At 41.4% G+C, this 126,505-nt stretch overlaps 7 protein-coding genes across 7 annotated transcripts; 3 read left to right on the top strand and 4 right to left on the bottom strand.

Annotated features, from left to right (window-relative positions):
* Positions 1–17,497: 17,497 nt before the first annotated feature.
* On the bottom strand, positions 17,498–21,015 carry fem1a (fem-1 homolog a). Its single transcript, XM_083890168.1, has one exon. It carries the CDS (start codon positions 20,871–20,873, stop codon positions 19,020–19,022), a length of 1,854 nt encoding a protein of 617 aa, XP_083746294.1. The 5' UTR covers positions 20,874–21,015; the 3' UTR covers positions 17,498–19,019.
* Positions 21,016–23,432: 2,417 nt separating this feature from the next.
* LOC310927780 (C2 calcium-dependent domain-containing protein 4C-like) lies at positions 23,433–24,878 on the bottom strand (the record flags this gene model as incomplete). The annotated part of the gene is made up of 2 exons (XM_083890169.1): positions 23,433–23,984; positions 24,126–24,878. 2 exons carry the CDS (start codon positions 24,876–24,878, stop codon positions 23,433–23,435), a joined length of 1,305 nt encoding a protein of 434 aa, XP_083746295.1.
* Positions 24,879–50,839: 25,961 nt separating this feature from the next.
* On the top strand, positions 50,840–55,853 carry LOC310928000 (phospholipid hydroperoxide glutathione peroxidase-like). The gene is made up of 7 exons (XM_083890461.1): positions 50,840–50,922; positions 52,443–52,537; positions 53,551–53,695; positions 53,841–53,992; positions 55,050–55,074; positions 55,174–55,233; positions 55,369–55,853. Exons 1-7 carry the CDS (start codon positions 50,854–50,856, stop codon positions 55,399–55,401), a joined length of 579 nt encoding a protein of 192 aa, XP_083746587.1. The 5' UTR covers positions 50,840–50,853; the 3' UTR covers positions 55,402–55,853.
* Positions 55,854–57,907: 2,054 nt separating this feature from the next.
* On the top strand, positions 57,908–71,824 carry LOC310927510 (phosphatidylinositol 4-phosphate 5-kinase type-1 gamma-like; the record flags this gene model as incomplete). Its single annotated transcript, XM_083889811.1, has 18 exons — positions 57,908–58,001; positions 61,889–61,917; positions 62,059–62,148; positions 62,257–62,387; positions 62,485–62,602; positions 64,264–64,416; positions 65,004–65,303; positions 65,686–65,894; positions 66,209–66,292; positions 66,550–66,598; positions 66,828–66,912; positions 67,210–67,374; positions 68,128–68,284; positions 68,392–68,460; positions 68,565–69,081; positions 70,483–70,557; positions 71,547–71,630; positions 71,732–71,824. 18 exons carry the CDS (start codon positions 57,908–57,910, stop codon positions 71,732–71,734), a joined length of 2,412 nt encoding a protein of 803 aa, XP_083745937.1. The 3' UTR covers positions 71,735–71,824.
* Positions 71,825–83,887: 12,063 nt separating this feature from the next.
* LOC310927509 (ephrin type-A receptor 4-like) lies at positions 83,888–110,418 on the bottom strand (the record flags this gene model as incomplete). Its single annotated transcript, XM_083889810.1, has 19 exons — positions 110,352–110,418; positions 109,783–109,850; positions 106,328–106,525; positions 106,018–106,128; positions 105,238–105,592; positions 96,333–96,488; positions 95,174–95,689; positions 92,696–92,820; positions 92,379–92,538; positions 92,158–92,269; positions 91,249–91,307; positions 90,962–91,075; positions 90,616–90,801; positions 90,467–90,528; positions 90,149–90,358; positions 89,864–90,040; positions 88,551–88,738; positions 87,019–87,204; positions 83,888–84,005 (listed from the first exon to the last, which is right to left on the bottom strand). Exons 1-19 carry the CDS (start codon positions 110,401–110,403, stop codon positions 83,888–83,890), a joined length of 3,153 nt encoding a protein of 1,050 aa, XP_083745936.1. The 5' UTR covers positions 110,404–110,418.
* An 8,768-nt stretch (positions 110,419–119,186) lies between these two features.
* LOC310927511 (C-C motif chemokine 20-like) lies at positions 119,187–120,265 on the top strand. Its single transcript, XM_083889812.1, has 4 exons — positions 119,187–119,269; positions 119,377–119,494; positions 119,938–120,015; positions 120,129–120,265. Exons 1-4 carry the CDS (start codon positions 119,188–119,190, stop codon positions 120,214–120,216), a joined length of 366 nt encoding a protein of 121 aa, XP_083745938.1. The 5' UTR covers position 119,187; the 3' UTR covers positions 120,217–120,265.
* Positions 120,266–120,835: 570 nt separating this feature from the next.
* On the bottom strand, positions 120,836–121,674 carry LOC310927512 (uncharacterized protein). Its single transcript, XM_083889813.1, has 4 exons — positions 121,580–121,674; positions 121,364–121,475; positions 121,170–121,244; positions 120,836–121,039 (listed from the first exon to the last, which is right to left on the bottom strand). The coding sequence occupies exons 1-4, from the start codon at positions 121,653–121,655 to the stop codon at positions 120,985–120,987; spliced, it is 318 nt and encodes a 105-aa protein (XP_083745939.1). The 5' UTR covers positions 121,656–121,674; the 3' UTR covers positions 120,836–120,984.
* Between the last annotated feature and the right edge of the window lie 4,831 nt (positions 121,675–126,505).

Raw genomic sequence — 126,505 nt, 5'->3', positions numbered from 1 at the left:
TTTTCGGCGTACTGCTTCTGTATTAATGAGTCCCCTTTTCTAGTGAGCCATGAAATGAGCCGCAATGATACATTTTTAAGAGGGTTTTTTTCATCCTCCGACATCCCAATAATTTCATTTTAGCTGTGACCTAATTCCTTTTTAGCGTCAACTGTTGCGCTGCTCTGGTGGCAAATAAAAGTGTTAATGCAATAATACATCCAGAGTGTTCCGAAGTAATGAAAAACACTAAAACAAAAAGAGGATTAAGGGGTCAATAGGAATGCAGAAAAAAGAAAAAAATTAAAGAAGAGCAAATGCATCAGAAACTTCTCCTTTAATAGATATTCACTCTCTCGTTAATCCCCCGCCTTGAGGGGATCTCCATCAGTGTTTTTGCTCTCTTTCCCCAAGTGAAAGCCGGCAACTGGACACATCTGGAAGTCTGGACATAATTCAGCTCTGTCTGCTTGCAGAGATTTAGACACGCTGTGCAGAAGCTCCCTGTCTGGGAGTCAATAACTCCTCAGTCCTGTCGAGCTCTCCCGACCCCCACCCCCCTCACAGCATGTCAGAATGCAGGTGGGGAGGCAAAATGAGAGAGAAGCCTTTGTTAACCTGTACATATATCACACACGTACACGTCTCCAGTCAAGTACGAGTACAGGATAACATACGTGCTCCGACGGAGACACAGTAGGTATTCACGGGTGACAGGGCACATTGTAATCGGCACATAAATATACCCAAATGCCCATAAGGACACTTTCAGCCCGACATCCCTGACAAACTGGCAGGGACGGAGTGGCAGAGATTAGCCCGCCCCTTACTCGCCTTTGCTGAATAAAAAGAGGCATTTCTAGTCAGCTACATATTCAAAGACTCCTCCAACCACTTATTGAGCTAATGACCTGCTCAAACACATTACTGTCTGCCAGTTCCTACACTAAAAATAGCTCATCTGAAAACACGGCTGTCTATCTGATCTCGGCTCCTTTTCTCGCCACTCTGCCCCTGTCTTATCTATCTCCGTGTAATAGATGTTGAATAGAAAAGCTTTCAGCGTCCCCTTTTCAGTTCAACAATGTGATAAGAAAAATCTGATCAGCGCTCATTCATGCACCATTGGCAGCATGTTAAGTAAATTCTCCTCTTAAGGAAACTCAATTTGCCACTGCTAATCTAACTAGGCCTACTGCTCTGCGTGGAGCCACACAGCCACTGAAACATTAGGTACTCCTCATATGTTGCAGTGGCTGCCTCCACTGCCCTGCGAGCTGGATTTAGAGGCCTTTATATTTTTTTGTGACCTCAGTCTAACCCTACCTATCATTCTCAGTGTGTCCAGCCCTCCCCGTTGTTTTCCACCTGCTGACAAAGCCCCGTCTTCTCTACCTCCACTGCAGTCCCTCATCCTCCACCTAATCCTTAATCTTACCCTCATCTCACTCCTATATTAGTTTCCGTATTCCTGAAATCTCCTCATTTCCTTCCTCCCTTCTCCTCTCCACTTTCCTCCTTGTCGTCCATGTTAATCTCTCCTCTTTTGATGCCATCTCCTCCACGGCTTCCTACCATTCATTCCACTGTCTCTACACACACACACTAAACCCTGCCTCGATCCAAATCCTTTTTCCCTTCTCCCAGCTGCCCATGCACCAGCTGATCCAGCTGTTGCTGGCCCATTGACACTTTTCAAACAAAAAGGGCTTTAGAGCATCTTACAGCTGTGAATGTTGAGCGAGCAAGCGGAACAGATCCATGAAGACAGCAGTACACCAGACTAGTCTAGGCATGTCTGCGCTTGTCCTATGATGGCACTTAATCCCAGTATTACCATCCATGTGGACAACACAGATATGACAGTTTACATATGACATCATTTGGCCTGTCGGAAAAAAGACAACAACAATGTCATTTTGTGTTTTGCTGTGAAAACGTACGCTGCTGTAACATGGATTTAACCGTAAGATTCATTCATCATCTATTGCTTTATCCTCCACATGAGGGTTGTGGTGCCAATCCCAGTAAGGTGAGTGGTGGGGTACACCCTGGACAGGTCACAAGTCCATTGCTGGGCCAATTCACACAGTCACAACTATGGGAGCACTCTTGTCTTTGCATCAAGAAGACCCGGGTTCGCGGACCCCGATCAGAACAAGGGTCTTTCTGCATGGAGTTCTCTCCAAGTGTGTGTGCCGTGGGTTTTCTCCAGGCTCTCTGGTTTCCAAAGTCCAAAAACATGCAGATTTGGGTATTAGGCAAATTGGACACTCTAAATTGTCCATAGGTGTGAGTGTGGGAGTGAATGGTTGTCTCTATGTGTCCCTGTGTGATGGACTGGTGACCTGTCCAGGGTGTACCTCGCATTTTGCTCTATGTCATTTGGGATTGGCACCAGCGTGAATGAGTGAGTGAGTGACTGAGTGAGTCACACTGACGGGCAATTTAGAGTGTTGAATTAACAGGAGTACCCAGAGAAAACACCCACACACACACACAGAGGGAGAACATGCACACAGGAAGGCCTGTACCCATGATATTGCTGCAAATGAATTCATGCATGGACACCACAGTGAAACTGCAGTGGTTCACAAGAGGTCATTTAAGGAGGCGGGCTCTACTCACAGCAGCTCATTGATTATCTCTGAATGTGTTTTTGTCTATCGTATCTGGACGGATTCAATATGTTCACGCCTGTGTTTAGCTCTGTGATCGCTCAAAAACGGATGTTAATACTGTTTCCTGAACATGTTTTTCCTCTCGTTACACGAGCACTAAAACCAGCCATGCACTAATTAAAAGGTGACCTTAAATTGATGGCATTGTGCGCATGGCTATCGTCATGACTCAGGGCCTGCTCAGCCCCCTCAGAGATAAACAATCTACTCGTTCTAATCATCCAAAGGGAGACGATGGGAGGTGTTGCTCTGGTCTCATTACCTTTTTCCAGTGTGACAACACAGATGGTCAGCCAGACAGAGAGATTGATGGGGATGTATGTGCTATTTATTGCGGGGGAAGCAGATAATGACACCATAGCTCAGGTGGTGAAATGTACACCGGTTATTGTGCTCCATCAGGCTGATGAAATAACATTGTTTAGGTGCCATCCAACCTGCCCCTGTGAAGATGACATGTTTTGTTTTTCTCACCCCCAACCCCACCCCCCCTCCACACACACACTTTTTTTTTTTTTTACCCATGATGCCTTTTGCCACAAGTGGATTGAGATGGTCTCACAAGGCCTGTCTCCATGACGACGAGCTGGGAGTGCTCAGGGAAAGATCAGATCTGTTTCCTGCGGCACCATGCTAGCTGGGAGACAGCGCACCTGATAGGAAGCCGACGTGTTCTCTTTATTTCTTTTTGTGATAATTTGGGTTTAAAGATGTGAGCAAGCATTGTGCAGTGTGTGTGTTGGGGAAAAAAACTACACAAAACTTCAGAATTAAAGATAATTTTAGTTTTTTTTTTCTGAATTTATCACACACTTCTTTTTTTGAATTATGAAAGGCTTTGTGTGGCAAAGTTTGGAAGGTTTCCTATGACCTGTAGACAATAGTCACAAACGCATGCACACCCACACACGCAAAATAAAAATGATAGATGGCAGAGCGTCATGGGGGAGATTGGCACTCGCTCCCTCGCACATCCCTTCTCTCACTCTTAAACACGCAGCCCACAGACACACAAACACACCGACCCACATGTATGAGCGCACACATTCGCCGAGGATCAGAAGCACAACACGCTGCAGGAATTAGCTGCACCGCCCTGGTTACACTTTTAGCAGTGGAAATGAAATATCTGAGAGAGCTCCTCTCTAACAAGAAGACACACCTGTCACTCAAACTCCATGATTCATTGCAGTGAATATAAATGAATCCGGAGAGTTGGGTGTATCAAGTAAACTCAATGCTTCAGGATGCTGAATTTAGGACAGCTCAATACTTTTCCCCAACAGTGTGTGTGTGTGTGTGTCGAGGGGTGTGTGTGTTTGAAATCCGATTTTTTCAGAGAAAATAAGTGTCATGGAGACATAAAAAAATGACTAAATAACTACATAAAAAAATAGCATATTTTTTAACTTTAGCCTCAGACATGGATTCATATTACCCCTCATCCTTACTTTCTAAACTGAATTATGAGCACATTTAGTGCCTATAGTCTGAATCAGCAGTGTCAAACCCCTGGGATGAATTTATGAACATTTCATATTATGATTAGAATCCAACCATAATGAGATATACTATATTTTTCAGTTCCAGACACCTCTGACTAAATGTTCTGTGCCTTCGTTGATCCACCGTGATCTGTACGTTTTAATGCACATATATTAATGGTGAACTTATTATTATTCAAATTGTACCTATATTTCTCATGAAATGTCATGTTAATAATAATAATAATAATAATAAATTTTATTTGTAAAGCACTTTTCATAAAGTTATCTCAAAGTGCTACAGAAACCAAAAAACAAAATAAACAAAAGACTAAGAGAAAAAAACCAGACACGATTAAAATCAGACACGATTAAAATCAGCAGAAGAAAGAATAGCTAAAGGAGGAGAAGAAAGTGCAGAAAAGAGAATAAAAACATCTAGGAACGACCTAGGAAAGCCTGTTCGAATAGAAATGTTTTAAGCCCTTTTTTAAATGTTCATAATACGTCATTAAATGCAAAACAACTGGGGGGTTGGGGAGGGGGATTCCAAGTGGGCCCAAAAACAATCAAATTGCCCCGGCCCCGGAACTAAAATGAGTTTGACACCCGCTGAATTATAAATCATGCCAAAGAACAATTGTTGTATTGGTAATTAAATTATCAAACAAAACAAACTGCTTTCTCAAAAAAACAACAACACGTAAATCATTCACAGCTTGCTTGTGTTTGTCGTTTTGCATTGTGTGTTTTTCTATGCTGCCATCTTGGCCAGGTCTGTGGTGTAAATGAAATAAATACTGACTAGATTAAGAATGATTAAAAATAAGACTTCTTTTATGGGTCCATAAAAAATGTAATATATCTACGTTTTTATCATTATGATGATGATGATGATTGAAGTACCAAAACCTGCTTCAATTTCACCCATAATGTATTTTTTAATATGAATATTAATAATAAATGTATATTGTATTACATTTTGTAATAATAATATATTAAATGTACGCTTTCTTTCACCCTCTGTGTCATACCAAAATTGGTGATAATAATAAAATAATAAAAAACTACAGTGCTCTGTTCTTCTCTTACATGTATTTCAATGGCACGTTTCCTTCCTTCAAAATAAACTGGTTTACTGACGATAATGAACTTAACACAGAATAATGGAATCCAAAATTACAATAATAGTTACCTTGGGATTGTGGGGAAAAAAATAAAATGTAAAATTATACCCACCCACGTCCTCTCTCTGGATTTCTCTGGCATTCTGCTTGAGGTCCCAATTTAATTTACTAATCACCTGCAGCTAATGATGTGGAAGATGTGTGATAAGAATTACAGATTGGAGAAAGACAAACCTTTGCTTGTGAAAGAAATGACACAAACTCCACTCCTCTGTCCGATACTACGAAGGACGTGAATCAGCAACATCAAGACATCAATAAAATCTCACACCAGCATGACGATTATTTATAACTACAGTTCGATTACTGTTCTCCAGTTTTTTTAAATACATTCTCTATGTGCTGCAGGGTTTTGTTCAGTGCAAACCCCGTACTCAACACGACGCGTGTATTCGTGATGAGGAACAAAGGGGAGGATGGCAGAACAGATGCGTGACTCTGCCTGCTAAAAGAAAGTTTTCTTTCGACCTCAGTCTCTGCATGTCTAGGACACAGCAGATTTGTAGCAGCCCAACAATGGTGCAGGAAATGTGCACCCACGCATCTTAAAGGAGCCCCAAGGTTAGACAAACTACAACGACCAGGAAAAAAAAAAGGCATTCGTTCGGTAATGGATGTATCAGCATCAGCAACAGCTGGACTGGCTCCTGCTAAGAAGGAAATGTATTTTCCGATTGACATGGAAGTGCATACAGAGCAGATTATCAGACAGGGTCAGAGCAAAGAAAACAAATAAAAATGCTGGTCTGCTCACAGGAAGTTCGGAATTAGAACTGCTGGAATGAGTTCGCCTCAGTAAATCTAACATTTCCTTTATAAGGAGCATACATCTGTTAGTTTCTTTTTTCTTTTGACCTATTGGCCCTTAATTCACGAAGGCAAAACCATCTGCTAAAGAAGTACAAAGAAATACAATATTTTGTTATAAACAAAAGGCCAAATCGACGTTCTTCTCAGGCAGCTAGGATAGATTTCTTTAAAAAAAACAACAACATTAGAGCCACTGTGAATGTGCCTGAAATGCATATGTGCTCTAACGCGTCCCATTTGGTTTCAAAGTGATGCATGTGTAACTCTGGTGGCTGAAAACCTTGCAGTTTAAATTTAAACCATTTGCATGCTTTCAAATAAGTTGAAGGATTACTCCCTCCCTCCATGAGCCGAGTCAATTTTTCAGACCCTTCAACCCCTGGGCTCATAAACCTCTCTCAAAGTCAAAACAGCATTGTCGTTTTTTGTTTTTTTTACCCCCCGTTGCAAAATAAAATTGACATTTTCAAGATAGAGCTTCACCTAACAGATGAAGGCTTTCACCTAACGACACGAACAACCACAGAGGAACAAGATGCGTGCGTGTCCACACACCGACGCCTACACAGCCTTCACTCAAAGGGAACGGCAGGCATGAAGCTTGCAAACAAACACCCAAACATCTTTCGCAAATTCCCTTCCAGCGACCTCTGTCTCACTGTTGCTCGCTCCTCACAGGCAGCTGATCTTCTGTGCAGCGGCTCATTATGCAGGCTGATGGTTGAGTCCTTGTCAACTCACTGTCCAATTAGCATATCTAAGGCTGGCACAGACTCTTATTCCAGCGGCAGTGAGTACTGTACACACATACTGATGTCCACATAGTTATGCACTTGCATGTACATCCCTAATTGTTGAACAGCTTTGGCATGGAAGGGAAGAGGCACCGTGTAAATCCCCCCAATTACACGGTCAATACCTAATGACAGTCTAAGCCACACATTTGCTTCTTTAAACGTGAATAAATGGTGGTATTATCTATGTTTACTTCTATCTATCTATACATACATCATTTGTATGTATAGATACACACACACACACATATGCAAGAAAGACATTGCCAGCCAAAACACACCGCAGCCAATTAATGAGCTTCTCCTGGAGCAGGACTAAAGCTCCCTGACAACAGAGAACACCTTCATTTTCCTGGACGACACTGTCATCATCATCATATTTCTATTGTGCTTAGTGAAGGGGACATGCCAGCCATTTTTTCCACCCCCCCCCCCCTTCCTTGTCTGAGCTGTTTAGCAAAACCTGCACATCAGTCAGCGTAGACAAACTACGGCAGGATTGAGGGCTTGTTGATGAGCTTATCCTGCAGAATGATAACAGTAGCCCGGAGAAACACGGAGACGCTTTTTAACAACCCTTATATCGATTGATCAGTCATGTACCATTATACGGCGAGGATTTTTTTTTAATGTAAGCTACAGAGAAAGCCTAGATATTGTTTAGGTTTTTTTTTTTCCATTGATTTATAGAATGAATAGCATCATTTGAGAGCTCACAGCATCGTCTACAGTGCAAGCACCTGGCGGTCCAAAACACGGATTCTGCTGCTCATTCATTGTTACAAACTCTACATGCTGTAATGATAAAAGAAAATATCTCCCGTCCTTTTGGGAGCTGCTTTTGAATTTCCTTGAGACGTGCTGTTGTGTTTGCCAGAGATTGAAATGTCCCTTGTGTATGTGTGCTGCCATGGTCACCTGTCTACTATGATCACATGACATGCTGTCCATTGAGAGCTCATTATCTCCTCACTGCAACACTGTTCCACCACAACAAGAGCGAGATCAGAAAATGTCTCATTCGTTCGCATTCTTACCGCCGTGTATGAAGTTGACTTGAGTCACAAAACTGTGGCCAGAGATGTCAATTTATACCGACAACACTTCACTACATGGTTGGCGACTTAAAGAGAAATAGTGATTTCTAAGACTCTGCACGCTGGTGAACAAATATTTACCTGCTGCACAGACGGCGGCCAGTCTTAGCAGCTCTGTCACTAACCAGTCGTCGCATGACTTCCTGATGGAGATGAGATTTGTGACGCCAAATGAATTTCTCCTCGAGGGACGATAAAGTTGTGAATAGAATTGAAAACGGGAGTAATGGGCTAGAAAAACTGCATTTGTCCTGCGTCTCATTGCCAAAATCAGACGGAGAATGTGCGTCTCTGTAAGTGAAAAGATGAAACGCTTGTCGTGGGTAACAGACTTGCGCATGGATGCTTTTCACCAATGAACAGCCATTACTCTCACCTCGGCCAAACAAATACTTCATCTTACCTGGCACCCCGTGCACTTTGGAGACAGAGTAATCATGAAATGCCACAAACAAATGTGAAGTTGTATTCCATAGCCGTGTCAACCACTCCCCCGCTCTACACAGACTGCAAAATGTTCCCACTGACCTCTGAGGGACACTAATCTCCAAACTTTTAACTTGTCTCTCTCTCTCGCTGTTGCTATGGAGAAGAGTCGTATGCTTTTTAGGATGTCGTCCTTTCTCTATCCTCTTGTATAAAAGTCTTTTGGAAGACTGGAAACAAAGAAAACAAAGACAGCTCTTTCACTGAATGCCATTTGGAGCCACATCGTTTTACCGTTTGTAGATTTTATCTGGTTGTGAAATCGCCCATCAGAATCTTCTGAATCCCTGATATTTGTGATTTGGCAGGCGGCATATTGAATAGTGACGCAGGCAACGTTACAAACAGAAGTTTGCAGACATTACCGGGCACCAACTGGATGATACCAGCTGTCACATCGGTGTCCACTTAGTTCTGCTCTGCTTTATCATCTATTTGCCTCTAAACTGGAGCATAATTTACCGAGCAAAAAAAACAACATGATGTTGCGATTGAGACCATTAACTCCCCAGGAAAATGTTGACTGATTTTATAAATTACGTGTGAAGTGGGCTCATTTTCCAATAGACTTCCATTCCAGCTGACTTTTTTTTTCTTTCTTTTTTTCGCAATCAGCAGTTACTCCCTCACACACACACACATGCCTCACACATTAGCATGTTAGCATGCAAACATGTATTATTTAGCATGAAACATAGACACAGTCATTTCTCTCACAACCGTCCATAGCGTGGCTAAAATGTAAAACAACTGAGGGCTATGAACAGGGCCGGCCCAAGGCATAAGCGAACTAAGCCGCTGCTTAGGGCCCCGTGACCACTAGAGGGCCCCCAAGAGCAATTAACTCAAAAAAAGAGAAAAGTTTGGATTGCTGTAGTTTATTTAGAATTTTTCTCCCCCTTTTTACCAAAGCTTTTTCACAGTTTTTACATTGTTGTCAGATGTGATCATTTAACTTTATAAACCATTTTTATGACCATGTTCCGTGTGCCTCTGTTGATTCACATTATTATTGAAGTATTTGTTTATTTTATTTAATGCTGTGTTTTTTTTACATATAAAAGTCAAATCCCCCCAAAGATTGTGCATATTTTTAGATTTTCATTTACCTTAATATCTTAATATTTTATCTATAAACCGTTTGGTTTTATGTATTGATTCTCTGTGTTGCCAGTAGGGGGAGTTGCTGATTTTGCAAATTTGCAAATCTGGTGTCAAACAAAACGTTTTTCACATTTAGTTTTAGAATAAGTAGAATAACTTTAGTATAGTAGGTGTGAATAGATGTGTGAAGGATCAATAATCATTATTATTGGCAGTAACAGAGGGCCCCATGGAGGCTTGAGCCGGCCCTGGCTATGAAGTTTAGCGTGAAGCTAATTATATGCTGTCGTTTTCAAGGTCACTGAAGGTCATAACTGACGATTAGCATAAAGGTAGCACGTCATTAGTCACTTGTGTGACTTTATCTCTCAAATAAAGCAACGTCGAGTAAAAAAAGAAAAAATCCATGTTCATGTTATGGAAGGTCTCAATTCTATTTCGAGCTGAAATTAATTCATCCAACTTTCCAGAAGGGGCTACAGCAAAAACTGAAAATACTCAGGCTTGTCAAGAGCTAGAAGCAAGGTGAAAAGAATCCTCTGGTGTATGAACACACCGGCAGCAAACTACAGCCACCACTTCAAAGTGAATGGTCCCCACTCTTCCTCCAACTTCTGATTAGGTAGTTTGTCTCCCTGCGTTGTCAGCCATCTTGTCAGTCAGTCTAACCCTCCTAATGACTCCTGTCAGTCAGGGATGTAACTGTCAAACCCAATCAATAGCTACACTTCCTCCTCCCATGATTGGATAATGAACTGTGTACATCAACATATTTAGCAGGGGTTTTTTTTTGTTCAGCGCAAATGTCAACAGAAGGAAAACGTTGACATGTTTCTTGACATGAGATTTGCAGAAAAAAAAAAAAAACACTGCAGAGGCGAGAAAACTTTGTTTGCTAAAGACAACGACAAAATCCCAGGAATGAGTTAGCCACAGAGGGTTGACCAGAGGACAGCAAACGGCGAAACGATACCCTGCTTTGCATGAGGAAAGGCGAGGGGGAGGGGAGGGGAGCGAGGATGGAGAAGATGTCTTCAGATGTGGCAGTTGTGATGAAAAGAGAGGCAAATGAGTCAAGACAAGAGGTGGAGAAGAGAGGAAGAGAGGAGAGGTAGTGGAGGAGTGTGCATTATTCATCCCTGCTGACACACCAGAATATCTGATTCATGTGGAGAAGGGCATCAGTCAAGTCACAACCTATCTCTCGGGCTTCATTTGCACGCACACATATGGATATAGACACATGATGAACACACACACAACTGAAAATGACCTATGAGATAAAAAAAAAGGGGGGGGGGGGATAATTATGAGTCTCACTAAAGAGGTCCTGAGTAACAGACTGAGGTTGGTCTTTGCACCAGCATTTTGCATCAGATACAACAGATGCCATTACTTGTTTATGCACTTACTGTTTGCAACTGACCTATGTATAGTACATACAGCTGAGATGCTATAATGTATAAAGCAATTAAAGGTGCCATATGTAAGAATGTGGCCAAAACGGTTACTACATTCAATTTCAAAACACCGAGGTCTTTTAGGTTTCGTTTCCTGACGTAACTGGCAACCCATGGTTGCTCGGCAGCTGAGACTCTACTGACTGCAATGATTGGTAGACGGCGGTAGGTGGCGCCACATGCCAAAACATGATTTCAAAACATAAACATGATTTGCAGTCTGCATTTTTTTTAATGCAAATATTTTGGCTGTACTGTTGAGTTCAGTTTGTTATATGAACATTATTCCTGAGTCTCTGTGACATTAGGAGGATTTTATGGCCAGTTGCTTTAGATTTATTACATAATGCACCTTTAAATGTGGAACTAAATTTAAAAAATTCATAATTTTACTGCAAATCCCAAAGGTCCAGGAAGAGGAGTCGCCTCCATGTTGCACATCCTGACGTCTCATCCTTTTTAAACTGTGTCTTCCTTTTCCTCACCCACCAACACAAATAATTCCAACCTTGCCCACGCCTGACAGCTTCATTCTGCATGCTGCGTGCACGGTTTACAGCCGTCTCTGAATAAACAAGTAGCACAGAAGACAAAAGCGCACTGTTTGGAAGGCTTTGAAAAGGTCAATTAATATCAACGCCGAGACAACAACAAAGTTTTTGTCTGCGTGTAATACAGGTGGCAACACTCCCGGCATCAAAGTTGCACACATTGATGTTCTCCCTCCTGCCGGCTGACTGGTGCAGCAAATCTAATGCACAAAGAGATTCAGACAAAAACCCACGGACGGGCACAAAGTGTGAAACAAAGAAGGAGAGCGGAGCGCGGGCCAGTTAGGGTAATGCTGCTTTGACAAACTGGGAATAAGACTTCAATGAGGCCTTTGACGTGAAACCAAAGCTGCACCACTGGGAGCGCACGTCATCTGGCATATTCAAAACTGGCTGGATCTTACGGTGGTATCTGCTTCGAACGGAGTAGGGAACCGTCGAGGCCTGTGGTTGAACCCTGTGAAATGCTATTTAAGGGTGTACATGCCATCACTGATTTTATAATATGCTGCTCTCAACAGTGCTTAGATGAATACCTGTGGGGCTGAGCATATCTCGGCTTTTGGAGGAGACTATTTGATCTGTTTCCAAGAGACAGGCAGATGAAAAAAAATTGCTCGTTGAATTATTCTGCCTGCACATGATGGTTTTACCTGTCAAAATAATGCAAATACCTCGATCCGCGTAGAGCTTTCATGAAGGTGAGTCGTGCGTTTCTCTATTAGACAGAGAGTCTTCCTGAAAAGACTGGGGGCCTGGCTAAAGAGAAGAATCCATGTGTAAAAATGACTGATTTGAATAATTAGGGATGTGGAAATGGTCTGGAACAATAACCAGCAAACGCAGAGTGCCCCAGGGAAAAATTTCCCCCCCATCTGTGTGCGTGAGGAAGACCTCCCTCAGTTTTCACCAAGACGCCGCGATTTTCCACTTCACACAGACCACACACACACACACACACAGAAAAGAAACCCCAACAGTCGTTTGTAGTTTACATGATCGAATCCAAAAAAAACCGAGCGTCATAGCCCACGGTTTTAAATGTGTCGGGATGAATCGATGTATCATTAAATTACACTCCACGCACGAGTGGACGCGTTGACAGCAAATCCTACTGTGTGTAATTATAGACATATGAGAGGTATGGACTTCAAAACACTGCCTATATGTGCAGATGGGCTTTTTTTTTTTTAAAGGTAATGTTTCAGAGCAGAAGGCAGCTGTCACTCTATTGTCCATCTCACCACCTGGTGTCACACACACACAAAAACACAATTCTAATGAATGTATAATGTGCAAGTGACAGTTTCCAATCATATTGTTCATAATTACATTAACATAATGGGATTTGCACTTTACTTTGGAATGGAAAAATCTCACTTAGACATATGTTGTATGTCTAAATGACATTGAATGTTTTTTTTATATATATATATATATATATATAATATTGATACATCTAGAATGCATGTATTTCTCAATGCTGGGTTGACACACAATTCAACACTATTGTCCACATGTGTTCCTTTCCTTATCCTGTCAAATGTGATAGAGATGTTCCCCTTAGTGCTCTGTAGAAAGACACTTTTTAAACGGGAGACGAACAAAGGCTTTTGCCAGCCAGAGTCTCTCACGCTGCCCAGCCGAGGATAAGCAGGAGGGTGAAAGGGGGACGCGCACTCATTGACAGTCGGCCTGATGTGCACAAACACCGCGGTTTCTTCTTCACCTTTTAACGCTCGAAACAAACTCCCAAGTGATGCTGTGAGGAAAGAGCGCACAAACAAATAAAAAATAACCCGCCGCAAAGATAACTCTCCTAACCCGTGACAACACGTACACGGTGCGTGTTTTTAACACTGTTTATCCTCGTTAGTTTCCTAAAGGTTATTCGACAAGACACAATAATAAAGCGGTTTGACTCTGGGGTGGGGTGCACCCGGCTGCGAACATGATATGCAGGATGCGGTGGTGTGTTACCTTGGTGGGAAGTGGTGCTCCGTCTTCTTCTCCTTCTCTGTCTGCTAGATTCATGTGGGTGGATTTGCAGCTGGAAGCTTCCTCGGTGACAGGGAAAAAAATAAAAGGATGAATGTAAAATCCAGTGAGCAGCACAAGCAGCTCCCGCTCAGAGAACGCGCTGTCTTTGTGGAGGGATGATGCATGCACACATTATCGCCGTGTTTCGGTGGGCTGTGCTGCTGTCGTGGACCGGGCGCAGCAGCGGGGGTCAGGGCTGCTCCTCAGCCCTTTGACGGGGGAGCATTGTCGGTCGGGCGGCCTGAGATGCTGCTGGTTGATGTCATTGATACTCCCCTGCCTTTCTTCCTCAATGCCCTCCTACTTCCCTCCCCCCTCCCTGCGCTATTTCTCTCGCTCTCAAACACCCCACCGTCCCCTCACTCCTCCCCCCTCCCTCCCTCCCCGTGTACACACATGACGTGATGCGGGCAAGGTCTCCAATAGCAACCGTATCCCCCCCATCATCACCCGTGTTACCCCCCCATATCCACCCCACACACACCTCCTCCAGCTGTGGTGCCAAAAAGGTGGCTGCTGATGGGTTGTGTGAATTGGTGACTGTATCCCCCCCCCCCCCACACACACACACACACACGCTTGTTCCCCGGGGGCTACAACGAAGATATAAGCACCTTTAAAAACCCCGTAGATACCGATAATATAGTGTCTAATCACAGTGTCAGAGCGTCATATCAGCTCCCACAGAGTACAGCACCATTAAAATATTGCAAGGTGAACATAAGTCACTGTAGGACATTATTGGGACACACACACACACACACACACACACACACACACACACACACACACACACACACTCACACTCACACTCACACTCACACTCACACTCACACTCACACTCACACTCACACTCACACACACACACACACACACACACACACACACACACACACACACACACACTTATAATGATAATAATAAAAACACTACAGGTCAAATAATATAGAATATATTCTATATTCAGTGCTTAATAGAGCACCATATAAGGTTTATGCTCTAAAATCACATATTTTTAATGCTAAGACATAATTATTATCATTATCTGATCATTTTCACAACAAAACACACACAAAAACAAAACTGACAAAATAGCGAAGCGCGTGATTATTTCTCGATTAGGATGTCAAATTATAGTGATTTACTTCATGCATAGTGGTTGAATGTTATGCTTGATTCATTTCTGAAGCCCTGCAGTGAGCCAGCTCACATTTGGGTATTTGCCAAATATATAAGAAGAACATTTTTAGCTGTAAACAACGTTTTTGAAATACTTCTGAAATAGTTATGTTTGAGGTCTAATACATTTGTTTAGCACTGTAAAACAATACAGTCGTGTCTTATTTTTGTTTGTAAAGAAAATGCTGGGTGTAGGCGGAAAATACATCAACACACTTTATAAATGATACAATCAGGTTCGGCCTCATTAGGATCAGCAGTCCTGTCAAGGTCAGTGTTTATGCCTGAAAAGGTGCTATAAGGACATAACTAATGCAGCACAAATACACACACACACACACACAAATACACACACACGCACACACAGTCAAACAGATGAACACAAAGACAAATGGCTTCCACAACCACCTTGGCTGCCATAATGAACAGGATATGATGTTATTTGTTCTCAGGGAGGCTTTTGTCAACTTCACCTGATAATGCAGATATTACAGCCCCTCAAATAATAATTGTATTAATAACCCAGTTGTAAACCCAGTTTCTAAAAAAGAGGTTAATTCAAAACATTGTCCTTTTTTGGGCTTCATTGAACTTGCTCATAACAATAGATGTAACTCATTGTTAGAAATCAGTCATTCTTATCAATGCTACAGTGAGCTGAATTTGTCTGTATTGGAGGAAAATTAAAAGACTGGTTTTCCTTGTATTCACAATAGAAGGCCAAACTAATTGATATACACTGTATAGTTCCAATATTTTTGGAGATTTTGATAGAAATCATCACATGGAAATGGCTGCAGAAAAATCATCCGACAAAGGATTAAATTACACGGAAGTGATCCTGACCTTAATTTGCAAAACGTGTTAAATAGGCCTTCTGGGGGGAAACATGGGCTCTGTTCCAGGGCAGTGACTATGATGTCCATGCACCCATTAATTGAGCTTAAAAATCTCATGAAAAACACAAGAGAAAAAATGTAATCTGGGGCTATTGTAAAGTCTCCTTTTGGGTGTAAAACATGCTACATGGATTAAGACTTTCTTTGTTGTTTTTTCTTATCGTCTTATTGTATTTAAGTCACATTACATGACAAAAACAAACCACTTCTAGGGCAGAAACCGAGGTGTTGGGGTATGGTGTTGTAGGTTGGCATGGTGTTGTGTGAGAGACACACTCGGCCTCTGCAACTCTGCCATACACATTTTTTCTTCCTCCATCCAGATACATTACAAATGCATACTCAGCTCTGCCTAATGGCTTGGTAAGTCTTTATTTGGAGCTCGTTTTCTCTTTCTCTTACCACTCCCTCACACAAATATCGCTTGACAGGTTGTGATAAAGAGTGGAAAATTAAGCAGCTGCGATCACTGCTGATGATATCTGCTGATATGGGCTTCTGAGTCTATCACATGGTCCTCCAGGGACAAAGGATACCACTGTGACTGACTTTCTTTGCAGCTAGTGACATCTAGTGGGAGATCATTATTACGTGCTGCTGCAGGTGGGAAGTGGTAATGCAGTGGGTTTATGTATCTTGGATTAGTTATACCACAATGTATTGAAGTCTCTTGTTGGCAGAAGAAGCACTCCATAAACTATTTTTAACTTTATGACTCTGAAAATACAAAGCACATTTTCAAAGACAGTTGTATTTCCTTTGTACATCTTAGAGCCTGCTTTCTAGGTTAATAATAGAAATATTTACAACCACTAGGTTTCACCCACCCCCAGAGACCCTTTAAGATCTTCTATCTACTTGCCACAGTTTTCTTTAATGACACTTTAGGAGTGTGGACAGTGGACCTATTTGTACTCGTTTACCAGCTTATTTATGGACCGCCTCTGCCAACATGTTTGGCATTTACACCAACAATGGACAGTCACAAAAGCAGATAATTATGATATTAGGTAATGCCAACATCCCATCTTTCTGAGACCAAATTTGTCCCTACGTCCCATCTGAATAATGTAGTCTTCTTTGTTCATGGACTGTCAATGCCAGTCACCCCGTGAGCTGCCTTACTGTATTGCATTACACTACTCCCGTTTTCAGAGTTGAAGCTAGGGCAAAAGCCCTAAAATTAGCAGGGTAAGTGCGCTGTCTCTACCTCTACCCTGCAGCCGTGACGTTAATTGCACTCTATTTATATTTTAAGAGAGCTGGACGCTGAAAGATCAAGTTTCTGTCATGCTTTATGTCAGTGTCCTGTTTGAGAGCAGAGCAGCCCTTGTTTAGTAAAAAGAGCTGAATTAAATGAGCACTGTTTATTTATAATATTGTGCTAATGTAAAACATGCACTACAAATGAATTTAGTCTTACACTCTTTAAACGCAATCATTTTATAGACATAGCTGCTCTGATGGGGTTGTAGTGGTTTATGTCCTCCTATCGCAACCATTAACCCGTCTAGATATGTGTAAAGTGGCTATTAATGCAAATGCTGCTATTGTAAGCCACTGCACTCAAGACCAAGTAGTTGTGACAAATCAGAGTACAGACAGATCCAGTTAGGGATAATTAAAGCTAATTTTTCCACATTTAGAATTCAAAATAAGAAACGGCACAACAACAACACTACAGATTAGCCACAGATAAGCACACAGAACCTGTTGTGATACTGAATTTTATTCAAGTATCTTCAACACACTTTTGTTCTTGAGTTATCATCAGTTAAACGTATCAGCTGAGAGAGATGAAGGCAGCAACAGTTCATAGCCTGAATGTAAGTTGGAGACTTTCAATGTGCATTCAACTTGGTGATGCTTAGCAAATAGACAAACAAACGAAACATTCACGATAACAGAAGACAAACAAAAGAGACAATTAAAAATAAGACTAAGATGCAGGAGTGGCCTGAGAGCCACCTTTTCAATTTCTGTGAACTGCACCCGAGATTAAAGGGAAAATTCAATCAAAGAGAATTAAAACATGGAGAGAGCAGGAGAGTTAACTTATGACCTATACTTAAGATACAACGGGAGGGTGTAAGGTCGGTTATTATGCAAAGCCCTGTTTCTGAAGCTGCTTCTGATATTGAATTAAATATCTTCACAATTACATTTCACAGAAATACAGGGATGTAGGCACATTTCAGGCTCCAGTTTCAAATTGTTTAGAAATAGGCAGAAGAAAACATTCATTCAGTTCATACACTCAGAAGATATCAATTCACTGTCAGTGAAGCATCCCCAGATTCAATACATTATCATGTTAAAATAAACATGTGCAATTAAATAATAGTTTCATTCCATGAAAACAATATTTATGCGAGTGATTTTTTTTTTTTTTTGAAAACAAGGTTGCCTCTTGATTGAAATATCACTAACTGAATAAGTTATAAATGCCTTTCAGGAGACTGGGAAGTGTGAGTCAAACTCTTCCACCAGCTCCTTTTACCAGTCATGACTGTAATAGTCAAATTATGTCACGGTCTGAAATATCAAACAAGTTGAGTTGCTAACTGCCTGGAACTAGGTGTTTTATGAATGTCCCAAGATTGCATTTCCTGCAAACAGTGTGGAATATACGTTAGTTGCCATTTATTTTGTCACACAGTTTGTAACAGAGCCGAACTCCATAGCTGACATTTGGCACAGTCAGTTCAACACTTACTCAAAGCATAACAGATGGTATGTGAACATGTAGAACCATGACAAAAACAAATATTTTAGGTTTGTTCAAATACATCCTTTCCGCAAAGATTCACAGAACAAAAATATTTTTTGCATCCACTCTTTAATTTTCATGCATGTTATCTGGCTACTTTGATCAGATGCTTTCTATCAGTAACACTAAAACCTAACTTGTATTCGGTTCAGCCACCGTCACCAACACAAGCACCATCATACTGCAATGCTCTTTTTTTTCCAGAGGAAAATGTATTCAAGCCCATATCAAGTTGATGTTTTCCACAGCTTTAAATAGCAGTGGAAACCATCACTGTAAACATCTACATGAGGATAACTGATCAGATCTCAGCTAGTGATTTATGCCTACAGACTGGATGTTTATTGCTATGGTTTGTCAGACATGAGGATGTAAATCAGGAGTCCAAAAGGGCAGAGATGAAGAGAACAGTGGACTTTTGGTGCATGTCATACTAAAGTATGGAGGACAACAGGGGTGGTAGTGCAGGGATTCCTTGTCATGGGAGCGTAGTGAAAGTCAGTGCAGCTCAATGAAAGCCTCCATCTCCTCAGAGATGAGTCCCCTGTAGGGAAGTTTGTGCTTTTCAACTGCGCGAGCTGCCAGGCACTGAAGGGTGATGTAGTTCAGTGGGTAAAGGGCCGGGAGCCCGCTGCTCTGCTCATCCAACAGCTCATAGGCTGTCTTTCTCTGAGAATTTGTAGCATCAAAGTGAGCCCCGGCCTTCAGAAGTAGTGCCATAATCTCTGGACAACCGTTATTAGCAGCAATGTGCAGTGGTGTGTTGTTCTCACAGTCACGTGAATCGATATCTGCACCACATTCTAGGAGCAGCGCTGCCACCGCCTGGGAGGGGAAGCGGCCAACCGGGTAGCGGCCCACCGACGTTGTTTCCTTGTCAACAGCCATGTGGAGAGGAGTGAAGCTGCTCCGACCTCGGGGGTTTAATTTAAGCAGACGATATACTGTGTGCTTCTTCTGGTGCTCCTGCTCGGGGCTGCACTCCAGCTTCTCCAGCAGAAATATAAGGTGGAGGATGATGGAGAGGGCCTTAGTGAACTGTGAAGGTTCTGGAGGGTTGTCCATCTGTGCCACAGCTCTCTCTACCTCCCGCACACTTTTCCCCAACACAGTCATCAGATCATGGAAGGTGACGCGTGTTGACAAGGTGCCTTTGGCCCTGTCCTGAAGAACAAATGAGAAAAGCTCTGCAAAGGAAAGGAAACTGGAGGCTGTCATGGGACTAAGAGGGTCTAAATTGCTTTGCTGCATGTCTAAAGCATATTTCCATAAGCTGATGCAGCGTTCAAAATTGCCCGAGTCTGCATACACAGCTCCCCTGTAGCGGATGTAGTAAGAGGTGTCTGGGTGCGACGGTCCCAGGATGCGCTCTCGTACCAACAATGCTTGCATCCTCATTTCGTCTGGGTCTGTAATCAAAGCTTCCAGTTCCTCTGCTGTGTTCACCTCCTGTGCACAACCATAGGCAGGGATTGGGGGACCAGGGGGAGGCTTTGCCAGGGATCCAGTTTTGTCACCTGGTTGCCTCAGCTCCATAGCCCTTCTCCAGTACCTCATCGCCCCCAAGAGATCCCGCTTTTTGTCAACAAAAGTAGCCCCAAGGAGTTCAAGAGCATCAATGCGTTCCTCTCTGGAGGAGCGAGGCTGGTGGATGAGATATTCCACAATGTTGGTGTGACCTGTGACACTTGCAGCAAGGAGCGGGGTCATTCCGTACCCATCTCTCTCCATGCGGGCATTGCACTTGAGCAGCATCTTCATGATGTCCAGGCTGCCCGACTCAGCACAGTCGTGAAGGGCGGTGTTTCCTTTCACACTCTTACGGTTGACATCTGCACCGCGGTCCAAGAGGAACTTTGCTATTTCCTTGTGGCCCTTGTAACAGGAGATCATGAGGCAGGTGTGTCCGTGTCGGTTAGCGACCTCCATGTCGGCTCTGTGCTCCACCAGGTAGCGCACGATCTCCAGGTGACCGTCGAAACAGGCGGCTCGCAGTGGCGTAGAGTTAGTTAATGTTGCGTTATTCACCGAGGCACCGTGTTTCAGCAGCGTCTTCACCACAGGAAGGTGACCAGCTGCTGAAGCCGCCCACAGTGGCGGAGCCCCCTCGATGGTCTCACCGTCAAAGTTAACCGAACCTCCGAGTTCAACATTTGCTTTGCAGTGTTCAAGAAGGTAATCTACAACCTCTAAATGTCCGTATCGGGAGGCTACCAACAGAGGAGTGCCTCCCTGTGTTTTCTCCTCAGCTAAAGCCTCCAGCTCTTCAGGAGTTTTGTTGCACAGCAACTTCTGGATAAGTTTTAGCTTACCATCTCTGGCCGCGTTGAAAACGGCCGTCGTTATGTCCATTTTACCGGCTCAGCACTGTCGCACCGGACACCAACCCCATTACCACTCGTTTCCAGGAAAACTGACGAGTGTGGTTTTAAATATCGCAGAGCAGCAGCGTCAGCCGGGGCTCGTTTTCTAGCTTACATCTTTCTGCCATTTTGAGGGTGATGTCAAGATGGCGTGTGTTGTTTGACAGTTCTACGTTTGTCATTCCAGCAAAGCATTGTGGGTAGCGTGGTTTAGAAGCGGTTTCCCGATGCCGAGTGAGCGACGCTCGGCAGGTTAAAAATAACTACATTTCCCATGGTGCACAGGAGCTGAATGCCGTACCAGCTGATGGCTTCGTTTGTTATGGTTGTTCAGACCAACCAACTAGGGTCACCAGCACAGACAGTGGAGCCACTGAGAGAGAGAGAGCAAATTAATTAGATTAAATGTTTGAATAAAACTATGTCATAGTTATATACATAGTCCTATTTTTAAATAGTCTCTTTCATTTAACAGGGATGCCGTTAATAATGTTTGACAACATTTTAATTCCATTAATGTTGGCAGGGTAACAACATTCATGTGCACAGATAGACCCTAGGTGGAGCTCAAGCACCTGCCCCCATTTGCCCTCTGATTATTTTTGATGTATGTGGGACATAGCATCAATCCTCAATTAAAAGTGTATTATATTGCAACAAAATTAAATAACACTATTTTGAATATTGACATTCCTGATACTGTAAATACTGTAGATATCATGGAAATAACAGATAGCATCTTCACTGTATCTCTCCACAGAGTGAAACGTCTCTTCACCTTATTTTGAATTCATGAATTCAATGATGTGATGTTGTGTACTGAAGCTTTTCACGAGAGTGGAACAGTGACAAATTGGATTATTTTCTAAATTCATTTCTGGGCGATTTGAATACAGGTGTAATGACATGACACCACCAGAATCACAAAGATAGTGACACCATCCCAAAGTAAATCTCATAAAAGATCAAATGTATTGAGAAAAAAGTCTAATATGTTGAATATATGTATATCATTCAGCTCTCAGTCTGTTCTCAATAACTTGTAATGTCTCATCTAACAAGTCCTGTTACTGTATAGAGTCAGTTAATACATAATATTTGCTTTTCCCAATCAAATACCTCGATTTCTAAACACAGATATTGTCATTTTTAGTGTATAGCATGCACCAAGATGCTAATTTAGCCTTTGACTCCGTTGAGTATGCCTTTAGATTATTGGATGGTTACTTTTCATTAATTTGTTTACAAAAAAATGGAAAAGAATCATCTTTAAACTCACAGTGCCTCTGCAGCTGCTTTGCGAGAGATATTTCTATAAACATTTTCTTCATTGGAGCACCTATGGACATAGTGGAATAAAAAAAGGGATTTTTATTATACCAATTGTAGTCCTTAAGTGTCATTCTTGTGTTTCACCAGTAGGGGAGGTATATGAATACAAACTTTACTTTAGCCTCATCAGTGCCAGGCAAATGTAGTAGGATATGATTAATAAACCTTGAACATGTACTTATTGCCACATTAACAAAATGTGCCTTTATTGATCAGACATTTAATACATAATTCACTATATAACCTCTCTTGTTCATGTGTTCCAGCCAGTAAGTCAGCCATGATTATACCTCCTGCCTTCCTAATAACAATTTGAAAATCACAGGGGAGCAGCCTAAACAGAACGCATGTTTTTTTTAATTAAACAGGGAATTTGAATGCTCACAAAGATAATATTGTGTGCAGAGAACCAGGATTAAAAGCCTCACAAATGACACTCTGTGCATGTCTCAGCGGGCCCTCCCTCACACTTCTGCAGAAATGAAGTAAGAGCAGAAGAGGGGTTTATAATTATTTCCCAGGGCTTGCTCTTGGGCCAGAGGAATTATCAGAGGACAAAATTCAGTCGAGTCAATAATGTAGGGTCAAAGACACACAAGAAAAAAAATCACCAGTGTGAGTTTAGTATTTTTTTTATTATTTGTGTGTTCAAAGGCACGTTACATAACAACATTCATCTCAACATTACAACCACAAGCAATTAAAATCTAATTCCCGAATATGAACTCTTTCAGTGACATCATGGCATTATAGAGCGTGCAAAAACACACATGTAACTTTACTGCATTATTACAAAAATACGTCAGAAAAATCATTGCATTACATTCGATATGTTATTGTCCCACGCCACAATGCTCTTCAGAGGAGGCAACAACCTTTTGTAAGCTCAATACTTAAGAGAGAAATACACAAACATGGACCACGGAGCCACAGTTCACATTGCTAAACTATCATTAAACATGTAAATAATGGTGGTTTGTTGGACCTGGTCTGACACTGGTCTCTGAAAACACATAGTGAACCTGAAACATGAAAAAGTGGGAATTAATTGCAACAGAGGCATCCATTGATGTACATAACACAGTGTGCTGTGGGTTTGCTTGTCATCAGCATGCTTTCTCCTGTCCAGTGTGCACCAATTTTGTGAAAAGAGGGAAAAAAAGAGGGCCCTCACAGTGCAGCTGCTTGTTTTCATTCCAGTCTTGACAGGAGCTCCCTAAAGGCCTTCGAGCAGCTCACTGAGCAGCACCTCTCGTTCTCCTAGAAGCACGTCTCTCTTCAAACTGGTGCCTTTGTTCACTACTTTTATCTTCATGGCCAGACTTTTCACTTGTGCCTGAGGCAACGCATCGAAAAAGAAGTCCTCGTTAAACACGGGATTCCTGCTATTCTTGATGATGGTGCTCCTCTGTTTCTGCTGCTTGCCCGGGTTTAGGTAAAGTGCTACACAGCAGTTGATGCTTTTAACATCTGTCTGCCTGTCGTAAAGGGCCTCGGCTGTGAGCACACGCACCCTCAGCCGAGCAGCCTCCGAATCGTAGTGGGTGCTCAGCCTCAGTGTCCCCCCCTTGTGGAGGTTGATGGTGTGCTCGCGTTGCAGGAGGTTCGACGCAGCACCCCTAAGTCCACTGTTTTTACATCCCCGGAAGGCAGGCGAGGGAGGGCAGCGCATGCGGCGCCGCTGCATGTTGGGGCTGTTGTCTGCTGAGCTGCATTCATCAGTGGAGAGAGAACTGTGCCTCGCCAGGGAACGCTTGGCACGAGAAACCTAGTGAGACAGAGACAGAGCAAGCAGGTACACATACAAGAATGTCTCAAATTGATTAAACAAGACTTTCACAACACATTCCTCTACAGCTCTGTGTCTGTTTATTTAGCCTCAGACACACAGAAACAGAGAAATCCTCACCTTTGCTTGTGTCTCCTGAGTTATGGATCGTAACAGAGAGGCAGAGCGGGACAGGAGAGGGGAGTTAAAGGGGGATGACTCTGCTGAGGAGCAGGTGTCACTCTCTCCACCACTGAAATAGCGGTAGGGGTTGGAGTCAGCAGGGGTCAGTAAAGTCCCCCCTTGGGAGCGCCTCTGTGAGTTTGGGGAGGTGAGCGGGCTGCTCGGGTCACTGTGGAACAGGCTCTCCTTGCGTCGGGTGTGAGGAGATTCCACCAGGGTGGAAAAGCCATAGGAGGTCTGAGCCTTGGGTACATAGGGCAGGGACATTGCAGTCTGTGACTGGGGGTCTGCATTGGTGTTGACTTCAACTTTGACTCTGTCCGCAGATCCTCCGGCACCTGGTTCATCTGCACTCTCTATTTGGATGATGTGACGGTTGGCAGACTTCTGGAGATTGCGTGCATCTCCCCCCATGCGGGAGAAGAGGCGAGGGCTGCAGGGGTTCTTGCTTCTGCGAGCTCTGGGGCTCTGGCTGCAGATGGCGTGATCAGAGGCGGAAGGTCTCAGGGTGGAGCAGAGCTGAGGTTCTGAGGTAAGAGACTCCTCAGGTGGGCAGCAGATGAGTTTAGGGGGGATGAAGAAATCTGGGATCTTCTCTGGAGTGAGGACATTGGCATAAACAGAGACAGGAATGGCCTCTGCTGTCTGCGTTTGTTGAGATTGTGTCCCACTGCTCTCCACAGAGCCACGGAGCTTCTCCAATAGCCACATGTCCACTCAGATGCCTCTACTCAGTTTCTCTGTGAACAGAGCAGTGATGCATGAAGACACATTACAGCCAACAATGACAAACCAACAGAATTGCATCTGTTTGTTGGAATTTTCTCAATAACTCATGTTTATATATCTCCTTAGAGACATAAACCTTACATACACATTTCTTGCAAAAAACAATTTAAATCAAGTTATTTAATGAAGATTTAAAATAAGTTGCAGCCAAGAAGCAAAGAAATGCATTTCAAAAATCACCTCATGAAGGTTTTAGTGTCCAAAACGCACTTGAATCAAATTATTCTGCAACCATGGTGACATTAAAAATAGATCTGCAACACAAGTCTACCTCACACGATTAAAACGAACGACTTTTGTTGTTTAAAACAAATAAAACAATCACCATCAACAATTTACCGGATTTATTTATGTTTTTACTTACGCGTAAAATTACTTACGGTGCCAGGCGAGTCCAAAGAACTTTTTTTCCCGCTTCAAAACAAACCACACTCACTACCGACGCGATGCACAATTAATGTCAAATATATCTACCCGCTCAATATAAAACTCCTTTCCTTCGATAAACTGATCGCGTGCGTGCGTGCGCTTATCCACAGCCTCTCCAAGCACACGAGTGCGTGCGTAAAGGGTGTCAAGACTTGATCCTGTGCGCTTGCCAGCGGTAAAAGGCGGCTGGAGCGGGTCCTCTCGCTTTATATGATGGGGGGTTTGTGACTTAAGAGCCAATGAGAAGGTTGTGAAACCTCCCAATGATATTTATCACCAAACTATTCCCTGCGTAGGCACGAAGAGGGGAAGAATCTCATCTAAAGGCTGTTGTTGTTGGTTTTTTTTGTTCGCCCACGGAACGTCTCAAATTATGTGAGATTCATATCTAACGCCTCATTGATTTTCAAAGACATCGTATCTGTGATTTGATTTTGGTGTTCACGTGAGATCCTGTACTCTCTGGTGTGCTGTTGCGTGGATGCATATAGTGTTGACAATGCATCTATCTCTGTAATAAAGGTGCCATAATTGGACTTCCTGGAGAGAAGGTGACGATGATTTGTAGTGACAACGTTGTGTTCACATCCACCATCTGAATGCACTCACAGCAATAATAATAATAATGAAAGGGAAAGCTTTTGTCAGCACAAAAGTGGACACATAAAGTGACAAAGACACTACTTTCATCACAATTTAAGATTTATTTGTTCACTGTATTACTTTAATGTCAGTGCCCACAAAGAAAGATGTATGTGTACAAAAATAAGAGCTCAAACCATCCCTGTTCTGAAGTCCCTGCATTTGCTTCAACTTGAGTTTGGACTGCTTCTCAAAATCCCACTGTTAGTCCATAAATCTCTTCGACTAAGCCTCCAGATCCACACACACACACACACACACTGCTGCTCACAGACAGATCTGCAGTAAAGCTGCAGTCTGTGACAGTTTTGGACTAAATCTCCGGAACAGTCAGTCTCTTTGCTGATAGGACGGCAACTTCAGAACCAAAACTCTCTTTTTTCCTTCTGACAAAACCCCTAATGTTCTACTTAGAGCTGGGGAAAATTTTTCTTTGTCATTTAATGAGTTGACAGAAAATGAATCGTCAACTGTTTTCCCAAATGGTCCAGTCTGAGACAAACTGAGATGTGTGCCTGTATTCGTGTAACTTTGTAATTGCTTTTTAAAACTGAGTAGATTAGGCTGATTAGATATTTGCATTAAAGATGCGGCTTGTAACTTTTAGGAGCGTTTATTGTCAGAAATTAGTAGGTTTGTAAAAGAGTCTTATTGCTTTTGGTTGGAGGATTTTTTTATGGAGGCCTCAGTGAGAGGAGAAATTCTCCGTTAGACTCCGCAGATGCCACTATAATTCTTACACACTGCAACTTTATTTATTTATCTTTATTTTTCATTTGTTTTATAAGACAACTTAATATATTTGGGTGTTTCTTGGCTTATGGTTATAGGCTTATGACATTCATCAATTTGAATCCATCACCATGGAAGAATGCATCTAGTCAAGTCTCTTTTGGCGTATAAGTGTGTTATAATCCACTCATTAGATGTTTCTTTACCACTTATGAAAGACTTGCAATAAAGTGATGGCAATTATTGTGTTATTATTTGAACTGAGCCAGATCACCTGTGTGAAATAAAGCCTGAGGGTCTATTCATTGCAACGTAAATGTGCCATCAACGAACAGCTGATTTTAGCACAAAGTGTCACAGTGCACAATGGTGGACATCTAAAACAAACAACATTATGATTTGTATTCATATGCTAAAGATGTGCTTAAAAGATCCAGAATACTGAAAATCATAATAAGAAACTAACAAACGGAGTAAAGATATACAATTTAAAATCTGGAGCCTTTATGTGGTTACTGGAATTCAGTCAATAATAAAATAAATAAAAATACATTCAACCCAAAGTGTCTTTTGCCAAGTGTTAACGTGGAGGTGGATCTGTCATGGTATGAGCAGCCATCTCGTAGGAGTCGTTTGGACCAGTCGGTGTTCTGCAGGGTTTGTTAAATGGCCTACAAATGTGAAGCCATCAGGCTTTGTCCACGGGACACTCTGTGTCTGCCTGTCGTAACTGTCAGCAACTGTCATTGAACAATGACAGTTGCTGTGGCGTGGAACCCTGATTATTGTCATCGATAACACACGTGTTTCTGCTCCTATTTCACGTCAACATGCTGCATGAGCTCGTTCAGATACCAGACCAACCGTTGTGTCACATTATTCCATTCAAATCTCAAAGATCACAAACATGGTATGAAGACTAGTGTTGAAAATAACAATATACGATATATAATTTCTTATCATTGCTCCTTATTAACATTTATATTACTTCATTTTTATTGTCAGCACAGGAGCCAGTGTACACCGAGCGCTGCCCTGTGTTAATCTAACCTCAGCGTATTCTGGTAATCTGCCAGTCGAAGAGCATCTTCAGCTGATAGGAGAAGGAATGTTGATAATCATATTGGCTGAAAGATTAGCAGTCATTAGGATGTTAGATCTGAAAACCAATATCATCCAGAGAAAACGCGCAGATATATAATAACCAAAGTTCTTGTCACTGCAAACAACAACAGCAACAACAGTCACACTTTCTTATGAAGTGCACAGCGTTGACCAAATGTATTCACATTCTATAAGAAATGTCTGAAAATAACAATTTACTGATGCATTAGAGCCAAACTAATTGAGCTGGAGTGGCTCAAATGAAGGTGTGTGAGCCTGGAAATGAACACTCTCTCTGCTCTAAACGCTGTCATCACAGGGTCTATTAAAAAAAAAAAAAAGAACATATGCAAATGGTCATCCATTCATGATATTGTTCTGCAGCAGGATCACAGGCAATTATAGATTAATGACAAACCATTAGGTAAGTACATCAAGGCAGTGATGGTCGACGACAGCTGTCAAAGAGAGATGTTTACTTATTATGCCTTATTGAAGTGTGAGAGAGAGGTTCACTAAATTTAACACTAAACATCTATGAAGACATGGGTTTCTAAACTGAAGGAGCGTGACCCCCAACATGAGGCTCAGCTATTTTTATGTTAAGTTGTTTCTAACCCTGGAAAATCAGAGATGTAAAAAAAAAAAAAACACATCCTCACAATAGTAAACGTTTATTCGTTTATAAAGTTGTTGTACTTGACAGACACTCGCTGTGAACTACATTTGAATCTATTGATTTGAATGAATTGAAGTCATAGATCAGGCATGTCCAAAGTCCGGCCCGGGGGCCAATCACGGCCCTCGGTCAGATTTTGTACGGCCCGCAGCTTCAGTTCTATACTGTATTATTTATGGCCCAGGAGGGACTGGGGCAGAAAATCGGCCTCAATCGCATGTCATTTCCTGTTACTTTATTATGTTATTATGATATCTGACTCCAGATGTGAAAGAAATGCAGAATTGTTTCATTTGTTCACTCAAGGACAATAAAATTATTATAAAACATGGCCTTTGTGTGTAAATTTGGCTGTTAAAAAGACTACTATTGGCCCCAAGAAATCTTTACATTATCAAATTTGGCCCTCGTTAGAACAAGTTTGGACACCCCTGTCATAGATTGTATTATAGCTCCTTTATTTAATTTTTCCATATTTTTATAAAATATGTTAGATGATTTCTATCTTCTTCATGTGACAGAGACGGTGGGGCGGCACCCTAGCGCCCTCTATGGACGGGCCGCCATAGAGGGTGTTTAGTTCTCTGAAGAAGATTGTGCAGATTAGTGATGGGATCGGCAGTTCATTTGAGTGTACTGAATCACTTGAATCAGTTCATTAAAATGGTTTGTTCAAAAGATTTGTTCACCGAATCGTTCAGTCCTCAGCCACAGTTCTCCAGTTCTCTGTGTGTGGCGGCGTCGGCGAGCAACTTCACGAGTGATTCACAGAACGCGGCAGTTCCACTCCCGGCCGCCACGATCGCTGCTGAGCTCAACTGAACTAAGAAAGGAACGAATCAGTTCATGAAGTGATCCCAGTCAGTTCGTTCACTCAAATGATTCATTCTTTCGAACGAATCCCTCATGACCGACACAACACTAGTGCAGATATGAAGGAACTAAGCGAGCCTTATAGATCTTTAAGTGTATTCACCTTGGCACGGCACGGCACAGTTCGGCACGGCACGGTACAGTACGGCACTACCAGACTCCTCTGGTAAATATTGAGATTTTAGACATTTCCATGGTAGTTGTTGGAGATTAACCCACGTTTTTTTTTTGGGATTGTCAACTGATTTATCGTCAAACGTCTCCTCCTGAAACCTCACTCTGACCATTCAGTGGCCAGCAGTATGACGACGTCACGCATAGTATCGCCTCAGCTCGTTTGGAACCTCACCACTAAAAAATGTACCTGGTACCACATTGTTCCTAGTGGAAAAGCAGCCCAACCATGCCATGCTGAGGTGAGACAAGTCAAGCCATTATTTGCTTCATGATTCCCAGAATTATTTTGAATTATTTGGTGTAATAGTCTGTGAAACAAATGCCAGCACATTTACTGTATGAACATGTGCAGGCACGCACCAGCTTTAATTAGACCATGGCCGTGCGCTCCCATTTTATAACGCTTTATCCTCCACATGAGGGTTGTGGGTCCGCTGGAACAAATCCCAGCTGACACAGGGACATAGGGGACAGCCTCGACAACTATTCACTCTCAAACTATACAGTATTGATAACGCTCCAATTCTTGCTCCAATTAGCGCTCAGCTGCAGGCTGTCCTTTGCCAGTAAACCCTGCAATGTCACGTGACCTGACCATCAGCCGATCCCAATAATCACCAGTTGTGTGCGTTGAGTGTCACCACCCCTCTCTGCTGTCGTCATCCAAGGTTTTTGGCCGATTTTGGCTGATGAGGATGTCAGATTATTTTTAGCTGCCACCATCTTTAACTTTGCTCCAAATGATATTTCAACCACTATTGACTGCCATGAATTTCTTTTTTGGCTTGATTTTTGTACAGTGGGAGGAAAGGGAGATGTACTGTCCCCCTTTTTTTTTTTTTTTTTTTTAAATCCAGCCTTTGGATGAGGCGGTTGGAAACACATATTTAATTCAGATATAACATTGGATTCCCCTGCTGTAGATGCTGCTCTTGCTTCCCCCTGAGCCTTTTGACTTGAAAGTCTTGTAATTGATTAAATTGACCAAGAGAAGTCAAGGCAATGGTCATGATACCACAAGGGGTGGTTTAAACAATTTCTCCATCTCACTTTATACTTTTTTGTTGTGTCACATCTGCTTTACATTGATTTCTCAGTGGCTGTTTTATCCTGAAGTGGATGTTTACTCCTTACTGTATATGAAAAATCCATCCATTCATTATCTACCGCTTTTTCCTCCACCAGAGGGTCACGGGGGGTGCTGTGCCTATCTCAGCAGACATTGGGCGATAGGCGGGATACACCCTGGACAGTTCGCCAGTCCATCACAGGGCCACATATAGAGACAAACAACCATTCACTCACACACTCACACCTACGGTCAATTTAGAGTGACCAATTCACCTAATCCCCATATCGCATGTTTTTGGACTGTGGGAGGAAGCCGGAGAACCCAGAGAAAACCCACGCACACACGGGGAGAAAATGCAAACTCCTTGCAGAAAGGCCCTTGTTCCGAAGTTGTTCCAAACAGGGCTCGAACCCAGGAACCCGGGTCTTCTTGCTGCAAAGGCAAGAGTGCTAACCACTACACCAACCGTGAGCCCTATATGAAAAATGATATATAGATATAAAATGAAGGATCTTCCCATGTTTTTCAGTTATGTTAGAACAATTGTTGCCTAAAAATAGAGTACAAAGCAGAATGGACAGAATTGTTTAGGTCCACCCACCCACACGTTTTGGCAGCATTGCACTCATTAGAGTATTCACTGCTGGATGTTCTTTTGCTGTCGTTATATATGGACTTTACAGGCAGCAAAAATGTACCCCACAACAGGGATACAATTGGATCTATTCATTTCCAATTTCTTACAAAAATCTATCATAAAATCATTAGATTTTTTAAATTAATAATCAACAATTTATTTCGTGCAATTCACTTGCATCTACCAGAAAAATCACAAAGGGTTCACTCACTGTGTCTGCAGAATTTATAGGTTGCAGATTTTCTTGTTTTTGTTTTCTTCATTCCTCACAACACAGTTTTACACAGTGGTACGTGATCAATATCCCCCAGCGATGTCACCACTGGTTGAGCCTAAGGATTGAAAAAAAAAAAAGGGGGGGGGGGGTGTTCTAGTAGCACACACACACACACACACACACAAACCCCTCCTTATCTCTGCTTCCGACAATTTAACCGTCTGTATAAAACAATTTGAAGTACACTTGTGGGACTGCAGTAACTTGTTGTTGTTTTTTAGCCGTAGCTGGTACAGTATATTTGCAGATTTAGTTTCAGGCTTTTGTGTTGACTCAAACATGCCACAATTTCCTCTTTTATTGGAAGGAAAGTAGAAAAATGAAACGCCGGGCAAAGCAATTATGGAAATCACGGCCTGTATAATATGCTATATATATATATATCCGTATCCATATGTGCGTATAATATGAGCAAATACGATAAAAGCCCACAATGGAGTCAAAAGCTTTCAGTGTGAGTCATGGCCCCCACTGTTACAGTGCTGAGAGTTGAGTCACACGGATACAGGACCAACAGTGTGGACACAATCTTCTCACTGCTGCATGTTGTACAACTGAAGAAATTCTCATGATTTTAAAAGTTGATTGCAGCCATTCATCTCCGTGTTATGCTTTTCTCTGTTCTGCATGTGGATCAATTTGCGATCAAAGTGTCTAAATGAGCAGAGGATAATAGTCTCTGGTTATTATGAGTTGGATGGCATGAGGCACACTCTGCTGCTGCTGCTGCTGCGATGATATCCTCTCCATGGCTCTGAGACAACCAGTCCATCTGGTGAGGGGCCACTGGGCACCAAGGTAAACAAACAGTGAGCACATACAGCGAAAGAGAGGAAGGTTTCTCTGGTACTCGGCCTTGATCTGTGGCGGTGTAATACCACGCGTCAGGATTATCACATATACAAACAAACAGGTCCAAAAACCGTGAGTCCATATTGAACAAGTCATCAAGGCAAAAAAAAAAGAGGAGACAGATGGCGACGGGGCTGAATGCAGTGCAAGATAAAGTATGTACAAAGTGAAGGGTGGACCTGTACCATCTGTAGAACCGTCGGGAGCAACAGCCTGAAGTTGAGAGAAACTGGGAATAACAATTTAAAAAAGGAGCAAGTCATTTCATGTTATGTGTCATTGGAGCATAAAGCAGATGCTCTCGTCTCACGTCTCTGTGTCGTCCTCTCAGCAGCTTCCAGCCACAGTTGATCAAGCTTACAATGAAATATTGATTATTTAAAGATATTTTATCGACTCTTGACACAAGAAACACGCCGATATGGTAATTTTTGACTGTTTTTAAATGTCATAAAGCAAATACAGTCAATAAATGTTATCAATGGTGATCGTGTGTGAAATGCTGTTGATGTTGATGTCTTTCAAAAATATTGTGACCCAAGCTTTTAATCATTTTACAAAGAAAATAATTCACTATTCATTAATCGGCTGTAAGTGCAATTGCAGGATTCTGGTCATGTAACTGTGACATGTTATTTAACTCTTTTACTATTCTTAAACTTTGAATTAATTAGCCATTTCAAATGGAAAACATCCAACACAAGCAGAGTAAAGTAGAGATATCCATGAATTTAAGAAAGGAAATGAATTGAATCACTGGTCAGTAAAAAAAGAATACTTTTTTTTTAATTTTCTACTTGATCTTGGAGACAACACAAAATAACAACAAAAGAAAAAACATTTAATCACATGTTCAAAGGGAGTTATTTATACTATACTGTAGGTTTATTCTGCTTCTTTAATAATTTGTGCTAATAATAATTATTATAATAATTTTAATAAACAACTTGAAATAAACACACCATCACATAGAAAAGGACAGAGACAAATGGAAACACAGAGAAGAACCAATTTAAACTCAACATAAATGAATAATTGCATGGATATTCAGTAACATATATTGAACATATTTAAATAATAAAATGAAAGAACACCCTCCTGTGACAATCACAATCCTATCTCATCCCTGTATATGATATTATATTCCATTTTTTTTTTAATCGCCCATACAGTTCCATATTGTCACAGAATGAAATGCATAATATGTTAATATTTGTTCCTATTGTATTCATTTTAAAATGATCCTTCCCTCTTTATTGATAAATGATATAATAGGACGGCAGTTACTTCAGGGTGAACCCTGCCCAGTGACAGCTGTGATTGGCTCAAACTCCCTCTGCAACAGATAGTGGATGAATGGAGGGAAGATTAAAAATATAAAGTTTTAAGTTGTCTTCTATGAATCTTATGAATTTTTTTGATTAAGTTTTGCAAACAGATTTATAATATTTAAGATCCACGTGGTACAGTTGTTGTATAAGCTTGTGAAAATAAAGTATATATAAAGAGAGAGTATACGTCATTTAATTTTTAATTTAAAGTATTTTATGTCGTATCTTTTTACTGTAAGAGAGTTACGGAATTCTTCCTACCCCCTTTTCTCCGTTGTGACTCAGTTATTCTATGACATGCTTTTTAAATGTCAAAAAAGATATTTAATTGTGCTTGTTTTTCATCAAGAACTTGTATTTGACAGACGAGATGGCATCCTTCTGTTACTTGGATACTTTCGATCTCCTCCCCCTGCGTTTATAAGCGTGCATGAGTGTGTGTGTGTGTGTGTCGTCTCCGCTCCATCCCTTGTGACTGCTTGGCATTTTGACAAGTGTGTGACAGTCAAGTCTGTCAACAACGGCAGCATGATGAATCCTTACACAATATGCTGGCAACGGACAGTGTCTCTCCAACGGGGAGACGAGAAGGAGCGACCAAATGCTGCACTGAATATTTTTTGACAAGACGATAAACATTGCGGGCCCAGGCTCGTCGCCAATACGAGTCAATCGATAAATGAATCATGAGAGTCGTTGATTGGCTTGGAGATAAGAGAACCTTGATTGGTTCCACAATCAGTAGACGTCAATACATGTCTGCTCTATTTTTCCCTTTTTTTGAGTCACATGATCATTTATACAGTTACACAAAGTGACGTTTGTCTCTCGACTGAGTCACAGGATGTAAGTCACGACGCAGAGTTAAGTCAGGACATCAAAGATGTTGCCAGAGACAAATACAAATACCACTGTATTGTTTTGTGTGGTATGCAACTTGATGTTGACTCTTTGGCAACAACGTGCGCAGAGGATTTTCTGTGGATCTGCACAATTTCTTTGCTGTTTGCTTTTTGGAGGGGATTTGCATTGTTGTTGTTATTTTTAAAGGAGTCATATTACACCCTATTTCTCCAAGTTAACCAAGTTCCCTGGTGTCCTAATGAACATGTCTGTGACATGCTTTGGTCAAAATACCATAAGGATGAAGCATGACAGAGGCTACTGGGAGCTAACAACAGTTAGCATTTGGAAAAGTGATCATTTGCAGGCTCTAGCAGGCACATTGCCGTCATATATAACATGTATCCACTGGACAGATAAATACTGGAAGTTTGTGTAAAACTCTGTGCTGCACTGTGGAGCCAAGGATAGAACTTTTCGCAGACTTCCGGGTTTCAGATACCGTTGCCCTCGCCAGCACTCTTGCATGTTTTCCTGGAAAATTCCAGAAATTTAGCGCATTGTGGCGTCCCAATGAGCATAGAAGTCAACATCGCGTGTTTTATCTCCTGTACTTAGACTGAGGACGACCACAAAACCATGAGTGAATCATCTTTTTTCACACTTTAGCGACTGGTTGGGCCTCAAATATAAGGATTTAAACGATTAAAAAGTTGATTTTGCATAATATTTCCCCTTTAAATGCATATATGAAATTAGGTTTTTAATTCTTTCTCTTTTCCGCTGTCTCATAATTGTTTGTCGAGTGTCAACAAAAAGCCTAAGGGGTGAAGGAGAAGGAAATGGAGGAAGAGATAAGTACTTAACTAAAAGGAGAAATTAAATGAAACGAGGATCCTTTAGCCTTAAGCCTCTCTGGAGTCACTTCATTGTGAACGATGCAAAGGATGACTCATTGGCCTGATTCACCATCTAAATGTGAATGATTGCTGGTGTTTATTTAACGTCACAGTTCTGGCCACTGCTGTGTTTTTACAACATAATAAAGGCAAGCTGTTATTTACAGTGTTAATCCCAGCTGACATAGGGTGAAAGGTGGGTTACAACCCCGACAGGTCACCAGACGTCACAGGGCCACATACGATGTGTTTCCACGAGCTAGACTCGACCCATTAGCGATGTTTTTAGTAAACAGGTCCAAAACCATGAGCCCATATCAAACAAGTGAACAAGGCAAAACATTTTAAAAAAGAAAGAGAAGACAGATGGTGAGGGGGTGAATGCAGTGCAAGATAAAGCATGTACAAAGTGAAGGGTGGACCGGTACCATCTGTAGAACAGTCGGGAGCAACAGCCTGAAGTAGAAAGAAATAGGAATAAAAAAAAAAGGAGCATGTAGTTTCATTTTATGTGTCATTGGAGCATAGTTAATGTATAAAGCAGATGCTCTCTTCTCACATCTCTATTGGCGTGTTTCCACCGGCTCGCCTAGCCTCGCCTCGGCACAGCATGGTTAGTTAGTTGTGTTTCCACTAGCATAGTACCTGGTACTAGATACTTTTTTTTAGTACCTTCTCTGGCGAGGTTCCAAGCTCGTTAAGTCAATACTATGCGTGACATCCGAAAAACCGGATGTAATTTCCTTTCCCTGAAGTTTCGTTTTACTTTTTTAAGGTGGACCTTTAAAGGTGGACCTAAAGAGATACTACTAAACCAACCGTTCTGAACAGGGCTGTTTTGGTGCTGCTGTGGTGCTTCATGCTTATGGTTTTTTGACCAAAGCATGTCACAGACATGTTCATTAGGACACTAGGGAACTAGGCTAACTTGGAGAAATAGGGTATAATATTATGTCCTCTTTAACAACCCTGAAAATGTGGGTTAAACTTTAACAATTACCAAGGAAATGTCTGAAATCTCATCATAAAACGAAATCACGGCAGTTTCATGCAGCCGTGCTGTGATGACTGTCCTCTCTGAGGAGGTACTATATTGTACTATATAGTGGAAAAAACGACATTAGAGAAAAAACAACCATCCACTCCTACACTCACACTGGCAGTCAGTGTCCAATTTACCTAATTCTCAAATGTGCATGTTTTGGAAACCGGAGAACCCAGAGAAAACTCACACACACCCGGGGAGAACTTGCAAACTCCATGCAGAAAGGCTCTTGTTCTGACCGGGTCGAGAACCCAGGTCTTACACAATATGATCCATGATATCTCATTCGATGATAATTAACAGAAAGAAAAAAAATATTGGCTAAATTAAAGAATGTCATATTTGTTAAATTTATTCAGTCAAACATTCATCTAACCCATTTTCCTGATCAGTGGTTACAGTATATGCAGCTTAGCAACCATAGCGCCAGCATACCCATTGTTTTTATGCAAAATTATACAAAATGTATTTTCCATCTGTGTGAGTGTGTTTTTCTGCTTCAACATCAGCTGCAGTCTTCGTCTGCTTATGAATGCATCATTAATCAAGTGTTAACTGTAAAAACACATCACAATTAGCTCTCCAGCAGCCTTATTAAGGGTCCAGTGAGGGGAAGGGGAAGCTCATTTCAGGCCCACTTATTTATACGTCCGCAGATCCCAGAGACGCTGAGCTGCCGCGGAAGAGACCGTTTTGCCACATTTATCCAGTCAGTCACCGTCGAGCTCAGGGCAGTAAAAAGAAAATTATGCTATTCTGTGCTGTCTCAATTGGAGCTGAGCTTCCACTGGGACTCGATCACGTTGTAGCACACTTTTAATAATGAAATATCAATTCAACAGTCCATATTTTATGACAGTTTTCATTAGCCCCTTTTCCACTTGCGCTACTCGACTCGTCTCGCTTCAGCACGGTTATTTTGCTTTTCCATTAGCGACAGTGCCTGCTACATGGTACTTTTTATCGTACCTTCTCTGGCGAGGTTCCAAGCAAGCTGAGCCGATACTATGTGTGATGTCGTCAGACTGCCGACACACGAATGAAACCTAACAATGCCGAACTGTAGATCAGTTAAAACCACTGAACCATCCTGAACATGTGGGTTAAAGCTCCCATATTATGCAAAATCAACGTTTTAATCATTTATATCCTTATATTTGTGACTCTTTTTCACAAAGTGTTAAAAAAGATGACTCACTCATGTTTTTGTGGTCCTCCGTCGTCTAAGTACAGGAGATAAAACACGCGATGTTGACTTCCGCGCTCTTTTGGACGTCACAATGCGCTAAATTCCTGGAATTGTCTCGTGGAGCTCCAGCTGAGAGTGCTGGCGAGGGCAACGGTATCCGGAAACCGGAAGTCTGCGAAGTCCATGAAAAGTTCTATTCTTGGCTCCACAGTGCAGCACAGAGTTCTACACAAACTTCCAGCCTCAGAGGATTTATCTGTCCAGTGGATACATGTTATATATGACAGCAATGTGCCTGCTAGAGCCTGCAAATGATCACTTTTCCAAATGCTAACTGTTGTTAGCTCCCAGTAGCCTCTGTGGCTGATGTCATTTCCTGTCGCTTAAGTTTCGTTTTACACCAGGGAACAAGCTTAACTTGGCGAAATAGGGTATAATATGGGATCTTTATCCAACCTGAAAACATGGGTTAATTTCCATAAAGGCAGTTTTCAGCAAAGAACAATTAAAAATCGAAAAGTACCCGTTTAATAAGGAGTGTTTCTTTTTTGTACAACCGGTGAAGGCCTGTGATGTCGTCTCCGAGTAGATCCTGTTGTTAAAAGTAAGATGTTGTTGTCCTGGTGATGCTGAGTCCTCTCCATGAAGAGAGGTCCTCTTCAATTTTAAAGCAACCTTTCAGCTCAGTGCAGGATTCACTTTTGGTAAAGTTCAACACCAGAAGTGAGTTAATTACTTTTGAGGCCGAGCGCACGTCTCCGTGTCCATGTGTTCTCATGTAGGCTGGAGAAAATGCTGCACTACACATTAGTTTATGGTGAGAGACAGCGTGGATTTGTCTTGTAGAACGACAACATTACAATCCCTGTCACCGCAACTTAAAAACAGAATTTGTCTATAGTTTTTCTTCATTACGTTTATTTCCCGACGGAGGCATGTGACCTCTGCTGCTGTGGCTGCTGCTGTTGTCCAGGAGTTTGCTCCCCTAACCTTCCTGAATGCGAGGACTTACATTCACTGATTAATGTTGTAAAACAAGAGCAGACGGGTTTCATAGCAACATCATCGCTGTGCCAGAGCAGGGGGCAGAAAACATCCCAAATGTAATGAGAGCTTATAAGGAGATCAACATGGAAATTTATGTGCCTAAAACCACATGAATAGCAAAAAAAATAAATAATGAGTGGAAAATGTTCATCATGCCCAAACGTACACAGAGATGATGAAGGGAACAGCATGTTTCAGAGAATTTCATACACTGTAGCTGTCAAATGTGTGTAAAACTGTTACGACCCCAGCTTGTTGGGGAAGGGGAAATAACATAAAATAACCAGTTGTTTTCGGTTTAGCAAAATTAAAGTTTTATTAATAAGCTAGGGTAAATTTAAACACAAATCAAACACCATAAACTAAAGGAGGAGGAGGCTATTCCCAAACAAAATACAAAAATCACAAACCAAAATACAAAAAAGCGAATAGCTCCCCTATATCAGTACATGACATATGCATATATTTAAGTAAAAAACAAGGACAAAACTAATTTATGTGATTTCACTGTATACAGAGGTGAGTGGTTGGATTCCATAGCGCCTCGGGTTGAAAAACCACATACTATATATAAAAAGTGGACCATGGTTCTCTATCTGGTTGCAAAAGAAACCCCCCGTGGTGAAGATTTGTGATTTGACCAACTATTAATCACACTGGTGTCCACTCATATATGTACCACGTTTTATCATCTGTGTTGTTCAAATTGGGAACCTCATTTACAAAACTGACATCATGTTCTATTGAAGAAGAGCTGAAACGATTGAGAGCGGACCATTACCTTCTCTGGAAAATGTTTACTGATGTTCTAAATAAAGTTTCCCTTACACAGTAACTACCGATTAATCCAACCAGTAGAGTTGCCCCCAAACTTCCTTAGTGTCACTTTTCAACATAGGCTATTGTCCATTTCTTATATTGTATACATGAAGTATAGAAGACACATCTTAACCTCCTCTTTATCTCTGATTGTTGGATTGTCTTCTTGGCTCTTTGTTTAACGCACTGACTCATTCGCGTTACGTTTGTCCTCAGTTGTGCATGAATCCCCACTGCAGAACGACGGGTATTTCGAGGCAAATAACAAGCCTCCACACTCGGGTAATATGACGAGCGTGGCTTCTATTAACCCGTTAAGTGTATTCCGCATGAAAGTTCAGCGTTTGTCTTTGCAAATTAGATTTTTTGGCCCACCCGGAGTCGCTCACAGCGGCACTCTGGTGCGGAGTGTGTTTGAAATGGGGGAGGACCTGAGGTGGTGAGACAACAACACGTTGCACGACAGAGCCGGCGTTTATTTATATTGTTAACACTCCCACAAACTACAGTTGGAGACTAATCAGCCTCCAGTTATCAGGTGCCAGCAAAGTTGTATGTGACTACAAAGCCATTGTTGTGATTATCGTTATTTTTTTTTAGTTAGTAATTCTCAGCCAAAAATCATTGACATAAACAAACACTCTGTGGGTTTCTTCATACTCCTTTGTCACATCTGCCCAATTACCGTATCATAAAACCTTTGATTTTCAAAGGTGTCATAGAGATCATTTGAACCACGCTAGTGTGCCTCCATGTTTAATGTGAGCTGTCACCAAAATGAACATGTGGTGCTGTTGCCATAAAAATAGATCAATACATGAGTTTTTGGAAATACATCCTGAATGTCTTCGCACGCATGCTGCTGTGTTCACACCTGTATAATTGTGATTGCTTCATGCACTCCCTGACTGGTGACAAGCGAAAGTGTTGCTAAAGTGCTTGTGCCCAAGAACTTTTTTTTCATGTGCACGTTTTCTACGAGATTGGGATGAAGTCAGGAAATGGAGTATATGCTCTATTTGGTATACAGTGAATATAGCATACATAGTACGAGCTGTTTTTCCGTACGCCTCCGTGTACATAGTGTGTAAACCAAAAGTTGAATATATGGATAAGAAAGGCAACCCAGAGAAAAGAAGGTGGGAGTACAGTTCTTCCTCTGTTGCTAGAGCAGCAACAGAATGCCATGCCTGTATACAGCTCATCACTGTGCTCATATTTCCCTCATCCATGGCTACTGTTTTCCATCTGTCAACAAACAACTATCTGCAAACACAAGTCCTTTATGAAATGTTCACTGTGGACAGGTTTTGGTGTTTCTGTTCCTTCACTCTGAGCCAAACAATTATGCCTTAAATCAAAATGATTGTTAGCTTTCTCATGATTGTGTACAGCTAACAGCTTCTACTGCACTGCAATTTTCAGTCTAACCCGAGCTATTAATTAGCCCAAGAAACATGTTTTATTTGATATGTGGAGACGTCACGCTGTGATCACTGGAATTGATTTTGAACGATGGAGTTTAATTGCGTTTTTTCTCTCTCTCTCTCGTGGCAACAATTCTACACCAACAAAGATACAATAGCAACATTTACATTTGACTTGACCACAGTTACCTGTGGTGCAATAAGAAGAAAACCAAATGAATAACTGTTACAATAATGTTCTCATTTATTCATCTACACATACAGTACACAGGTTGATTGGAGCTCTTGATTGGAGTTTTTTAAATTTACAAGTGCGTACCTACCCTTGGTGCAAGACCCACGATCGTCGTCCCCGCTATTTTATTGACAGTAAATAATTTACAATAATTTCATCACGGTCGGTGTATTTAAAAAATTGATAAAATGAGGAATAAAAAAACATGTTTATGATGAAATAATCACATTAAACAGAACAGACAGTTCTGACAATTGTTCTTGCCTGCTTAAGTCCAGATTTGCTCAAGCAGCTCTTAACACAAAATAGAAGCAAAAGCTACAGGGTTGGCTGACGTATTGTGAACATGTACTTTGTGTGGATGTGATTCCCGCCTTGTCTACAGTAAAGGTCAAAGTATGTGATTCTTTTACTTAAGTATCAAATGTAATTCTCTGATATAAAATGGACTTCACTTTTTAGAAGTGAAAGTATTAAAAAGGTGACGCATGGTAGCTCAGTGGTAGAGAGAGCTGTCTTTCAAAAAGCTCTATATCAGGGGTTCTCAAAGTTGTGATACCTGAGGGCCAATTTAGGAACACAACATTGGACTGAGGGCCGCCAAAGGGAAAAAAACCAACAAAAAAAACAGAAAGAAATCCCATTTGTACTAATTTTAATGACCAGATTGCAGTTCTACAGTTTAGTGTTAAGTAAAATAAGCGTTAATATAATGTAATTTAAGCGTTAATATAATAACGCTTGATAATTGAATGGGTAATTACCCAGTATTTTGGCCATTGTTCTTACCTTCTAATTACAGGTTAATACCAAGTAACACATTTCTGTTATCATATATTTACTGGGTGAATAGCTATTAATGGAGGGCTGTAGCTACCTGCTTATTACCCAATAATACACTAAAATTCACCATATAGAAACCAGGTAAATACCCAGAATTTTTGTTTACACTTATTTGTCTGTATCCAGTAATTTCCAATAAACATTGCATAACAAGCTTAGTACCTCCTGGATTAAAACTATCAACTGTAATTCATGAAGTCATTGCCATTGGCCCGCGGGCCGCACTTTGAAAACCAATGCTCTATATAAATACAGGCCCTTACCAACTCTTCTTCTTCTGATTGTGTTTGGTAGTAACAAGTAACAGAGATAGTTAGAGGAAATGTAGGCGAGTAAAAGTACACAATTTATTTAGGAAATGTAGTGAAAACAACAGAGGAAGTTGGGAGTGAGTCGACGTCAAAGTCACTTCCTTCAAAGAAAATAAACGCCCTACACTGCTCTTCACTGAGTTTCTTTAAATTAGAACAATTGTTCTAATTTAAACAACACTCGCCTATTATTTAGGCGAGTGTACTTTTACTCACCTAAATAATATTCCAGCGCTGTAAGAGAATGTGAAATAAACGAACACAGCAGCGTCAAAAGGATCCTAAGTTTATTCCTCACTTAAGTGGAAAAAATGGGCTGAAACAGCCTGTTAAGTACAGTAACAAAGTATTTGTACTCACATTGTACTTACATTACAACACTGACGGACACTTATCCCTTATGTTGCTCCTGACAGCTGTGACGGCAGCGTGTGAATGTGTATGACGGCTGTGTGGTCACTGAATGAATGAACGTGTGCGTGAATGAGTGTGAAGCAGCTTTGAGTGGTCATCACGACTAGAAAAGGACTTGATAAATAGAGGCAATTTGCGTGTAATTTGCATATGACTGTTTCATAATACCAAGCACATTATTAGGACATAAACACCAATAATAATCAACAACATATTTCATCTTTCTATCTAGAGGTCAGTCTTGCCGTGAGGCAGCAGGTGAACACAAGTCTATTGCTCTCGTCTTCCTGTTATTGCTGACACACTCGTACCTTATTTCGAGTGCACGTGTCGAGCAGAGATGTGGCGCTGTGTCTTAATAGTTCCAAATAACACGAATCCCAACAAGTACATTTCCAGCTGAGGCACTTTTGTATTGTTTATCTGACCTGACTCATATGTTCTTGAGTCTCTTGGGTGAATAGTCGTATTTATCTATTCATTGACTTTTAGGAAATAGATGTTCCTTCAGGTCAATTTTCAATAACAAGCTGTGGCAGAGCTGGGTTGTTTTTGTTCTGCTGCAGCTCGTCAGTGTCATTTTGTAAATGTGAAATGTGAAATGTGAAAGTCGTTTACAATAAATATTAAATTATTTCTTTTTTTTAAAGAAACAAGGAAAAAAACATGCTTTATTGAGCAAAAATGATTTTTAAAAACTTGGTTCAGAGGATGTTTACAAAGGCTGAGGTGAGGTGAGTATTAATTATCTGACTGCAATATTCACCTACAGGTTCACCTGTTCAACTACTTGTTAACACAAATATTGGATCAGCCAATCATGTGACCTGCTGAAGTTCAAGCCGCGCATCAGAATTGAGGAGTCATTTACAGTAAGTGACCTTGAACATGGTCGTGGTTATTTGAGTATTTCAGAACCCGGGGTTTTCATGGACAATCATCTCTTGTGTTTAGAATAAGTAAATATTCAGTGAGGGTGAGGACAGTGATTCTCTGAGATCACATGGAGAATGACCAGACTGATAAATCACTCAAATAACCACTTGTTCCAGCCAGTGAAGATGATCATCTCTGATTGCACAACACACAAAACCTCAAACAACAGCAGAACACAGCGTAACAAAACTAAATGACAATAAAGGGATTTTTTTTTCCGAGGATGGAATTAGCATGATGTACAAAACCTTTTCCACTGGAAAAGGCTTGAGCAACATTGACGTCTTTGATGTTCACAAATGTATAGGATCATTTAAACAACAGCAGAAACTGTATCTGGGCAGCTGTGGATCAGTGATAGAGTGGTTCATCTTCCAATCGGAAATGGTGGAGGTTTGGTTTCCTGCTCTATAGTCTACATGTGCTGGCAGCATGTGAATGGGTATGATTATGTGAAGAAAACACTGGTGAATGTGGATGTGATATGTGAGTGAATGGGTGTGAATAAGTGGTCAGTAAGGTGCTATGTCAGATGTCAGATTTCTTTGTATGTGAGTATGACGGAATTCGGTTAGCACATACTAGCGGGTATCTATCGATAACGCAAGTTGCGTCTGTGTGTCTGTCTGTCTGTGCCAGGCATATCTTGCTGACCGTTTGTCAGATCGCCCTAAGACTTTGGATATGGGTTGAGCATGGCCCGATGGTGTGCATCCTTGATTTTCAAGGAGGAATTTTAATTTTCGCTGATTTATCACGCTACACCAGGCAGGCAGTGGCTCATCAGCAGCAGCTGCGCTGTCTGGAGCAGTGAAGTGGGAGTGAAGAGGATGTCCTCACGGTGGGTGAGACATTTTCACACAGTTCACCACAGAACATGGTGTTATACTGAAACGACGAAGTCAGTGTCCATTCACCAATACTCAAGCACATATTTATTTAGCATTAGCATGCTACTACTTTGCGGCTAACTTGGTGAACCTGTTTCCAAAGGTAAGCTAGCGAGGCTACAATTAGCATTGGCATAGGGATAACATAATACAAACACTGTGCAACCTCATTAGGCGCAAAGCAAATGTTTTCATTTTCGATTAGCATTAGCGTAGCTAGATGTTGTGACTGTCAGCCAAGCCAGTGTTAGCCTTTATGTTCCTTATCATGCATTACCATAACTGAAAAATCTTCTTCAACTCCCACTATAGGAATACATACTTCCTACGGGCACTGCACTAGTACGTATAAACACATCCAATCCTATCCTAGCATGTAAACATATGAATATAGACCATTTACCATAATTATGGTGCCATAATGTAATATTATTCTATAATTCACACACGTTTTGCTTACTTTTATGTACTGTTTGAGACAAAGCAAATTGTAATCTCATCATTGTAATCTGCAAAACTGTGTGAAGAGCATGAACATACGACAATGTCTTGGTACAAAATGGTACAATCTCAGTCAGAGTATGCATTTTTCCCGATTGTATTGTGGCTCCTTGTTCCACATTTAATGTGACTCTGTCTGATTTTGTGACACAGACTTAGAGACACAGTTTTAAAAATAAGTTGTGTCGCATGCAATCATTTTGAAACGTGCATGCATATGTCTACATCAATCACAGAGATGTAGTTGTGCCTCTAAAACCCCTTAGTTCGGTTGTCGTGTCTCAGTACGATGTCTTTGGTGAGAACAAACTTTTCATGTTGGTGAAGAAACATTATAGTGGCATACGGACATCGTCTTTTCCACTGTTGCTCCTCGAAATAGTGTCTTCTTTATCACTGTGTTATTTGATGTCTGACATTAAAAAGAATCAAAATTCTTGTCATCTTCACACACAGTAAACCACTTGATGAAAAAAAAAGCATTTCAAATTATGTGGAAGTGAGCTAATGATAAACAAATGAGGGCATGTGTTTTTGCAAACAGCCCGGCTTGTGTGTAAAAAGGTCAGGATAAATGTAGAGGTCAAACTCACTGTCACTAATTGGTGTCTGTGCAAAAATAATTAATTCTAAACTGCTTTAAAGAAGGAATATTTGAATTATCCTGCTGTGCATCCATATTTAAGGAAATAAAAATGATTATGAGTTAAATCTTTTAACGGTTATGCCTGTGATGTAGCATTTACAAAAATGTTCTAACAGCAGAACCGTGAAACGCCGTTTGCTCTTCGCGGTTCTGTCAGATAACAAAATGCCAAACCCAGTCATTTTTTATGTCCTCTAAATCTCATTCTATGGAAGATATTTTTAAATTCCCATTTGTTTTTGTCTCATTGGAGTGTCCCAGTCTGGAGTGCTGCTCAACACCAGCTCCTTCCCAGCACGATGTGTCGCCACCTCATTGCTTCACAGCGGGGGATCATGTAAAATGGTTAATGAGCTGTGCTTGCTTTTCTTCCAGCCACAGCACTTTCAATTACAGCTGAGAGTTCAGGTCTTGTTTCATCAGACCACAAAATCTTTCTTCTGACACTTAAGATTCTTTTTTTTTTCTCTCTCTCTGTTTTTGTGGCAACCTCAGGCAGTGGTGAGTGTCTTTCATTATTTCCACTCGGCGAACTTTACAGAGTTCTGTGCCAACTTTTGAACTTTCACACACAAAATAAGTGAGTCTGACTTTTCTGACCTGTTTGGGACTTCAAACGAAAGTGCAGAGTGGGTAAGGTATAGTGACAATCTCATACAAATTCAAATTTCTAGAACATTAACATTGTGAGATGCATAGTGTCACCATCAGTGTTTGGAGGATTTTGTTTCCACAACACAATGTTGGACAGTATGGTACATTAAATAGTCCAACATTTGATTAATCTATAGTACTATTTACTGTAATGTAATGAAACATAGTATTATACTTTCCCAATTAAACATTTATTTTGCATGCATATGTATTTTCCAGAACATGGTTATTCCATCCAGTTTAAGAACACTTTAAAGGTAAAGGCTGATGTTTCTCACTTCTTTCAAACCAAATGTTCTGATCTGTTTAAACACATGCAATAGCCCGATGTTGGGAATGGATTTATGGGTGGAGATTGTTGTCAGGAAGCTGCCATTTGCCTGTGACTATCACACAATAGGTTTCAACACGTGCTTTGCCTGCCTGGTCTCACTTGTGTTCTCCCAAGGAAGAAGGGGGGGGGGGGGGGGTGATAAGGAGGTTGATCTGGACTATTGAGATGCAGTCATGGGAAACAGACTGCAGAATCTGTTGCCTTGCCAACCAAGCCCCTCAGAGTGTGAGGGTTAAATGTAAAAGATTCTCTGCCAATGCAAATATAGGCTGCCATCTGTTTTCATTACACTCCTCTTGTTACATATTTTAAAATATGCACAGGTGAGCCATCCTGTAGGTGTGTGTGTGTTCAGTCTTCCTTCTCAACATAATCCTAATTTGATTTCCGATGTGAGTGCAACATGCATACGTGAAGAAATTATGAGCGCATCCTTATGCTTCTTAACGAACATAATCATAGTAAACATGTGAAGGCTCCTGACTGAGCAAAATAACATTCAAAATGTGTGCTGGCAAAAGGTGAAATGTTTTGAAGTTGTTAAAAATGAGTTTTCAGTGAGTGTAATATATATCTGGACATATTTAAAATAAATAAACCCATTATTTTGTTGTTAATTCCCATCCGTGCAGCTCTGATGTCAATTTTACGTATCCATACAGAGGGAACTTTTAAAAACTAAAGTTCTGTGGTCAACTTAATTTCTGTTTCTGACTGTTAATTTCCAGTGGAGCTGACACAGATATGACCAAGGGGAAAAAATAGCAAACTTGTTGCTTAGGAACAGTGAGAAATAACCCTAACTTTTTCTTGTAGCATCTGATCTAATCTCCTATGGTGTGCAAAGCTGTGTGTGTGCGTGCGTGCGTGCGTGCGTGCGTGCGTGCGTGCGTGCGTGCGTGTGTGTGTGTGTGTGTGCATGTGTGAGCATTGTGGGGGGTGGTGGTTCGGAGAGTCAGGTTTAGAAGAGGTTGTTCCTAGGCAACTGTTGTTTTTTTTTCTTCTCCTGTTTAATATGAAACTTGTTTGTTTTTCCTGTGTTTATTGTCTCTTCTTATTCATTATGCTCCGCTTTTTCCGCAAATGTGACATCAGTTAGGCAGAGTTACCCGGCTCTCAGACGTACGACCCAGCATAACTCTGCGATGAAAAACAAAAATACATCAATAAAGCTTGGTGCTTTTTTTTTTTTCTCCCCCCAAATGACCTAAAACATTCATTAGAGCATGGAGCATTTGCCGCTGTTTGTCAGTAATATAGATCAGATGCAGCCATGCCTCGTGCAGACATTGGTGAAATTAAAATATGCACACGGTCATCCTGAAAACGTTTACACTGCTGTTCCCTTTCTGTGGTGTTGACTCAAATTCTTCTTTTTCCATTTACATCCTGCAGCTTGCATGAGGATGGAGTGATATCAACCTTTGACCTACTGTGTAAGAGCTGATGGTGTGCCACACAATTCACACACCAGGCTGCTCATGGTAAATTAAATAAACAAGATAAATAAATGAGAATTTTCTTTCCAGTAATCTTAAAAGCAATATCACATGTGCCGTTAGGAGGACATATGTGTGTCACGCTGTGATTTCAAATGTCATCTCGTGACCTTATTATCCTCGTCGTTCTAATTAAAGTTGCGTTGGTTAGTCTGAATGATTTGTCCTTCGTGTGTGTTCGCGCGTGCAGATATGTTTGGACATTTTGTCCCCCTTCACTTGCGTTGCACATAAGTTGTCAATCACACAAAGTGAGGAGTTGCTTTCCGTGCATGTGAGGGAGGGAGATGCTTCGGAATTCATTTTTGTGCAACAACAAAAAAGCACATGCGCAGCAAATCTTCTGTCTTATTTCCATTCGCACACGCCCTGCCAGTACAGGCAGAGGAGCAACTAATGACAGCGTCTACCTCCTACTCTTCCTCATGTCTTTGATTCAGCTTTTAATTGGCTACTGTACATGTGAGGTGTTTAATTAGACGCTTTATACAGGTCGTTTCGGCTGGAAACCTGTGGCGGATTCTGTGTTTTGCCACATCCCTAATTAAAAAACCTCTTCCTCTGAAGACATGACCTCCACATTACCCAGATACACATACTGTGCATGTCAGCATCCATGTGTGTATGTGTGTGTGTTAGAGGGCAGACAACCTGCTGCCACCACTAACAGCGAGTTAGCATGCAGCATCCCTTTAATTATCCCTGGCAGTTGTTGGTGCCCGTGATCCAGGCGGTGAACTCTAATGCGGCGTGTCAGTTTGGTCAAATTGCTCTTTGTGCAACTCTCATGAGCCGGCGCTGACAGAGTCTCATGGTAGAGAACAAACTAACGTGAATTGTCACATCCAGAGTCGAGGATATCGTCACAATCCCTGAGGAACAGCGTGTGGAAACGTTCAGTTGTAACCACACAGCCATCAGACAGCTGACATTCAGAGAAGAACCTCTTGAACCCCTTGTGATGCAGATTGTTCAACATTGATTTAAGTCCAAACCCACAGTGTTAACTAGACTAGAGTACATATTTAATAGGTCTCGGGTGAAATCGCTCGATGAAGTGATTCTTTTTCAGAACAATTTCACAGAACCGAGGCGTGAAAATTGATAATTTCCTCACTCCGTTTCAGTGCAGTCAACAGAAACATGTGCCGTGTCATTTAATCAGCAGGTCCAAAATTCAGCTCTTTACAGAGACTCAAACACAAAATGGGAACAAGCAAATATGAGCCATGCTAGATGTTAAGGATCAGTTCATTTCTCGTTCCATTTACACAATTAAATCATTACTTATTACAATTTGTTCAGAAAACTGACTATCCAACAGTGAAACTGATTTCATCTTTCTGTTCCAGTTTCTTTCTCTACATAACTTTCATGCTTTATCCTAAGATATAATGAATTGTACTTGGACTCTGCACAAATCTTTCTTATAAATAGAGAGCGCCCACTGCTGGAAAAATGGCAAAACTACAGCTTGGGTTCAGTTTTAGCCTATTTTAATTTCACTATTGTGCATGGCCAGTGAATATTCAGGGGTCCAGGCTTTTGATTTCCACAAAATAAGAAATAAAATTTGTTCATGAACAATATAAGACAGAATTTTTCCCAACTCTTTTTCTATGTTGGTGACTTGACACCCTATTTTTTTCTATGCACCCCACAAGTCCCATGTTGTGTTGCTCTGTTTAGAAGTCATTAATTAATTTGGACAAATAAAGGATTACACTTATCGTTTCTTGCTGTTTTGTTTTCAAGTTCAACAAGAGAGACATGAAAATACACACTCGTACAAATAAATAAACAAGAACAATTTACCTACTTCCATTTCCCTGCAATGAGAAGTGTGATTTTATGTGAAAATTGCATATACATAAACAAACATTACATTCAAGTGTGCTAGTGTGTTTGGATTGAGTATAGTAACATGTTTAACTCGTTAAACCACATGATTGTGAGGAGCACAATGAAAGAAGTGTCTGTGTGAAGTGTAGTGATCTCTTTTTGAGCACTTCTTCTCCTCTTTAATAGTTTAAATCAGAGTTTTAGTAAGTTTTGAAAGTTGTTGCTACAGCCAGATTAAAAATAATGAGAAAAGGCCAATTAACTGTTTGGTTAAAATGCTGTTTTATTAACTTGAAAGGAGATTACACAATTGAAATACATTCCTTGTTTTTTTTTGTTTTACTAAACATAAAAAACGTGTTTTTTGAAAAACATAAGGATATCACATATTTATGAAAAAACTGAAAATGAAGGTCAGTGAAGCTGTGATGTCCTTCAGTGGGCGGCGCCTACAGTGGTGAAGTTAGTTTTTGGTTGGTATATTGGGATCTTATAGGGACCATCAATAAACTCCAGTTAAAAACACGAGAAAACAACATTGCTTATAATAGCTTCTCTTTCACGTCACCCACTGGCTTCAAATTAAAGCTAACGGGGTTTTTCAGATTTTATGTAAACAATTCGCCCCTGTTTCAAGTGAAAAGCAACTCCAGTAGTCCAACCGAGACCTAACTTCATGTAGGTCACGTGACAGCCGGCGTCATCGTCTGTGGCCACCATGCGGCTGTTGATAGCTCGAACAGCGTTATTAGGAGTCGTGGGGAGTAGAGGAATATTGAGAACCATGGTGAGTACGTGTGCTATAAAAATATACGTCTTACACGGTAACATTTCTGTGGCCTTAATGTAATTGTATGTCCTGCTGTCTACATGCTGTCACAAGGCGGAAATTCGGGCTCTGTTTAAGATGTTTATTTATAAATTCGGTGCAGCGGCTAAATGTGTCCGACGGTAGTACAGCTATTTAGTAGGATAAAAAAAAACGAATGTGTAATGTCAACAATGACTGGGTTTAATTAACGGTTCACTCCTCTCGCTAGACAAATGTCGATGCTCACTAACTAAACTCATGTCGCATTTTCCTGTTTTTCAGTAGCTTGACTGGTGTTGTTGTTGACTTGTTGTAAGCTAACTTTGCTATCAGGGTAACGCCTCTGATATCTGATGAACTGCAGATATGAAGAAGTAAAACTTGTGTAACCGAATGTTAGTCTTAGCGGGGAGGGCCCACTAATTATGGCGTAAATACTTAACATACTCATGTTAATCCCTTGCTGTTGAGGCATTGGATTTAAGTGTGTTGTTAAGTCTAGCTTGTGTATGGACACGTACAAGCCAAATTAAATAAATCTTTCTTTGAATCTTTTTTTAAGAACGACGACTGAAATGGGCCAAAGTGGAAGAGTTTCACTTCCTTCACTTTCCCCCCCATTTGTTAACTTTGAATTAATCACAAATGGAGTTTGAGTCCTTATGCCCTGATTTTGCACTGTCCAATTTAAATGTAGTCATAGCCGCAAAGAACGTTAAATATATACTCACCAGCCACTTCTTTAGGTACACATAATACCTGATCAAGTAGCTGATGGTTTACTGTTGTGTCAAGGTGATTTTCTGCACACACTGGTTCTAACAAGTAATTATTTAGGTCATGGTTCGTCTGAATGGTCTTTCTCCTCTGACACGAACGTCGTATTTTCATCATGTTTTCTCCTTTTTAGACCGTTACCTGTAAACCCTAGAGATACCTGTGATCACTATAATATTCAATTCGTTCATCCACTGTCACAATTCTATATTCCACCGTGCACCTGATGTTGCTGTTCCTTGTTTCTGTGCAAACGTAATATATATAATTTGTGTGACTTTCTTTTACTGTGTGACTATTTCTTTCCTGCTGTATTACTGGGAATTTCCCCATTGTAGGACAATAAATGTGTATCATATCGTATGTTTGAGTGTGAAATTGCCCGTAGATCATCAGTTTCTAAAATACTCATTGCCTAAATGCATTAAGTTGCTGCCATGTGCTTGTCTGATCAGATATTTGCATTTAAACACAGTTGAATGTTTTGTGAGTGAGTGTATAAAAATTAATATTGAAACTCAAAAGTAACTCCTGTAGATAAACTTAAGAACTGGTAGTTGCTTGTGCAGGAGACACAAGCAGCTACCAGTTCTTAAGATTGAGCTAAGGTTTAACCTTTGGTTTGTTTTTTTGTACTTTAACCTCAACAATTCCCTTTATCGCCAATGGTCTTACTCAATCACACACTCACCTTTTATACAATGTTCATTTTTATGCAGTGTGCCCAGGCGACAGACTGGCAGAGTGCCAAGTCCATCTATGAGTTCTCTGCCAAAGATATTGATGGAAATGAAGTGTCCCTTGAGAAATACAGGTAATATGTGTCTGTGTGTTTAAAACACAACCTCAATTACTCTAATTATTTCACAAACTCTAAGGATGCAGTGATTTAATATCTTGTGTTGGGCTGAATATTTGTTTTACATTTGTTAAACACACAGTCGTCATTAGAGCTGCAACTAACGATTATTTTCATTATCGAAATGATCATGTTCTCGAATGTCTTGTTTTGTCCACAAACCAAATGATTACATTTTTAATGATTTCTTTGTTATGTGGAGCAAAGAAACCAGAAAAAAAATCTTGTTTTTATAATGAAAGAAACTTCAAACTGATTCATCCATTTTCAAAATTGTTGTTGATCAATTGATTCATCGATTAACCCTTAAACGCGCCTTTAAAAAAATCACGTTAACACACCCAGAGCACCAAATGGTGCGCATGAAAGTACACAGCTATAAAAATAGTATACATCTGTATTTTTGCCTTTTTTTTTTTTTTAGGTTTTAGACCAACATCTCCTCTTTCCATTAATATCAAATATTAATATATATTTTTTATTTTTAACCCTTAAATTTCCAGGTTTATTCATGATGCACCTTGATTTTATGATCTAAAAAACACAAAAAATTAATTATTTTCAATATACTTAATGGAAACTGAAATTTTTTTGTTTGGATTATTGCAGCCTGGTATATGTGAAAGATTAGCAGAAACATTTTTTTTTTTGCATTATTATTTTTTTTGTAATGTCAGATGGCCTAAAACACTCACGTTAACACACCTAGCACACCAAATGGTGCTCATGAAGTACACAGCTATAAAAATAGTATACATCTGTATTTTTGCAATACATTTTGAACAATATGCATGAAAAAATTAAAAAGATATGCTAAAAAGAAAAAGTCAAAAACACAAAAAGGTGTCTAGGTGTGCTTAAAGGGTTAATTTTTTCAGATCTAGTCATATGCCCAGGTGTTTCTGATCTAGTCATATGCCCAGGTGTTTCCTGTCTAACCTGTTTGTTTGTTTATTTTTCCCTGTCAGAGGACATGTATGCATCATTGTAAATGTAGCCTCTAAATGAGGAAAGACCAGAGTGAACTACACTCAGCTAGCGAGAATGCACGCCTCCTATGCTGAAAGTGGTTTACGTATCCTGGGCTTCCCATGCAACCAGTTTGGAGGACAGGTAAATGCTATGATGGAACGATAGATGACATTTATCAATGATTCTTCTTAACATCATTGAGTTCTTCTCTAGAAGGTTGTGTTCATACAATCTAAATCATTTGTCTAACTTGAGTAAATTTTTTCTGTGTGTTGTTGTCTTGCAGGAGCCTGGTACTGATGCAGAGATCAAAGAGTTTGCTAAAGGCTACGATGCTGAGTTTGATCTCTTCAGTAAGATTGATGTAAATGGAGACAACGCTCACCCTCTGTGGAAATGGATGAAAGCACAGCCGAAAGGCAAGGGGCTCCTTGGAAAGTGAGTTATTGTCCTATTGTACTATGTACGACATTTTGTACTATGTATTTATTATCAGTTTTTCAATCTTCAAACTTCAATCTCATGTCGGGGGTCAGCAAAATCATGTCTGAGCTAGTCCGACCTGAGAAACTAGTTTGGGTTAGAGCGGCAACTAACGATTATTTTTGTAATCGATTAATCTGTCTCAGATTTTCTCGATTGATCGTTGTTATTTAAAATGTAAAAAAAACCCAAAATGATTCAGTTTGAATGATTTCTTTGTTATGTGGAGCAAATTTATGGAACACATAGTCACATGTAAGAAGCTAAAACAATCAGAAATCTTGTTTTAATAATGAAAAAAGCTTCAAACCGATTAATCGATTATCAAAATAGTTGACAATTAATTTACTATTCGATTAATAGTTTCAGCTCTAGCTTGGGTACTGCAAAATAGATTGCAACATACCCAGAAATTCTGCATCTATAAGCACAGTCACAACTCATTTCATTAGGCATATTTGATTTGATGGTGAGGAAAACTTGTGTGACTAAATGGTGTGATTTGTATATTATTTTATGTGTATGGCTGGTCCATATGCCTGTGTTAGTTGGGTGGGGGTGGGAATCACCAGAGACACCATGATGCAATATCATCGTGTACATCCAATCACAACAGCTCGAGCTAGAGTGAGCACACTGGCATCTAGTGGACTGAAATGTCAATTAATTATTTTAATGTTAGTCCACAAAAAAGTTGATGTTTATTTGTAACATCGGAAAAAAATGCTTACAAATCAGTAGCTGGTGTCTCAAAAGTGACATAATATCACATTGATTTTTCCTCTCACCCCATCGTTGTTAGAAAGTATTGACTGAATTCCTTCCATTCCACTCTTCAGAATGTTGTGGCTTTGCAGTATTAATCTGATTATATGCCTTTGTTCTTGGAATCCAACATTTGAACTCACTTCTCTAACAGTTTAAATAAAAATGTAGCAGGATATAGCAGTTATAGTTTGTGTAACAGTTGGTTTTTCAAGCCTTTATTTCCTTCCCCTCTTCCTCATCACAGTGGCATCAAATGGAACTTCACAAAGGTAAATTACCACAAAGTTGTTTTTTCTTTCAATTTCTCAGTATAATTTGATGAAAATAAATATTTGTGCTCATATTGGGATGTCTCTTTTTCTCGATAGTTTCTTATAAATAAAGAAGGCCTAGTGGTGAAGCGATACGGTCCAACAGATGATCCTTCTGTAAGTAGTACGCACTGCTCTTTGCTGAATTAGTTGTTTTGCTTGTTACGCTGACACTGCAAGAAATATCGTTACAAGTGGAGACATGCCACCTCCACTTCATTATGCGTCTTCTCTATTTGTTTGTCTTTGCAGGTGGTGGAAAAGGACCTGCCCACGTATATGTGACACAGCCATGTTCTTTTTGGTCTCCTGACCTCTTCTATGGACGTCAGGGTGCTGGTGTGTGTGAGTCTCTGGACTAGTGACGGCCTGTCTGTAAACCCACCTCTGGGCGGGGCAGGCCTGATGATTTCCTGTGTGCAACTAAACCCCCAGAGCCCCACCCACACCAAATCCTACAAGTCCATAGACGAGGACATTTCACCACTTATTCAGAGTAGAGGTGCTTCAAATTTGACTTTAGCCTAAAACCAACCATTCCTGCTTGTTATACAAATACTATCTTGTCCTTTCTGTAAGTGATTGGTCTTTTTAAGTTCATGCATGTGTCGGTGTAAAGCACATTTAGACTGCCATTCATTTCACACATTTCTGAAATGCTGCTGATTAATCTTGTTTGCACATATGAAAGGGTGTAACATGCGTTATTTATCAAAAAATAAATGCTCTTTAACGGATTGCTTGTTACTTGTTTTTTTGAATATACATGTTATGTAATGGATGTGTTTATAAATGATACTTTTAGGTTTTATGTTGCAGTTTGAACTACATCTCATTTAGGTATGTAATGCTTTGGGTTTGAAGGTGCCATATGTAAGAATGTGGCCAAAAACGGTTACTACATTCAAATTCAAAATACTGAGGTCTTTTAGGTTTTTCGTTTTCTGACGTAACTGGCAACCCGTGGTTGCTCAGCAGCTGAGACTCTACTGACTGCAATGATTGGTAGATGGCGGTAGGTGGCGCCACATGCAAAACATGATTTCAAAACATAAACATGATTTGCAGTCTGCAAAATATTTTTTTTAATGCAAATATTTTGGCTGTACTGTTGTTGTTGGTGAGTTCAGTTTGTTATATGAACATTATTCCTGAGTCTCTGTGACATATTAGGAGGATTTTATGGCCAGTTGCTTTAGATTTATTGCATAATGCACCTTTAACTATGTGGTATATGTTTTAATATTTTAGTTATCCCACTTAACATTTTTTTGTGAAGTAACTATTCATTATCTGAAAGTTCAAGATTCAAGATTCAAGAGGTTTATTGTCATATGTTCAATGAAACAAGTGTGCTCTGTCAAACTGGCTGTTTATCCCATCAAACTGATGAATGACTTCTATGTGTTTGGAGCCGTCCAACCTGTTTGTGACTGTCTTACTTTACATGAGAGCTAAACGCATGCTTGGGCTTAATCAGTTCAGTGCTGTGTGAACTCGCTTGACAATGGGTTGAATATAACGTTTGTTTATGTTTAAATGCCAAATGCTATTGTTTTAACAAGTCAAAATTACCTTCATAGAAATCTTGAAACGACATTTTGACCATTCAAAATTATCTGCTATCCGTCTCTAACTAGAGTCTTCTTAAGAGATTTCTAAAGTTGAACATATCTTTTACTTTAATTCTGCCCAGTCTAGAGGCCTCTTGCTCTAATGGAAGGACTCAAATGGTGCTTTTTAACTGCATTTCCATTAGCAATAGTACCTGGTCCTTTTTTTAGTAGAGTCATGAGCGCGATGTCCAACACAACAATCAAAGCGAACAATCTCGAACTGTAGATCAGTTGTATTTAGTCTGGTGTATTTAGCGACAGCACTGCTGAAAGTGGGCGATCGCGAACAAAACTCCCCCCCCCCCCCCCCCCCCCCCCAAATTCAGCTGTATTTCAGTTCAGTGACTGACAGACGGAGTCTGTGCTCCGGTCATGCACAAAGTACTGAACGATTCTGTCAACAAATGTTTTTAATTAACCGATTCTAACGATGCACTTCACCGAAACGTGTAGCATATAAAACAAAGTACTGCAGTTTCATGCAGCTGTGCTACGATGACTCCACCCACATTGAAGAGGTACTATCGTAGTGGAAAACCATACAAAACCTTGCAGAGGCGAGCCGTGCTGGAACTGTATAGTGGAAATGTACGAAAATGGATCTAGAAAGTTCTGTGGTTTATTTCAAGGTTTTTTTTGTTTGTTTTTGTTTGTTATTGGGTAAAAACAGCAGTTTTCTTTCTTAATAGTTCTTAACTCTCAAATGCAGCAAACTATAAGTATGTGTAGTTTACATATACATTTCATAAAATCTTTTTATGGGTCAAAAAAAGGCTCTTCTGATTGTAGAGGTTTAGTCGAATTTGAGTTATTTAGATATCTGTCAAAATGTACTTACCATTATTTTTAATTAGGAAATTTAATTTGGAAAAGGCCTTCTCTACAATAAGCGCTGACACGTCACAGGAAGATGCTGGAGTGGAGCGGCACGCGCATCACAGGTGACGCACAGCAGCGGCAGAGACGATCATCAGCGCCGGCGGCTGCGTCTCACCGAGCGGAAACAAACAACCACGCAGCGTCGTGCAGCATGTAGTCATCGATTAGTGCACTAAATTTTGAAAAGGCAGGATTTATGTCGCACACTGTGGAAGCGCGCGCCGCCGCATCTGCTTCTCTTTGAAGGAAAGACCGCGGTGCCCGCGCGTCGTCGCGAAGGAAACAGCGTCCGGGAGATGGAGGAGAGGACTGCGGAAACCGGGGATGAGGGGACAGCGAGCGAGGCTCTGGCTGCCGGCCTCACCATCCAGCTCGACATGGGGGATACTGGTGAGTATGTCGTTACGGTGATAGAAGGACTCGTCCCTAAATGGCAACCCATTTATAATATTTCCTGGTTTCTTTGGTATTAAGGAGGAAAAAAATAATAAGAACAGGAAAATGTCACATTTAAGGAGCTGAAAAATGAAACTAGTAGGATTATTATTTCATTTACTCTTTTTTGGGTGGCATTTCACTGACCAAACAATCGTTTAATCGAGAAAATATGCTGCATATTAATCATACACAAACAGTAACTGTAGCCCCACCAGATTTTGGACTTGAACAGGCGGCACTCTAGCATGCAGCATATGATAATCTGGCCCTGCACACAGAGAATAACTACACCATGTCTCTCAGTAACAGGAACCTAAGCTGTGGAAATGAATAATCAATTGCAAGGTTAGATAACGGTGTCAAGACTGAAGTCACTGCTTGCTGCTGTAATGGTGTCAGTGGTTTGCTGCAGGCTGGCACAGATGCAGGTTGTGCCAAAAAAATGTCCACACACTTAACTGATGAATGCATTTGACCTGACTGAGCTGTTTGCATGCAGTGTCGCGAAGACAACATTTTTGTTCTTCTGCTTTTGTGTCCATAATTCTTCTTTCATCTCTCACTCTTCCTCGTCCTAGCTAAATCTGGAGAGTGCCTTACATAATCTGATGTGGAATTATAGCATAAACCGCACACTCTAATCCCCTCACGTAAATCAATTTCGAGCATGGATGTTTATGCCATGGCTGTAAATACTGCACCATGTGCATGTGAGGTTTATGATATAATGTGCAGAGACAGTGTGTGAAAAAAAACAAGTGTCAGTTCTCCTCTTATCCAGAAGATGTTAGTGGTGTTCACAACAACTTGTGTATTTAGATTAACCTAAATATTTCCAGCATTGAGTTAAACTCAAAACACATATTCTGTCCTCCAGAACACAAATGTGGCAAGAAGTCAGTGAAACATAATTGAAAAATATACTGTTTCGAGAAAAACACTAAAGCAGGGCTAGTCGATTACAAACTCGTCGGGCCACATTTTCGGATGACAAATGCATTCAAGGCACGTTAAAAAATCCATATAAGTAAATAAAAGTACTATACCTGAACAGAATATGGGCACTAGCAATAATGTTTTTCACTTTGGTCAGTCTGTCCTCAAAGTCCTCAAAAGTGCACAGTATTAGCTGTCACACTAGTTTCTCTTTTAAATTAAAAATTTGTTAATTAGCAACAGCGTTTGTTTCACTTTGAAATATGAATGAAAATGAAATAGAGACTTCTGCCGGCCAACAAGGTTTTATTTGCTTTGCAAAGAAAAAGGTCAGTTTTCACACAAGTTTTTGTAGCTGGACAAAGATCCAGAGCAGCCCTCCACATTTATACCTGAGAAACTCCCCTTTCGCATCGCTCCAATAGACAAAGGAGTCTGCCTTTCCAGGCCATGTTTTCACACATCTTGTCTACTGTAGGTATCAGGGAGCCGACTCCCTGTGGATGCTGTAGGAAGGTGCAAGTTCAGTCTAGACATCCTAATTACACAATATACAATACACAATACACAAAAGGACCTGGTATTCTGTGTTAGGGAAAGGCTCTAGCTCTGTTGGTCACATACAATATGATCCATGCACATGTCAAACCTCTGAGTGTTGCATTCATGGTCAGTACTGCTGTAGGAACTTATGTAGGAATCTTTGAGGGAGAGTGAAAAATGTTTGTCTAGTTCATTTATCATTATTTCTGGTGGGACCACTGGCTGGACCAATAGAAGGATACTTTTGGGCCGCATGTGGCCCACGGGCCGCCATTTGTACGGGCCGGCACTTGACCCTCTGTAGAGAGAATCCCCGTGTAGAGAGAGACGCTTTTGCAGTTTTTGCCCTCATCAGTTCAGCAGATTCAACAAGTCATCTTTCCGTGTGCTTGTTCACACACGCATCCCAGTAACACTGGCTGTGTGTATACAGATTTATTTAATCCACCTCAGGGCATGGAAACATACAGCACACCTGCATTTATTGTTACGTTACAAAACGTTTTTCTCAGTGCACAGGAGAGAGAGAACGAGATATCTAATCCTTGTACACACAGGCCTTAAGGGAAAAAAATATCTGTCAATATTAAAGCTTTTGGTGATGTTTGTGCAGTTCAGGAATGAGACACAGAGATCTGAACACTGCCATACTGAGAGACACGGAGAGAGTCGCGTGGAGCTGATGGACTTAATGAACTCACATATTATTTAATTATCGGTATATCGTGTTTGTCCCACATACATTATATTATTGATCAAAACAAAAATGCTACAGTAAGTTTGTCCTGTTGATTGCCTGCAGCACCAGTGGCACTTTATACTGACGTGACCCTAATCCCACAAAGACTGTGTGCGTGTGTGTGTGTGTGCGCGTGCGTGCGTGTGTGTGTGGGCTCAGGATACTCCTTCTCATTGTTCGGTCGTGCAGACTTTAATGCAGCATTAATCAGGTAACAGGTGTGCGTAGACGTGTGGGGTACAAAGTAGGCAATTATGCAACGGCACAGACAAAAAAAAAATACTTGGACTTTACTTGATTTTAGTTTTTTGGCACACGTTCCCAAGATTATGTCATGCACCTAAAAGGTTCTTCAACATTTTCTGTATTTTATATTTTAGCCGCTCATGTATCGATCAGCTGGATGAACACTGATCCACTTACATTATGTCAACCGCTACTGGATTGATTGGTGATGCTGTTTCTTTACAGTAATTTGGTTCATAACCCAATAGCTGCAAAACTAATGACATTCCCTTCAGCCCATTTCATAATATATTGATCATTTTCTTGAACTATCTGGTCCATAAAAGTACAGACAATATTAGTGTTTCCCAAACGTGAAATGGCATCTTTAAATCTTTTCAAAGTCCTGTTATATTTTGTCATGTCTCTGTGACGGCACCATATGCTTCATTGTGTGTGTGTTGTGCGCTTTAACATGGCTTAAAGCTTCATTATCCCTGCTCGGCCAGCAGCACTTAACCCTTAATCTTCACCTCACATGACCTGAAATTCAGCATCATGATGCAAAACCAAGTTTTTAGTACATGTGTAGTTTGTGTTTCATCTCCAGTTCACTTCCTCTATTCTGTCACACTCGTCCTCTTCAGTGCACGCACACAGACACGCACAGTCTAGTTGTGTCCTTCATGTCAGACGGAAGGATTCTTCCTAATCCTTGCGTCCGATTGGTCAGGCATTCGATCTGGAAACGTCAGCCAATGACAACAATCAGATTATGGAGGAAGTCAAATCCAATAGTGTTTTTAACCTCTCAGTGCAAATCTGACTGGTACCGGAAAATTGTACTCTTCTGTGGTCTGAAAATGGAATGTCAGATTTTGTCATAGTCGGGATTTGGTTTTCCTTTTTTGGATTAGCAAACCGGTAAAATGTCTGGTGTAATAGAAAAAAGCGTGTTTACCTAGTCTAGCGTTTGTTTTAAATCTAATTTTGTCTTGTTTTATAGCCTCTATTCCCTCTACCTGGAAAGGTCCTGCCTTTTGCCAGACTTTTCCTTAATCTGTCTTGTCTGGGTTAAATAAAGCTTTAAATATACATAAAATAAAATAAATACATAAATACAAATATATATATATATATTTATTTACATCCCATAGTCTTGCAGATGTTTTTTTTCCATTTGACATTGAATGATATTGTATTGTATATATTGACATTTGGGATGTTTGGATATTTTTATTAAATGATTGCACAAGCTTTACGTTTGTCTAGATATTGGTGACTTTGAGGAACCACAAAAACAAGGTCGTCATTAATTGTGCTGAATCATGCGATAATCATTTTTGCTAAATCGATTTTCTCTTTTTGTGTCTTCTCTCTTTGTTTCTGTCCACAGATTCAACCAAGAAGTCTCAGACATCAGAGGTGAGAGGAGGCTTTACAGCAGCCGTGCACCTGTCGCACTTGTTTGTCTTATTTTCCTCTCTTTTGTCAGTTTTTTTTGTCTTTGTTGACTGAATATGACCTCCAATCACATTGCGCGTCTCATTTCTTTCCCTGTGACAGATGCCGTCCCCATTTGGACTGGGCCCTGCTCATGAGAAAAAGATCGGCCACAGGAGGATCGATGCCTCCGGAGAGACGACATACAAGAAGGCAAAGCTTTTTTTTTTTTTTTTCTTTCCCACTTTACTTGGTGTCACGATTTCTTCGCGTACCTTCCTTCCTCCCACACCTCTGTTGTTCTCTGTTCTCCTCCTCCAGACAACCTCCTCTGCCTTGAAAGGAGCCATCCAGCTGGGTATTGGCTACACGGTTGGCAACCTCAGCTCCAAGCCCGAGAGAGATGTGCTGATGCAAGACTTCTATGTGGTCGAAAGCATCTTCTTCCCCAAGTGCGTTTGTATGAGTGTATTTTCTAATCATGAACACATGCGTGTGGGAAGTATCTTATACAATAACTCCATTTTTTTTTTGATGCTCTCCACACAGTGAAGGCAGCAACCTCACACCGGCCCACCACTTCCCAGACTTCAGGTTTAAAACCTACGCTCCTGTGGCCTTCCGCTACTTCAGGGAGCTGTTTGGAATTCGACCTGACGACTACCTGGTGGGATTTTTTTTGTTTTTTTCTGATGAGTCTCTGAATGTCTGTGCTGTGCAAGTGGAATGTTTCCTGTGATGTGCTGCATATTATTTTTGGTAAAATCACATTACTTTTCTTTATAATTCCCTTAATTTGTCAGAGATCGGTAGAATTTGTGCTCCGTTTCTCTGGTTCCATTTATTAAATAATTTAGAAACACATTACAGAAGAAAACGCAGGAGAGATTAATCTCTCACACAGTATGATGCTCCCATATGCATAAAAACAAATTTGAATATATCACCTCGCATGTAGTGACAGACATTGCACACACTCAGCTGCACGTTTAAGCTCACTCGGTACCTATGCCAGAAGAAGATTAGCAGACTAAAGCTGTCTTTTTTAAACTCCTTGTACTGTAGTACATTAGACAGGAAGTAGTTTGTGTATCTGTATGCGTTTGTCATTGCCTCAACTAAACAATTAAAAGAAATTGATTTGACTTGATTAGACAAATGAACGGAAGACAGGTGGTCACATTCACTTTTCATCCTGGGACTTGACAAATCCCTTAGATGTCCAGTGTAATTCTAGAAACACCAGTGATGTTGGACTGTTGGGCTGCTCTGTTGTTCACTTTAGTTAAACATATGCTATAAATCCTATCTAAGTCTGTGCTGCCTCTGGCACCAGAAAGAATGAGTGGAATCAGCATTACCACCTTTAGTATGTACTTGTGCTTGTAAACCAAGCAATGGTTGCACAAGGGTTTTCTAATCATCCAATAGCCTTCTAATGTGATTAGCAAACACAATGTACCATTAGAACACTGGAGAGATGGTTGCTGGAAATGGGCCTCTATACACCTATGTACATATTCCATTAAAAACCAGACGTTTGCAGCTAGAATAGTCGTTTACCACATTAACAATGTATAGAGTGTATTTCTGATTTCTGAAAAAAAAGTTTTTCCTTCAAAAATAAGGACATTTATAAGTGACCCCACATATTTTTGAACGGTAGTGCAAATATGCCAGGTCATAGCCTGAGGCTAATTTCGACCTGCAGTCATTCAGGGAAAGAAAAACATACATGAGAACATGCATATACATACTGTACATACGCACACACATACATACTCTTATACATGCACAGTACATGCATGCAAAAACAGCTGTCAATAATGTGCCTGTGACATTGGATGGTAGTGAAATGCTAATGTTTAAGACAGTATATAAAGTTCAAACTCCAAATATTGCACTGCAAACTCACACATTTATAGATGATCACGTTATAGTTTCAGCTGTTTTTTAAATGGACACTGGCCCAAAAAGCACAACCTTTTGAATGAGAGGACATTTTGAGGACACAATGTCTGTCTAAAGGAGAACTCACAGAGTCACTTCTACCGGTGGCTCTGGTTACCACTGATGAGCAATACCACGTGAAGACATATATCACAATTTTGTTGGATATTTGAAGGTTCTGCTGTATCGAATAGGAGCATTGCATGTTTGAAGTGCTATGAAATCCTCATTATACAAACAGAGCATTTCTTCGAAGCAAGTTGAGCTTTAATGTCCTTGTGTAGAAGCTTTTATATTCAGGCTCAGCAAAGATCTGACTTGTTCGAGTGAGTTAAATTTCAATCTGCGTTGGTTTCTCTGTGTTCCTGCTCCGTCTAGTATTCCCTGTGTAACGAGGCTCTTATCGAGTTGACAAATCCCGGAGCGAGCGGCTCCATATTCTACGTTACCCGCGACGACGAGTTCATCATCAAAACTGTGCAGCACAAGGAAGCTGAGTTTCTGCAGAAATTACTCCCTGGATACTATATGGTAAGAGAGCAACTTTCATCTTTCACAAATTGGGTGTAAGATTATTATTCTCAGTTTTTTTTTTATCCATTTGTAGTGTGTTTTAAAAATGTTATCCTTTGTCTGCCTGTTGGAAATGTGTGATTACCGCCGACTGCGCCGCGTATGTCTACTAAAATATCAATATGCACTTGGAGGAATGAGGGAAATTCAAACATTTTCCACACGCTCTTGTGTTTTTTTTTGCAGCTTGAGTGTGTAGTGGCATGTTTGAGAACATGAGCACGTATTCTTAAGAGCAGCGCAGCAGCTGAAACTTGAACTTGTCTTGATCCTCTTTATCCTACTTCTTGGCGTTTGGCTCCACTCAGCAATGACGCCAACAACAGGCCACCTACATACATAAGAGCCGAGAGGTTGCACCTGATAAAGACAGGGGCTAAGTTCTCTATAATGGGTTAAGCATGCACACTGCAGCCACTGTGGGTGGGGTCACGCTGTCAGGCAGGTGCACAACACTGGGCCAAAACTATTCAATTTTATTTGTGTAGCACCAAATCACAACATAAATACATCATCTCAATTTCCCTGTCTCAATCCTTCTCCAGAACTTGAACCAGAACCCCCGCACTTTGCTGCCAAAATTCTTTGGCCTCTACTGCGTCCAGAGTGGAGGAAAGAACATCAGGGTGGTGGTGATGAACAACATCTTGCCGCGTTCCGTGCGCATGCACCTCAAGTTTGACCTGAAAGGCTCTACGTACAAGAGGCGAGCGTCCAAGAAGGAAAGAGAGAAGTCCAAACCCACGTTTAAGGACTTGGACTTCATGAGCGACGTTCCTGAAGGCCTCATTATGGACCAAGACACGTACAGTGCTCTGGTCAAAACGCTGCAAAGAGACTGTTTGGTGAGGGAGAAGAAATGATTTTTAGTCTATTTTTGTTTTCATTTTTACATTTGAATTATTTTTAGTAGTCGAGTATGTGTGTCTGCTTTTCGGCATTAAAATCTGTGGGCGCTGAACAGATGGTCACTTCCGACTCACTTTAACTCATTGGCTGCCAGCCATTTACAGCACGTTTTGACTAAATTAAACGGTGTGTTCTATGACTATGTAAACACCGAAACTACCAAAAGACAGAGCAGACTCTCTTCTTACATCAGACGACATTGGCAGTGATCTGTTGTATTTCAATAGACTTCTATAGACGTCACTGGCAGCCAATAAGTTAAAAAAAATATATTTCGCCTCCAAATTCAGTTCTCAATTTCTGTGAATGTAATTTCAGGTTCTGGAGAGTTTTAAAATCATGGACTACAGTTTGCTGCTTGGGGTCCACAACAAAACCCAAGCAGAGAGAGAGTATCAGTCAGAGGGTTCACCTGCAGGGGGCGGGGATGAAAAGAGGCCTGCAGCCCAGAGAGCTTTGTATTCCACAGCTATGGAGTCTATACAGGGAAGCTCCACCTGCAGAGACACACTCGACCACGATGACTCGTGAGTCACAGTTTCTTGCCTTTACCAAGTGCGCCAGGGAACTACGGTGGCCTTTACATGCCAGAAATACTGCCATTCTTCTTTATTTGTGTTGTAAGCTCCCGCTTCCCGCTTTTTATGCAAAAATGACACTTCTACTACCTCTAAAACAAGGCCCTTCACTAAAGTACATTTAAAAGGCTATTTAAGCAAATATACACATATCAAAGCATACTTATGGGTAGTATATGCAATTACTGCCAAAAAAAACCACTTTAAATGTTACACAATTGACGTTTTAAATTGTTCAAACAATTTTCTTTTCCATCCTGCAGCATGGGTGGTATTCCAGCTGTGAGCAGCAAGGGAGAGCGCCTCCTGCTGTTCATCGGGATTATTGATATTCTGCAGTCCTACAGGTAAGAAAAAAAAGAAAATAGTGGATACAAATAGCAACTTTGTCCTTTTTGAGAATATACTGTCTGTACAAATGTAGGAGACCACTGTATAGAGGTGTGAGGGGCCTCATATGATTAAATGATGTGATTTAAAACAGATCTTAAAGTGTATAAACAAGCAAGTGGAGACTATAGTCCTCTGATCCAGCCTGCTGTTACCAGGTCACCACATTAAGCCTGTGAATCAACTAAATAATTGAATTGTCTTGTCTTGACAGACTGAGTAAGAAACTGGAGCACTCTTGGAAATCTCTTATCCATGATGGGGTGAGTTGCTCTCACGCTATCGTTGTGCAATAATCTGCAAAAACAAATCTCAGTAAACCGTCATTAGATTTAATGTTTTTGTTGCACCATTTTCTTGTCACTATACCTTTTATGTCATAGTTACCTTGATTTCAACTGTTGGTATAGGAAGTGCACCGTCAAGTAAAACTGCTTTGACTCTGTGTCTTTTTGATGATCGCTGCTGCTGCCGTGCTCTCCGCGCTCTCAGGACACGGTGTCAGTTCACAGGCCTGGTTTCTACGCTGAGAGGTTCTACCAATTCTGTAGCGCCAATGTGTTCAAGAAGAGCAGCTGTGAGTGTACAAGCGTGCATTAAACATAATATACTCCTCTGTCTTGTGTATGGGCTTTTGACCTTTGTGTGAATCTGGATTGATTTGTGTGGAATTTCTACATGTTTTGTCGAGTTATCATGGTGTATTGTCTGTATATGTATATATTCCTTATGATACATGCTAACTCCGGCATATTTACGTTGATGCTTTTGCTGATATGTTGATCAATGTGCATTGTCCTAATCAAATAAATGACATCAGTGACAATAAGGCGACAATTCACTTATTCTGACTTTGTGTCCGCTGCTTTCACAGCATTGCGATCCTCTCCCTCTAAGAGGGGCAGAGGGCCTCTGTCCATGTCCAAGTCCAGTGCTGGAACCAGTTCAGCTGGGCAACGACCCTCGGTGAGTGATGAGATGCAGGAGAACTTGGAGAACCTACGAGGAGCTCGCAGCTTCTCCATGCTGGAGGAAAATGGTAGGACTTCTTCTTCTTCTTTGAATCTTTTAACAGGCGAGTCATTTCAAGTGCCAGTGCGATGCTTTAACACCTTATTATTTGAACTCTGTGGTTCTAACTCTTGTATATTAGTGAGGAAATATCCAGGAATTTTAAGCATCTTACATTTTAAACAAATTGGGACTAGATGGAGACATACGTATGCAGTAGGGCTGAGCAATTAATCGAAATTCAATGGAAATCGCAATACATCTCTGTCGAAATATCATTATAGATGAATTATTATTCCACATCTTATTCTACGGAGTGAAGAGAACATCTTTGTTTCTCCCAGAGCTGCACAAATATCACACATTAATCCTTTTAATTAATATCTTGAATCATATCGCCATCGCATTTCCGGTCAAAATAATTGCGATTAGATATGTATTCAAAATTGTTCAGCCCTAATATGCAGTGTGTGCAAAAAGTTAATATGAAATATTTACATTTATTTAAGTAAGACATTTGAACAGTGTTAATTCAAATAGAAGCCTGTCTGAGATAGGGTAATTTAAATAGTGTATAGCTTACTTAAATTAAGATATACAATGTGTATTCTGCTACCTGCTATCTGCAGTAACTGAGGTATAGCGTTAAAAACAATATGGCTTGCATTAATATTTGAGATTCTCTTGTGCTTCTTTCTCTGTCAGGTTTTATTATTTATCTTTTTCTATGTACGAGTCCTGCTTTGTGACTCATGCTTTCTAACTCGATTACACCACTCAGGGAGAGAACCACCCTGCACTCCTCCTTCATTCGAAGATGCCACCACGGCGTCTATTGCCACCACGCTCTCTTCAAACAACTCGTTGCCCACCACCCCCTTCGACACACCAGAGCACCCACGCTTCAGGAGACAAATGAATTCCCCAAATGTGGTCAGGTGGGAACAAGTTTATGAATATATTATACAGCGCCTTTTCCCTAATGAGTACTACGTCTGATTCACGTCTTCGCATTCACATTAACACCCTGTGTTTTCTCGTGTAGGTCACAGAAAGAGATCGTCGAGGTACATGAGGAAAAGCAGGACACCATAACAGTGGAGGTGGAACTAAGGTGCACACGTGCAAAGTTAAAATGTTCCCAGCTGCCTATGTAACAGTATGTAACAGTATTTTAATACTGGTTTGGTGTTTGATTGTTTGTCCTGTCTCACGCAGCAAAATCCCCAAAAGCACGGAGCTCACACAGATAACAGAGATGACCTCTCCCGATCGCCAGCCCCTCGTCTCTGCTCCGCCCACACCTCCTCCTGTTAGTCCGTCCTCGGCCTATTCCTCCTCCACCCTCCCCGCTTCCTTTGTTTCTTCCTCCTCCGCTGCTCAATCAGCCGCGGAGTCATTATCCACACTTTCCTCATCCATCTGTCCGTCCACCAAACCGCTCACCTCTCCCACAACTGCTCGGTCTTCTGCGCAGTCTCCGGCTCAAACTGCAGAAATCACACTTCCCACCTCGGCTAATAACGCGTCCACGCTCCCTCCTGCCTCGGCGTTTACTCCCATCTGGCCTGACTCTCCTCATGCCTCCTCCCACATCCCGTTCACACCTCCCTCCTCTGTTTCTCCGAGCTCCCAGGCTCCTCAGCAGGCCCCGCGTACGTCGTGCAATCAGCTGTCTTTGTCCAGCAGCCACAACTCGTTGGAAGGAGAGGTGCAAGTGTCTGACATCTACTTTGTGAGTAATTGTTTTGTTTTTGTTTGCTTTTTACATAATGAAAGAAAGTTTCAAATGGAAGTTAGCCTCTTCAGCTCTTTTTCAACTAAATATACAAAGTTCTGTTCTCATTTAGAGGAAAATAGACAATAAAAAAACGGCACATGCGAGTCTGAGCCTGGTTTCAGGTGACATAATATATGTGGATTTCTGGTTGCAAATCCTCAACATGGCACCAGTTAAATCACAGATCTTCAAAACGGTTGTTCAGATTGACAAGCTGTGTTTCAGCCAACATAAGCAGACGTACACTACTGTTCAAAAGTTTGGGGTCACTTGGAAATGTCCTTATTTTTGAAGGAAAAGCACTTTTATTCAATGAATATAACATTAAATGAATCAGAAACACACTACATTGTTAACGTTGTAAACGACTATTCTAGCTGCAAACATCTGGTTTTTAATGGGATATGTACATAGGTGTATAGAGGCCCATTTCCAGTGTTCCAATGGTACATTGTGTTTGCTAATCGCGTTAGAAGGCCATTGGCTAACAGTTTTGCTGGTTCTTTGACAAAAGGGCAAAATAATTATTTTGGATAAAAATCTATAAATTTCTAACCTTGTCAATGTCTTGATTTTATTTTCTATTCATTCTGCAACTCTTTTGATGATTAAAAGTGTGACTTTTAATGGAAAACAAAAAAAGTGTATAGGTGACCCCAAACTTTTGAACGGTAGTGTATTATGCTTATAGAGCTTAAAACTTATAGAGCTTAATACACTGCTTCTGTTCACCAAGACCAAACGGGCGAAATTCTAACATAAACAACAACAACAACAACAACAAAAAATCACTGCATTTTTTAAAAATATCATACCAGAAAAGTAAAGATTTTCTTCCTGTGTTTTTCTTCGATCTACTGGGTTTCTTACAGTGGGCCAGTCAGGACAGCGTGGTAGAGTTATGATGGTGAGGGCGTTACAGGCTGTGTTTTGAGGTGTGCACGTACTATGGGGTTACTCTTGCTGTCAATAATGCTTTTTATCTCCAGCACCTGGCTGCCCCCGCCCACCCCCACATTCATAGTTCATGCACCAGCGAAACACTGAGGTTGCCGTTCCTTCGCAGCATGGTGTATTTATTACAGTATATCTGTCGGTCTGCTTTCATGTGCCCGTCCCTGTCACGCACAGCCTCTTTGTCTTGTGTGTGACTTCAGGCTTATGGATCTACATTATCACATTCATATTCCATTTTCTTCTCACTCCAGCGACTGTAATTACTGCTTCCCACCATTCTGTAAATGTCTCCTTTGTTGTATCTCACATTCCTTTATTTTCCTGTCAACACATTCTGTACATCTCTCTCTCTCTTCCTGTATGTTTGTATGTATGTATGTGTGTGTGTCCATCCATCAGTATGCAGATGGAAGATATTGGGTGTACTCTCCAGTTCTTGGTCGCCGTAAGCTAAACTCTAGCTCCAGTTACAATGTAAGTCACCAGCAGAGTAGATACCGCCATGTTCTCTTATTCAGTGGCATTTTGGGTAACTGTTCCACTCTTACCAGAACAACTCCTTCAGGATCTTCAAAAGTGCTTCAAAATAAAGCCACTTTGCATTTGACTAATCATTTCAGTCTTCTGAGAGTATTCTGTAAGGAGCTGTGTGCATTTAAAGGAAGCATGCATCTGTAAAACAGTTACCTGTCATGCCTTATAGTCGCTCTCCGTGTGTTCACTAGCAGCCGGGTAGCATCAGTTGAGCAGCTGATTAATGAATGAAACCCTCTGTGCAAGATAAAAATCATCGTTTTTTTTTAAAGCTGCACTTGGCACTGATTTAAAGCATCTGTAAAGCTGGTTGTAAAAAGTTATAGGTGCATAATGTAATAAATCTAAAGCAACTGGCCATAAAATCCTCCTAATATGTCACAGAGACTCAGGAATAATGTTCATATAACAAACTGAACTCACCAACAACAACAGTACAGACAAAACATTTGCATTAAAAAATATATTTTGCAGACTGCAAATCATGTTTATGTTTTGAAATCATGTTTTGGCATGTGGCGCCACCTACTGCCGTCTACCAGTCATTGCAGTCAGTAGAGTCTCAGCTGCCGAGCAACCACGGGTTGCCAGTTAGTTAGTCAGAAAACGAAACCTAAAAGACCTCTGTATTTTGAATTTGAATGTAGTAACCGTTTTTGGCAACATTCTTACATATGGCACCTTTAAATATTTCTCCCTTTTTTTATTGTCAAAAACTGATCAGGACTGCGTTTCTTAAATGATACTGAGACGACCTCAACGTCATCATTCCTCTTTCAGTTCGTATACTTTATACCGTATACATACCGTATATATGAACTTGGTGTCTTCATAATGAAATCCCCCCCCCCCAAAAAAAAATCACCTCCCCTCTCTCCCCTTTCTCCCTATTGTTGCTGCCCTCTGCTGGACGAATGTGACCATGGAAGACTCAGGAGGACAGGAGCTGGGTGTTCTCTCCTCTGCACTACAGCTCCGAGTCCAGAAGGGCCTCAGATGGGGAGAGTGAGACAGTAAGAAATCTTGGATTTACAGTGAATGCAGAGAACAGAGAGGGCGTAGATGTATGTGCTCTCCCTCGTGGTAACCTTCTGTGTCTTTAATTGTCCCTCAGTAACTCACAGTGGAGGCGGCAGTGATGGAAGGACGCCAGAAGTTGTCTCCACAAACACAAGCTGTGAAGTTTTAATAATAAATCCCACCAATGCTTTTTTTTTCTGCTCAAGCGACGTGCGGAAGCTCACCTTGAAGACTGTGATAGACAAATTCAGGAACGTGTACATGAACGCAAAAAAAAAACCTACTGTGTAATGAGAAACAATCACCAGAGTCATTATGCAAACAAATTGTAAAATCACAAACCGTGAATTTCATGGACAATCTGACTCCTTATCGAGTGGAGGCATAAACTGTGAGAGATGCAGCTCTGCAGCCTGGAGGTTTTTACTGTCCATGAGTCATTGTGCACACGGTGCCAGCTCTGGCTATGCAATACAAACATACATCGAGACATATGGTACGTGATATGAATTCCTCCTCTTCCAGATGAACGCAGGCACCTATTTTCATTAAGGAAATGTCAAGGCTGTATATAATTATATTTTTTAGCACTTTACCAATCTCTATATGTGGCTGAAGTCTTTGTTGAAAATCGTATGCGTTTTATTTTTGTCATCAGTCATGTGTGCAGAAAAAAACACTTAGAAAGAGTTAATGTTGCTGTGTTGTTCCAGTGGTGTTTGGTGATCCACTCAAAATACTTTGACCTGACTGTGAATGCTTGTGTTCAAAATGCCTTATTGACAAACACTTTTTTTTACATATATATATTTCAGTCACCCGGGAAAGAAAAACAAACAAAAAAACTTAAGATATAAATACAGAGAATTATATATAGATAATTATATTGTGCATAAATACCAAATTAAATACAACATGCATTTACACCTTTTCAGGTTTTGAACAAAGACATCAAAAGAGGGCAAATGATGGAAAAATATATGAAATTATTATTTATTTATTTTTTTGTAAAGAAAATGTGTAGAACTGTGTGTGTTCAAGCACATGCATGCAAGTCTTGTCTGTGCCCGTATGTCTCCGTGTGCATGTGTGTGCATGCAAACAACCAGAGTGCAAGTTAAAGTAAGACTTTTGTGTCTTTGTCAAACTTCCACCATGTCTGAAGCAGCTAGAAGCATGTTGGCTGTGGAACAAACATCAAACAATGTCGCTGAATTTATCCTAATTTTACCAAAACTAAATCGCTAAGCACTGCTGTAACTTATTATTATTATTATTGTATCATTTCAGTTTGCAGGCTACAGTATTTGATGATGATCACTGTGGAATTAAAAATTATATTGTGTATTAAAAAAAAAAGAACTGTTACTGGTTTACTTTCCTAGCAACAAAGCAGTTGTAATTGTAAATGTAAAATCAGGCCACCAGGTGGCACCACAGTATCTCAGATGTCATAGCTCTCCGTGCTGCCTCATCTCGACTGGGATCTAATTGACTATTTTGGACTGACATGAACACTGGAAAACTCATAGTTGCACTGTAAAACCGAACAGCACAGAGACGTATGACAGCATATGAGCTTTTTATGTTGGTCTTGATGGATCATAAAAAGAGAGTCTCGTACTTGAAGCCTCGTGTCCAACCCCTCCACATCCCACTGACATTTTAACACACACATAATGAGATGAAATCGTGATTGCCTCAGCAGGGCTGCTGCTGCTTTTTTCCCCCTCATTTTTCTTTTATCTGCAGAGGCTTTGCAGCTAAAAATAAATTGAATTTTAAAAAAGCGATCAATATGGCTTCAACTAAAGCGGACCTGTTGACACAGTCACATTGTGGGGAGTTATCTTCCTTATGGGGACAACAACTCCCAGTAATGGAAATGATTACATTTAAAGGTGAACACTTAGGGTCTTCACCTTCAAATTAGGTTAAGATTAGGGTCAAGGTTAGGTCAGTAGTAGATCTGGTTAGAGTAAGTCTCCAAGAAATTAATATAAATAAGTCAGTGTGTGTTTGTGTTCTTGTATTTGTGGCTTTGTAGAGACCATGAAATAGATCTTGGCAAAGTGAGGACATTTTGTCTGATTCTTTAAAGACCTTTTTGGGCTTAAGACCTGGATTTAGGGTTAGGGTTAGTATTAGTTGTAGGTTAGGGTTAGGGTAAGGGGCTAGGGAATGCATTATGTCTATGAGGGTCCTCACTCTGAATGAAGCACAGATGTCTGTGTGTGTGTGTGTGTGCGTGTGTGTGTGCATGCGCCAGGATGAAGCTGGGATGGATCAGTGGCCACCTGCACAATTGTTCTGAATTTGTCGTCACTCTCTTTGTTTTTTCCCCCTTTTCCCTTGGTCCTTGTAGTGGGTCTCCAGCACACACACACACACACACACATGCACACACAGATCGGAACAGCTAGTCTCGTGAGGGCACTTCATTGACTTTCATTCATTTGTACATTCTGGATGAAATCCTTATCTAACCCTAACCCTTACCTTAATGTCCCCACAGAAACAGACGGATAGAAAACCTCTTTGGTTCCTTCTCCATGAGTTGCACCTTTTTTTTTTAAACCGCCCAGTGGTGCACCTGATTGACTAAGGTGAAGAATAATGAAAGAGGTTTGATGCTGCAGCCTTCCATTTTTATCCAGAACATATTAATTAGTCCCACCATTACACCGGCTACTTCGCTTGGAACCGATCCCGTGCACAAATCAGCTGCCTCACCACATCCGCAGATATGCACTGCTATCCGTGAGGATGATGTTTATAAATATCACAATGTCCAGCAGTTCATTAAGATGGTTCAGCCATTTTATGGGAAACAGAAAGGAGTAGAAGAAATCACGGCAGCATCTGCTTTTAGTATTTTGCTGTTAGTGTCCACTTGATGCTACTTTGGTCGTCATCCACAGTCCAAACTCGTGCAGATCAGATGGATTGATATAAAAGTCTTTGTTTGTCTGTGTCTGCTGGTCCCCCAGCTGTCTGCCAAGTGCAGGTTGAGGGGGTCATCATCAAACACTGGTGACTTTGAATAGGAACATTATCATAATTAAATATATAATGAAATAATTGATCACCACCAGAACACAGTCGTAGAGTTTATATTGTAAAAAAAAAAAAAGAGAATTTGATGAATTTTAAGTGAAATTATTCTAAGGCTGCTGCACCTGAGGTGAAACGGTCCATCACAAAGCTTTGCTTTCATCTGCTGGAAACATAAACAAATGCCTTTGTTCTGTCAAAGGAGTGAGGAAAGAGGGCGAAAGCCACAAACAAACAAGGTGCCCATGTGCGAGTGAGCGGCAGTCCGTCACGAACGCTGACCTTGTCAGGACCAGTGGTCCTCGTGGGTCCAGAACCTGGTCCCAAATAGGCAGAACCTAAATTCAGGAACTGGTTTAAAGGGCTAAATGGTTAGCGTTAGGCATTAACTGGTTAGGGTTTATTATTATTGATAATAATAATAATAATAATAATAATAATAATGATGATAATAATAATAATAATAATGCATTATTACAATGCATATTATTAAGACTCTCAAGGTCGCCGTACAACAACAAAATAATACTAACAAAAAATAACAGCAACGGGTTAAGACCTGGTTTAGGGTTAGTGTTAGGGTTGGGGTTAGGGAAAGCATTATGTCTATGAGATGTCCTCATTAAGATAGAAAAACAAGTGTGTGTGCATGTGTGTGTGTGTGTGCGTGCATGCTGCGTGTGTGTGTGTAAAGAGCAGAGCGAAAGATCAAAGCAGGGGCCATGTTTTTGAAACTCTGTGTGGGAGGTGAAAACCTCACCTACCCAGAATGCCTTGCCTCACTCCTCACAGCCCCACTACGAGCTTTTAGGAGCATCCTGCCAATCACGCAGTGAAGCCTGTTCCAATACAGCCACTTAAATCAGTCGTCTCCAGCTATTGTCAGACAGCCTTGAAACGGTGACTCGGTGTGAACCAGCAGTCCGTCTCTGATCTGTCGTAGATAACCTGCACCTCCCACGCACAGTTCAACATGTGCACTTAAAGTGTGCTAAGCAGACATTCTGCCAAAAAAGGGTGCATCTCACTGTAAGACGTCCTCTGGGTTGGATCAAAGCCAACCTCCCATTCTCCTGTTGTCATGGAGGGATTGAAGTGTCTCTTTTTAACTCAGCATGAGGAGCTCCAAACAGATGTCTGTCTGTCCGCACACAGGGAATGTCGTGCCCTCTCGCACGGATGAAAAGCTGCGAAAGTCTATGCGCTGCGTTGTCAGTGTCTTAAGGCGGTGTTTATCTTTGGGAAGGCTGAAGAAAACAAAGCCATTGATTTCTAATCCTAATCCCCTTCTCCCGCTTCTCTCCTATTGATCATCGATCCATCCTTAATGAAATGGAGGGATAGAGGAATGGAGGGCTGATGAAGGACAACATTTCCACCTTTGCCTCCTCACCCGTCTCTCATTCCAGTCCATCTCTCTCTCTCTCTCTCTCTGTCTCTCGTGGGGCTTCCACTCATTTGTCGTTCTGGTGGAAAGGAACATAAACGCGGCCTAGGTGCTTTTTCGCAGAAGTTCATCAAACCTGCAGGCTGGCAGAGCAGAGCAGAGGAGGTTCAGCTACATATTGAAATTGAATGACAAGGATGAATGCACTAAACACACAGAAGCACTCCCGTCGCATACACACTGAGAGCATATCGAGTTTGACTCCCAAACATCAGTAATGGTATTTTTTTTCTCTGTGTGGTACCGTGTCTGGGAGTTGACGATGTTCCCTGGTAATGGCCCCTTTTTTCCCTCCCTGCTCTGCTTATACGCAGTCATTCCCTCATACCCTTGATCTTAAAACAGATGTTAATGAAACTGTGCAGGAGACGATGTTTTCCTCTCGATGGCACTTTCGTACGTTTGTGAGTCACCAGGTCTGTTTCTCTGTCTGATTCAGGATATTTAGGTCTGTATTTTACTCGTTTATTATTGTCAATATTATAAATTTTTGTCAATCGTGTACACGTATGTTTGCAGTAAGCCTCACAGGGTAAGTGGTGTAAACATGGACTGTACATAAAAGTTAGTGATGGGAATCGATTAGGGGTGGGGAAAAAACGATTCACATAAGAATCGCGATTTGAATCATTCACGATTCAGAATCGATTCATAAACTTCAAAAATCGATTTAAAAAAAAAAATATATATATATATATATATTTTTTTTTCTGTTTTCAAAAACCACACAAATCATCAGTTTGTGATATTTGTGTATAGTTTTGTAACTTCTGGGGAGAAAAAGGCAGCTAGTCTAAGCTTTTATTTATGCAAGTTTTTATTTGTTTTGAATTTGTTTTTGAGTTTGCCTTTGTGTGATTACATCATTGGAATCAGTTTATTTAAAAATCACATTATCTTATACAAACTGTATTGTTTTGATGCCATAATTTGCCTTAACACACTATGCATTGTATACATTTTTTGGATTGCATTGTATCAATCGAGAATCGATTTTGAATCGAGTTATGACCCTAAGAATCAAGAATCAAATCGAATCGTGAGACACAAGATTCACATCCCCAGAATCGATATCGGTCAAAATCACTGGATCAGATATCAGACATTTAAAATCCGATGCAATCCAAAAATCCTATATATCGCATGCTTCACTATGCACAGACTGTAACAATGCAGATGAGTCATGTTTTGGCTGTTTATTTCTTCTTGATTGGATGCATCCCGCCAATCCTGCAGCGAGCCTGTTCCAATACAGCCACTTAATCAGTCGTCTCCAGCTATTGTCAAACAGCCTTGAAACGGTGACTCGGTGTGAATCAGCAGTCCGCGTCTCTGATCTGTCGTAGATAACCTGCACCTCCCACGCACAGTTTTTATTTTTTTGGTGAGAACAATATTTGCTACACAGTTGGAGAATTATGTCTTTGAGATGACTCAGCAAAAATGTGTTAACAGCTTCATACATTCATAAATGTTCTAAAATGTCTGTCTTTGAGTCTATCCAGTTGAGTCTAGGTTTTGTGGCGTCTTCCACCATCAGACTGCTAAAAGACATCAGTATCCATGGACAGGCTCTGCGACAGACAAGTAGATCAGTCTCTGAAGCACTCAGTGGATATGGGTCAAGTGGAAGGATCCTTGAACACCCAAGTCAGATCCCTACAGGTGAGGAAAAAAGGTATGCGGTCAGTTTTAGGCCTACCTCAGGGTAGAGGACACCCCTGCCTTGCATAGTCGCATGGGCTGCACCATTTAAATAACCAGGCAATACTCATGATTGGGCATGGGACACAAGCTCAGGCTTCAACAGTTCAGTCTAGTGTTGAAAGGCCGACACACTCCCTGATTCAAAGGTACACAACTGATGATGATGTGATGATGTGCTGAGATACAGCTCTCACGCCGCTCTCAACAACAAGGCAAACCTCATGTCACGACCATCTAATGGCACAATAGATGAATCTTTATCGGACTCTTAATGGTATCGGTAGATACTCGAGTTTGTGGTATCGGTATCGGACCCAAAAAGAAGTGGTATCGTCCAATCCCTAACAAAAATAGATCTGTGTTAAAACCCTGAGATTTGCGACTTACCCAATGACTGTAGCTGTCAGTCACAGTAGTGTCCAGTTGTCTTTTTACATCTAAGTGCGAACATAAATTTATATTATTGATATATTGAATCCCATAGATTTCTATTCAAATCATTGTTTTTGTGACCACTGTAGTGGACTAACTGCTTCTTTCGAGTAGATGGATGTTTTTTACAGAATTAACAGATGCTAAATGTCTGTGGTTTGTCTTGTCTTTATCTCGTATGTCTTCATTCACCAGAGACTCAGCAGAGGTTGAATCATCAGTATAAACAGTCGTGACAGAGTCATTTCCCAAATTATCTTAGAGTGTGAAATATGTTGGAAGTAAACAGGGAAAAAATGGTACACTTTGTGTGTAAATGCAGATATTGCAGAAACACAAAAGTAGGATTCATCTGTTTTTAAAGCTGCACTGTCACAGTTTATTTTTTTCTACTGAGAAAGGAGGGAAATACCACCTGGAGCCCGTTGTGGTGACAAAGCCCACAGAGATTTACTCCTCAGCTCTGCAGTTGCCCTCAGCTCGAGAAGAGCTGTGGCATTCTTAAGCTCACTGTTTACAGCTTTGTGTGTGTGTGTGTGTGTGTGTGTGTGTGTGTGTGTGTGTGTGTGTGTGTGTGTGTGTGTGTGTGTGTGTGTGTGTGTGTGTGTGTGTGTGTGTGTGTGTGTGTGTGTGTGCGCTTGTGTGTGTGTGTGCGCATGTGTGTGTGTGTGCGCGTGCTGAAGCACAACTTAACGGCACTCTAAATAGACGACTATGAGCAAACATGTTGGTTATAAGAACTTCACAGTTCGCTGCCTTGTGTAGGATGAAAATCAATGGATATGGCTCGAAGTAAATCATACAGATCATATCATATAAATCATATCAGATTGTAACTGCGTCTCAACAGCCTCTAGTTTGTAGCTTATAAGAAATGTATGGCTAAACTAAACTGGACATAATCTTTGAAAATGCCACATTATTTAATTTATTCAGCAGTGTGGGAGTCCGAGTCTTTGATGAAGGATGCTTTCTGGAACAAAGTCCAAGTCTTTTAGATGTTTTACTGAATGTAAAGGGTTGGTTTCTATTGAAATCCTCCTGTTATATTTACTTACAAGTCATTTACACGTTTTTTTATCTAATGAAGACTAAGTGAGATGATAAGATGTGATTCTACTCGTGCCTTAATGTGGACAAACGCGTCAAAACTGAAATAAACCGTGAGGAGCACATGAGGCTTTTTTTTAAACACCTGCTGTTTATGTAGGAGATCTTGAGATGGTATTTCTGTTGTTTGCGCACAGACTTGTAGGATTAATGTTAATCATAGTTGTATTGCCTCTGGGATCATGGGTAAACAATCAATTTGGATGTGGGAGGTCCACGGGCCACACCCACTGACATTCCTTCACCGTGAGGAGATTCACTAAATCCAGATAGAGCATTCAATGAAGTCCTTTTCCCCCATAAAACAAAACAAAACAAATCAATGCTTTGCTTGCAGAACTTCGAGAAAATCAGATATTTTGTTTGAACATATAATGATGCCACTGCAGAATTGGTACCCAGGGGAAGTTTCCTCCCTAAATGTGCGATAATGCTGCAGCAGAAGTCATTAATAGCAGGCTAATGTGTGTCAGATGTTACCTGTCCAGCAGCAGCAGCAGCAGGGAAGAGAGAGCCAGGACACGAGTGAGCAACCAGCATAATGAGAGGGACATGGCCTGCCAACTTGGGCAGCTGCTTCTCCGCTGGGATAGAGCTGTGTGTGTAGAATTCTCTCCCCTAATTTGCTTCTGTTTGTTTCTATGTATTTCTCATCAAGAAGCATCAGGTAGCACTTTCACACCCAACGGCCTCATTGACACACAAGCGCGCACATGCAGACGAGCTCATCAGGGAGACTGTGGGAATGCCTGTGGCATTGTGTCAGTCACTGAGGTGATGTATTTAATCCTGGAACAAATCTAGACTTTGTGTGTGTGCCGGTGTGTGAGCGAGCCTGCCTGTGTACAAAGCTCAATCTCATACCCATTAGATTACGGCTGGCTGTGCAGCAAAGACACCCCACTGCCACTCCCACATGGAAGAGCAGGCAGGATTAGCCAGCTCTATACCCGCCCTTATCCGGGGACAAAAACCCACAATCGCCTCCCGCTGAGATGCAGAGACAGAAAGATTTGATTTGATCTGCCCTCCTCAATATAACAAGAGTGTCTTTTAGGAGTAAATTAGTACTGCTCAGTCTACCATCAGGCAGTGTGGATTCAGCCTCAAACTGTGTCCTTTTTAACCCAATGATCGATCCCCTTTTGTCACAATCTGGAGCACTTACAGACCTCGCTCTGTGGAAGTGAATATAAATGGAGGCGTTTTTCGACTCAATCGATGGTCTATGAATGCAGAAATGTGCTGTTGTCCGCTGAGGGAGGAGCTCCTCGTAGGATTAAGCATTTATGACAGGTTTGGTAGTGACAACTGCAGATTATAACACACGGAGGATGTGTCAGGTAGTATGGTGGCCTTCACCTATACCTGAAAGGACCTTTTTCACGTTTGTTTTGCATAATAAGCTGTATATCTTTAAGGTTGCTGTAGATAAATGGTGGTTTCCGCGTCCTTTAAAGCTCACAAAGAGTGGTCCTGTTGCACATATATGTTAGTTATGGAGGTCTACTTACATACATTAACTTGTTTTTATGGTCAAAAACCTCCTAGTTGCTGTAAACGAGCCGATAGAAATCTCTCCTTTCTGACGCTGTCCTCAGCCGCGGTGTTTCAGACTGAAATCTGTCGCTTGTGAAACACCTCCACAACAGACGTTGTTCCTCTTCTGCAATTCAATGTACGGAACCGGATGTACCCGGACTAGTGCCCGGAGCAGGAGGATCTGCTGTTCAGGAGAACCGCTCTTTACGTAACCGGAAGGGAGATCTCGCTGAGCCTGAGATTACAATAAAACACAGTGTTCTCAGCAGTGGCTGAACTGTTTGTTTCTAAACTTCAGGGCTTCGTAAAACGAGGTAATGACGCAGATACGCACTAAAAAACAGCGTTAATTCCAGCTTTCGGTCTAGGTCTGCTTTAACTTTGCATTTTCCCTGTGTGTGCGTTCATGTTTTAGTTCTTTCTACACTTAATAAGGCTCTGCGTCAGTCTTTTGTGCTCCCTGCATGTGTACTCAATCTCACCTTCCACTTTATTAGCGTCAGTTTCTCACCAGAAGTTTGCCCTCTTTGTATTCTCTTCATTTTCTTCATGTTTGGGTACCAGCGGACTCATAACCTCAAGCAAGTTTCCATAGTTACCATCTTCTTCTTTGTGTCTTTCGACCTAAATTTACGTCACATGGACCCCGTTGGACCTCTGCACACAGTACGTTCAATTTTGGTCAGTAAACTCATCTAAAATTGTCAGACGTTGGACCTTTAAAGCTTGGCACGGCAAAGCTTTGGAGAAAAAAAATCCCCTGCAGAGAGAATATTTGTATCTTTGTTTGCTGAGGGATTACTTCAACAGACTCCTCTCCTGGTGACTAGTGTCAGGTCATCAAATAGCTATTGAGATGTTTCACAGCAGTGGACTGACACTGTCGCCCACGGCACTTTGCCTCTAGCTGGGCTAAAAACCACCTCGTCTGACGAAGTCAATACTGACTTTATCCACAGCTTGCTGTTTTCTGCCAAGAAGACATATCTATCTATCTTTCTTTCACTTTTCAGGATGACATCAGTGCGCCATGCATCGACACAAGAGGCTTCCTGCTAAATGTGTTGTCAGTGTCTCATTATTTGATGGAACCTGCCTGTTTCATTGCCCCCCAGTCAACCACGCTCTTCCCTCTCTCTCTCTCTCTCTCTCTCTCTCTTGTCTGCTTTCTGTCTCTTTCTCGGAGGAATCTGCCTCATTAAACACCATCAGCATTTTGTTTGCTCTGTGTGATTTGGACGCACTGCAAGTGAGGAAGGGGGTGGTGTGTGTGTGCATGTGTGTGTGTGTGTGTGTGTGTGTACAGGCAGCTCTCATTAGTCTGGAAAAACATTGACAGTTTTCTTCTTTTTTTTTTTTCCGCCAGAATACAGATCGTATTTTCTCTTCCTTTATATATCAAAGGCTTCCACCAATCAACTCCCTGGTGTTTGTGTGGAAGGGTGTATATCACAGTGTGTGTGTGTGTGTGTGGGGGGGGGGGGGGGGACAGATGTTTGCTGATTTGACAAGTTTTGCACTGCAAACTCAGCCCAATTTGGCCAACAAGAAACATGTTTCCATACAGACGGTCACAGTGACAGCCCACTCTTAATATTCTCTCCTTTTAATTTGAGCTCTCTTTCTCCCCCTCAGTTTTTCTGTCATTCTGTCATATTCTTTCTTCTCTCTGTGTGTGTGTGTGTCAGTCTTCTTTCTATTTCTTTCTCTCTCTCTCTCTCTCTCTCTCTCACACACACACACCAGCCAAAACACCATGAGATGATTACACAAGCAGCATTTCGACGGGGTGTTCTTCTGGAGTTGTTCTCCTTGTTGCAGGAACCTCTGACTAACTCTCTGCGTTCACAGAGAACATTTTCTTCTGCCAAAGACATAAATGATAAATAAAAAGAGCTCAAGGCTCCACTTGATTTTTCTATCTCTGTACAATATTCAGTTTAATGTCCATTTAATACAATGCCAATGCTTCATTGAAAAAAAAAAAAAAAAAAAAAAGGAAGATTAAACCCGACATAGACATAATATGGGTTTTGGCATTTATTGGAATGCAATATGGCAATCATTACAATATTGTCTCAGTGTTTCTATTTTACAATTTACAAACTAGATTTAAAAAAACAAAAACATACAATAAATAAACAACGAAATGCTTTATGTAGCTAATTCTTAGCATCGGACATGGGACATTAACGTAGACACGGATGGACAACATACTAATCTACATGTCTATTTCAACAGAAACGATCATTTGTACAAGAAAAGAAAAAAATAAAGACTGGATAAAAAAACAAACAAACAGGCAAATCTCATAGTGTGTTAGTATGATCTTCCAGTACAAAACTATAAACAGCTTGTAATGGTACATTCTATCTGGCTCCTCCCACTCTCTGTGTGAACTTTGCATATTCGGAATATTTAAAGACAGCTGGCACCTTGACAAGGGAGAGTCCATGTTGTGTGAGATCACAGAACACACACACACGCACACACACGCACACACGCAGACATACAAGCAAACATGAAACATATTTTATTCAAGTCAAGCCCAAAGCAGCAAAATCAAAAAGAAGCCATTCTGCTTTTGCACACCGTCACAAATCTGCCTTCACAAAACAGATGATAAAAGAATGAAAAACAGAGTTGGATAAGAAGAGGAGGCTTCAGTCTAAGCTCTCAGTAGCTCAATACTCTCCGTGGCCACGTCCAGATCGTGTTTTTATTATTATTTATATCTTTTAAGAAAACTCCACAGGACGGAAGTTCATGAAAGTGCTGCTTTTTTCCTCTTTTTTCCTCTCTCTCGGTCGTCTGTACTTCTTTTTTTTCTTTTTTCTTTTTTTACATGAATCCTCTCCTCTCGTGTTTCCTCTGATGAAAAAAAAAAAAGTCCCTCTAAAGTGCATGAATGAGGTAAATTAAATTCTTCTCCGAGCAGGTTTGTAGCCGCTCTGCAGTTCAGACCGGAACCATTGTGTGTTGCATGTGCTGGATTTGAGACAGCATTTCTTGTTGCACACTAGCAATTAGTATGTCCTGGTGTGACGGTGTGATTATTCCCAGTCTGTCCATCTCCCTGTGGGTGCAGAGACAAAAGATATATTATGTTCAAACACAGACAGCTACAGCATGCATTATCCAAAGAGACATGTGCAGATTCAAATATTTTTCACGTGTATTTCTTTTGTTAAACAGATATCTTGGCTGAAAATGGCTGGTTTGTCTGTTTAAAATGTAAATGAATAGCAAAAATCTGTGTCTAGATAAGTTATTAACACTGTTTATTGCAACTTATCAGCCAGTATGCTATGTATTACTGTGACAGGTTGTACCTTATATATAATAATATATATATATATATAATAATTTGTCAACCAGATCTCTAGATATGTTCATAGAAAAGGTTAATTACTGGCTACTAGTTGCAGCAAAATGAGTGAGTCCGTTTCCATCCAATCACTGTATCCCGGATACTGTCATTCCACAGCAAGTTACTGTATTTATTTAATCCTAAATGACTGTAACTTCACAGCAAACATGCTGTACATGTGTCACTGTGATTTAGCAGTAGTTCCCTGTGTAAATACAGCATAGGTGTTACAGAAATGACAGTTAAAAATGTTACATTATGAATACATTTGCTCTTGTCACAGTTTATTTTGTGAAATGAGTTGGGGTAGATTTAAAAAAAGTGGCTTTGAGAAACACCGATCTAAAGGACAAAGCAAAGTGTGATGGCGACAGCTGGAGGCGTAGTGTTTCATGTTTGGCTGGCTGTCATAATTCTCATGAACGCGCTCTCTAGGGAGGGAACAACACCGACGAGGAGACTCCTTCGTAATGTTTTGTTTATGCACAAAAAAAGATTTTAATTAAAAACTAGAAAAGCACTAGGAGAGAGCAGACCTCCACCAAGGCAACAAAGCCCCCCCCCCCCATTTTGGACTTTGAAAAACTAACTACAATCTTTATTTTGAATATTTTAGCCTAATCATTCACGGGGAAAATGCTGTGGAAAAGTTGTAGAAACAGTGCCTACAAAATACACCCTGCCAGCACGCCTGGGTCAGACAGCGTCCGTGACTTCTCGAGTTATGTTGCTAACTGACAGACAAACAAACTCCGGCGAAAACATAAACTCCTTGGCGGAGGTAAAAAAACAACAAAACATGCTCACTGTGACTTCATCTAACCCGTTTTTAACCTTAGGAATGTGATTTCACGGGAGTGGATGTGCTCATTATTGCAGCATTTCGCGCGATTTGATATTTCGTCCAATGTGATGGCTTTTGATAAAGGACAAAGGTCACCGCAGAAACACCTTTATGGCACTAACCGACCTTATCCCAAACACCATGGCTTTGGAACAATAGGAAATTGTCGCAGCGCACTGATTGCCTGATCAAATTCTCGTAAAACAATAACCAACACTCAATATTCTGTCCTCCAAAGTAACTTAAACAATCTCAGCGACTCGTCTGCACCCATGTTTACCCACAAACCTCTCTATCAATAGACAACCCTGTCTACCAATTAAGTTACAACCATAATATCAAGTTGCCTCTGTGGCCACAGCCTGATATAGTTTATGCCTTTGTGTTGTAGACTGACCGCTGTTGTCTTACAGAGTGTTTATAACGCGCATAAAAGAGTTGAATCACAAAGGGATTCAATATTGACAAGAAACCACATCCTTATGTACTGTATGTCATATGAAAATGCTTTCGCATCAGACTTTCAGGTCTTTGCATTAGAGCAATATGTTATCCATGTAAAGGCACAGTTTTCTCTCTGCACTAAATGTACTGTTTGTTGATTAGAATAAAAGGATTTCACCCTGAGAACACAGAGCATGTTGGCTGCTTTTTTCCATTACTATGTTAAAACATACAGTATATACAGAGGCTATAAGAATGTGCAACACAGTGTCTTATATTCTTTTTTTCACATATCCTGATTGCACAACCTATGCAATCAGGTGGAATATATATTTCATTTCACCAACAATATAAACACACCTGAGCAAAAAGTGCTCAAAATGTTTTAAATTGGATTGAATTTGTGACATTTGGAAATAGGTCACAGTTCAAAAATGTGTCTCTAAAAATGCTCTATATAATGTGTGAAATAATGTGATATAAAATGAATCATAACTTTGACTCAACAACACAAAAGAAGATGAAAAAACACACATTTTTGAAAGCCTGACTGTGACCTATAAACACACACCCACAGGATGTCCATATAAGGAGTTGTGTATTATTCCCAGGGCAAATTACCATGAATGCACCAGCAGCACAGGTCTGTGCCATGTGAGCACTAAGGGTTAACAATAACCAGTAATTCTTTAAATGCCTTTGACTAAATAACGAATGCTGCGACTGTACTGAATGCATGTGATGTAACGGACGAACTGAAGAGGGATCTGTGTGCTTTGCTGGATCGTCACACAGCCGCTGTTGTAAGTTTCCTTTACCAGAATAAACCCGTTGAGATGTGTCATCTCGTTTCCCACACCTTCCTGTTCAATTTTGTTTTTTCACAGGAGCTGATAATCCATCAAACTCATCAGCTGCCGTCCAGCTGACTTTTTTCCAGTCCTCACTCTTTGTGTTTACCACCGAGTGCAACGCACTGCACTTCCCTTCAAGGTGAGTTTGTCGAGAATTATCCACAATTCTGTTGCCATTTTGGGCCATTTCCTGCATTTCAGCCCACTCTGTGACATCAGAGTCAAGTATTTTGTGTGTTCCCATTCAGAACAAGCACTCTTTTGCCTTTAGGTGACACTTCTAAAATACAAATCTGTCCACTGTGAGCACATTAACGTGAGCACATGTCTTACACGTTAATTCATTAACAGCTCATGATCAGTTCAACGCCACCTATTAGGGAAACATATTTACATTTCATCCGTTTCATCCGGCGTTGTCATGGCGATAGTTTCAGTTGCCAGTTTTGAGAGTGTTCAGGGTTGTGATGGATTTTTTTTTATACCGCTGCTGCTGGTTTTTGCAGTGAGAAATTGCGATGAGCAAGTACGCCAAAGTGACTCTCACTTCAATCCATTTTCACGTGGTTACACTTACTGGTGTGTTAGAGTCAGAAGGCTGTCGAGGCCGGTATATCCTGCCGCTGCCAGCGTGTCTGTGTACTTCTCCAAACCGATGGACTGCAGCCACTCGCACACCGACCACTCCGGCACACACACCTCTGGTACGACTGACACGCACACCTCTGAACCCAGCCCTGGCTCCAGTATTGTGGGTGTAGGTCTGAAAATACAGAGGTTTGGAAATGGATATGCGAAAAGCACAACTGGAAGAGATGCATATGCAGTGTTGTAATGGAACAAAGTACAAATACTTTGTTAAAATTCACGTAGCTGTACTTAACTTTGTTATTTATATTTCTTTATATTTATATATATATATCATTTATAGTTAATTTTATAACGTTTACTTTTACTCCATTACATATCCATACTACCAGATAAAATCAGAAGAAGAGTTGGTAATGGTCTGTATTTATATAGATCTTTATATATAGATCTAGTCTTGAAGAGCTGCTTTACATTATAGATTTCACCCATTCACACGCTTCAACATGGGATTAAAGGCGCCATATGTAAGAATGTGGCCAAAAACGGTTACTACACTCAAATTCAAAATACCGAGCTCTTTGAGGTTTCGTTTTCTCTGCCATTGCCATCGGCAGCTGAGACTCTACTGACTGCAATGATTGGTAGGCAGCGGTAGGTGGCGCCACATGCCAAAACATGATTTCAAAAAATAAACATGATTTGCAGTCTGCAAAATATATTTTTTTTATGAAAATATTTTGGCTGTACTGTTGTTGTTGGTGAGTTCAGTATGTTATAGGAATATTATTACTGAGTCTCTCTGACATATTAGGAGGATTTTATGGCCCGTTGCTTTAGATTTATTACATAATGCACCTTTAAGTAACTTGCTCAAGGAAAAACGAAACTTAAGCGACAGGAAATTACATCAACCACAGAGGCTATTGGGAGCTAACAGCAGTTAGCATTTGGAAAAGTGATCATTTACAGGCTCTAGCAGGCACATTGCCGTCATATATAACATGTATCCACTGGACAGATAAATCCTCCGAGGCTGGAAGTTTGTGTAGAACTCTGTGCTGCACTGTGGAGCCAAGAATAGAACTTTTCGAGGACTTCCGGTTTTCGGATGCCATTGCCCTCGGCAACAATCTCGTGTGTTTTACGGATAAAGCGAAGCTCGGCGAGACAACAATTCCAGGAATTTAGCATCTTGTGACGTCCCAATGAGCGTGGAAGTCCACATTGTCCCCTTTCACACTTTGTCGACTGATAGGACCTCCAGAGTCCCAAATTTAAGGATTTAAATGATTAAAAAAGTTGATTTTGCATAATATGGGACCTTTAAGTATTAATTAATTAATTAAGACTTTTAATTAAAAGTCATATTATAAAAAGTGACTTCAACTTCTACCAAAGTCATTTTCTGGTAAGATACTTGTACTTTTACTCAAGTATCCCTTTGATGTAACTATATCTGTTACGATAGTTTAAAGTATAAATGTGAATACTCGTGTGTCTTGTGCCTGGTGTACTGACCTGTCTCCTCCTGTCCGACGCAGGGTCCCAGGGTTACGGATGAGCTTATCCAGCATGTTGAGTATCTGGCTGAAGGTGGGTCTTTCTGCTCGCTCTCGCTCCCAACAATCCAACATGAGCTGGTGCAACACCACAGGACAGTCCATGGGAGCAGGCAGGCGGTAGCCCTCCTCTATCGCTTTAATCACCTTCAGAACGCAACAGAAGAGGAGGTTTTGTGTCAGTTTTAAACAAGTATTACGAAACCAGACAGAAGACTGAAGCTGCTTTGCGTGAGTCCATGTGTGAACACAACCAGATTTGAAGAAGAAGAAATTAAAACCACAATGTGGTTTTGTAAAAGTCATCAAAATAATGAAAATAATCTGCCAACAACAATCAAGCCACCACTTAAAACAAGAAAACTAAATTAAATAAAAATAATTAAACTCAAATATCTGCTGCCTTGAAAGTGGAGTTATGTGTTAAGATGAGAATTAATGATGCTTTAGTTGTGAGTAAGTCGACACTGCAGAGTTTCACTAAATCAAACAAGATTAAGACAGAGAGAGAGGCGAACGCTGTACTAATTTGTGAAAATACAATGGATAAAATGTCTAAAAAACATCTCATCAAGAAGTTTGGAAAATTAATTCAATTATGTTTGCAAATGTCCACGTACCATACTGTCTTTTTGTCCTTCTTAAACATAATGAGCTTTGATAACAAAGGGATTTTGCTTGTCTCAGATCGCAGAAACGCTAGGATAACACTCAACAGAAATTCAATGTTTTCTTTTAGCGACATACAATAATTAATCTTCAGTAAAATGTCCTGCGACTGGTCAGAAAAAAAAAAAAGCCCTGAATTTCTGGCCGTCATGATTTAAGGCAAATGTATAATTTATGAATTGGAGCAGGGGTCAAAGACACTGGGTTCGACTGCAATATGGAGGGCAGGTTATTTTCTCCTCTCTTTAAATAGCCTAAAGATGAGCTGCCCATTTTCAATTATTCATCCTTATTTATCTATTAAATTGGTTTATTTAAGTCCAATGCGAGGACTGTACAGAGTCAAAAAGTCACACGCAAAAACTGGGACTGCAGAAAAAACTGCTTTTACTTTTACGTATGCTGATAATTGTCATTTAGACACAAAATCTTTAAAATATTTTTGTTTTGAACCATCTTCCCTTTTAGATCTTATAGTATCTTACTTTATTTGAACTAAATTACTAACTGCATTACAATTTAAAGATATAATATGTAATATCTGCATTTAAACCTTCACATACACACAAAATAAATCAATGAAACAATTAAAAAACAACTCACATCCTGGTTGTTCATGTCCCAGTAGGGTCTCTCTCCATAGGAAACAACCTCCCACATGACGATGCCGTAACTCCACACATCACTGGCCGTGGTGAACTTCCTGTAGGCTATAGCCTCAGGGGCCGTCCACCTGATGGGGATCTTCCCTCCAGGGGAAAGGTAAGTGCCCGTGCCCTCCTACATTGGGCCAGTGAATAATGTGTGAACTAAAGAACATGAAAGCACCTGAACAGCATATGCACGAATCAAGCTTTCGCTTCCATATTCATTCTGGTCGTTTCTTACCCTCGTCGTGTACGCAGCCTCTGGGTCGTCCTCCAGAACCCGACTCAGGCCAAAGTCCGACACCTTACACACCAGGTTGCTGTTGACCAGAATGTTCCGAGCTGCCAGGTCTCTGTGAACGTAGCTCATGTCTGACAGGTACTTCATGCCGGAGGCGATGCCACGCAGCATGCCGACCAGCTGGATCACCGTGAACTGGCCGTCGTGTTTCTGAAACGTTTACGGACAGATGAGCACCGTACGAAGCAATGCTCTATCTGTGATTTGCGAACGTTTTCAGAATGGTGGGGAAAAAACCCAAAAGAAATATGTACATACGCGAAGAAAAGCATCCAATGATCCATTTTCCATGTATTCTGTGATAATCATCAGTGGTTTGCCTAAACAGATAAAGAGACGGAAATATTACAGGCTGAGTAACCACCTGCACATTTGGACAACATCCAAATAATACTGCTACCACTCACATCTCGTGACGACTCCCTCCAGCCTGATGATGTTGGGATGGTCAAACTGACCCATGATGGAGGCCTCAGACAGGAACTCCCTCCTCTGTTTGTCGGAGTATCCCGTCTTCAGACTCTTGATGGCCACGTAGACCTCCCTCTTCCCCTGCGCGCGCAGCCGTCCGCTGCACACTTCGCCGAACTCTCCTACACACAAACAGCAGAGTCAGTGCCAAGTAAGCATGTGTGTGGGTTTGTGTGTGTGAGTGTGTGTGTGTGTGTGTGTGTGTGTGTGTGTGTGTGTGTGTGTGTGTGTGTGTGTGTGTGTGTGTGTGTGTGTGTGATCAATCAATACCGCCAGACTTACCCATGCCAATAACTCTCTCAATGTGAATACTGCTCACATCAATTTCCTTGGCAAACTCGTGGATCGCCTGATCAGGATCTTCGTAGGTGAACGGATCCACGTAGATTTTGACCCCTGTCAAGAAGAAGGAGTTATGTGGAGGAGGGTGACACGTGAGTTGTATAACTGCTGCATGTGTTATGCAAATAGAAAAACGTTCAGGTGGATTTGAGAGAAGGAGAGGAAAAAGCATAGTGTTTTTTTGACGGTATATATACTGCGGGTAAATATGTGTATGTGCAACCTACCTGGGTTAAGATGTTTCTCCTCCTCAGAGTCGTGCTTTGTTTTACTGTATTTGCTTCTCCTTATAAAACACAAGAAATGACATGACGTTAAATTACAAGTGAATTTGGTATACATATCAGGATTCAAACCAAGCTCCCTTTCCACTCAACCCAACAGAGGCGGAATAATAACCCTTAAAAAAAAGAACCCACAAAAAGTTATGCGCTGCAGCTTTAAGCGAACACACACTATAGCTCCCACTCCCGCATTGATTGGGCTTTTCAGGATTTACCTCAGTGAAAGCAAAAAAAAAAAAGGAATGAGACGCGGGGAGCAACGAGGCTGCAGGAGAGCGACAGCGCGAGCAGATGAAAGCGTTTAAGGGAGAGCGGGAGGAGGGGCGACGCCTCAGGTAGTGCGAGATAAAAGGTGTTTTCCATTAAACAAAGAAACTGTCAGAAACATGTGAGCAGTAGCGAACGCTAGTCTGTGTGTGCGCGCGCGTGTGTGTGTGTGTGCGCGCACATCGGGGGGAAGCTGCTGACACACAAGCTGTGCTGGCGAAGAGACGGTAATGACAAGTCAGGGACAAAGGGATTATCACTGTCTCCACTATAATCCCTGTTAAAAGCTCCAGGTAACGCACACGCACACACAGAACTTTAGCCACACAGAACTGGAGAAGTGAGTGCATTGTTTGTGGCAGCTTGGCTCAAAAGCAGTGGTTAAGGAGGAGCCGGCAGACAGGTTAGTGTTAGTGATGCACTGATGGGAATGTTTGAACTCATAAGGGAGCACACATGCCTGTATGGAGACTTATGCATACTGTATATGTTTCTGTAAGTGTGTGTGTGTGTGTGTGTGTGTGTGTGTGTGTGTGTGTGTGTGTGTGTGTGTGTGTGTGTGTGTGTGTGTGTGTGTGAAAATACCTGCGGCTAATGATGAAGACAGCTGCAGATATCAGCAGCAAAACTCCAACCCCACTGACAGACAGCAGCAGGAAGGCAGAGTTAATGCCTTCTCCAATCAGAGGGAATGGATCTAAATGGGGAGGACACACACACAAAAACTCGAGTGTTATTACTGCATCACGTTAACATCAATGCACAACGTAAAAAAACCCCCCCACTGAACGTTATTGGCAGAATACCTGAATTGGTGGAGAATTCAAACGGGGCACTGAACTCTCCATATCCGGCAGCTGTGCGAGCACGCACGTGAAACACGTACACAGTGAGGGGGTTGAGACCCGTGACATCGACTTTGCGAGAGAAGGTCCTCATTATGCGGTACGACCTCTCCCTCTGATCCTGATTAGACGGGAGGGGGGGAAGAAAAAAAAGATGGGGTCTCTTTCCAGTCCCTGACTGCAAATCTATCGCCACCATCGGCGATGTACAAACAGCGGTGCCCGCATATTGACATTCCAGATTGGTGCCTGCGCTGCATTACCTGCGGGCCGCTCACCTTCTCATAGAACTTGACCTCGTATTCCAGGATGACCCCATTGGGTTGATTTGGCTGTTGCCACGACAACGACAAACTGTGCCTGGTGACATCAGTGGCTTGGATGGATGACACTGGAGAGGGAGCTGCGAGGGATAGAAAGAGAATTCAGACACAACGGCGTAACTTTTTCGGCTCTGTGATGCTGCTTATGATGTCAATAATGGTTTCAGGAACTGCCGTCACTTCCAAAGGAATGTATGCTGCCTGTTTTTCAACAAGCCCATTGACCCTGCACCTGAGAACTGACCTAAATCTCTTTTTTTTGTGTATTCCACAGTGACAAGGCCTATTCTCCACTTTCTCTCCGCTTACCTGCCTCCTTTGTTCATTCCTTTATAGTGTGTGTCCCCCCTTGTGGCTGTTCATATGATACCGGGCCATATGGTGGCACAGGTTGGACGTGACACGTCCCTGACATGCTCTCACGCTGTGCACACACAGCTAAGTTATTTCCCGGGGGAAACCTGGCACTAAGCAGGTGTGCTCGTTTCTAAAACGCCACAGTAAAAAAGAAAGTCTTGCACCGGTGACAGTTGAGATGTAGGAGCGTGCAAAAGGGAAACGCACACTCTGGAAAATAATGGATAGCATGTGTGATGAAACGCCTCACACCAGCTGACACTTTCACAGCTAAAATGAAACACGCCATAAAACCTGAGTGATTTTTTTTTTCCTGAACGTTTCCCCCGGTCAACACACTCAGATAGACCGGGGCTGTTATGTGTCAACCATTTTTGCTGCGTAGCGTCGTAAGCGACTTTTTCATTGCATCCACTTTCCCCTCAACAAGCTCTATTTGTATTTAAGTCAGTGATTTACATTTCCAAGAGTGCCGTCTGACATCCTCTTGAGAACATCCCTACAATTAATTGTGCAGTTGTTAGGTGTAGGAGGACAGAGTAATAACTATGGCAACTGTGACAGTGATAGTAAGAGCACACTTTTCTAGTTGAGAGAGCAAGAAAAGTGTCTTATAGCCGCATTACGTGCTCTTGTCTTGTTAATGGAGGCGCTGGTGTCTCTGCCTGTTCTGTGGATGGATGTGTCCTTGTTTGTTCAACACGGCGTCCTCGTCCACTACGATATGGTGACGTATGATTTGATCAATGAACGTTTTAAGCAAAAGTTAATCTTCTATATTGTGTGATTGTAACTGTGAAGCATGTTTGAGAATCCATCCATCTTCTACCGCTTTATCCTCCACATGAGGTTCTACCGCAGGGCCACATAGAGACTAACAACCATTCACTCTCAAGCTAGGTTTATGGTCGCTGTAGTGTTCCCGGGCCCGCAACACAAATTAGATCATATCCTGTGTCGGATCGGGCGCCTAAGCTCCAAAAGGTGTCGCAGCGCTAGGGCGTGCACCTCTGAATTTTTGTAACTTCGTCAGCTGTGGCGCGCGCCAACTCTTCATTTTCAATGGAAGACTGGCCAAGCAGGTCCGCTTGTACAAGAATTTGTATGACCCTTCTGTCCGAGAGCACCGAAGCAGTCAAATGGCTTTAATAAATTCCTGGAAGGAGATTGCTACCACGTTACAAAAGGACAATGGTTTTTGCAGTAGGACGTGAAAAAACGTGAGGAAAAACACTCTTTCCACGAGCCTATGGTGATTCTGATGGAGCTGGGATGGCTGTACCAATACGTGAAACACAGAGAGACGGACAGTAAATTTAAGACCAATGTAAGCGATATCCGAAAATTCAATGGCAGAAAGTTGTTGTTTACTACTGTTGCTAGGCAGCATAACGTTTATTCCGGCAGACTTCCTGCTTATTGACTGTATAATTTGGTTCTACGCCCCCTGCCGTTGAGGCGAATACGGCAAAGAACAACACCTTTAGCATAAACGCCTCTGTGCATGCATGCTCAATTTAGAGTGTTCAATTTAACTCATCCCCCAAATCTGCATGTTTTTGGACTGTGGGAGGAAACCGGAGAACCCGGAGAAAACCCCCACACACACACGGGGAGAATATGCAAACTCAATGCAGAAAGACCCTTGTTCCGACAGGGTCGAACCCGGCAAGAGTGCTAACCACTGCACCGACCGTGTGGCCCTGCATTTTTGAGAAAAGTATAATTACATTTGTATCAAAAGAGCTAATTCATCTCACCTTTCAACACCACATATATTTGAAAGGTTTTACAAACCATTTGGACTATATTTTTGAGGGGACACTTCCTTTCTCATGCACTTTATATTTAAACTGCATACAGTATAGAGTTTGTACTGTATGGCGTGCTTCCTCAGGTTTGAATATTACTCCTGGGGGCCTTGTTCCCCTGTGGACCTGAAAGCACTGAACAGCAGATTGTATTGTGCTGACCCATTTACAGACAACATACTGTGTATAAGCACATTTTGTGTTAGTGCAACGGTCACCAGTCTGGCAAACACATTTATCACACACACACAGTGCTCTTTCTCACCCGCTTGGTTGGTGGTTACAGTGACAGACACACTTTGCGCTGCCCCTGCACCGCTGGCTTGGGAGACCCCGTTGCGCGCATGGACGATGAAGGTGTAGTGCGTGTGGGCCCTCAGCTCGCTCACCACCACCCTGGTGTTCTTCAGGCCGGTCTGGCCGGGAGAGAAGAGCACGTCAGAGCCACAGGGCAGGCAGAGCTGAGAGCTGGGTCTCGGGTAATCTGCAGGCACTGGCCTGCTCTGGAAGACTCCTCTCCCTGGCTGAAGTTCCGCTCCTACGATCCCTTGGTCCGACTGCATCCCCAAGGCATTGTGCTGCACTTCGGGCTGAGCGCTGCTGCGGTTCCTGGGGGGAGCTTTACCAGCCGTCTGACTGTGGCTCCCCGTTTGACAGATGAGACACTCCAGGCTGTAGCTGGTGTCACTACGTCCTCCAAGCCGCCGAGGGGGGGCCCACTCCAAGACCACCGAGGTTTCATTCACAACTGAGATGAGCTGCTGTGGGGCTGAGGGCGGCTCTGAGGAGGAGACAGGGGGATAAACCTCAGTGTGAACAGTTCCAACCACATGCGTGTGTTTACTGCACATTCTGCACTACACATAAGGGAAGAAGAAGCTAATGTCGAGGTTGGGTGTGTGTGTGTGTGTGTGGGGGGGGGGGGTTGTGATAGATGCTGGCAGGGGTTGAAATGTAGACATCTGGCATTAGACTCAAAAACCATACTGTTCAGAGTATTTGATGGCTGGGATGGTTTCCACTGTGGCGTTTCTGTGTGTGCGAGCGTGCACGTGTGCATGTGTGTGTGTGCCTTTTCATTTTTCCCAGGCGAAGGGAAACCATGTGCTGTATATAGGCATAATTAAGTTTATGACACACAGACCGAGGTCTCTAAGAGAGAGAGAGAGAGAGAGAGAGAGAGAGGGAGTTTCTTTAGTTATCACTCCCAGACAGGATGGAGATGGTGGCTTAGTCATAAGTAATGGGATCATGAAACAGGGCTGGCATTCAGACAAGTTTGTGTCTCCCTTTGTTTGCTCTGGATTGAGAGGTTGAGAAACAATAAAGCACAATTTGCAAGCAATGCACACACATAATGTCTGTAGTCGCTTCTGCCTCGTCTTAATAGCGTGCAAATATTGTGTGTGTGTGCGTGTCCTTACGGGTGCAGGCCATGGAGGGAAGGTCGCTGTCAGAACGGTAAAATCCAGAGTGGCAGTCGCAGACAGTTGCCCCGTCTCTGAGCGAGTGGCTGTGTGGAGGACACTTAAAGCATCCCGGGTCTGACGGTTTGGCCTTGTAGAAGCCAGCTGAGCACGCTGCAGAGAGACAAGGACACACAGGGAGACACATTTTATCCCCCCTGTACACCACAAATAAAAATCAATAACGTTCAAAGCTGACTGTCTGAAACTCCGTGGCAGTGGGTGGTGGGTACTAAACTTACTGAATCACTAAATGTAAATGTGGTTTGTCTGAGAATACTTTGGGGTTAACACTATACATTGGTAACAAGCAATAACAATAATTAAAAGAAACCCTGAATACTAAAATACTGATATGGACAAGAGTTATGACGGCAACGGCTATAACTTTATGAAATACACTAAAGAATGATGGACGTTAAAGTATGTGAAGAAATGCATTGATGGTGGGTTTACTCCAACTGAAAGCATCGGTTAAACGGTCGATTATTCCATTGACAGATTGATTGATTGATTGTTCAACAACATTTTTGATAGTTGAAGTCATTTACTGGGCACACATGTCTGAAAATCTGCCTGCTGCGGTTTATAAAGATAAAACTGCACCACTTCACTAAGTGACTGGCCAGAGTAAACATGCAATCAAAATAACGAGGAGCATGTGTGGTGACATAGTATGAAGATTTCTGAATGAATATATCACGGGAAGGGAAAATAATTCATTATATTTGTTATTTCCGGGAAATACTTAACATGGTCCCAACTATCAGTAAGTTTACGGCAATTAAAAGTGCAGTTTAATGAGAGATGCAGGTCACGAGAAGTGCATTCTCCACTCAACTGACCCCTGACCTCTTGATTTAGCCTTTGGTGACTTTCACATTGATTGCTTAGAAAGGCCAAAAAGTTAATCAACACATTTCTTTTTTTCTTTGAAGGGAAACTGTATCCTCAGACAAAAATGTACAAAGATCAATCTTGAAAAAAAAAAAAAAAGAAATAGATGGAGCACGAGCGTCAGAAGCAGTTTTTTTTTTTTGCTTCTTTTATCTTTGTATTATTTTGCAGGAGCGAAAAATAAACACACATAAAAGAAGGCTTAATGATCAGCTCCCACTCCCCAGAAACACTAGATGTGAACACATCAAAACTCCACAGAGCCAGCAGCCCACACAAATATAATTGACATTTAAATACACAAATGGTGAGAAACAGAGAAGGAGAGACGAGGGAGAGGAGGAGGAGGGGGAGAAATCGTCTCTCTATATACCAAGGAGTTCACGCGCTGACAGAGCAACAATACAATAAATGAGTGCATAATTATACCGCTTGACATCCCCTGGTGAAGCAAAGGAGATGGCAGAGTGTGCCCGTTTAGTGCCAGTTCCCCTCTCTTTAATTTCTGAAGGAAATCCTTCATTTGTTTCGACGGCAATCAGTCTTTTCAACACCTTTTTCATCATCACGACCTATTCATTCTCCTTTCTCAATCCCGCCATCTTTCCTGGCGTTCTCCACTTCTTCTTTTTTTTTTTTTCACCCCGTTCACATTTCCATGGGAGATAAAGACATCCCAGTGGGAGTGGATAGGAATGTGGGAATGATGTGTGTGTGTGTTCAAGTGTGTCAGTATGCTTTATGACACTCTCATCAGCAGGATGAGAGAGGAAGTCTCCTCTGTAATCGACTCTCACCGACCATCCTGCCTTCCATAGACGTGCTCTTTCACACAGTCACTTGCCCTCCCTTTCACATTTTTCGCAACATCCCTCATTCGCTCCTCATGTGCGCTTCCTCCTTCTCCATCTCCACTTATATGACTCCGTGTCTCTGCTCACTCTTTGTGCATCCCCATATATCCCTCCCAGTGTTGAAGCACTGACAAAGCTGTGGCGCTGACTCACAGTGTTTGCAGCTCAATACTGACACCAATACAAATGAGACCACACCGCTGAAACGTGAACCTGAAACCTGTAAATCCATAAATACTTTTACAGTTGATAAGAGCGGCTTTCATCTCATCCTCACCGCTGATAACGCCTGATGCCAGATAAAGCACAATATTAGCATTGTCAGGTTGTTTTGCACATGCCTTTTGCTTTTAATCGTGAGTAGTTTGGTCAGCCATGGACGAGAAAGAGGGGGAATTAAAGACACAGAGGAAAGTCTTTGACCTGCTGAGGATTTGAAAGTTGATTACAGGGTTCAACAAGACTCTGCCTGGGGGTAGCACACTGCTTTTGTCTCTGTCTCACTCAATTCTCTATCCTTGTCTTTAACAGGGGGGAACAAATTGATGCAGGAATGGAGGAAAGAAAGGAGCAAGTATTTTAAGCCATAAACTTCCTTCATTGCCCTCTCATGTCTCTGTTCTCAGAGCCTTTTGTGCCTCTTTTAGCACTGGTTTTGAGCGAGAGAGAGAGGGGGGGGGGGGGGTAGTGCAGTGCTGCTGACCTGGAATAAGAGCTCATAAGGGTGTCATTAACCCAACATTAACCCTACGCTACAGAAGGCCATGGAAGAGCATGAGCTGGAACCAGTAAACCAGGAGTGATATGGACACAAACATACACACATACTTAGTACATTTACATTCTGAGAGAAGAAAAAATAAAATTATTGTGACGGTCCAGTCTAAAACTGGACTGATATCGTACTAAATCACATTCCACACGACTAACACACCCAGATAATCCAGTTGAGAGTCGAATCACTACTGCATTTATCTGGTCAGCTGCATTTATCTGGTCAGTCTGGACCAGCCCAGACTGGTCCAGTTCCCGCCATGAGCTTAAACCCAGAAAAATAGAAGAAGCTGCTGCACAGAAGACAAAGACGGTGCATTTCTGGAGTTTATGCTACCTCGCCTTTAAGGATGGAATATTTGGAAGTTAAAGGGTGGTAGAAAGACAACGATCGGGATGGGTAAACCAGAAAAATCTCAGTGTGATAGATAGATAGATAGATAGATAGATAGATAGATAGATAGATAGATAGATAGATAGATAGATAGATAGATAGATAGATAGATAGATAGATAGATAGATAGATAGATAGATAGATAGATAGATAGATGTAAGCAGCTGTGACTAAACAGAGAAAGTGTAAAAGATAGGAAAGGTTGACAGGCAGTGGGTAAAAGACTGACAAGGGGAGTGAGATAAAGAGGAGAACAGAGAAAGACAGAGGAGACGAGGCAGAGAGACAGAAATGTGCCCTTTGATTAATATCAGCGTTGTCTTCATTTGCATGTTATGCATTCTTCCACTACCTATAACGCTAATGCAGCTCGTAGTAAATCCACCTCGCAGAGCGTGGCCTGACACACTGTATGTACATGTGCACGCTTGTGAGTGTGTATTCTCCTTGACCCCGTGTTATCTGTCATCATCCCTTGTTCCTTCTCAGCAGAGGGGGTGTAGACGGAAGGAAGTACCCCTGACCGTTGCAGCCTGACACCTGTCTCTGTGATGGATGGAGGGAGGGACAGATTGACGGATGGATGGATGGCTTGATAGAGTGCCACACGAGGAGGCGGGGCACTATTAATCACAGGGGTCAGGCCCTGTTAATTAAAACCCTAAGAATCGCTGGAGGGAAGGCGCGATTCTTATCTTCTTTTTTTCGACTGTATGCCTTCATTGACAGAAATCCTCGCCTCCGAGGCAAAATCAAAATCGCGCTCCTGATTAGCTTGGTGCCACATTCATCTCAGATCTTCTATCCTGTTCTTTTGATTTCAAACCCGTGGAATGTGCTCAATGGAAGCCCCAGCTCGAAGGTTCTCTAAATTTAAATACTCACATAAACTGGTGGTTTGTGTAAGTGTGTGTGTGTGTGTGTGTGTGTGTGTGTGTGTGTGTGTGTGTGTGTGTGTGTGTGTGTGTGTGTGTGTGTGTGTGTGTGTGTGTGTGTGTGTGGGTGTGTGGGTGGGTGCCTGTACTCCTGCCCAAAGCCAACAGTCCAATCATTAGCATGTGAAAGGGGCTCTACAACAATAACCCCCCCTCCCTATCACACTCAGATCACCCCCGCCACCAGCAGCAGCACCCCCCACCTCTGACCAGGGATCAGGGGGAAGAGTTGGAGAAGAGAAAGGGAGGGATAATGAGAGCAAGACAGAGAGACGGTGACTGAGAGAAAGCAGAGCTTGTGTTCATGCCAGGGAGCTACAGACGGGGCCTGGCAGAGCTGGCAAAACTCCTCTGTGTTAAGAACAACCTGAGACTGAAAGACAATGGCACACACACACACACACACACACACACACACACACACACACACACACACACACACACACACACACACACACACACACACACACACACACACACTCATTCTGACGCTCTGATTGTCATGGAGGAATGCAAACCATTTCCCACCACCTGGGTTTGGCTTGCACCAAACAATCACTTGTGCCATTCCACTATCTTTGCCTGTGTTATAACCTGCCACACATACACACACACACATACACATACACACACACACACACACACACACACACACACACACACACACACACACACACACACACACACACGGAGTCTCTGTTTGCCCCACCACTCTCTAGGCATTCCCAGGCAATCCTCCAAACTGTGAGTATATGGGTGGGAAGGCTTTGTTCGGCATAAAACTGGAGATACAGTGCACACACATGCGCGCGCACACACACACGCACACAATGAATTTGCAATCCAACATGTGCAGAGTCCAGAAATGCGATGCAATAATTAGAGGGACTGAATAGAGCGATTACGGACTCTTTCTCTCATCTCTCTTTCACTGTGGCTCCCCTCTTCCTTCTGCCTCCATCCTCTCTCTCTCTCTCTCTCTCTCTCTCTTTTCATTCCTTCAGTTCAAACGCTCTATGTTGCTGAGGAGACTCTGCAGGTGCGTTGGAAAGAAGACCATGAAATCTCTGTGGATGGAGATATGTCGTCCATAGACACATTCCAACCCTTCTGGGCCATGAACACAGAGGAGAGAGAGCGAGGGAAAGAAAACAGGGCCGTGGTGAGACCGTTAAACAAAAAGTAGGCGGCTCCTCTGCCATATCTCTCCAGCCGTCCACATTTCAAATGCTCTCTGTTCTTTCTTCACGCGCCTCTCGTCCCTCCACCCTCGTTTCCGATCCTCCCAGACGGATCGCAGCTGTCAAACGTTTGACATCTTCATCTATCTCGGTCATGACCCTGTACTTTGCACCAAAACTCACACTCTATACGTGCGCGCGGCTGTCAGTCAGCGTTTTTGACGTCTTCATCAGGGTCAGCCATGACCTCGGTCTTAACCGACGGGTTGAAAAAGAGGGGGAGTTCCCTGTCTCTTGTGTTCCCCTGCTCGTCTCCTTTGCACCCGATGACGGACCCCTTGCAGGGGAGGGGCGGCTCTGCATTGATGCCTTCTGCTGTCAGCGGCTTTCTTTCAATACCCCTCTCGCCCCATTCAGCGGCTAATCCCTTCTTCCTCTCTAAAGGTTCTCCCCTCTTCCTCTCCATCCGCAGTATACTCCGTCAACACTGAAAATGAACTTTTCACATTTCCCCTGCTTTAGCAATTCGATGCAGCAGTACTTTTTTTTTTTTTAACAAAGTAATAATGCAAAAGTTTGTGGTTGTTGTACCTGAGTTTTAAAAAATGGAAAAGTGTTATGCAACACACAACGAGGAATGAACCACTTCTACATGTTTGCTTGTATGAAAGTCTCTGTATGCCTCCTACAGATACAGCCACTGAAAGAATTGAACAAAAAAAAAATCACTCAGAAATGTGTGCACTCCATTCCTTCATTAGTTAGATCACTTAAATATTAAGGTAGAACCAGGACATGGTAAACTTATTTGGGCAGACACCAAGGCTGGCTCCATTTAAAACAGGGGTGTCGAACAATTGAAAATTCAATTTCACTCGTCGCATGATGCATATACAATGTTACATGATCTAGTGGAGGTGCTGTCACTTTGCGGGTAACACAATCGCCATGCATTGTGGGAAATGTAGTTTATGTTCAATGCATGCCTTAAAGCAGCATAAACCTATTTTAACACAGATTTTTAAGACCAATTAATTACTCGCGGGCCACATAAAATGACGTGGCGGGCCACATCTGGCCCCCCGGGCCACAAACAATCAAGGGTATGTACAACTACACCGCTGTGGTGTTACAATTGAAGTTATTTCTTCTTGGCAGCGAGAAGTCACTTCCCGACACTAAACAACACATTGTTAACAACACAGAGATTTCCCTAGAATGCTGCACTACTCCTTTAAGCAATTGTGTCCACAAAGTGAAAGTGCGTGATGCTTTTTTTTTGTTGTCAACATTCATTGTTCAGAATCAGCACAGCTGGCAATAACAGGTGTATCTGTCTAAGCTGCGTCTGTCTGTCTCTCGTGAGTCTGTTTTAGTGCAGACACTAGTCCCGAGGCTGCATGGGACCCTTTGACCTCAGCGACGAGAGCACAGACAGAACATCTAAACCCCCTCACAAATCTACCTGCTTTCTTCCCTCCGCTCCTGCTTAGACTTTCCACTCTCTCTCGCGTTCCCTTGCCCGAATTTCAGCACCACTTTAAGTGGCAGAAGCATTACGGCGCCCACCGATACTGCAGGGTCAGAGTTTTCGCTGAGCAGCATTCAGTATTCATCTAGACTTTGATGGATTTCCACTGAGACAGCTGAGCCCGGCCAACAACCTGACAGCCAGTGAGAGTGGGGAGACGAAGAAGAGAGCAGCATATAGATAGATGGCACTTCACAGCTGCTGGAGGTTCAACAGAGTCAAGGGTCTCTCCTAAATCTAGTTGAAGAGGAACATCTTTCAGACCTCCCCGCGAACCTCCTCCCCTTTTCAGTCGGAGCAAACGGGGCGAGCAGGGTGGAGGTTTTAGAGAACATTTGTCACGTCTAGAATTTTGGCGGCTGCTTTTTTTTCTGTTGTACAGAGAAAACTTTATTATTTTCTCCCATTATCGCCAACTGGCAACAACTGCATCGCTCTCTTTTAATCTCCATTCCTCTTCTTCTCCCCTTGAGTTATGGGTCTGTTTGTTATACAATTAGCCCTCTGGGATAGGCCTCATAAATAAAACTGAGGGTGCAGATCAGCAAGTCGCTCTCCCCCTTCTCTCTGTTGGTCTCTGTCCATCTGCGTATGTGTCTGTGTGAGTGAACATGTTTTCTATGTGTGTGTGTGTGTGTGACTGAACAGGGGGAGCGAAAGTTGTAAAAGTGTCTCCACCAAGTCTGTTGTCCACCGTTCGGCCCACTTCTCTCACGCAGACACCACTCTGTCACAACACAGTCACTTCCAAACAAAATTACACGTCATCCTCACCACACCACATGTATGTTGGTGAAAGGGTGTGAACAGATTGTACGTTTGTTACTGTAAAGCTAAGGCCACATTTGTACGTTTACAGAAAGAGAGTTGTGGTGTCCAGATGGCTGCTGTCATGTCAGAACACCTCACACTGAGACTGGAGAGTTTCTACCACAAGACTGTTAGTGCAGGACTTCGAACTAGAAGATTATATGTTACAAATGAAGGGCATTGGACATATAATACAGTAGATATGGCTACTGGATTATATTACGATATCTATAAAGAGACATTACAGTCAAGAGACGTTGTCTTCTACTTATTTTACAACAAACTTCACAGTCGTTAGGGCTACTGCTACAACCAGTGATGAATGAATAATTCAAAGTAATAGCTTTTGGAAATATGTTGCTTTGGTTTCTGCAAGAATTAGCTGAAGAAATCACCCATGTCATCCTCACAAATTTCCCTCATAATGAGGCTCTCGTGAAAAGACTGTATAGCTGCGGGTGTAAAATATCACAATAATAAGACTGTACTGATTGTTTTTGTAAAAGCACTGTATCAATACAGAAATATTCTTGACAGTTTTCTGTATTTGCACCTCTGATCACTATCACAGCAGGCTTTTGTCCATTTAATTCTCTACCCCTCCTTCCGCTGATCTCACTCGACAAAGAAAACTGAATATCATTTAGGAAACTAACACTGTTATTTTTACAACACCATTTTTCTGTCTTAAAACAGACTATCGTGTATTGTCCTGCCAAATTCTTGCCACTGCACAGCCCTAGTTTTGCCTAGCACACGAATAGGAAGGCAGTGATAGGATTTGTCTGGCGATGACTAAATCCTATCAGTGCATATAAAAATTTTATGTTGTGTTGTGGAAAGCAACAAGTGGTGCGTTTATAAGATACGATGAGTTAACTGGTGGCTTTTAATGTGCTGATATGATTTGGAGAGAGCGATCCCTTCTGTTTTCAGTCTTTCCTCTCAGCTAAGCTATGCTGCGGTAAGAAAATCCTGGCTACAAAGTCATATTAAACTATCGCTTGGCAAGTAAGTGAATAAGAACATTCCGACTAACTATGCCTCTATGATGTCTGACTTTGCACAACTGTCAAAAATCAGAATTCCAATTCCCTTGAGAGAACTAAAATGGATTATATTGGCAATGAAGTCTTGTGTTACCAAGAAATGGACATGCATTCGACAAAATCCGGATACAATTTTAAAATTTTCCAATACCAACATAACTTAATAAAGACATAATTTCCTCACAGAAAACAACTTGTTGAATTGAATAACCAGGCAGGTGTTCATTAGTATACAAACCAAATGTCTGTTTTCCATCATTAGCAAAGACTTTGTTTGGACAAGCACTAATGGCTGTTTCTTATCAAGACGTGGCACTAATGAGTGGCGACACAGGGTAGCAGGGAGCTGAACAGAGGAATCCAATTTGCGGCATCACAAAAACAAACAACAAATCACGGGAAGAAGTCATGGCGAACTAATTCCGTGGCATTACTTACCTTTGCACGCGCCCCCCTTCTCTTCATATCCCGGGTTGCAGAGACATCCGCCGATAGGAACTAACCACTCTCCATCAGCGCCGCAGTACATCTTAGGCTCCTCTCTTTCTTCTGACTGGTTGACACAAGACCCTCTGACTTCCACTAAAGAGGATGTATCCGCCCCGGTAACAGTGTCGGGAAAGGTTGCCAGGTTACGGACGGTGAGCGGGCAAGTTTTGTAGAAAACCCTCACAGAAACTAAAGCGATGCAGGCACCGACGTCCTGAAAGGCCAAGTAGAAGCCCTTCCGAGTCATGACCTTTACATCTCGCACCTCTGTGTTCAGTTTCATGATGCGGTCTCCGACGTCCACCTGAAAAATAAAGGGGAGAGGAGGGGGTGAGATTAATGAAATGTGCAATAAACTGTGTCAGCTCCTATTACATCAATGGAGCACATTTAACCCAGAATGGCAGTTGCCGCTGACCCACAGCCGATCTTCACTTTTTCAGCATTTGGTCCTCAGCCAGATTAACTTCTATCGATTGCAAAGGTGGGAAAAGGTTGAATGCCCCAGTGATGCTTAAATCAGAAGTAAATATAATAAGGACAAAAGTTCCCTGCCAAAATTCCTGAGAAGGCAAAATTGATGTGCGAGATAAAAAATGCTTACAACAAAAAAATTAAGAAAATATACCTTAGTGCCACGCATTTTTATTTTCAAGATAAGGGCAAATTAAAGTGAGCGGAGACGAGAGGATAAATAACTTACTACCTGACTGGGTTGATTAGCGTTACCTGGGTGAAGCTCTCATCTGCTGCCACAGTGTCCACCTTAATGAAGCTGCTCTCTTTGATGTAGCTGTCCCTGTCTTCGTTTGACTCGTGGTAGTACAGATTGAACGTCTCCTACGAGACAGAAGAGATAGAGGGACAAAAAAAACAAAGACTTAAGTGTCAGTACATTAATCATCATCGGTGCTCATCTCCTCTCTGACCATGATGACGAGTCAAGTCTTTAAAAATGAATCCTTGTTATTGTCTCTACTGCTTCATACTCTTCTTATTAGTCTCTGTTAGAACACGTTTTAAGCATCTTTTCCTGTACCTTGCACGTGCCGGTGACACCGGGGAGGCTGTTACAGTCTCTGAGCGTGAACTTGACTTCCACGTAAACCCGCTGTGCACCAGACCGAGGGATCCAGTCTGTCCTGAGCCAGTTGTTTTGATTGGGTTCCAGGACGTTACACACCTGGTATGTTCTGATGGGGATGTTCTTCTCATCCATAATGCTCACTTCTTCCCACTGAGAATGAACACACACACACACACACAATTCTATTAATACACTCAACAAAAATATAAACACAGGAAGGAAAACTTGTAGTTATTATTATGTGACAAAACAGAGTAACTGTCCAAAAATAACAGTACAACTTTATCAATAAAGTGGCAGGAAGAACATGATCCAAGTTCACAAACTTCAATAACGTGTGTGTCCACCATTAGCCTCATGCAGAGCTGTACACCGGTGACGCATGCACATCACCAGGTTGTCGTTCTGGGGAACTGGAACTGGAACCCGCTGCCGGACACGCCTATTCAGAACATCCCAAAGGTGTTCGATAGGTGACATGTCTGGTGAATACGGCGTCATTCAGTTGTGTTGCCACAGCAGTAACGCTCAACCCAGCACTCAGCATGCCAAAGGCACGCTCCCACATGATTTGTGACATCTGTGGCATATTGACAAGTGATAAAAGTCCACATTTTGGTGTGCCCTTTTATTGACCAGACCATAAGGAGTGTCTGTGTACTGGTCACGCATATTGACCACCACTCTGCCATGCTACATGACTCTCGTGAGTTGAAATACTCAATCTGAGATTGTAGACAATGTAGGAGTGGTCAAGTGACACTGGACTACTGGGTTTGAGCAAAACAAAACATTCCATAAACAAATGCATCGAGAATCTGAGCAAATGTCATGACATTCTAATTTTTGTTCACCATTTCAAGTTTGTGCGTTTTTATTTTTTGTTGAGTATACCTACAGTTGTGAGGGCATGCAATGACTACATCGCACTTCACTCATTATTTAACTCAGTCATGTTCCTGGAATCCACTGGTTTTAGTGCATATTAATAGTCGGAAAACATCACTGAAACAGTTGCTGCGTCAAAACTTCACCTTGTAAATCAGCTGCCAAGTAGCAACGACAGTGAAACCGCACACAAATATTGTGAAAGGATGGAAGCGTCTGCTGACACGTTCAGATCGTAGAGTTTTCTGAATGCACCAGCAGAGACGTCACTTGAACTAAATCTACCTGGAGCATAAGTCAATAGTGATGATTATAATAAGGTTAAAGTCACAAAATGAAATTAGTGACCTAAGGTTGACCCAACCTAATCATCACCATTGAAATGCAAATGATCAGCCTGGTTGTCTGAAGCATAAATGAAATGGGAGATTCATTCAGTGTTCGAATTCAATGTTTGATATCATAGATACAGTAAAACAAGCTGATGTAAATTTAATTTCCCTTCATTTCAAAGCTCAGGCTAACATCCATATCTGCACCGATACTCGGCCATAAACAGCGGTTCAGATTTGTTGCAACTCCCAAGGTTTGACAGACCACGTTTTCATAAAAGTGAAACAGTCTCGACCTTCGCAGAACCATCAATCTCCACAGAGTCAACTGTTTGCCTTGTACTGCGACCCTTCAAATGACCGCTGATCCGCCCGACTGCAAACAAGCTTCTTTTTTTTTTTTTTTTTATTGCCACTGAATAATAACGTTCTCTTTTCACCACCAAGTGTGAGCCTTATACATCCAAAATGCACCATGTCGAAAGACAGAGAAAGAGAAGGGTGTGTGCGTGTCCAATGGGGCCCTGTCAATACGTCACAATCTCACTGGCTGGAGTTTTTCAATCACAGATGTATTGATATAATGATATTGATGTGTATGCTGGCGCTACATCTTTTTATGGACTTTTTCATGCAAATTTGCCAATTAATTTAATTACTTCATCCATATTTTTTTAAAGTCAGCCTTATTTTTTATAATGATGCATCTACAGTGAAGTTTATTGTTGAAAGTGCAGTAAAGTGTGCCCTCTAAATACCATAGCAGACGAATTTGTGCAAAAACCCATTATCTTTGTTTTTTTAGCGACGCTATGATGACTCTTTACTAGAATGCGAGCAGAAAAATACAAGAACTATGTGTGCGCTATTAAAGTGTAATAGAAAGACTTTTGGAAAAAGAAACTGCTTCTACAGGCTCAAGTGTCGGGTGCAGCAGGACCAATCGTAGGACCTCTAAAACCTCGAGTGGAACCCTCGTTCATTTAATTGGTAACACCTGTGTTTGTCTTACGATTTCCTAAAATGGCTGCTGTAAAAAAAAAAAAAAAAGGGGACTATTATGCCAGGCCTTCTTTGAGCATTTCATTCACGTCACACAAGTTAAAATTGCAGAATTTAAATCATATTTTTGCATCAACGAGGCCAAACAAAGCTAGTTTGGGCCTGAGACTTTTGCACAGTACTGGATATATGTGAATTTCATTTTATTTAAGTACTACTACTGCGAGTACTGCTGTATGTTTAATATATGTAACACTTTTGGCTGAGATCAAAGTGAGTATAAGCCAAAACAAAATTCCAGTATCGTCGCTGCATCTGTGTTGTTTACGTTCAGAATTATGAACTCACACGTGAGAAAATACTGTTTTTCTTATACGTAGTGGGCGTTTTTTATGTGTGTCTCTGTGTGTATTAGAAAAGAGAGCTGTATGAGCACTTTCATGTGGTACGATGTCTCCTTGTCTTGTCCTATCGAGTGTTGTGTCAGTTGACAGAAATCCCAGCTGTCAGAGGGGGAAAAATGCTTTGCACTTGCCCCCCAACCACAGAGAAATTGTGTTTTGTGTGTATGTTTGTCGCTAAAGGATGTGGAGGGAGGGAGGAGGGGTGTAATCAAAAGCTCAGTGCGTGCAGACCAGGACCCTGTCAATCAAGCAGCTTGTGAGAGAATGAGACCATGGTGAGGGAAGAAACACAAGTCAAGTTCACCAATAACTCTTAAACCAACAAAGAGGTGCGAGAGACACTAAGCAAAATGGGAAGAGAAAGAAAGAAAGAAGGATGATGATGGTGAGAGGACTTATGGATAATCACGCAGAAGAAGATGAGAGGAGATTACATTAAATGGATATTTCCCAGGATTCATTCTGGCAAAGGTATAGTAGTAAATATCCCTTAAAACGGACACCCACCACCAAGCTGGTTTCTGCCTTTTCATGTGCCAAACACAAACGCCAGCACTTTCATATTAGCACTTAGGCTTGGTGAACAACAGCACATTTTCAAAATCTGTGGGAAGATTATTTACAGTTTGAATGTGTGTGTGAGAGAGAGATAGAGATAGAGAGAGAGAGAGAGAGAGAGAGAGAGAGAGAGAGAGAGAGAGAGAGAGAGAGAGAGAGTTTTCCAAAGAGAAAACAGGCTGTAAATAGCTTATCTATAAAGAAATATATATATATCACTCACCCCTCCCTCTGAAGGACTGGCTGCCCATTTCAGCTCTCCTGGTGCTGTCCTGGTATCCAACAGGGTCACTAAAACGCATCCACACACATATAGATTTAGTTTCAGGGGGGAAAAAAGCATAAAGTGTTCCAACAAAAATGTTTAACAGTGATGTTTGTTTGTTTGTTTTCCACCTGCAGGCTTTAACCACGCCGTTGTCTACCAATAGAAGAATGACCCTGGCACAGATTCAAGTATCAGGTTTGTCTAAAGTGATGTATAATGTTGACTGTTGTCATGTGTCATGATATATACATCAAACAGAATTGGCCACTCTACATCATTCCATTATCAAAAGGAATCACAGAGAAATAACTACTCTGATTTCACCAACTCCCCAAATAAGATTTAAAAAATACAACTTTTTTGACATTTAGTTCATGAATTGTATCCCTCCTCTCTTTCTGTCCCTCTCTCTCTTATCCCAGGACGCGCACGGAGCGCACGCCGCCGCGTCTCCCCCTGCATCCACGGGTGGAAAGCTCCGAGCGCCTCGCTCCGCTCACAAGCCCCGATTCGCCCTCACCCACCTTCATTTGTTGGATAAATCCTCGTCCTCGAGCTCGAGCCGAGTGTTACCATCCAGGCGAATGTGATGTAAAATAATCGCCATGCATTTGCAGCCATGTGTGTAGCGCCGTGGAAACGCGTGTGCACCGCTTTGGCTCTGCGCGGCGGATGAAGTGGCTCCATCCCGGTGGGAAAAGTGTGCGTGAATGAAAGTAAAGTGTGAGAGAGAGTGCGCGTGTTTGGATGCAGCAGCGGATCGCGGGGCGGTCTCTTCCACTCAGATGCTTCCCCCCTAATGGTAATTCAAATGGCGTGAGTCAAGTGACACACACACACACACAGTGATGTGATCCATGTCTGCATCAGAGTGTCATCTCCAGAATAATATCATCACAAAAATGCTATGTTTTTATACGGGTAATTTGGTGACCTTTGACCTTTTGTAAGCTGTTTGTATCAAAACCACTGAGAAATGGTCGATTGTAGTAAGTTTAAGTTGATAAAATAATGTGATTTCCCCTTGATTTCACTCCATTATCTCAACAAATCCACACAGGACTCATATTTAAAACCAATACTACGCGACTAAAACATGACATATGATGGCCATAAGGACAACAGCAGACATGGAGTCATAAACATCATCACAGTAACTATTACATGAATGTATGTCAAAACCTGCACGTGTCATATTTGCCTCCTAACAGGCCGCACTGCTCTTCACAGCACCTGAGCTGGTTGTTTTGGGTGCTCTTTATCCAGGGGCGCATCTACACTGAGGCGCGTGACTACAGCGCCATCTGTTGGTGCTTGTTGAAGGAGGCAGGGAGAAACTCAGTGATATTTTCATTACAGTCTGCTGTATGTCTTAAGCATGGGGATAAGAAGATTCAATATCCCCCCCCCCTACCATCTGTCAAGAAACCTACAGTTTTCAATATTAGTTTTTTTTTCTCCTACAAGGCGTGTAAAGGCATGAGAAGGTGCAGGACTGTGCAGAAGTGTGTTGGAGGGAACAAAGAGCAGGCTCATGACCCGTCCTCCTACACGCTCCGTCTCTCAAAGACGCAGTTGAACAATCGCTCTCGATGGAGGCGCAGCTTGAAGAACACTTTCATTTCCACTGATCCAGTGGCGTTCTACCTATCTCATGTACATTTTAACCACACAAGCGGAAACAGAGTCGTGCTCCACTCTCTTTGGTTTATGTTTAGCTTCTGATGACCTTTGTTGAAAGAGGCCAACAAAGATCACCACATTGCAAGTTGACTGTTTGAAGCAGGGGCCTGAATGGGTAAGCATGTGTGTGTGTATGTGTGTGTGTATGTGTGCGCCTGTGTTTGCACGTTTGTGTGATTCTCCGTCTCGGGCCCGTCTCCATCTCGCTTTGTGTCTTCACAGTTGCTATGCCGAAACCATCTCGATCCCCTGTAAGGCATCATAATGGACCCAGGAAGAGCATCTGGCGCTTTGAAACGCCAAAAAAGCGATCTCCCTGCATCGACCTGCCACTCTTCCCCCCCATCCACCATAATACGGTTTTCACATTTCATTCTCCCAAGGCGCCACGACAGACTGCGCAATCACAAAGATCTAATTAGCCAAGAGGGGATCACGATTTCGCCCGGGGACCGACCGACCAATCGCGTCCTGCTTCGTACAGCGAGGGCCTATGAGGCAGTGGCACAGGTGGGTGGGACATGGCTGTGGGGAAGAGGTTACAGAGTGACATGGATAGAGAGCGGTCCGTTGTTTCTGGTCATTTGTGTCAGAGAAGTTTTGATTGATGATCTTCGGGATGTTTTTCCCACTCTCCCCTGGGATTCCCAGCTCTCTGGAGGAGGTTTCCACAACGGGCCCCCAGCTTTAAGTTTGGCCCTCAGCCCTACGCTGCACAAACACACACCTACACACACACAGACACACACACTTAGGTTTTTTTTTTATAATGTTTGGGTACCAGGTGGCTACTTCCCACACATCTTTGTTGTAGAGGACTAAATATAGGCCCTGCGTCTATTTTCTGTTCAAATTTGCGTTACTTGCATTCTCTCTGGATCTAACGTTCTAAGGAGCAAGCACGGGAAGCACGGGAAGAAATAAAGCAAAGTAAATACAAAGTAGCCAAATGCAAATGTGTGCATGTGTGCGAGAGTGTAAAGAGAAAAGCCCGAGGGACGGTAGGTGTGTGGGTGGCTGAGAGAGAGGAACAAAAGAAGCAGAGAAGAGAGATGAGGAGCAGCACATTGCCAGTGAGGATTTGATTGTGTGGGTGATGGTTGTGCGAGTGTGTGGAGTGGGGTGTTGGGTGTTGAAAAAGGATCTTCCCTCAAAGCCTTGCTAAAATATTCCTGGAGAGAGTTAGGGTTTCATTTGGCTTGCAGTCCCGCATGAAGTGCTTACAACACGCCGAGCGCTCAGACCACTTAATATTCATACAACTTGACTGATATTCTCCAGGTTGTGTGACAGATAACAGCCATGTTTTTTTTTTTTTTTGTGAAATGTGCACAGTGTGAGTGTGTGTGCGTGTGCGGCTGAACTCCTCGGGTCGACAAAGCGTCATTAGCATGTCAGAAGCGTTCTCGTTTGGGCCCAGTTCTCTCCGTAACAGCTGCTCGTCTGGCAAATGACTCGGTTCGTTGTGTGTGCGTGTACGCGTGCGGATGTGAGTCCGTATTTTTTTACGCATTGCATGTGCTCGGTGTAAACAAAGGAAGAAGCGAACAGAGGGTTTCATCAAAAACTCCCAAAGAGTGTGTGTGTGTGTGTGTGTGTGTGTGTGTGTGTGTACCATTCATGTCACTTTGATGACTGAAGAGATTTCCATCAACGTCTTAGTCTAGTGTGTGTGTGTGTGTGTGTGTGTGTGTGTTTGTGCGGCGGGTAACTGCATAAACATTGTGTTGCAGTGATGAGATGTTCTCTCCATCCATCTGTTCTGCTGGCATTTACACCTCCAGAGAGCTACAATAGAGAGAGGGATGTAGAGAGAGAGAGAGAGAGAGAGAGAGAGAGAGAAAAACAGCTGAGTGTAGATTTTATGATATTGTTGGTTGTGTCTGTTCGTCACCGGAGCCATTAAACTCTCTCAGGTCACCAATGGAGCTCTGTGATTCCATTCCTCTATTTGTTTTTCTTATTTTTTTGAAAAGTTAATTCAGGATATTTGACAGCGTTGCCCCTTCCTCCCCAGAATTGCCAGGTCATTTTCTGAAAGACACATTCCCATATACGCAACAATACCATCATCCGTTTGGATCATTTTCACACGTCAGTAACAGACAAGAGACAGAAGGAGAACGTGTTTCTGCTGCAGCAGAGTCACAGCAGTGAAGGATTAAAACGTGATGAAGCAACAATATTGTAAAAGAGGGAGAGACGAAGGAAAAAGTGGGGGTTAGTTAACGTTGGCTTAAGCTCAGTTGCTTGCATTTTCTTCCAATGCCAACCCTTGTTCTTCATCTCTAGTCTGGAGGGTTTTTTTGTTTTTAAAGGGGTAGTGAACCCTTTTAGGGTCGATAACATGAGGCATTTCCGACTCATAGCTGCAGCTCGCCGTGTTTTGAGTAATTCTGCTGGCAACGTGAAGTGCTACGAGGTGCGTTACTGGGTGGGTGACGCAACCGACCACAACATAAACAGATTTTTGTGGGCTGTAAATTGAACATTTAAATTGCGAATATACCTGCCTGCTCCATTGTTAGCGAAGCTAGTACTTTCAGCTTCGTTCGATGCATTTCTTGCATAATGTACCTTTAACATGTCAGAGTGTCTGTGGGAGGATGTGTGAGTGTGAAGTTGCTGTGCGTCTTCCTGTGGATGTGGTTACAAAGTTTCTGAGTTGGTGTGTGTTCCAGAGAGGCGAGGAGAGAGAGAGAGAGAGAGAGAGAGACAAAGACGGAGACAGGGAGAACTCATTGTTCTGTTCCTCCTTATCTTCCATCGCGGCAGACAGCCCAGACTGTTTCCCTCTCAGCGATGTGACCTGGCTGTGATACCACAAGCCCCATCTCCGCAGATAACAGACCACCCTAAAAATACTCTTTCGAGACGACCCCCCCCTGTTCTCCTCACCTCCTCACTGTATCCTCCAGGGTCTTCTCGACCAGGAGGTCGACCGGCTCTGCTAGAATAAAAATGCCTCTGGGCTCTTCCCTGTGTCACGGGGCTTTTTTTTTTTCTTCCTTCTATACTTTCCCCTCTTTTATCTTTTGCTATTTGGTCTCTTGGCAGACACGGGTGTTACAGCACAAGTGCAACTTGGACTGTTACATCACAAGTTTTCTTATAATTTTTTTTCTCCACAATAAATTCCTCATCCCCCCCCTGCAGCTTCAGTCACCCACACTCAGGACACATGGGGCAGATGGGATGTAGGAGGAGATGGTGAAGACAGAATCTGCCAGCCTCACATAATTGCACATCAAGTAATTTACCATGGCTCCTTAATAAAACATTGAAGAGTGCATTGTTTTCTGCGCCTCACGGGTCTGACAGTCTGGAATAATGCTAATTATGACAAACTACGCTTTATTCCAAAGATCATGCTACAGCCAAATGCTCAAAGAGCTTTCTCATCTCGGTGCTGACTCCCTCGCTGCCGAGCCTCTTCACTGACGGCTGTGAAGTACTTTTAACGGACTGACAATACCCTTTTTTGTAGTTTGAGGAAGTTTCATGGTAATTTAATTAAAAAAAACTTTTATTCCAAGCTCCTTTGCCACATTTGACATACGGGGTTAGAAGGCTGTCGTGTTTTCGTTTTCTTAAATGTGTGTGTGTGTGTTCATGCATGCTTGCCTTTCTTTTCTGACCAAACCCACGCAGGTGACCAGAGGGGGCCTTGTGTGGGTGGACAACTCAATGGCGACCCTCTCGCTTTACCCTCACCCTCCCGCATCTCCCCTTCTCTTTCCTCTTTTCTTGCCCTCTCTCTCTCCACCAGTTTGAGGCCTTAAAGAGGGGGGGTTTGGGGGGGTTGGGGGGTGCAGGAAGAAAAAAACACCCACTCAAACACACTGACCGAAATGTTGCAGCTGCCAGTATAGCAGCTAAACACTAAAATGTTGTCTGAATACGCGTTTGTCTTCTGATCAAGATCTTTTGTTGTCGTAGTGCTCATCGTATTACTTGAATTAATCACTTAGAAATATACAGGAAGCATTTCATTATTCGAATAAGGCATTTACTTACAATAATGGTACTTTTAACAATACAATAGTTCATATACTGGTCGTGACAAACTACCTCTGATCTGGGGGCCACAATCTTTAAGCTCATTGTTGTGATTTTACAACATCTCTTATAATATCAATAATAAAACAAAAATACGCACACACTTAGAGCCCAGTTGCAGCATAGATGACCATATAGCGGTTAAAATGGATGTGAACGCTTTAATACGAATCGAGCTCAGCTGGAAGTGTAATGGACAAGTGACTGGGAATACATCAGCCAGGCAAGTTGATAGACTCTATATGTTGTTCCGTATACTTCACATATTTGTAGATTTGTAGAATGATTAATGTGCTATTTATTTTCTGAATGAATCCATTTGATTTAATAGAGGGAAAAAACAAAACAAACTTTGAGATACTGATACAGAATTGTTGGCATTGTTTAATTTGAACAATAAATGGATTCTCAAAATAATGTAATATCAGATTAATTAAGTAGTTTGAAAGTTTAAAGTAAGACTGTACAGAATACTTGCCTCTTATCTTGTGAAAACATTCTTCACGTCCTCATGTGCCTCACGTCCCTACTGTATATCCTCAACAATATTGTGTGAACATGTTTAAATACATGCGCTTATTATAAAAATGTGTTCAATAAAAGAACAATCTGATTTGCAGTTTAAATATGGATCGCAATCCACGTTTGATAAACAGCCACATTGCTGACATCTGTTCGTCTTGCTCTGCATCCATGGGGGGTTCGGGGGGGGGCAGTATCGACATCATGAAAATGTTGCATGAGTTTCGTGTGATGTGTTGAACTGAGGTGTGTGGGCCTGACTGAAATGTGGGAGGACAGGATTTCTCAAGGACGGCATAAGTCGGCTGAGTCATACCAAGAACATAACGAGTGAGGATCTCAAACTCTCACGGGATGTCAGAACTCACAAGAGTCTAAGAGTTTTCAACAGACCAAAAACCATTACTGTTTGACATGTAACTTAATATATACATAGATACTTTTTTTTTTGTTTATTAAACCTAAAGAAACCATATGTTGGACACAGTAAAGCACGACTGCCAAGAACTCTTTATATCTGACCTCTTGTTTCTCACTGTGTCCATTAGAATTGCTTTAAACATCCATTCATAGCAATGACTCTGACAGTTTGGTGGAAATCTAGTCAAAACAACCCTGACTTTCACATTAAAAATAAACCTTTATCATTCAACTCATAGAAAAATCACACATAGGACATTTATTTGATCATTACTCATTCTGACCATAATATGTGCATGGATGTGTACATGGATGTACTGTATGGGTGTATTTTTATTGTATTTGTTTTTTAAATCTCTGCCTCTGTTAAACATTTTTGGGATTACAGATGAAAACTAGCCATTGGCTATAATCTGGTGTGTTTACATAAATGACATCTTGACATGGCCATTAACATACACTGTCCCTTCCAAATAAACGATAGAAATGATATAAATAGTCAAACAGAAATATAATATCCATACAGTAACAGCAATGTCCTACAATACTCGCAACTAAAACATTGTTTTAAGGAAAACGTTTGTATTATAACCCTTTACAAACTCACCCAAACTGCACTCTCCACCAAAATCCAGTCTTTAAAATCGATTAATCAATCAATTACCTTAGACTCTGCATCCTGTACAAGTATCTGTGATAACACACATTTACAATGTCACTTATTCAGTGCAAATTCATTCATAGAGCACAACAGCACAACCTTTATAGAATGGAACTCTCAGATCATGACATGTGTACACACTGCACATCAAACACAGACAGTCACTTTCATGCCACTTGGGTCTTTCCCTCCCCGGTCCAAAGCCACCACAAGTGTCTTATCATCAATCATAGACCACAACATTCCCACCTCCTGTGTGTGTGTGTGTGTGTGTGTGTGTGTGTGTGTGTGTGTGTGTGTGTGTGTGTGTGTGTGTGTGTGTGTGTGTGTGTGTGTGTGTGTGTGTGTGTGTGTGTGTGTGCTCGGAAACCTTTCATCAGTTGAACTGCCACGGAAACACCACCAAGCAGTTCTAGTCACTCTAAAAAATGAATAATAATAATAAAAAAAAAACATGTACCAGGTTATATGTATATATATATAAAACCTGGTAACATCTCCACGGTACAATTTGAATGCAGTAGCATTAAAAAAATTATATAAGTGGACACCATTTCTCAACAGCAACCCAATATCCTAATAATACATAACCGTTACATGTAATCCAACAACCAGATACAATTCCGTCTAACTTACCGGCTGAACCAATACCCCACTTTTCTGACTTGGTTCCCTAAATAAAACTTATGTCTTAACTCAATTTAACAAACTTAGCTGATTATCTTATACAGCTGTTATCATAATATTTCTGTATCTTTACCCTGGTCACTTTTGCAAATAATGGCTCTTTTAATATTATGAGGATGCACGTGCGTGTTCAGGTGACATTTCAAGCGACATGTACGTGATGAAAGCACTTTCACTTGCACTGGGGCCACGCTAGCATGCACTTGAGCGTCACCCGAGGTGTGCACGTCCGTGTTTTCTGGCGTGATTCAATGAATGGAAGCACCGTGGTGTACTGAATAAACTATAATTACTCTTTGGGGCCTGACCCCAGCTGAGTCCACACCATGCAATGACAAGCATTTGTATTTCAGAATGTCCTTGAGCAAGACGCTGAATCTGTATGAGCTGACCAGTTTCCCCGGGAAGTAAAAAATCATATGTGTCCTTGTCACTCCACACTGAGTGCAAAATAGAAATCGCAGTTAAGTCGTGTACATCGTGTAGGTGAGGAACCAGAGTAATTACTGTACGTCATGAATTCATTCATGAATGTGTCGGAAGCTTTCGCACCATTTAGTCTTTTAATAAACGAACCATTCACTTTCACCGTGCTGTTTTAAGACACACGTTGCCTTACGGAGCGTTTACTACTTAAGATGTTCTACCTTTCTAGGTCAGCTGTGTAACATTTGGAGTTGTCAGCTTTCTGCAGCTTAAGTAGGTCATGCTAACAAGCGAGGGTTTTTTTTTTGGTTTTTTTTTGACAAGCCTCTCATACCATACTCCATCAGTCCTCACCACAAAACAATCTCAAGACTGCTGATTATGTAAAACACCCCTCAATACAGCTTCAAGCAACCATTTCAAATCACGGCAGTGGACATCACATTGGATTTTCAACACCCCACACAAGACAAATTTCACCTAAGCCAGTTATGCTGGAATATATGGAGTGCTAAATCCTTGGCGATATACTGTATATAGCAGCTGCGGAGGAATCTAAATTAAGATGGCGTCACAATTAGAATCTGCTGTATGTGGAGAACATCACTGTGCGCTTATTAACCTGAAAAGCATAAATATAGATGCTTTCTCCGTCAACAGTGCAACAGTTCCACAGAAACACTTTTGCTTTCCCAGAAACAGTTGTGAACGTTGCACGGCGGAAAGTCGAATCCCTAATTTGTAATCAAAGTGCACAGTCTGCAACTTTGATGTCATAGTGGGTTTCCTGTCCTCAATTTAGAAGCCACAGGTTTTAAAAAACGTGCACGGGATAGTGTATATATATACTGTACAAGTCGTTATGTGTTCAATCAAAGTTTTCTGTGTTCCACCCTGTCAACATGGCTCCAGGAGGCATGATCGCCGTGATGACCTTTGTCCTCTTCTTCATACTGGGCCCACTCAGTCCAGCTCCGGCTACTTGTAAGTTCATTTCCTGACACGTAACCCGCTCTCAGTTCACGCTGTAATGAGTCGAACTGATCAATAACACTGTGTTGTGTGTGTGTGTGCGTGTTTGTGTGCCGCAGGTTCCCAAATGGGCCGAGCATGTTGTACGAGATACAACAGAAAGCCGGTGCCTTTCCAGCGCATCAAGGGCTTCAGAGAACAAACCATGAAGGAAAACTGTCGCATGGAGGCGATCATGTAAGACTTAATAACTGCTCTGCAAACACTGCGCTGTCTGCATTTATTCCAAACTGTATTTACTTGACATTTCATTTCATTATTATTTAATTAAAACAAATGTTAAAAGGCTTGTGGGAAGTTGTACCAATGTTGGGTTTGCATAATGTGACATAATGTGGCATTCTGTCAAGATCTCCGAGTTTCATATAATTCTAAACTGGAAGCGGTTTTGTCTCCACATAACTCAATAACGAAATCTCGTCTAATGAAATATTTAAGCGGAAGCTCTCAGAGCCTTTAAGAAACGAAGCGATGTCTGTATTATTGCCAAGTATCATCACATTTAAACCTTTCATTTAAATCCTTCACTATATGTGAACAAAACTAGTGTCTGTGTTGAAATGAGAGCATAAAGCACATCAGTGGAGAATGAAATAAACCTTTGACTGTCTTTGTCGTAGTTTCTACACAGTGAAGAACAATGAGATATGTGTGACTCAGAGGGACGAGTGGGTGAGAAAAACTCTGGAATTACTCAGGTAAGAGCTGCCTTTCCACTTTCAAGTATCTACTACTGTAAGTTCACACATCAGCTTTTTAAATCACTGTGCGTGAAGATGATTGTATATGTATTTATATATTTATTATACAGCTCCAAACTGAAGAAGATGTCCAATGCCGACTCAGCTCCAGGTGAAACTCCGATCGGAAGTGGCTCTTTCACAGAGAGTCAGTATTAGGGGAAAAGAAACCTGTAGCACTGAAATGCTAAAAGTGCCCGTACCACTGCTTGGAACTGAACTTTTGGCGATATCTCTGAAAAACGTTTAAAAAAATAAAAATAAAGCTAATGACTTTCACTTGCCTCACTGTCTGCAGAATACAGTATACAAGAATTCCCATATGCAAATAAATATACTTCATGGAACTGCGTCTCTGTTTCTGATTTCTTTAAAACTACAACACTGTGACACTGAAATTGTGTCATGTATTTAACAATTCACTTCAGAAGGGGGAAAACCCTTCCACACCAGGGTTTCGATGACAGTAGACACATGACTCAGTCTAACTGCTACCCTGCATGGAGACAGAATTCTGATGAAAAGCTCCTCTGCAGTGACTTCAAGTCTCCACCAGATGGCAGAGTTGACCTGTGCTTCTGTTTTCTGCATAAAGAGATTTTTTTATGGTCATATGATCTTTATAAACAATCGATAAACAACAGGGATGGTTGATGAAAATGACATTTTATTTTCGTTTAAAGAGCAAATAAAACTCTCCGTTGTATTTCTGTGAAGTGCACATTATGGACATGTTTTTGCATCTGTGATCTTGTCTCATGTTAACTCAACAACTGGTTACAGATAATAGATTATAAAGGAGATGGCATAACAAATAAATAGTGCTCATAATAATAAATATTAAATATAATGAAATAACATTGGGGGAGGGGCATTTAGATTTAGATGTGATAAATTAATTCAATATAGGCATTTATGAAGTCCTTCCTAGGAGCTGGGGGTTGTAGTGGCAGGAGCAGTCTTGTTTGCTTTGCGGGCCTGCCTGTAAAACACACAACAACAACAACAGATAACAGTTAAAAAAACAGTCTGGGATGTTCACAAGCAAGTCATTAACATGTTAACACGACAACTGGAATTAATAGTTAATACTGCAGAGATGATTTACTCACTCTAGCTCCCTGATCCTCTCAAAAACCCACTTCTCTCTCCAGTGGCTGCAGACTTCTCCTTCTGTCGTCTCAAATCTGCGAGATGAATAAAAAGAAAGGTTTAGTCACAATCTCCAGTCTAGCTTTTACAAAATCACATTGCATTCATGAAGAATTTGGTGATCACAAGTCAGAACAGCAGAGGTGGTTCTTACATGACTGCTTGGACACAGGGCAGATTCTTCTTCTGGATCTTGTAGCCGATGATCGGAGCGGTGACGTTCATAGTAGAGACCTTAGTGCAGCACTTGGTTCTCTTCACTGGAACTTTTTTAAGGAAACAAAAAAAAGAGCATGCTGTTATGAGACTGCATTTCAAAGTACAGGTTCTTAAACACAATGACAATGTTCCTTTTACTGAGTCAACTTACTTGATAATGTTGTTTGTAGTGCCAGAATCCCAATAAGGATGACCAGGCATGTGAGTGTTCTGCTGCACAGCTGCATGGTCAGTTTGTGAGAGGATCCAGAGGTTTGATACAGAAGAGGCAGAAGGAGACGAATGATCTCCTCTCACTAGACCTCCATGTTTTATACCGTAAAAAGAGGAACCAAAGACCAAGACAACAGGATGTCTCTGCAAGTGTTCTGTGTCAGGGTGGGATTAAGATGATGGAAACTGTCACTCATCATTTCCGTTTTAAAGAGCTGACCGGTGAAAGTACACAGAAGTGATTTGTTTTACTTTCGGGATTATTTAGAATAAAAGTTACGTCAGACCTAAGCCTCAAAATGTCCATATAACCATAGAAGTTACACCATAAAATTATCCTTTTTTTTCCTGAATAACTTTCAATATCTGGCAGTTATTTACAATTTACTGCCATGTTAAAATAGTTAACAATTTTAATTTTAAATGTGAACAGTATAAAACATATTTAAATTAACAATTGTTGTAGTTTTTTGTCTCAATGTCCAAAAACAGGCCCAAAAATGGAAATGATGTACAGTTTGTTGTTTTTCCAACTCTCTCCTCTCTGGTGACAAAGACACTGATTGGCCGGCTTCCTGCAACAGTGAGAGTGAAATTACCGTAATAACCACATGCTGGCTTTGACTTGCAATTCCTCAGTTTTTCAGAAACCGTTGAAACAAACCGTCTCGTAATTACGTTAACGTGCAAATGTGTCGTCTGCAGATGATTGAGGCATCTCAGTATACATGACATGATTGAAAATGAGTCCGTACACTGTGGGCGTTTTCTCTGAAAGGTAGCTTTGGGATTTTTTTTTGAGTGTAAAAACCATCAAATACAGTCTATCATGACCCTAAAAAGGATAGAATATATCCTATATCATCCAAAAAAGATAGATACACTACATGATTGAAGGTTTTGTAATAACAAGCTGTATTAAATGTTATGTTCTCCATCAGGCTGTGTTCAGTGGTTGCATTTTTTGGGGGGGGGGGTATCGCTCCTGCTGATTTCAGCAATACCGTCCTCATCACTCGGACCAACATGTCATCACTCTCTTTTCTCATCCCTCGTTCATCTGTGGTGTTGACCGTCATGATCAGTGCACGGGCGAGAAAAGAGGAAGGATGGAGATCCCAAGACCTTTTCACCACAAACCACAGATTTCCGCGCATCCTCCACCCAAATTTGGTCATGTGTGGGTGAAAGCTCTGACACATTGCAGTTACAAGCCCCGACTTGTTCAACTGGGTCTTGCTTGAAATTATATAATTTATTTTAAACAAGAAGATAATTAGGTTCATTGCAGAGGTGCATTGGTTTGCAACCTCTTACACCAGACATGAGGCTATAGGCCTGTTTGAAAAAAGGTACATTCGGTTACATTAGATATAAACATTTTAGTGATGGTTCTCGTCTTCTGTCCACGCTTGTTAGACAACTGCCAGTTCTATCCATCCATCCTCCTACCACTTTATCCTCCAGATGAAGGTCGCACGTGCCAATCCCTGCTGACACAGGCTGAAAAGCAGGGAACACCCTGGACAGGTCACCATCACAGAGCCCTGCAAGTTCCAACAGTAATTTAAATCCCAATAATACCTAAAACAAATAGCCAAGCACCTGGGGATAGTGTTTCTGAGTCCTTTACTAATTATTCAAAAACAGGTAGTTTGACTTGTCGTCACATCAGTTGTGATGCCCAAAACCTCAACCTCTCAAAAAACCAAGCATGCTTCTCACATGTATACATTATCAGCATTATAATTTCCACAAGACTCTCTTTTAACTCCTTCAAGCTAAACCAATATTAGGTGTGAAATAATGTATAATGTATCCCAATGAAAGCAGTCTTGTAGAGGAGACAGTGAAGCCACCAGCCACTGTCAGCTGACCTTGAAATATGCTGACATAGCTTTACTGGATAAGGATTTCTCTGAATGAAACAGTGACATTCCCCGTCACTGGAAAGCAGAACTGGCTACCCGTAAATGAGGAAGGAAGTATGATCAGCTTCACTAGAGTCTTGACGATAGTTAAGGTAATGTTGCAAAACTGTACTTCAAAGACCATTTTGCCTCATTGACAAGTTTTTATGGGGATTCTAATGAATGGAGGTCGATTTCTGCACTGTGTCATGGCCGTTATAATAAGTCATTACTACTTACTGTATAACTCACAACTGTGCTACCTATAAAATTTCACATTTGTATTAGCACAACCCAATTTTTTTAACAAGCAGATAAATAATCTACCTTATGATGTAATGTTGAGTGAAATAACTTTGTCTCGTTTCTTGCAAAACTAGTGAAAAATCTCAACAGAGGTTTGATAAGAATGATACAAAGCGAAACCAACACAGTAATAAACAGTCACATTTTTATCTTTTTCACTAATCAAAGGAAAAACATCATCCAAATGAAATTAAAATACTAAATTGGCAGTCTATCTATGAAATTTTCAAAGACTTTTCAATAACAAAGGCTTGCCAATGCCTCCCTGACACCATCAAAGAATACAATCTGATCTCAGTCTGTAAAAATTCCAGCCACACCTGCCAGTTTTTTTAGTAAGATTTATTGAGTGCAATATCTGACAAAAACGACATACTATACTATGTCATCCAAAATCTGAGAATTTTTTTTAAAAACATTTTTTAGGTCCAAAACTTGACAAAAACGTCATACTATACTATGTAGTACGTCATACTACACTATTTCGTCCACAATGTGACCATTTTTTTGGAAATAAAATTGGTCCAAAATTTGACAAAAACGACATACTATACTATGTAGTACGTCATACTACACTATGTCATCCAAAATGTGACCATTTTTTGAAAAAAAAAATTGGTCCAAAATTTGACAAAAACGACATACTATACTATGCAGTACGTCATACTACATATGTCGTCCAAAATCTGACAATTTTTTTGAAAAACATTTTTTAGGTCCAAAACTTGACAAAAACCTCATACTATACTATGTAGTACGTCATACTTCACTATGTCGTCCACAATGTGACAATTTTTTGAAAAAAAAAATTGGTCCAAAATTTGACAAAAACGACATACTATACTATGCAGTACGTCATACTACATATGTCGTCCAAAATCTGACCATTTTTTTGAAAAACATTTTTTAGGTCCGAAACTTGACAAAAACGACATACTATCCTATGTAGTACGTCATACTACACTATGACATCCAAAATGTGACCATTTTTTGAAAAAAAATTTGTTTGGTCCAAAACTTGACAAAAACGTCATACTATACTATGTCGTCCAAAATCTGACCATTTTTTTGAAAAACAATTTGTTTGGTCCAAAACTTGACAAAAACGTCATACTATACTATGTAGTACGTCATACTACATATGTCGTCCAAAATCTGACCATTTTTTTGAAAAACATTTTTTAGGTCCGAAACTTGACAAAAACGTCATACTATACTATGTCGTCCAAAATCTGACCATTTTTTTGAAAAACAATTTGTTTGGTCCAAAACTTGACAAAAACGTCATACTATACTATGTAGTACGTCATACTACATATGTCGTCCAAAATCTGACCATTTTTTTGAAAAACATTTTTTAGGTCCGAAACTTGACAAAAACGACATACTATCCTATGTAGTACGTCATACTACACTATGACATCCAAAATGTGACCATTTTTTGAAAAAAAATTTGTTTGGTCCAAAACTTGACAAAAACGTCATACTATACTATGTCGTCCAAAATCTGACCATTTTTTTGAAAAACAATTTGTTTGGTCCAAAACTTGACAAAAACGTCATACTATACTATGTAGTACGTCATACTACACTATGTTGTCCACAATGTGACCATTTTTTGAAAAAAAAATTTGGTCCAAAATTTGACAAAAACGACATACTATAATATGTCGTCCAAAATGTGACCATTTTTTGAAAAAAAATTTGTTTGGTCCAAAACTTGACAAAAACGTCATACTATACTATGTCGTCCAAAATCTGACCATTTTTTTGAAAAACAATTTGTTTGGTCCAAAACTTGACAAAAACGTCATACTATACTATGTAGTACGTCATACTACACTATGTTGTCCACAATGTGACCATTTTTTGAAAAAAAAATTTGGTCCAAAATTTGACAAAAACGACATACTATAATATGTCGTCCACAATGTGACCATTTTTTGAAAAAAAAATTTGGTCCAAAATTTGACAAAAACGACATACTATAATATGTCGTCCAAAATGTGACAATTTTTTGGGATAAAAAATTGGGTCAAAATTTGACAAAAACGACTATGTCGTCCAAAATCTGACAATTTTTTTGAAAAACATTTTTTAGGTCCAAAACTTAACAAAAACGTCATACTATACTATGTAGTATGTCATTCTACACTATGTCGTCCACAATGTGACCATTTTTTGGGCAAAAAAAATTGGTCCAAAACTTGACAAAAACGATATACTATACTATGTCGTCCAAAATCTGACCATTTTTTTGAAAAACAATTTGTTTGGTCCGAAACTTGACAAAAACGTCATACTATACTATGTAGTATGTCATACTACACTATGTCGTCCAAAATGTGACCATTTTTTAAAAAAAAAAATTGGTCCAAAATTAGACAAAAACGACATACTATACTATGTCGTCCAAAATCTGACAATTTTTTTGAAAACCCTTTTTTTGGTCCAAATGAGACAAAAAACGTCATACTATACTATGTCTCAATTTCTACATCTGCATTAATGGGAGGCAGAGAGGGGGAGGATGACATACCGGATTGGCCACTCAACGCGGGATTCGAACCAGGGCCACCTGCAGAGGGGACAAAAGCTTCAACACATGGGGCAAGTCGGGTGCTCTACCATCTGAGCCAAAGACAAAG

Source organism: Microchirus variegatus (genome assembly GCF_963457635.1).
Source record: "Microchirus variegatus genome assembly, chromosome: 5".
Taxonomy (NCBI): domain Eukaryota; kingdom Metazoa; phylum Chordata; class Actinopteri; order Pleuronectiformes; family Soleidae; genus Microchirus; species Microchirus variegatus.
Note: the sequence above shows the minus strand (reverse complement) of the source record. Positions and strands in the feature narration are given on the sequence as shown.

Bases quoted from the DNA above. Each gene is read 5' to 3' on its own strand.
- fem1a (XM_083890168.1), bottom strand. From the start codon at position 20,873: ATGGACATAACGACGGCCGTTTTCAACGCGGCCAGAGATGGTAAGCTA.
- LOC310927511 (XM_083889812.1), top strand. From the start codon at position 119,188: ATGGCTCCAGGAGGCATGATCGCCGTGATGACCTTTGTCCTCTTCTTC. The intron at 119,270-119,376 runs GTAAGTTCATTT...TGTGTGCCGCAG, and splicing joins CAGTCCAGCTCCGGCTACTT to GTTCCCAAATGGGCCGAGCA. The intron at 120,016-120,128 runs GTAAGAGCTGCC...TTTATTATACAG, and splicing joins AAAACTCTGGAATTACTCAG to CTCCAAACTGAAGAAGATGT.
- LOC310927512 (XM_083889813.1), bottom strand. From the start codon at position 121,655: ATGCAGCTGTGCAGCAGAACACTCACATGCCTGGTCATCCTTATTGGG. The intron at 121,245-121,363 runs GTAAGAACCACC...TTCATCTCGCAG, and splicing joins CCCTGTGTCCAAGCAGTCAT to ATTTGAGACGACAGAAGGAG. The intron at 121,040-121,169 runs GTGAGTAAATCA...TGTGTTTTACAG, and splicing joins GAGAGGATCAGGGAGCTAGA to GCAGGCCCGCAAAGCAAACA.